At 36.8% G+C, this 144,179-nt stretch overlaps 1 protein-coding gene across 2 annotated transcripts; it reads left to right on the forward strand.

Moving 5' to 3' along the window:
* The first annotated feature begins 26,391 nt into the window (after positions 1 to 26,391).
* On the forward strand, positions 26,392 to 86,556 carry LOC149235314 (microtubule-associated protein 70-1-like). Of its 2 annotated transcripts, none has more exons than XM_089372075.1 (11): positions 26,392 to 27,125; positions 28,227 to 28,312; positions 28,600 to 28,665; positions 28,782 to 28,952; positions 29,095 to 29,265; positions 29,377 to 29,532; positions 29,663 to 29,809; positions 29,936 to 30,007; positions 30,138 to 30,686; positions 30,793 to 30,944; positions 85,875 to 86,556. In XM_089372075.1, the coding sequence occupies exons 1-11, from the start codon at positions 26,876 to 26,878 to the stop codon at positions 85,891 to 85,893; spliced, it is 1,839 nt and encodes a 612-aa protein (XP_089228201.1). In that variant the 5' UTR covers positions 26,392 to 26,875; the 3' UTR covers positions 85,894 to 86,556. The 2 variants fall into 2 exon arrangements, with proteins under 2 accessions (XP_089228201.1, XP_089228200.1); XM_089372074.1 differs by having other exon boundaries at positions 26,394 to 27,125; positions 30,793 to 30,977.
* The last annotated feature ends 57,623 nt before the right edge of the window (positions 86,557 to 144,179 follow it).

The raw sequence follows: 144,179 nt of genomic DNA on the forward strand, positions 1-144,179 counted from the left end.
TGTTTCTAACAGTGATTTTGTTTAGTGCCTGATAATTAGTGTAGAGACTCTAGGTTCCATCTTTCTTTTGTACAAGTACAATCAGGTTCCCACAAGGTAAGGAACTTGGTAGGATGTTCCCTTTTTGTAGCAAATCCTAGATCTGCCGCTTGATTTATTCATTTTCTAGAATGGAGTGGTGGTATATTGGCCCATTGGGTAGAGGTGCTTCGGGAGTCATATCAATTGAATGCTTGACTTGACAGTGCAAAGGCACCTTTATGAGTGAGGATAATATGTCCTTGTATTCTTCCACGACCTTATCCACATGCTTCTTCTTTGAGAGCGAATAAAAAAGAAAACAAATTTCTTGGTCTAGGAGATGATCTTACTACATTGCTTAGCAGAGATCAGAGAGATGGCGTTAGGCGGGGCTACCTTCAGTATCTTGTATAATTTATTTCCCAAAGTAATAATAATAGTGTGAGGCCTCGACTCATACACAACATGACACTTCCACAAGTATGGCTGGCTTAATAACACATCACAAACTTTAGGAGGAGCAACATCACATTGTACCTCATCTGTGAAGGGCTTGATGTTGTAGGGAAGGCAACACTGTTGGTTAACGCAAAGATCTCATCCTTGGTAGAGCCACCCGACAATGTATAGTTGCGGGTGTGGTGTGGTGGATAGGCCCAACCGCTTCATGACCTATGATGAAATGAGTGTCTTTTGGCTCCCGCCGTTGACAATGAACTACAATGAAGAACCCTTCACCCACATCTGTGAGTGGAAGAGATGCTCCCCCTCCTTTGGATCTCTAGGCTCAGTCTTTTGGACCTTGGTGGTGGCAACGGTGGCATTGGGTTCTGTGTCAATATCTACTTCCCATTTTCATTCCCCTTATTGGGTTCTAGCTCAGAATCAAAACATGCATCAGACTATGAAGCTTTCAACTCGGCCACCAATGACTGCTTGGTGTGACACTCATTTGTGTTGTGAGTGGGGCTCTTGTGGAACTCACACCACTTCCCTGTGTCCTTCTTTGTCTCCATAGTGTCATTCTTTGCTTGTGGCTTCAATGGGTTGTCCTCGTTTGCTCCACCTTAGCTTTTTCCTTTGTTATGAGGTTTGGGGGCACTCTTTCCTTGCTTTTGATTCACAGATCCAAAGTCACGCTTCTTTTGTTTAAATTTTTGTTCAATCTTGGCAACATATCAGTATGTTGCACCTAGCGAGTAGATCTCTAGGAACTCCCTTTCTTCCTGAATGTATTTGTGCAAACAACCGCGGTACTTGAGCACCAGATGTCACTCAAAGTCTTTAATACCCAACTTGGTATGTGGAGTGTGAAAAATATTTGTGAACTCATGCACATCTTGGTCCCTTTGTTGTCATAGTGTGGTCCACTATATGTACTTGTCCTCATAGCTCCCGATAGGGTAATATTGTTCCTTGATAGCGTCTCGGAAAGAGTTCCAAGAGGGGGCGAATATAAACATAGAGGGTTCCTCAACCCTTTTCTCACAGTAAGTTTCCCACTAGTCCTTGACATGGGGGTTGCCTTAAGCAGTTTAAAAGTAATTTTTTCCCTATCGGAGAAATTATGGACCGAAAAATAACCTTCCAACAGATTCAGCCATTTATGTACAACATATGCATCTATTTGACCTTCGAATATAGGGATATCAAATATCATTTGTACCTTGAAGGCGGCGATGCCTCTAAAGTTACTTCTGGATGAAGATGCATCGTCAGTGGGCATTCGCCGAAGGATCTGGACAAAGTTGTCCATCATTTCGTTCCTTTGGTGCTCAAGGGATTTTTCAAGCAACAGTTTTATAGGATCTCCTACTCTCTTGTCTTTATTTTCTTCCACCATGGGAGGTCATCGATGTCGGCGGGGACGATCTTGCAAAGGCTCAAGCAGGTCAAGTCCCAACTCCTTATACCCCAACCTCATTGGGAACATGCACAAAAAAACAAAGAAAGAGAATATTGTTCTGATACCACTGATTTAGATTTATGAAGGAAAAAAATGAAATACAAATATAAACAAAAACACATAGCTATAGCGAAAACATAAATTCAATTCATTAATAACAAAGTATTGAAAATTGTTTACATGCAAAATGGAAATAAACTAGCTCAAGCGATGGTAGTTTATCTTCGAGAAGAGATGTGGTAGCTACATGCCTTCTGAAATGTGAAACAATGAAGCTTAGAGACCTATTTATTATTGAGAAAAAATGGAAAACCCCAAACATCCAAAGACCTAACCCTAGGAGATGAAATACCAAAAGTTTGTGGGCCTCGTTGGGATAAATTGGTACATCAACTTCCTAGGGTCATAACTTTGGCATACGATCTTCGTTTGACACGTAAGATACCTTGTTAGAAAAATCCATTCGAGTACTACAACTTTCGACCAAATTTGTGCTTTCTGTTCTCCATAAAAACATCTCGTAGTGCCTCAAAATGGCTCTAGAAGTTCAGGACCCGAAAAACTGCCAAAAATAGTAAATTATGCTACAATTAAGGACACTAAATGAAACAATGGTGGGGGTCCAAGTGGAACAGGCAGGTGATCACCAATATCTACTCGGATTAGACATACATTGGGAGGAATAAACCAATACTCACTTACCATTTAGTTATATTGGGAACTGAAAATGTCGTTAGGAAAGGTAATTATGGATAAGAATGGAGCCAAAGATGAAATCTTGTTTATAATGGACAAAGTGGTTTTGAATCGGAAGGAAATGAGGCTCTGTTTCAAGCACATTAAAGATAAGCTACATTATGTTCTAGGTTTGAGTGGATGCAACAAGGAGAGCCCCAACCCCATTGAGGTGGATGTCTTAAAATCCACTTAATTTTTTCATGGCTTCGGTTTCTTAGTTATGTTGGGTTTTTACTCTAACCAAGCATAGGAGGGTTAGTCTGAGTAGCCTAATTTTTAGTCCCTATGTTGTCATGCCTAGGCTTAGTCTCTTTTATGTTTTTAGTTATATGAAGTTATGTCAGTATTTATCTCTATGATTCAAACTCACAGCATATTTAGAAACTAATTCTTTATTGTTTTGTCAATGGTATGGTTTCCCATTGGAAGACCATTAATAGGCAGGGTTTTGAATACTCTGTAAATTCTTAAAGTAATATATATTTAGCTTAAAAAAAAAATGGCATCGGAGGGGAGGGAATCCAACGGGAGGTGTCTTATTGTATTTTTTTTTTAATTGCCTATGAAAATGAATTTAGGGATGTTGAAGTATGAGCTAAGTTTAAGACCTAAGGATATGACATAGGCTTCATCTTGATTGTAGTGGCTAATCCAATGTTTCAAGAAAAACATAATTTGGTTTTACCTCCTGGGCCATAGAGAACCCCACTTTACACTTACCATCTTGTTTAAAAATATACAATATTAATATAATTGCCATTTTTTTTTTGCCTGTTATTTGGGATTTTTTATTCAATTCCATTAGTTATAATTATTTTGAGTTAATTTACTAATTATATTTCTAATTTAGCTTCAATATATATTATCTAGTTTTATAGTTAAGTCTTTGTATGTTACGTAAACAAGAAGCCAATTATGTTGGAGAATGACAAAAATGTTCATTTGTAAACTTTTAATTGAATTTGTAAAATGGCTATATTTAAGTGACCCTTAGATATTATTTTTCCCTATGAAAAATTTATGGGGAAATCCAAGGGATGCTTCCCTGTATTTGTGGATGGCATCCTTGGCAAATATGTTCGCTGAGATTAGTGAACTTGACCCGTGGAAAATTGAATCATGGCCTTGCTAGCGCAAAACTAGCCAAACGATTTGTAAAATTGCAACAACCAATTGAGCTATATCTCTCTTCTTCATTTTTAACAAACAGTGGGGATAAATTTATTAATCAAATGACTATAGTCAAAGCTCACAATGAGGAATATATATAAGGTTGTTCACTGGATATATGGATGTTCCAAAAATCATATGAATCCACTACATAAGCCCTATAATTATGGCTTACAAAAAGAGATATAACATGTATTTTTTGTAACTTGATCCTAATTACCGAGGAAAAGCTTAAAATTGAAAATACATATGTTCTGTATATGAGCATACTAGAGTTTAATATTTGGAGATTATTGTTGGGGCTAAAGGATTTCTTCTGGGTTTCTTTAGTATTTTTCTAGAGACATCAACCTAAGACTGGATTGCAAAGTTGATAAGAGGGTTGAGTTGCAATTGAAGCTCGGTGTATCTAGGTGGCTAGTCGGATGTTGGAATTGGAGATATGTTACTATATGGTAAAGGTTGGACCGGGTCATGGTTTCCCATGCTACCTCCGATGCTTCCAAATGATGATTGTGTTTTTGTAGCACTTCCATGACTATGTCATGCTTAAAATGGCTTCTATACTCATGTTTTCCAGCTTCAAGCTTATGTTAGTAGAGTGATGAAGTAAGAATTGAAATCGAGGCTTATAGTCCCAATTGGGATAGTCTAATTTCCATAATCTCATGTTGACCAATGTAGAAATTTTTTCTACAAATCATCTAGCTCTGATACCATGTAGAAAATTTTTCTACAATTATCTAGCTCCGATACCATGTAGAAATTTTGAATAATATGACACATATTCAACAGAGATTATCCTGATCATACAATTTAAGCGGAACATGTATAATACATAATCTCCTCTACGTTGATCATCAAATTACAGAAGCAGAAACATCCACAGGCACACATAGAAGCATCAATCAAACTCATAAACACAGTATGTATCCCGGGGAAAGCATCTCGCTAAAAACCCCACACTATCTGTATATTATATTGATTGAATCATGTAACAATACAAAGCATAATACTTCTCACAAGTATCTCCACCTGTTACACACAATACAGCTCAGATTTGATCTCCAAATCTCCCCCGCTGCTTGCCTGCCTCCACTGCTCAATACCTGCTCAAGAACTGATGAGAATAGCTTCCCAAACTTGATTTTACACTGCAAAATAGTCACCCACACTATGTTGGACGTGAGCAACAGCTATAATATCATGAAGATACGTGAGCAAACTCATTGGCATACTCAATCCTTTGATTGTGCAAATCATCATGCACAGCTATAGTCACAACTGATAGCAATCTGATCCTCTAACACCTGTCCCTGCTGAACTGAACATGCACTGACATGCAACTGAGTTAACTGATGTATTCTATAGTTGCATTATGAGTTAATAACTTGTGAATTAATTAATAACTAATTCACCCAACTCATCTTTAGTCTATTGATCAGTTAGACTAAATACAACCAGTTTAACAAAGCTAAACTGAACACAACTCCATCAACTGTACCTCCAGTCCACTAAACTCAACTCACTTGAGTTCTAACTGAAGTCATGCATGCAACAACTCAACTGACTCATAAGAAAAACGAATTTCCTTCTGACAGCTGCATGTGCCACTTCCGTAGCTCAAACTGAAGTGCTCCAAGAGAATAAGATTAAGTTTATAGTCCAAATATTATTGTGAGATAATAATATTTGACTTTTCTATTTTTGACTTTGATCACTCACACTGTGATCACTCACACTGTAATCACTCACACTGTGATCACTCACACTTTCATCAAAAATAGAAGTCCATCTTTTTTTCCCAACTTGATCAATCATCCATAGACATGATCCATATGTCTAAAAATAGACATAGTCTAAAAATAGACTTGCGCCAAAAATAGCCTGCAGGCCCACTTAGTGAAGGCGACTCTTTTCACTAAGCTCCATCATCTTGTTGCACTCTCAACAAGCATTTCTTGTTGCACACTTTTCAACACTCCCTCTCAACAAGAAAGGCTTCCTCTCAAACCCGATCCTGTAACTCTGGAATGTTCTCCATGCAACACATTTGGCCGGTCCACTTGCTCTGTCATCAAAGTCTCTGACTGCTATTGCCTCTGTCAACTGAAACTCTGCATCTCTGTGCTCTTCAGTATCTGACTGCTCTAGCCTCTGTCACTTTGATCTCTGACTGCATCCGTGCTGCTGCTGGTTCTATCTCCCAGCATTGCATCTGCACTGCACCTCCCAACTGACCTCCCTGTTGGGATAGAAACATCCTCTGATGCTGAAGCTCTACCTGCTGCTGACAAGTGCTCCCTCTCTGACATCTGCGCTACTGCAACATCTCCATGCATCTCGCACCATTGCACACCTAACACTGTGCAAAACACTTGTGCCTCTCGCATTGCTACAGTCTGCTAGCTATGCGCTGTCCTGGGATTCCCTGCACTGTCGCTCTCTCTGCCGCTCCATCCGCATCTGTCTCTACCCAATCAGTGAGTTCCTGCTACTACACATCGGGGCTCCCGTAGCAAGGTCTCATCCAAGAGGTTGGGTACCTCAAGGATCTTGCCCCTCCTCCTTGGGACAATCAATCCACATCACCCCACCTCCTACCTGGAGGTATGGATGCATGCGATCCCTCAGCCCACCTGGCTTGAAGTTTCCCCCTACTGGAGGTCTCTGGATGAGTAGATGTCTCTACTCGATCTCCTCTCAGCTTCCCCTGTTGTGGCTCCTCCACAATCTCATGAAGCTGCTGCACCAATCATGGCTCCTCCACAATCGTCTGAGACTTCTTTTGGCTCTGCATGTTAAGACGTAATATACGCTCCCTCTCAACCACCAAGTCTCCATCAGTTGCCTCGCTGCTCAAGGCTTTGCATGCATCTTGAACCTCAAGAGCATACAGGTTCCTGACCCATGAACCAATCTCATGACAACGAAAGCATCGCACCTTCGACTTGTCAACTTTCTTCCCATCACTGGAAGAACAAGATTCGAAAAGAGAAACCTTCTCCTTCCCCTTCTTCGCCTTACTCGCTAAGGCACAGTTCTCCTCATCCTGCATGGATGAAGAACCGTCTCTGATGCTCCGTCTAATCTCCTCCTGCATCAAATCCGACCATGGTCGTTCCCAATTTGGCAGTTTCTCCCTTCCATTCACCGAGTCCTGGTAGCTATGCCAACTCTTAGGAAGGTCAAGGAGTCCTAGACTCACCATCCTCATCATCAACAGTAACCCCCACACTTCCCAGCTCATCTCGACACTGAGTGAACCTCGTGAGATACTGGGGCATACTATCTCCATTCTCGAACTAAATGTTTCTGAGTTTTATCTCTTGCTTTGGAATTAAATTCGAATTCCACCAGCACAAAACTCAACTGCTTCCGATCTAGAATTCGTGAGAACAAATTATTTCTTGTACATAGATTGACTGTATGGGCATTCACCGGATATCTCACCTTCCAAAGGAAGGATGAATCCAGAGGCTACCTGGCCCGATTACAGACTCTACCTGAAGAAATAGAATGTAAACACTTCCTGAATAGTAGATCTGATGATCAATCCTCACTTGATATCCTGTAAAAATCTCTTCTACAAATCAAGCAGCTCTGATACCATGTAGAAATTTTTTCTACAAATCATCTAGCTCTGATACCATGTAGAAAATTTTTCTACAATTATCTAGCTCCGATACCATGTAGAAATTTTGAATAATATGACACATATTCAACAGAGATTATCCTGATCATACAATTTAAGCGGAACATGTATAATACATAATCTCCTCTACGTTGATCATCAAATTACAGAAGCAGAAACATCCACAGGCACACATAGAAGCATTAATCAAACTCATAAACACAGTATGTATCCCGGGGAAAGCATCTCGCTAAAAACCCCACACTATCTGTATATTATATTGATTGAATCATGTAACAATACAAAGCATAATACTTCTCACAAGTATCTCCACCTGTTACACACAATACAGCTCAGATTTGATCTCCAAATCTCCCCCGCTGCTTGCCTGCCTCCACTGCTCAATACCTGCTCAAGAACTGATGAGAATAGCTTCCCAAACTCGATTTTACACTGCAAAATAGTCACCCACACTATGTTGGACGTGAGCAACAGCTATAATATCATGAAGATACGTGAGCAAACTCATTGGCATACTCAATCCTTTGATTGTGCAAATCATCATGCACAGCTATAGTCACAACTGATAGCAATCTGATCCTCTAACACCTGTCCCTGCTGAACTGAACATGCACTGACATGCAACTGAGTTAACTGATGTATTCTATAGTTGCATTATGAGTTAATAACTTGTGAATTAATTAATAACTAATTCACCCAACTCATCTTTAGTCTATTGATCAGTTAGACTAAATACAACCAGTTTAACAAAGCTAAACTGAACACAACTCCATCAACTGTACCTCCAGTCCACTAAACTCAACTCACTTGAGTTCTAACTGAAGTCATGCATGCAACAACTCAACTGACTCATAAGAAAAACGAATTTCCTTCTGACAGCTGCATGTGCCACTTCCGTAGCTCAAACTGAAGTGCTCCAAGAGAATAAGATTAAGTTTATAGTCCAAATATTATTGTGAGATAATAATATTTGACTTTTCTATTTTTGACTTTGATCACTCACACTGTGATCACTCACACTGTAATCACTCACACTGTGATCACTCACACTTTCATCAAAAATAGAAGTCCATCTATTTTTCCCAACTTGATCAATCATCCATAGACATGATCCATATGTCTAAAAATAGACATAGTCTAAAAATAGACTTGCGCCAAAAATAGCCTGCGGGCCCACTTAGTGAAGGCGACTCTTTTCACTAAGCTCCATCATCTTGTTGCACTCTCAACAAGCATTTCTTGTTGCACACTTTTCAACAACCAAATTAATGAAAGTGTGTTCTTTGGTATTCAACCAAGAACAAGCCATATGACTAGGATTGGAAGGATGGATTGATAGGGTTCTCCATCAACACTAATAAAGATGGTTGAGACACCCACATTGTCCTTACAACTTAATCAAAATTTTCAGAGACATGTGCCTTCACTTGGGATTGTGCCTTTGGTGGGATAGGAGAGCGTATGACATAAAGACTCTCATTTATCACTGTTGGAGGGATGTGATATTCCCCCCTTTATTCAATTGATTCCTTTTTGTATAGGAATATAGTCCATTAGGATCACATGATTGCTTGGTCATATCTAACATTTTTGATGAAGAGGGCTCCAATTGGATGCTTAGAAGTGAAATTTTCCTTCTCATATACTAAACCATTGTGCTCATGTAGAGTATGGAACCATTAAATGGTCTTAAACCTTCTTTGGATTTTATGATCCTATAATTATGGATAAGATATGGTTGTCAGCTGAGGAAGTCTTTGAGAACAAGTGTTTGATTATTAATCATGAATCTCTCATTACAATAAGCTTTGATAGATGCAGACTCGAGGCTACTCTGAGGCGTTAAAAAAGGGCATATTCTTCCACTTTATTATTTTACATGTCACCAAGGCTACATTAGTTGGTGGATTTACTAATTTCCTCGAGGCTAGGAATTACCCGTCCCACACTTGCCTCCCCAAAGTATTTTGGTTTTTTATAAGTAAGAAGTATGTCATCAATTATATTAACAAGTGGCTAAAAAAAATGCTAATAGAGAAATTTATTTGAGGAACCTCAAACAAGATTCTTTTTAGTGGCTTAGCATGCCCTTGGATTAGCACTATCGTAAACAAAAATTAAAATTAATTGAATTATTTCCCTTTAACTTATATGGATTAACATAGATAAAAAGAAAATAATAATTAGTATATATTGGTGCATGGCCCTTGAGTTCTATGAAAGAAAATATGAATGACCTTGAAAAGAGTTAATCCCTTGACCACTGTGAAATAAAATATATAAAAGATTAATCTCTTGGATGCAAGAATTTGCATGTGATTCCTCCTCTTCATTTAGGGAGATGGTGCATTTGGATTCCTCACTGACATGGTATTCTTCTCCTTTGCCCCCTTCTTCATCTTCTATAGACCATATTGCACCTTGCATGACATTCAACAAGAAGTAATATCTATCATTGAGCTAGAGAAACGTTTGTTAAATTTCCTTTAGAAGGGGTTTACTTCTCTCTGAGACTAAATCTAGGTGATTAGCCACTAGTGCCTTAGTGAGCCAATAATGATCTAGAGACAAGGGGTGTCTAGTGGTCCTACTTCTTGAAAATATCATGTCTAGTATGATATGAGGAATTTCCTCATTTAATCACTTATTATTGGCGACAAGCCATGTGGCCATTGACTTTCTCCTCTAGAATATTGAGTTTGTGCATGGTGGTGGCTTTACAATTGCCCTCAAAACCTTGCATAATGCATTGAGCCTAATGGTTCTACCCCTTATTCGAGATTGTCTAGGTTGGGATTCTTGTCGTGCCTTCTAATAAGGTGGTCCACCATTACCTTTAACCTTGGGCAAGGGTGGTTTGGTCTCTTTCTCTTCCTTTAATGACTTGTATCCCTTCTTTTCCATTTCCTTTCCCTCACTACTTGAGGTGTTTAGGCTCAAAACCTATAATAGGTACCTGATAGTCTATTTTCACTCCTACACTGCCTCTCTCAACCTTTGTTTGATTCTCCTTTACTTTTTTCCAACTGGCTAGGTTTTTGTGCCTACTACATAAATGAAAAGAAACGTGGAAATATATTTTATGTCAGGTGTGGCTAATAATTAGGATGATGTTGGTCTAAAGCAGGGTGACTATAAATCCCCATCTCCTTATGCTTGATTTCACACTTGTGGAAGTCATGATTTTTTTGCTTACCATAGTAATTGAGGTTGCATGAGTTATTTTCCTAATGTTATGCCATGTCTTGAGTTTCCCTTACCTTCTGTAGTTGTCACCATTTCCTTTGCACATATAATTATTGTGAACTATGCTCCTGTGATGAGTGTCATACCCAAGTGATTCATTATGATCAACTGCCTCCCAAATCCTTTGATGAGTATTGTCTTCCTTCATATTCACCCTTTATTTATGGCACATGGCATCTTCTATTGTTGAGTAGTGGTCATTGTTGCTAATTGATGTTGAAATAGGTGCCTCACATCGTATCCCCAACAACCCACTTAGGTGGTTTTGCTTGTAGTTATTATTTATGCAATATCCATAATAATTGTAAGTTTTACTTTTATAATGGTGTATGCCATGATGTATATTTTGCTTCACTCTCTTTTTCTTTAGATTTATATTGATTTTTATAAATGTTTTGTTTCATTCATAGGGAGTTATGAACCTTTACATCACATTAACATAGTACAAGTTATATTTTCAGTATCTTAATGTACAACATGCCTTTCATAGGAGTTGAACATGGGTTTCAATAATGACACACTATTTTTTTTTTCCTAGGTAACATATCCTAGGAGAACCTCTTGAGTAGTCCCCATCATTTCAAGGATGGTATCTACGGTAAACCCTGGATTCTTCAAGGCACAAGACCAAATAACCAATTCATAAATAAATCATATACAACTCATCAACAATTGACTTATTGCAAATAACATGTCACAAAATGAGAACATAGAAAAAGAAACAACAATTATTCCTCACAATTAATCAAACAACAACCAATGGACAACAAACCAAAATCATTATAATATGACCTTACACATTAAATACATGAAAATCAATAATTAAACAATAACATAAATGTTTTTTCTTAATAAATAAATATAAAAAAATATTACCTTTAAAAATTTGCCATTCAATGATACACTTCATACACTTACACTTCTCTCATGATGTGTACTAGGTAAGCCATGACACTATGTTGTCATAACGCTAGACATAGAGAGAACTACAAAACTTGCTACCAATTTGTTAGACATTATTGGGAAATGAATGGTTGAAAGTGTCCCCATTGACACTTCCATTTATCCACTTTATTTTTTTAATCCTTAATCCTAACTAGTAAAATATAGTGAGGCTTGATTTAATTAATTAATTTGTATTTTTTTAATCCTTAATCCTAATTAGTAAAATATAGTGAGGCCTGATTTAATTAATTAATTTGTAAATTATTTTGTTTCGTAACATTACAATATTTAAATAATATTTATAAAAAGTTAGTATTTTTTTGTGGTTATCTACGATGCTATTTCTAAAGAGGTCACATGTTTTCTAATAACATTTAGCATTAGTCCCATGTATGAAATTAGATATAACCTCTAGTCATTTTTTATCTTTTTGTCTATGAGATATAAGAATACTTTTAAAGCAAAATTGCTTGTAATAACTTTGTTATAATGTTTTTTTTGTTGGTATATTATCTTTTAAAATATTTTTAAAGTGTTGGATAGATTTGTTAGTATTATCATAAAGTAGTACATACATATTGTAAGTCCCTATGTAATAAACTCAAATGGCTGTTGTTTGGAGATGTTTCTAAATTTATCACAGAGTTGGGAATTCTAAAAGACATTTATCGAGAAACATTACATATACAAACATTATCCATCACACATAAGTAGATGTTAGAATCACACAAAAAGTGCCATGGTTCTTTATTAGGTAGACTTTAACTCTTGAATCTTCATATTTGACAATATGGGCAAATAGGGTCTCAATGCGGTACAAGCTTGATCTTGAGATCAACAATGCAACGCCTCCCAATATCCCATGTAAATCACCAATCTCTACGATAATCCATGACAAAGATAGATCAAGGCCTACAATATCCATAGAAGGAAGAGATCTCATTGAAGATAAAAGAATGCACAACAATAGGTAGCAATTCCCATGAATCTCACTATCATCGAGGTAGTCGAGAAGACAATGAGATATCATATGACATTCCACTCCATCATCTCTCTTAAATTGGATTCCTTATGGTGATATTTGGAGTATTTGAAGCGTTTCATTCTTGATTTGCATGCACTCGACTAATGTCTTCCAAATTCCAAAGCTTAGACAGTTGTACCATTTAGAATGGGCATATTATTTATCCTGCATGACAATTGGGGAGTCATAGTAGTGAAATGTTATCTTACACACACACGCACACACACACACACACATATATATATGGGGGCTTTTAAGACCTTGTGCTAGTTGTCTTTGACATGTTTGAAGCCATTTAAGGTTTGATTAAGTCATGGTTGGCGTGATAATTAAACTAGTGTATGAGACTCATAGAGTTTTCATGGGCATTGGTTCTTGACATCTCCAATGGTGTACTATTGACCTTGAGACCTATATAATTCATTACACTGTTTTCATGATCATCCTTGTGGGTAATACTCATCTTAGAACTAAACAAGGTCAAGACATTATTAATCCTTAATTGTTTCCAATCATAAGGTTAGAACAACATTTGATTTTGAACATTAGCATCAATTCCATAACTTAATGTTTGTATGGAGAGTGAAAGTTTTTTAATCTATGAAATTGTCTATATTGGACATCCATCTCCTTGATTTAGAGAAGCTTCCTTTCCAAAAGGATATACTAAGGTCTCATTGGTGGAAATCATTTTATTGACAAACTAATCGATAACTTAATTGATTGTTCTTCTATAATGACATATACAAATAGTCTCAAAATCCTTTTAAGGTATAAGAACACTAATCAGTTATAACTTCTAGCCCCCGTGATGGACCACACGTTCTCCCAATGAGCATGTCACTAAATGTTTTTAGAACTACCTTCTATTATAAGTTTTTTTCACCTAATTCTACATGTAATGGACATATAATTTAATGTCACAGTTCCTTTGGGACTATTGTTAATGGCCACCCCCAAGATTCTAAATCACATAAAAAAAAAACTCTCTTTTGTGTTCTTACTATGCTCCCAATGTCGATTGGACTAGCGTTCTCTTAGATGCTCTATCAAAATTAAATTTGATCCACCCTTCCTACGAAGCGAGCTATGATTTAATTGGCTTCGGATGCATACTATCTTAATGTGGATAAGGATATGGATCCTCAAATGTTCCATAAATTTCTCTTCAATTGCAAATAAATGAAATTGTTTACAAGAAAATAACTTAATATTCTCTCTTAGAGCTTCTTTGATAGATTCCTACATCTATTATGGAGCTAGCCTTTCATCCTTAAGGATTCTTAAATATAAGGCCTTTTACAAATGAACCATAAGATAAACCCAAGAGCCAGTATCAATAACGCATTTTGACGCAGGCATGTCTATAGGCTTGGACCCCTTTCTATGAAAAAACCCTCTACAAATAAAGAGAGGGTTTTTTTTTTCAAGAGAAAAAAGGAAACGTTTTTGTTATTCACTCGAATAAAAAAAGAGTACATGATATAGTTGTTATGTCTGAGATTTTAATCCTTACAGAAGGTTGCTAGAGGGGACAACACTAGTAAAAAAGACTAATATTAAACTGAAATGAACATATTGATATACTATTTTCAAACTGATATGACTAATCTAAAAATGAAACTATTACTAAATTTTCTGGTGCTATAGAGTTGTCTAAGAAGCTCATGAGATCTAAAACCAACTTTACAAAGTAAGAGGCACAATCTTTAACTGAAGAAATTGGTAAACTATAACTGAAAAAACTACCTTCAAAAAAATGTTGGAAAGAACTGAAAGACCCATCTAACATATAGGCACCTAATGTGCTCTTTGGACTGTGGTTCCAACAAGTTCTTCTTAATAAATGTAACCAAAGTCCAAAGAGAGAGTTATTTTTTATAGCAGGTTTGTTGTTGAACTTAGCTCCCTTTAAATGTGGTGAAAGTTGATCTCCTTAAAGTGATTCCTTATTTTCTCAATTCTACTTTTCCAAGCGACAAGATTTAGTATCTCCAGCTGGCCTTTACCTGCGAATGAGTTAATAATACATTTGGAATCTCTAATATTTTGATGATTTTAATATTTTTTTAATGAAGCTAGAAACATGAGAGCCCAAACAACAACAAGTTTGGATTTTGTATTTGTTCCATTTTCTAAGCTAATTCTAAACTACACATATTTGTTCCCAATCATTCTAGTCACCCCACCCCCCATCTCCCCCCCACCTTCACATTTGTTTCCTTATTCAACTCCATCAAAGAACCCAACCCAAAGATCATGGGAAATGCTAGGGAAAATGATCCTTCTCATATTTTTCTTGTTTTGATTCAAGGAGTATTCCCTGAAATGTGACATAATAATGAATGACTATTGGAGAATACAAATATTCGTGTTTTTGAAAATGACCCTGTTCTTGAGTAACCAAATTCCCTAGGCAACAAAAATTGGAAGATAATGAAGATTTTTATACTTTTCCACCTAATGATGAAGGGTATCCTCAAAGGAGGTTTGTTTGAAGTGCTCTCTAATGTCCATGACTAGAAGATTTGTTTGCCACATTTTCTTGGTAATATAACAACCTATAAAGATATGATCAATCATTTCTTCCTGCAACCTACAGAGGCAACATTGGTTTGAACCAACAAACCCTCTTTTTTGCAGATTTTCAAAGGTTAAAAAATTGTTTTGTAGGGCTAACCAAGATAAACATTTCAACTTATTTAGGATATTCCATTTCCAGACATAGTTATGTCACCATATGAAATCTTGTACCACAACAAAGTGGCCACTCGCTTCATAGCAAGACTTTCTTTCACCCAACCAGAAGAAGTGTCCCAACTCCAAACCAACATATATTACTACCACTAAGCATGTTATTAATCTAAACTCCAAATTCCGAATTCACATGAATTTAGAATGTTAAAATTATCTTCCCTTTATCACCAAATTAATTCCATATATCTAACATCAAATATTAACCCTTTTTGCTAATGTATAATGTTTAAAGAAATTGCAAATTCATTTTATCGAGTGTTTCAAAATAATTAAGTACTATACTGGATTAATATCATTCTGAATCCTTAAACTTATTATTAAGTACTATATTAGATTAATATCATTCTCAAGAATAGATTAATATCATTCTCAATCATGTTCAGGGTCTTGGATAGACAGTGATCGCGTGCTTTGTTAACATACTCCTTGATGTGAAGTCACCAATTCAATTCCCCGCCCCAATCAAGGTGATATATTAGACATGATGAACTTATAAAAAATAATTATTCTCAATCCTTAAACTTGAGAATATAATAAAACCTATATAAAATGACAATGACAAATGACAAAGACAAAGTACCAATGTCATCATCCTTTACTTAAATACAAAATAAAAATTCATATAAAATAAATTAAAATAATATATAAATGGTAAAGTTACTTGGTTGTTTTAACATAATTACTTGTAACAATTGATTGATGTGAAGGTGTAGCTAGGCAAGTAAAATCAATAGATGGCATACATATTTATTTCAACCTAATCATTTGAGTTATGCTACTTGCATTGGAGACACTTCACATCTTTGATATCATGGGAAATAGTTGCAACCACATGGCAGTCAAACTGATGTTGGCAACATGCAACTATCTATATGCGCAACGAACTAACACTTGGGATGCCGTTTCCACATCAACTATTGCATTCTCCCATTTTTTATATATATAAAACTTAGGTTTTTTATTTATTTTTTTCTAAGATTTTTATTTATTTTTCTTTTGTTAAAGCATGCCTAAAACGTTTGGGACATTTTATTTAAATTATAAAATATTAATTCCAAATATTTATATGAAATTTAATATTTAATTTATCTGAACAATGTATTTATGGTGATGATTACTTCTTGGGATATTTTATTTAAATGATAAAATATTAATTCCAAATATTTATATGATATTTTAATATTTAATTTATCTGAACCATGTATTTATAGTGATGATTACTTCTTTGTTGCAAGAAGAGAGTTGACTTCTTCACTTTATGAATTGAAAGTTTTTAAGTGAATCAACTTTTTTACATTTTGGTTACTTAAATGTTTTTAAATATAAAAGGTTTAAATTTTAGTTTAATTTATTGAAAAGTAGTTAAAGTTATATATTAAGGATGGATGGAAAAAAAAATTAAATTAATTAGAATGAAATATTTATAGTTAAAATATTTTAAATAATGATTTTCGGTGTTGTAATACAAAGTATTATGTAAATTATAAGATTCAAAGTTTGAATTTTTCGATTAGTTTATATTTATAGAAGAGAGGGATATATGCATGTATTTAGAGGTATAGTAGTAGTAGTCGTAATCGACTCTATGTCAAACGACTACAAAATCAACTTAATTGTGAATTTTTTTAGTTAAAAAAAGAAAAGAAAATTTTGAAAATAAAACTGTATTGGCTTTATTAAAGTTTTTATTGTTTAAGTTATGAAAAAAAAAGGAGTTTGGAATTAAGAAATTCTTACCACGCTTGTGCTCTTCAAAACTAAGTTTGAAATAATGTTTAAGGTGGTTTTTGGTGTTAAAATTAAGGTCTTCAAATTGCAACCAAGTGATAAAGAAAACTTGGGAGAGATAAAAGAACCCTTGGATTGCAGGGAAACTCCTCCATCCCTGTAAATATAGAGAAAAAGTCAGTGTTAAACGTCTATAAGCATGTAAAAAAGCGCTAATCGTTGGCTTTGCCAAGCCTCTCAAGGTAACTTTGTTTGTCTAGAGTTTCCAATAGTTTTAAGCCATTGTTACTATCTATGCTTTTCAGTGCTATTCAATTGTTATTTTTTAGGTTGCTTGAATATTTTATACTTTACATGGAGCTAAAAACATTTTTTTGTAACTAAAAGAAATTGACAAATGGGTTAGTCTCGTACTTGCATGACATGAGGTTGATTTTGGCTATTACCACTATACCTTTAGAGGCCTCCTCTTTATAAACCGGATCACAACCAAGAGTTTGAACCTTAGATATCTTAATTTGCATGATTTCACATTGCTTCAACCACCCATTAAATTATATAATTTCAATCGCCCATTAAACTACTCCTTAAACTCAAAAAATCATTTTATTAATTTAATATAATTTTATTAAATCATAAAAACCCAAAAATATTATTGTTTTATTTTCCATGACCTAATTTCCATCTCGACAAACCACCGAAAAGAAAAACACACCATCTATAACAAAAGTTTAGTTTGGAAAAAACAACCAAAAATAATAATCCACAAAAAGACACTACCTATAACATAAGTATAGTTTGAAAAACACAAATAAAATAATAATCTTTGACGACATTTAAAAACTTTATTAAAGTGTGTATGCCTTATGCTCACTTGGGCATTGCAAGGCCTTATTCGATGTTTAGTATTCGTTAACTTTTCTCGTTACGTTTTAGTGGGACAAAGTATTCAATTTTATATAATATATATATATATATATATATATATTTTTTTTTAATTATGCGAAATTAAGAAATAAATTAATAGTGTTTTATATTTAAAATATATTTTGTTATAAAATAGTTAGTTATATATATATAAATAAAAGGTTGAAGTGTAATATATATTATACTTATTTATTTTGAAATAGGTTTCAAAAATGTAATTTTTTTTAACTTATTTTTTATTTTTTACATATATCATATTTAAACAGAGTTGTTTTCAGTGTGATTTTTTGGAAGTTTTTTTGGTCTAATTTCTTTAAAATCCGGCAAAATTAATTGAAATCACAATTTTGCTGGGTAACCCCTGCACAATCCAAGTGCCCTAGGGGTTATTCAGGGTGTTGAATCCATAGAACTGTCAAAAACACAGTTTAAACAACACAAATCAAGATTTCACCTAAAAATTTTCCGCCGATTCTGGCACTAGAAAGTACAAAAAATTGCACTAAAAACAACTCCTATTTAAACTTTCAAATGACTAATCTCCTTGTAATGCTTGTATGCACACCAAAACTAATCCACTTGTATGCTTGACTAGAAATAAAATTTGTTGTTCATGAAGCTCACAATGCCTGATTTTATAATTGCTAATCTTTAGAGCTAATTGTGGCTTCTCTTTCCTATTTTAGTGGAACAAAGTATTCAACTTTAAAGACTACATCTTTACTTGAGTGTTTTTTAAGCTTATTTTTTTCCTTTTTCTTTTTTAAATAAAGGAAAGAGATGGAGGGTTATGCAAAATTGAGAAATAAGTTAATTGTGTTCCATACACATATATTTGAATTGTGTTTGGTTATAAATTTAATAGTTTTTTTTAATGAAATTTCAAAATTATATGTATATATAGATATATATGACTTAGGTGTGATACATATCAGACTTATTTATTGAGATAGGTCTCAAAGATGTAATCTTTTCTTGAACCCAATCTCTATTTTCTATATACATCATATTTAAACCTTTAGAATGACTATTCTCCTTGTAATGCGTGTATACACACAAATAACTATTGACTAGGAAACAAAATAGGTAGTTCATGAAGTTGACAAAGTCTAATTTTATAATTGCTAATCTTTGGAGTTGATTATGGCTTCAGATAGCCTAGTGATTACTCTCCAATTGTGAATGGAGTTCCTCTTGAGGGAAAGGCCATGTTTTGACTTTAATCATAATTTTTTAGGAGCATAATTGATATAGAAGCCATCCTTCCGAAGTCTAGAATGTTTCCTGAAGTGCTAATCTAGGACATTGATCTTCTACTATAACATTCATCTTCTGAGTTGCTATAGTCAACTTTAAACAGTTAGAGCTCACGCCGAATTTGATATTCAAAGAGAACTCAACCTTTTGAATAAGAGTTTCGAGATTCAATGTGGGCATCTTGAACCTCATTCCTTCAAAAAAAATAAACAATATAACCATCAAGCCAATAAACAACAACCAAACTTTCGAGACGACCATTGCAATTCAATATCCAAAGAGGCTTGAGGTGGGGCACAACGATATCAGGAGGGAATCTAGAGAACCGGGTTCCAGACCATCGAAAATGACATCAAAGGATACACATAGGGCCACTTCAAACCAAAAATAATAGATAATCACTAAGAGCCTCCACTGAGCACAAGAGAACTTAGGGAAAGACAAAGAACAAACAACCAAGACATAACGAACTAGGGTGAGAGGAATAGGAAAGGAACCTCTGGTACAAGCGATCCATAGGAGGTGCATCATCAAAGGAACTGAGCATGGGAGGAAAAAACCCAAACGAGAGCTTTATATAACATACCTTGTTGATATGTGTTTCCAACAAACTTTGGCGGCCACCTACAAGGATTGATGGCTTTAGTATCATTCTCTATTTCTAAATTCATATTACGGGAAGTTATCCCTTGAGGAGTACCGACCCTGTTTTAATAATAATTCCTCAAATACGTCTTGTTCGAGGACTGGTGTAGAGACTGGAAGTAATTATCCATTGTGTCTGGGTGAGTTGAGTAGTACACATAGTGATGACCCTTAGCCTTGTTTCTCATTTTATGCCTGGGTTGCAAGCTTAAGGAACTATGATATGACTCGAACTTACTATACTGCATGGCTGGCTCATGTTGAACTATGAGACACTTAGGGGGTCCCTCCTTATTAATCTCATTTGTATCAACAAAGTTGCGCCCTATGTGGTAATGGGCCCATTGGGTTCGCCCTTGGAAGACTAATTCTCCATTGGAGAGAGTAGTTCCAAGGTTGGTTGGATCATCAACTACCAAATTGTTCCCTCTTAAGACATGAAAGTATTGCTTTGTGGGAATGAAGCAGAGCATGTTAAATATCCTTTTAATAGTCTGAGCAAGTTTGAGGTCATTGGAAGAAATTTGTTTAGAATCCTGAATAGAATGTTAAGCAAATCCCCAATCACTATGATATCTTGGATGTTTAAGTTCATTGCTTGTTTAATTCCCTTATATAGAGCATATGCTTCCAAGACATTGTTGGTCGCCTTTCCTAATCCCTAGGCAAATTGTATTTCCAGATTGTTCTCAAAGTGAATAATCACCCCTCACTCCTAAGATACCTTTAATGTTTTTTGTTGTTGATTTGGCTCACTGGGGATTTGAACATTAAATATCATGGTTTACATAATTCTTCAAAACACAATCATCACCAATTAAACTCCCACAATACAATTCATTAGAAAATATTTTTAATGAAAAAAAAAAATCAATTTATAATGTTGTATAATTACAATTTTTTATTATCAAAATAACGTTTGTTTATTGTAAATTTATATTAGTGTAAAATAGAAAATCATATTATAAAACAAGTCTAATATGCAACATTGCTTCTTAGCACCTACCTCTTATGCAAAAGGCAAAAGTAATTGACAACTAAAGTTGATGGTAGAAGCTATTTCCTCGCTCAAAAGCTAGGTGTTCTCAACACCTTAGCCACTTGGGCATTACGAGTTTCTAATAAAAACCACCTTAATGATGAAAAGTCTCATCTCCTTAATGTTTTTAATAAGAATGGTTACAATAGGCGGCAATGTCTTAGAGCCTTCCTTAAGGCTGAAAAAGGTCCCAGGATCAAGAAAGATCTTAAAGATCGATTTTCGGGGGCTCATCTTCCATTTATCCAAAAAACCACGGACAAGATTGCGAAGATCCTGAAGAAACATAAGGCTCCTTTGACATTTAGGCTGCTAAGCACTATTCAAAGCTCCATGAGATCAGTAAAAGATCCAGTGAACCCCAAAGATGGGAAATCTGTTTATGTCATCCCTTGCTCTTGTGGAACTCTGTATATTGGTGAAACTAGCCACTCGATTAATCAAAGGATTCAGGAGCACGTGACTGATATCAAACATGGGAGGTCTCGATCCTCCGCTTTGGCAGAACACTTTGAGAAGTCAAAGCATCATATCTGCATTGAAGAAGCTAAGGCCATTGCAAGAATTGATCATTTTCATCACCATAAGTTTAAGGAGGCTTTGGAGATTGAAAGGAGGCCTATCAAACTAACAAAGACAATGGTTGGAGTATTAGCAGGTGTTGGATCCTTACCTTATCTTCCTGAGGTTTTTTTTTTTTTTTTCAAAACACCTCCCCTTTGATTAATCTGGTCTTTTGATTTATCTTATACTCTATATTATTCATTTACTTTTTCTTATTATTTATTTTGTTCATTTACTTTTTCTTATAATTACTTTGTTTATAAGTTTTACTTTTTGGAATATTTATTATTTTTTTGGCCTCCATTTTTACTTATATAATAATTCTAATTAAAATTTGTAATTTAATCATTTTTATTTAGTTCATTCTTTTCAAACATTTTATTCATTTTATTATTATTAGTTTAATATTATTATTGATTTTAAGTCTTCAACTTTGTTTTTATTCCACTCATTAATTAACTTAGTTTCATTGTTAATTAATTTTATTCCAATTTGAATATATTATTTTTAGTTTATGGCCTTTTTGTTTTGGTTTTTACCATCTAATTTGATATGTTTATATGTTTGACCTTGCTTGATTAGTTTTCTCTTATTTTAATAAAAAATATTTTTGTTGTTATATTCCAATTGACTTAATTTTATTCTTATTTATTTATATTGATCTAAGTCTAAATATTTCTCTCAAAGTTAATAACTATTTTAGTTCTTATAATTTTTGTTTTTAATCTAATTATTTTAGAAAACTAAAATTAAAATATTATTAAATTAATTTATTTTCATATTTTATTCTATAAATTCGGACTTAAGCTATATCTTAATATTTAACCCATGTCCCTTTAGAATTTTGAAATTAATTTTAGTATTATTATATTCATTTATTTCTTACTTTTATCTAAATTATGACTTAATCTAAATCTTGATATTTGACTCAAGTCCTCTTTAACATTCTAAAAATTCTTTTTTTCAAAACTAGTCATTATATCATAGCCGTTAAAAATATGAAAGGTCTCTACATTGATCTCTCTATTTAATCCTGTGCCATGATCTGAATCACCATCTTGTCCTGACAATGAACCACACTAGATGGTTCGAAACCGTTGACAAAAAGTTTTTCATGTGATTTTTACCTAAAGATAGTCTAAATTCAGAAGGTAGAAATTATAGTTATACACACACACAATAAATTAGTATTTAAAACACTTTTCAAAATTTCATTAACTCCAAATCAATAAAGCAATGAATGTATTTTATTAAAATTATAGAAATATAGAAAGTTTATAGTTATTAACATTTTAAGAGTTTTAACAAAAACCTCACTTGGGAGGTTCTCCAGAAAAAAGGATGGAACGGTCCGAGCAGGTGTCTTCTATGCACAGCACATCAAGAAACAAACTTCCATATGTTCTTCGATTGTGCTGCCTCTTCATCAATCTGGTACGAGCTCTCTCTCTCTTATGGTTTCTCTCACCGGTCTTTTCCTTCTGTACAGGACGGCTTTTTCTGGTGGAGCACACAGCGCCCCTCCTGGCGTGCTCTTTTCATCCTTACTTGCTGGTTTATCTGGAAATGGAGGAACCATTGTGTCTTCCAGAACTCCCGCAAACCACTGCACTCCATATTGATCTCTATTGCGGGCTCCATGCCCCCATCGGATTAGCTCGTCTCTCCTCCAGGCGGTTTTTTCCTGATCACTTTCAATGTTCCTGTATTTCCGCCATATTGATCTCTATTGCGGGCTCCACGCCCCCATTGGATTAGCTCGTCTCTCTCCAGGCGTCTGTTCACTTACAATGCTCCTGTATTTTCCGCGGCCGAAGGGGCAATCACATATATCTCTTTTTCTCTAATTATGGTCACATGCATGGTATACATCTGGTAATATCTCCATTTTGAACATTCGCGGCCCAATTTCGTTTTGCGGCCTCTGAGATCCTACTCTACAGGTTTTTTCTATCTGTAAAATGTCTCCACGGAGAACAACTGTAATGCTGAACATTATATCATCTTAATATATCTATCTTGATTTTTTCCTCTGAAAAAAAAAATATTTTGAAATTCCTTTGCGACTACTAGACATGTGGTGAAAATAGATGTAATTAGGAATTTCTTTACAACATAATGCCATGTGGATAATTGCCCATCATTTTTTATGAAAATACTTGCTTAAATTATGGTGGACAACTGACATTCTTGCATAAAAAATGGGGACAACTATCCACATGACATTTTTTTGTGCAAAATTATTTTTTTAAAGGAATGAATATGTATATATATATATATATATATATATATATATATATATATGAAAAGTTGGAGAGGGTCTAACACCCTTACATTTGATCTCAATTACAACAATTATAACTTTATCAAAGTAAATTGAGAGTTTACTAGTTTGTGTATGATTGCACCAGTTTATATAAAAAAATTTACAACTGTAAATTCTGCAGTAAGACTCGAGGAACATGACACACTTACAAAAATTCATACTATATATAAAGAGGAAAGGACCGAACTAGACGCATAAACCAAAAATACTTGTAGCCTCAAAGAAATCACCCGACACTGCATCCACCCTCATTAGGCCCCTTGGGCGACAAACTCTTTTACCACTAGAGGGAGAAGTGTCAGGGGAACAAGTTCCATTTGAGTTGCCTTCTGTAGTGGGTGATGAAAATTCCAAAACAACAACCTGATCCAAGAGAAGGAGAATTTCCTCCTTTAAATCATCCAAGGTGTCCTTCGTTTCCACACGATAAGTGAGAATCTCTGCCTCCATGAATAACTGGAAAGAGCTTCTCTATCGCTCCGCCATGTCCTCGAGCTTGTTAATTGAGGCCAACAATGCTTGTGTGACATTAAACATCGTTTCAATCACATTTGCGAGTTCCACATAATCCTGAGGGTTCACAATCCTAAAATGAAGAAGAGAACTAACAAAGCAATGAATCAAATAATGACAATCAAGACCACCAAGAGCTTCAACCAAATTTCAGTGAGGATGGAAGGCCGAAGACATTGATATAAAGAGACTTCTCAGAGCTTGGCACGAGCTGACCTACCTTGAAATAACTAAAGTTCTCATTGCAGAGCCACTAACACTAGATAACTGTGATAATGGGACGTTCTGAGTAAGGTGAAATACAATTTTCCTCTATGGATGTGCCCTGGCATCCTTATAGTGTCAGGTTTGAAATTGACCAAAATGATCCTCTGTTAAGTGGAAAGGACCGAAGTTATACATGAGCGCTTTGGAATATGTCCACCTATACCTTCTCATTAAACACTTGTTACCCCTGTTGCGATTTTGATACCAAAGAAAGAGAGAAATACTCTGGGGAGGGAGATCTCAACGACCCACCTCGTCAGGAGCCTCTGACAATCATCAATAGACATGCTAGTGTATCATAGTGTTGTGACTTAACATGTTATGGAATTGGGATATGACTCTTCTTTTGATTATAACTAATTTCTCCTTGGGTCATCATAGACCCTTTTTTGCTAAAGTATCAATTTCTGAATTCAAATGACGAAGGATGTGAAAAATGTTTACCCCGTAAAAAATTGACAATAGGGAAATAACTCTTTGGCTAGTTGTCGCTGGCTCCTTAGAAATCGCTGGCTTGGCCTTTGTGAATTGGCGAATAACCAACATCGAATCCCCAAAAATATTAAGTTTTGAGATTTTGAGTTCTACCATGATTTGAAGACCCTTCCATAAGGCCAAGAACTCTGCATGATTGTTGGTTGCTCTTCCAATACCCTAGGCAAATTGATACACCATTTTTCCATTAGGACGAAATAAAACCCCTCCCACTCCAACCTCCCCCTTCTTGTACAAAGGTTGTGAATATATATTTTTTTTAAATTTCTATCTTTTAATAAATTTTTTATATATCATAATTCAATTTAAAACCATATAAAATAACCATCAACCAAGTAGAAAAAAACATTTTAATTCAAAATATTTAATTTAATATTTATTATTTTAACTTTAATAAACTTCAGATAAAAATTTCAAAATTAATTTTCACACCGAAATAAAAAACAATATAACCAAATTTACCCTATACAATTAAATATTAAATATTTAGTAAAATTTTCATTAACTAATTATTATTATTTTTTAATTCTATTAAAACAGCCTACCCAACAACCAATGAGCAAATAACACCTTACAAGACAATTTATAACTGTATTTCCTTTTTATCACTATACCGATAAATGAAGCATTGCCTTTTATCGTTATACTGATAAATGAAGGATTCACTCATAAAAGCAAAAATACACGCAAAAATCAACATTATGTAAATAGAGATAAATTCTCACCAAACAAGCAAGCAAATAATAAAAGAAACCTTTTCCAACAATTCTCATTTAAATGTGGCAAAATATATATCTTTATCTTTCCAATGGACCCTGTTTTTTCTAAAATTATGCATAAATAGAAAATACAAAAAATCTTTAGGACACAGTGAAACCATCCACAATTAAATGGATTTTTTAATTAAAAATTCCATCTTTGCCACGTCACAGCCAACCGTGTATACTATTGGTGACATAAGCTTGTAAAGATAGCTTTATATAGAGAAACCGACTCGAAACAAAATGAAAAAGCGGCACACTGTGGTTCCGCGAGTCCCACATTTACACTGTGGTTCCGCGAGTCCCACATTTTCACTTACCTGATGTAAAGCTTCTTTGACTGCACTTTCACTCCACGGTAAATTATTCGCTTTGGCCGCAGATGTATATTTATTAATAAAATAAAAGGAGAGAGCTGAAAGAAGCTAAAGTGTAACTATTTTGTATTTGCATTTGCAGAAGAAGAAGAGCAGGAGAGTACCGAGAAGAATGCAAAGGGAATAGGCAGATTTAAGCAATTATCTAGCTGAAGAATCTGTAACCCTGGCCATGCGCGCCGGTGCAAGGATCGATCCATGCTGCGGCAGCGGCATTGGAAGCTGAAAATTTGCCACGGACTTGTAACGGTTTTTACAGCTTTTGCGCTATTTTTCTGGAGAATTTGGAGAAAATTTGCCTGAGGATAAAAATGGGGATGGTTTTAGGTTCCGGAAGGGCAAAGTCGGACCCCGGATGCTTCCGGGGAGTGTTTTGAGCTCGAAAACAGGGGTTTGAACCGCCATTTAAGGCGCATTTGCAGATTCGTGACCAGAAAGTGAGGGTTTGGATAGTATTTGAGCTTGTGTGGTGGAGGCTTTGGATGTAATTGGACAGATCGGGTCAGCGTGAGGTATGTCGGACTCTAACGGCTCCCTGGCCGATGATGAGCTTTTGCAGGACTACTTGTATGGAAACGGCAGACCGCCTATACCCGAATCGGCCGGGCCGATGCTCACGGTATCGTCGTCCTTTAAATCCGACGGTAAGAGTAAGAGGAAAAGCTTGAGGCGGCCGAGTTTGGAGGCGGACGAGTTCTTGAATCTGTTGCACGGGTCTGATCCTGTCAAAGTTGAGCTCAATCGCCTCGAAAACGAAGTAAGAGGTAACATTTAATGCCGTGTTTTTTTAATGTCGGCAGCAATATGTTTGATCCCGTTGTTAATGTGGCAGATTTCTCTTCCTCTGCTGCTTCCCCGTGGAAATTTATATTAAAAAAATGTCTTTCATTTTCTTTTTTTCTTTAAATACTCTGGATTATCTTACGAGGAGATTGAAGAGGTCTATCCAAGCGGCATTTGGCTTTAGTGTGTGTCATCTTAGATAGGCAGGGTGGGCAGGGTGGCTTACTTCGAGTTCTGGGAGTCTTCTTCTCAATAATTGAGCTGCATTTCCTCAATAATAATGCAGATGCCTCTACCTTTGCCGCTTCCCTATATTTCCCTTGTTGCCAAGTATTTTCCGTGATTATTTATGCACTGGATTATCCTATGAGAAGTAAAGGCATTAATGCGTCTACGATTTGTTTCAAAGCTGCCTTTGGCTTTTGATGTGTAATCTTGCATAGGTGCGTAACATCCGTTCAGCTCCAGGAGTGTTTTATTCAATAATTCAGCCGTTTTTTCGTTGTAGGAATTTTCTGTGAATTTTAAGAAGATATATTTTGTTAATTTGTTTTTTGGTGCGGGGTACGGGGTTGGGCAGGGTGAGTACGTATTTCTTATTAAAGTTAAAATAGGGAGCCTGCATTGCATGCAGTGGTGCCCACGAAGACAACTCTGTATACATATGAGATACAGAGATGGTAATGACTGCGCATAATATCTGATTTTGCCAAACATAGACATGTATGGGGACTATCAACTGCACTCCTCTTTTTCGGAACTATAATGAATTGAATTATCTGGAAATTAATTTCTTTGGAAGCTGAAGTGGAAAAATCTTTGTCATCTGACGTAAACAGCGTGTTGTCTTTTGAGTTCCGGGATTTCTTTACTCAATAATTGAGATGTATTTTCTTTGGAGGAAGTAAGATCGAAGATAATTTTTTCTAAATTTTAAGGCTGTAAAACGTACCTCTCTTGTTCAGAACTTTGATGAATTATCTGGAAATGGTTAAATTTCTTTCGAAGTCAAAGTGCAAAGTCTTTGTTGCGCGTGAATGAGATAGTTAGGAATTATTTTCCTAATTTCCCCGCCTTTACAGATAAGGATAGAGAGTTAAGTGAAGCTCAAGCCGAAATCAAGGCCTTGAAGCTGTCAGAGCGCTCGAAAGAGAAGGCGGTGGAAGAGGTAATTTGAATTCCCTACCTCTACTGTTAGCGGATAGATTCTTTCTATTTTAGGTTATCATTTTTAGGAGACCGGAGTCATTTGTTAGGAAAATGTTTCTAAACTGCATTGTAATTTGCCTTTAGATGAATTGCCAGTATTTTTATTTCCCTTTTGATGATCTGTCTACATTTTTACAAGTTTTTTTAATAGGGCCCATAGTTGTAGCCAGAGTTATCCCATGTAGCGTATAAGTTGGTTTCATACGATTCATTTGCTGGATTGCATGCATCATGATTTTTCTACAGCTTACAGAGGAGCTTAGGAAATTGGACGAAAAACTGAAGGCTAACGAGATCCTTCTTGAAAATAGGGTACGCTTCTTAACTTGAACTATTAGATTGCTTTTCCTTTAGTTTCCATTCCAGGTTTTGAAGAGACATTTTAAAATGTAAATCGTGATTACCTTACATGATGCTTGTTACTGCAGAACCTTGATATAAAGAAAATAACTGATGAGAAGAAAGCTGCATTGGCTGCACAATTTGCAGCAGAAGCTACTCTTCGAAGGGTGCATGCTGCTCAAAAAGATGATGACATGCCACCGATTGAAGCTATTCTTGCACCAGTGGAGGCAGAACTTAAACTTGCCCGGCAAGAGGTATTGCCTGCCTATGGAAAAACCCATGATTTGTCTAGTGTGCCGTAGCTAGCCCTTTAACTCGGGGATGCTTGTGGTTTATGCCTGTAGATTCCACACCACTACACTGGTGAATGGTCTTGAACTTGTCGCTGTCTTGCAGATTATGAAATTGCAGGAAGACAATAGGGCTTTGGAACGACTTACCAAGTCAAAGGAAGCAGCTTTGCTCGATGCAGAGAGGACAGTGCAAATCGCTTTAGCAAAAGCTTCAATGGTTGATGATCTTCAAAATAGGAACCAAGAACTGGTGAAACAGATTGAAATTTGTCAGGTGGTGTTTCTGTTGCATTTTACTTATCAATATAATCGAAATGTGCAGTGCACTTAATGGTGAATGCTGTTCGTGAATTTTTTTAAATTGAAGTTTAGTTATCTATGGCAGGAAGAGAACAAAATTTTGGACAAAATGCACCGTCAAAAAGTAGCAGAGGTTGAGAAGCTAAGCCAAACTGTTCGTGAGCTTGAGGAAGCTGTTCTTGCTGGGGGAGCTGCTGCAAATGCAGTGCGTGATTATCAGCGGAAAGTTCAAGAAATGAATGTAACAGAATCACCTTTTTGTTTATTCAGAATGTTGTTTAGCTTTAAGCTGTAACAGAATTTGGTTTTTGCAATTCCTATATGCATTCAAAATTTTTGTGTTTGATTTGTTCCTGTGTTACGTTGGTCAGGAAGAGAGGAAAACGTTGGATAGAGAACTGGCACGTGCAAAGGTTACTGCGAATCGAGTTGCAGTTGTAGTTGCAAATGAATGGAAGGATGCCAATGATAAAGTTATGCCTGTAAAGCAGTGGCTTGAAGAACGTCGCTTCATCCAGGTGGTTTATTCAGTTCAGTTACAGTTCTTTTCCTGGGACAGTGAAGTAAATTTTCAACAAGGACATGGGTCTGTAAGGATTTTCTCCTTGATTTGCCACTCAGTATGTTCTACATTTTTCCTGCAGGGTGAAATGCAGCAGCTTCGGGACAAGTTAGCCATTACTGAAAGAGCTGCCAAGTCTGAGGCACAGCTCAAAGTAATCACTTTTCTTTCCTTCACTGCTTTCCTCATATCTTTACCTGTTTGCATCAAATAGTTTGATTCTTCAATTTTATTGTGCTTCTTCAAAACATGCTTGGGTTTTTATATGCTGCTGGGCATTTCAGGAAAAGTTCCAATTACGATTAAAAGTCTTGGAAGATGGACTAAGGTCATCTTCAAATGGTGCTGTTCGCATGGAGCTGCGAAGTTGCAGCAATGGTCGTTCACGCCGTCAATCGATAGGGGGTGCTGAAAGTTTATCAAGATCACCTTCAAATGGATTTGGACCGAGGAAGGCATCAGTACCCCAACAGAGGGCTCCCATATCTAGCAACACAAATACAATCCTAAAACATGCAAAAGGAACCTCAAAATATTTTGATGGTGGCAGATCAATTGAATGCATTAGGTCACTGGACAGGAACAAGTCTTTTACAAATGGATTTGAGGGGCACCAATCAACTGGAAAAGATAATGAGGTGTCAAGAAACACTGAATCGCAAGATACATGGAAGGACAATTCAGATAACAAGCCGCCTGAATTTGTAGAAGTTGGTCAGGATGATATGGTATCGGGGTTGTTGTATGATATGCTGCAGAAGGAGGTCATAGCATTGAGAAAGGCCAGCCATGAGAAGGATCAGAGTCTCAAGGATAAGGATGATGCAATAGAGGTATGTCCCCTTATCATTCCATCATATAGTGCAGTTATCTTCAGAAGTGCTTTCCAAATTCCACTGGCACCCACTTATAGTATTTTGCTTGGAAATTGACACTCAGATGCTAGCAAAGAAAGTAGATACCTTAACAAAAGCAATGGAGGTCGAAGCCAAAAAAATGCGCAGGGAAGTAGCTGCTATGGAGAAAGAGGTAGCTGCAATGCGGATTGACAAGGAGCATGATCAACGGGCAAGACGCCTGACAAGCTCCAAGTCTGTAAATAGCTCTCAATTTCTTTCTGGAAGGTATACTTCAATAGTTACTTAATAGATGCCAGTCTACTGACTGGTCGGAACTCAGGATCACTCAGAATAATCTTTTTTTCCTCTACTATAAGGCCTCACATGCTTGATATTTTCATATTTTGGAATTGATGGGATCACCAAATCTATATTTCCTACTAATAAATATAGCTGCTTGGTTCGTGGGAAGGTATAATGGTCTGCTATATAACAATCGGGATGACATTGCACACGCCCATATACATGTGGATGTTAATGTATAAAATGATGAATCTATCCATGCATCTGTCTGCCTGGAATTTTCAATGTACTGAAAGTGTGGGCCCCCAGTGCATTATCCCATGGGCCTGCTCTGCTGAATGAGCTTCACGTGTCCCAACAAAATGAACCTTGTGTGCCTGCAAGTTGCTCTACAGGGCTGAAAATCAATCCAAAGATTTATATACATTAAATATAATCCATGTCTCTTTTTTTATAAGAATTTTTATTTATTTATTTATAATATATTCTTTTGTCTAGTACCAAATATAACGTAAAGTTCGGAGAAATACTTCCAATATCAGGTAAGTTCTAATTTTTAGATATATTAACTGTCATTACCTTTCTGAATGCTCTCATCCAAAATTGAAACCAGAGTCTTCATAGATTTAACTGATTGATACATATCATCCATAAAGGATAAATAAGATAAGATAATTTTATTAATGTCCAACAAACGACCACCAAAAGAGGTCAACTGGACTTAAGATAGTGCATCCAGTGCCAGTGCAAATGGGAGTGCAAAAGCATTTCCTATATCTATGCTAAAAGCAGAAAAAAGATATTAAGATGTAATAACAAGTTAGCAAGTAGAAGCAAGTCTAACTAAGAGAGAGTATAAGATAAGGTGTGGGTACAATAGAGATAAAAAGTGCTATAAATTGGAGGTCTCAGGGTTGAGCAAAAAAGAGAGGATGTCAAGGCTTGCTAAAGCTGATGGCCAAAGATGAATGAAGGGACCCTGCAGGCTTCTTGTCAAATTCATCAATTGTTGCAATTGTGATGTTCTATGCTGTAACAATTGTTTATTACAAAACTTCCTTATGCTACAATATTAGATAAACAATTGTAGATAAAACATAAATCAAATGCACAATAGAAGACAACCAAGAACAAAGTGAGACACAGAGAATTTAGGTCCTGTGACTAGGGCAAAATCCACAAGGGGAAAACACAATCAGATTCTTTTTCTATTAGAAATCAATTGTTCAACAGAGATACAAAATACAATGAGAGATCAAGAGAATGAATAAGCTCACCCAAATCTAAACAAGTTGTGGCATGAAGATCACTGGTAGCAGCAACAGATGCACACATTGAATCAACCTGCCCTTCAACTAAATCAACACTGAAATACTGAAGCAATACTGAAGCACTAAATCAACCTTGGCTTGCCAAGTTCTACTCTTACTCTCCAAGTCTGTATCTCACAATCTTCTTCAACTCTCTCATAAGTTCGAATTCTTCTTTCACAATGCACAAGTAGTGAGGGGAGCAAGAGCAGCGAATCCATGCCATAAAAGGAGTAACTCGCATGCCAAGAGGGAGAGTAACATATGCCCATTTAGGAAATGTAACTCATGCCATTAAGGAGGTATGCATGCCTTTGTAACTTATGCTTTTAAGAGAGAGTGTAACATATGCATGAAAAAACGCAGAAGAGGAATCTTTTATGACATGCTTTTATTGAGCGTAAGAGAGTGTAAGAGAATCTTTTATGACGTGATTTAATGAGTGTAAGAGAGTGTAAGAGCATTAATGAGTGTGTAAGAGGAATATGTCATGCCAATAATGATAGTGTAAGAGAACATTATTGAGAGCCATGATTGAGTGATTTGAATTTCTTTTTAATAATAGTATAATAGCATCATAAGAATAATAATAATAATAATATTAATGATAAAATATGAAGTCGAGATTGAACTATTAGGATTGATTAATGATAAGAAATAATTTTTCATCAACAATATTTGATTACCAATTGATGCAAGGTGATTTACTATTTTTGGAAAGTAATACTTTTAGACTTTCTATTTTTAGAAATTCATCCCTAAACTGCAAAATTTTTAGCACTCCCTCTCAGCGAGGGAAATGAGAGTGTGAGAGAACATTATTGAAAACCATGATTGAGTCATTTGAATTTCTTTTTAATAATAATATAATAGTATCATAATAATAATAATAATTATAATGATAAAATATTAAGTCGAAATTGAACTTTTAGGATTGATTATTGATAAGAAGTGATTTTTCATCAACAATACTTTATTACCAATTGATGCAAGGTGATTTACTATTTTTGGAAAGTCATACTTTTAAACTTTCTATTTTTAGAAATTATCCCTAAGATGCCAAATTTTCAACACTCCCTCTTAGTTAGGGAGGAATTTCTTTTTGCAACAAAAGATCTCTGTTCATCACTGCTCTTTATCATCTGGAACAATAATGTCTCACTCCAATGAAGAAGAATCATCATAGGGGAGATTTGTCCATCACCCCATATTCACTTGGGGGGATTGCCACTTGCCAAAATATGACAAGGATCTCACACAACCAAGTCTCATCTCTGCTTGGGGGATCCACTTGTCAACACATGACAAGGATCTCGCACATCCAAGACTCATCATTGTTTGGGAGGATCCAAGTGTCAACGAAAGACAAGGATCTCGCACATCCCAAGCTCATCACTACTTGGGGGGATCCGTTTGTCAACACAGGACAAGGATCTCGCACGACCAAGTCATGTCTCTGTGTGGGGGGATCCACTTGTCAACACATGACAAGGATCTCGCACATCCAAGGCTCATCACTGCTTGGGTGGATCCACTTGTCAACATAGGACAAGGATCTCACACAACCAAGTCACGTCTCTTCTTCGGGGGATCCGCTTGTCAACACATGACAAGGATCTCGCACATCCAAGGCTCATCACTGTTTGGGGGGATCCATTTGTCAACAAAGGAAAAGGATCTCACACATCCAAGGCTCATCATTGCTTGGGGGATCCACTTGTCAACACATGACAAGGATCTAACACAACCAAGTCACATCTCTTCTTGTGGGGAATCCACTTGTCAACACTAATGTCACATGGTTCGGGTTCGAGTTTGGGTTTGACAATGATTAGATTCCGTTTGAGTTCGAATTTTTTGATAAGGTTCGCCATTAGGTTCGTCTATATATATATATATATATATATATAATGAATGAATCATAGTATAAAATAGTAACAAATCAACATCAGTAAACATCAAAAATGCTATCACGGACATGGAAACTACAAGGATAAATTACAAGCTTGAGTAGTGGCATGAAGTTATGAGTTTTGATCTATGGACTTCATCAATGGCTGAGAGGTTCGATGAAGTTCGCTGAACCTAAAAAAAAAATTTAAGGTTCGGGAAAATTCGAACCTCAAGGTTAAAGTTCGACAAACCTTGTGACATAGGTCAACACATGACAAGGATCTCGCACATCCAAGGCTCATCATTGCTTTGGGGGATCCACATGTCAACACAAAACAAGGATCTCGCACATCCAAGGCTCATCACTGCTTGGGGGGATCTACTTGTCAACACATGACAAGGGTCTCACACATCCAAGGCTCATCACTGCTTGGGGGGATCCACTTGTCAACACAGGTTAAGAATCTCACACATCGAAGGCTCATCACTGCTTGGGGGGATCCACTTGTCAACACATGACTCAGATCTCACATAGTCGAGGCTCATCACCCATGACCACCCTCTTTGGGAAGGGTCACATCCGTCGGTCCAAACTGTTCTTTGAAAGCCAAAAACTTTCCTTTCAACAAAGACTTGGTAAGAATGTTGGCGATTTGGTCATTAGTCGCTATATGATGGAGTCTTATTGCTCCTCTCTACACCATATCCCGGATATAGTGATATTTGATCTCAATATGCTTGAATTTGTCATGGAACATGAGATTTTCTGCAAGTCGAATCTGACTCTTATTGTCACAGTAAATTACTATTATGTCCAGAACATGCTCAAACAACTCTCTAAAGAGCTTCTTCAGCCATAATGCCTCACAGCTAGCCATGCTAGCAGTAATGTACTCAACTTCAACCGTCTTGAGGGCTATAGATTTTTGCTTCCTGCTCATCCAAGATATTATGGCAGATCCTAAGCTGAAGCAACACCCAAATGTGTTTTTTCTGTCAGTAGAGTTACTAACCCAATCAACATCAGAGTACCCAAGTAGTCTTACATCTCCGACAATATATTTCAATCCAATATTGATGGTCCCATGCAAGTATCTCAACACATGCTTTGCAACAATCCAGTGTGCATGAGATGGTTTAATCATATATTGGCTCAGAGTATTGACTGCAAAACATATGTCCGGTCTAGTGTTCACTAAGAACATCAATGCCCCAATCAGTTGACGATACTCAAAAGGATTTGCCAAATCAGGGCTTGCAACTTCACCACATAGCTTCTTGAAGTTCATCTCCATTCGAGTATTCATGGATTTACATTCTGTCATACCAAATCTTTCAAGTAGTTTGACAACTTATTTTCCTTGAGAAAGGAAAATTTTACCAGGTTTCTGTCATACTTCAAGACCAAAAAGTAGTGCATGAAATGAAGATCTTTCATTTCAAATTTAGAATTTAACTCCCTCTTACATTGGAGGATAAGAGGTTCACCACCGGTTAGAAATAAATCATCAACATATAATACCAAAATCAAAGGCATACGTTGGACTTCTAGTAAACCAAACTTCATCAAGAAGCTATAAATGTGGGCATACCAAGTTCTTGGAGCTTGCTTCAAGCCACAGAGGGCTTTCTTCATGTACTTCAAAGTCTTGTGGTTGCTCCACAAATATTTCTTCTTTGAGTTAGCCATGCAGAAAAGTAGTTTTCACATCCATTTGGTGAAGAGACCATCCTTGGCTTGCAGTCAGAGTTGGGCAACCAGTACAAAGATCTCATCATAGTCTATTCCCTCTTTCTTAGAGAAATCTTTGGCCACAAATCTAGCTTTATAATTTTCAATACTGCCATCAACACCATGTTTAATTTTATACAACCATTTAGAAGACACAATAGATTTACCTTGGGGTCTTGGAACCACTTCCCATACATCATTATGAATGATGGACTCATATTCTTCAGTCATTGCATCTCTCCATACTTGAGCCTTCACAGCTTCTTCAAAAATTGAAGGTTCAACTTCAATAATGTTGCTCATGGCTACAACATATCCTTGGAATTGACATGGCTTCTTGCTTTCTCTGAAGGTTCCTCTGGGAGCAACATGTTTATCAACATCTCGAAGGGTGTCACAAAACCCTAAAGGTCTCCTTCTAGCACATGGAAAATGATCCAAGGAGTCCATGGGATCCATGGGTTCATCAACAATATTAGGCTCAGGCTCAGGCTCGAGATCTTCTTGTGCTTCCAAGGCATCATCTCATCTTTCAACATTAGTAGGATGAGTAGTGTTTATGGCTTTCAAAGAGCTGCATCTTTATCAAATGTTATATCTCTACCAAACTCTATAGTTCTTTTACCAGCCACATATATTCTGTAAGCTTTAGAATTTTTACAATAACCAACAATCACACCTTTATTATCTGAACCTTCCAACTTGGTACTGTTTTCATTTGACACATGAAAGTAGACAAGGCAACCAAATATCCTTAAGTGCCCATTTTGTTCTGGGTTATATGGTATGATGGTCTCTTTCTTGATTCTAGCTTCCTTGTAGAAGTCTTGAGCTCTTGTCCACTCAAGTTATGGGATGACTCGACATTATCTGAACCTTCCAACTTGGTACTGTTTTCATTTGACACATGAAAGTAGACAAGGCAACCAAATATCCTTAAGTGCCCATTTTGTTCTGGGTTATATGGTATGATGGTCTCTTTCTTGATTCTAGCTTCCTTGTAGAAGTCTTGAGCTCTTGTCCACTCAAGTTATGGGATGACTCGACATCTTCCTCAATCTTGATACAAAGGATTTGGTTCTCACACTCATCAAATCTACCTGTTGATCCAAGAACAAGAGCAAGAACAATAGTAGTAGTAGCAAAATAAATAAACATAATGAAAGTATACCCGGTGACGAGACAACTCTTTCTTTCTTTCCTAGACGTGAGAGAGACTCCTTCATTATCCTTGCATCGTCTTCCTTTTGGAGTTTACTCTTCCTGCACTATTTTGCACCTTAATGATCTTCAAGATCTTCTTTTCTTGACCACATACTTATCAAGAAGTTAGTGAAATAATCATTCAAATACTCATGCAGGAAGAATAACCAATGATCTATAAAGATAAATCTAAGCAAGAGCATTGATACAAAGAAACACCATAAGACTTGAAGATATTATTTGCTATTTTTATTTTAATGGGGATTGAAGGAAGCTGTTAGCTCTCTCTTGATCTGAACTTTATAGGTTATCACTATCCATAAGCCATATGTCATTGGTAGAATAAATGCATTTTCTTGAACACCACTTGACAAACTCCATCATAATCCACTCTAACTCGGGTATTTCGGAAACCATCCTAGAGTGAAGACATGTAATAATAATTATACATATTGACTTTATTGTCTGCAATGATATTAGTTATAATCCATCATTGTTTGCTGCAAAAGAGGTTAGTTTAGAAAACTATCATTCCATCTTGTGCAAATGTCATGATTTTTACCTATAACCACTATTGTTAGTAAACTAATATCAAAATTACCAAAACCCATAAGATTATGACCTCTCGCATATAATGTGAGAGAGTGAAAATCCCCCTATCTTCAACATTCAATTTCTATCAATTATTTTTTCATAACCTTCTATGCATTATACTTGTTTTCAAGACAACACTTTCTTGCACATGGATAAACATAAGTAAAACTACTTTTTACTTTTGCATGCATCAACAAGTACCAAAACCACAAATATCAAACACATGCAACACTTTAATTACTATCTGCGAAATTTCTATCATATCTTGGGTTCCTTGAAATGTTGGAAGAACGGTAGCAGTAAAATTTCAGCAACAAATGCACAAGGACAAAAAGAGATATTTTAACAACAAAAGGGAAGAGAAATTTCAGCATAAAATGATCAAGTAGAAGAAACAACAAGAGATATTTCAATAGAAAGAGAGCTGCAAAGGAGTAGACAACAAGAGATATTTCAGCAAAAAGAGAGCTTAAAGTTGAGTGGACAACAAGAGATATTCTAGTAGAAAGAAAGCTGCAAATGGAACAGACAACATGAGATATTTCAGTAGAAAGATAGCTGGAAATGGAGTTTTTCTTTTTGAACTTGTCTTCACCAAAGCTTTGATACCGTGTTGAAATTCTGATGTTCTATGCTGTAACAATAACTTATTACAAAACTTCTTTATGCTGCGATATTAGATAAACAATTCAAACGCATAATAGAAGACAACCAAGAACAAAGTGAGACATAAAGAATTTAGGTCCAACGACCAGGGCAAAACCCACAAGGGGAAAACCCAACTAGATTTATCTTCTATTAGAAATCAATTGTTCAACAGAGATACAAAGTACACTGAGAGGTCAAGAGAATGAGTAAGTTCACCCAAATTTGAACAAGTGGTAGCATGAAGATCACTGGTAGCAATAACAAATGCACACATTGAATCAACCTTCCCTTCAACTAAATCAACACTGAAACAGTGGAACATTGAATCAACCTTGGCTCACCAAGTTCTGCGCTTATTCTCCAAGTCTGTATCTCACAATCTTCTTTAACTCTCTCTCAAGTCTGAATTCTTCTTTCACAATGCACAAGTAGTGAGGGGAGAAAGAATGAGGCACATATATATAAGAGGAGCAACGAATCCATGCCATAAAGGAGGAGTAACTCACATGCCAAAAGGGAGAGTAACATATGCCCATATAGGAAATGTAACTCATGCCATTAAGGAGGTATGCATGCCTTTGTAACTTATGTTGTTAAGAGAGAGTGTAACATATGCATTAAAGAGTGAGTAACAGGAATTATTAATGACATGCTTTTATTGAGCGTAAGAGAGTGTAAGAGAATCTTTTATGATGTGATTTAATGAGTGTAAGAGAGTGTAAGAGCATTAATGAGAGTGTAAGAGGAATATGTCATGCCAATAATAATGAGAGTGTAAGAGAACATTATTGAGAGCCATGATTGAGTGACTTGAATTTCTTTTTAATAATAATATAATAGTATCATAAGAATAATATTAATATTAATGATAAAGTATCAAGTTGAGATTGAACTATTAGGATTGATTAATTATAAGAAGTGATTTTTAATTCAGAATACTTGATTACCAATTGATGCAAGGTAATTTACTATTTTTGGAATACTTTTAGACTTTCTATTTGTAGACTTTTTATTTTTAGAAATTCTACTTTTAGTCTTTTTATTTTTAGAAATTCTATTTTTAGACTTTCTATTTTTAGAAATTCATCCTTGAGCTGCCAAATTTTCAATATCAATCATTGTGAAAGGGGTAATGCATTGGTGTATGATATAATCTGGGGAGTGATTGAGTCCGAGGGGGCCTGACTGTGTGATCTTGGGGGAGTACACGCTAGAGGGAGCCTAACTCTCCTAACATTTGAAGCCATGGGAAAGACACTTTGTATAGAAACCTAGTTACTTCGCTGAACTTGGAGAGTGGTGGGGTGGGTGGGGTAGGTCGATTATCGAGTGGTGACTTAGTTTAGTTTGTTTGTTCGCTTAATGGTCTACATACAATGGCCTAAGTCACTTGACACAATGATTCGGTACACAGAGGACACATTTTATCTATATATACAGTGAATAACACATACACAAATGAAATATAGACGAAGATTCAAACTAAAATATTTGCAATTTTACATGATAGTGATACAAATTCAATCATACAACTTTTGCTCTTAAGCTTGTTGTCTTGCTAAATCAATCTTTTTTCAGCATTTGAAGCTACTATTGCAGCCCCACTTCCAACAGATGGAGCACTAACAAACACTGAAGAAAATGAGGGAGGGCGGGACAACATCAATGGGGGCATTCCACCCTTTCCTTTAACCTTTTCCAGTTGCCCTTGATGATTGAGCCATTATTTCTATGAAATGAGGAAGGTAATGCATTGTTGTAGGAAAAAACTTGAAGATTGGTGGACATATCCACTTGCTCAATACTTGGAATCCTTTCTAACAATGCACAATAACCCTCATTTGCACTCCAAAACATCTCAAGCCTCCAATTTATGGAACAATATGAGCTCAAACGAAACGGAAAACATGTTTTTATGGGACACAAGCCTCTTTTACGAGTGACACAGTGAGGGCATGTGCGATGTTAATAGGACATTTGCCAAACCCCTGTTGGACACGTGCTCTCACGTATTAATGTCCAATACACAGGATATGGGATATGGGCCTTGTTTGGATGTGTCTTGTTACTTAGCCAATGACCTAGTACAATATCCCCTCAATCATGAAGAGGTCAGTGGACCAGTGAGGAGGTGGGTAGGTGGAGGTTTAGAGAAGACATGGGACTTCACTAAATTGGAATTCGAAATATTGTGTGCTTGTTTGTTCCTTTAAGTAGACAAGGCAATCGAGTAGTGGGAGGTGGTTTGTCTTAAAGCCTCTAGTTGAGATGATGCACATGAAGATTGAGATTTTTGTTTGAAGAGGGAAGCATCTTTGGTTGAGATAACCAGTGAAGATGGAAAGGGAGCCCCTTGAGTCTCGAAAGAGGCAATGATATCTATTTCCAATATCATGGTATAGAAGGCACCAAAACATATGGTGCACCTTTGATTTTGGTTAGGTGGCAAAGCGGGTAGACCCTATTTGAACATGGGATGTGGTGATCAGTCTCTACATCGAGTCTCTGAGAGTTTGCATGGCAATGACCCAAGAGATCTTGAGGACATCTATCCAATGTTTGCGTGTTTATCAAGGTTGATCAATAAGGTTGCCCCTCCATTCCAAAAAGTTCAACAAATACAAATCCATCTTTGAACTAAGGTCCAAGATCCTTAGTAGGTACAATTCAGGTGGTATGGATGTACTCTCTGTAAATGGCTTCTTTGATAGCTAGGTTCAACTCATGTTTAAATTATAGGAGGTGTCTTGGTGTGTCTAGTGTCTTTGAAAGGGGGTAGATAGTTTGGACAGATGACCGCATACTAAAGGAGCCAAGAATCCTTTGAGAACTAATTGTGGGCATGCCTAGTGGGAGTGGTCAAGGTGATGGCGTCAGAGGTACAAAGTGTTGGTTAAGGATATCAATCCCTCTCATAAATGAAATTCTCGAAGATTTGAACTCTATGAAGGAAGTGGAATGAAACAAGATGGAATATGACCTCAAAGGATGTGCTCCAAACTTCACTTTAACAGTGGTTTGGGTGACAGTTGCAATGGATGATGTGCTTGAGAAGGAGGGTATAAAATCTCTTAGTTTTGGCCCAATCACTTTGAAGTAAACTTGGTCGCTGTATCTTTGATCCATAAAAGATTGCGTGTCTCATGATGAATCTAGGATGATATGTCTTGGAATTGGTTTTCAAAGCATCGTCTCTTTTGGATGGCAAGGGAGCCATATCCTTTGTTGAGCTGAGGTTGGAGGGCTTGATGCACGCTGAAATGTGGCCCTATGAAATGGAGTCGTGGACAAGTGTAGGTCGTAGTGATGTCTTTCTCTTCCACTTGGAAGTAAAACGAAAGTTGCGGTGAGCACTCTTTCGTTGTGTTAGCGATCATAACCTTGGATTTACCCAAGTTGACCATCAACTATTAAGGTTCTTTGAAGATGGATAAGGCATTGATTTGTCTCTGTAGGCCCTTAGGTGAGGAGGCTAAGATAATCAAGTCATTGCAAAGAGAAACAACTATTCTAACAAATGGTGTGTAGAAGACATCCATCCTCACCTTGAATATGCTCATGGTGAAAGGACTCCAGCGAATTAGTGTAGATCCCAAACAGTGTCACCGAGGGAGGCACCCTTGCTTAACTCCAATGATGTTTTGAATGAAATCAAAAAGATCATGTGTATGGTACTTTGAATGGAATGGAAAAGATTGTGTGTTGTGTGGAGAGGCTCGAGATTGACTTATAGAATTGCATGATGGCCATTAGGAGGGTCTTCCAAATGCAAGTGTCATGTATCCTTTGAAACGAGGCTTCTTTTTTATCATGAGAAACACCTTCCAAAAGTCTACAAAGCAGCAAAACGTGTTTGAAGAAGCATGATTAGCCTCCTTGATAATGGCCCCAAGTGTGAAATGTGTTCATTGGTTTAAATCTACAAAACCACAAAAGATTTTTGAAGAATGATGATGGCCCTCCTTAATAATGGCTCTTTGATAGTTAGTGTGAAAGGTTTACAAAACAACAAAAGAATCTGGAAGAATGATGACGAGCCTCCTTGATAATGGTTGAACGTGAAAATGTGTTTAGTAGTCTAATTGTACAAAGACAATATTTTTTTTTGAAGAATGATGACAAGCCTACTTGATAATGGCTTCAAGTGTGAAGAAGTGGTCAATGGTCTGGTATGCTGGGTGCAAACCTACCTATCCTTTGGCTTTGTGGTGCTTGCCCTCAATCTAATGTGAAAACCATAGATGAAGACTTGTAGCATATAGCTTTGAGAATGAGTGCCCAACTATGGTTGTCCAATAATTATTTGGATCTAAGTTGGTCCTGTTGTCGCTCGGATTGTATAGGCACCGCGACAGCGCTCAGGATGGGGGCTTTCACTTTGATCCCCGTCCACTCCGTTCTAGTTGTCTCCCAACAACATGCTATGGAGGGTAGTCCCTATGGAATGAGAGGAAGGAAAACAAGTTGGAAACCAACTTGCTTGGGAGACACGAATGAGTGGCTTAGCCAATTGGTTAAATTCGAGCAAGATTATTGATTAGATTAGATTAGATTTTAAAATATGAGACTAGTGCCTTAATGGAGTCACAAAGTCTTGCTTATAATAAAATGGAACCAAATGACTAGATGGACACCTGCTGGTTAAGATGATTGACTAACTTGAATGTTATGCAAACTTATGACCTATGTCTGATGCAAAGATCTTGGTTATTTTTAGTTAAATGCCTAATCTAGATGTAACCTTCCTTTAACTATTTTGAAGTTGGGCTCCAAGGTAGGTTGTGGGAAGGAGGCCAACAGGAAGAAGGTTAGGGCCTCATTAATGATAGCCTTTGTTGTGCTCCTATCACTAGATGTTTCTGATGCTACAGAGACTCTGGCTTTGACGACTGCAAGGTCACTGTGTTAACCACTGAAGAGTTGCCGAGGTTCCTCAAGCTTAAGTGAGAAGGGTTGCCCTACATCTCTATCAAACTAGCTTATGTTAAGAGGTAAATTATTAACACAATCTAAATCTAGTATCCTTGTGCACGTGATTATGGGTGAGATTATCTTGAGTTAAGATTGCTTAAGTTACTTAAGTACTTATGTGAGATATATCTTAATGCAAGAGTACTTGACAATGTTGTGATGCAATCTTAAACAAGATAAGTGCTAAGAGATACAAGTGTAAATTTCAAGTAACCAACTTTATCCACCAATAATTATTAACACAAGATATTATGCTAATCAACAAAATCGATGTCAGATTTTGAGTGCAGAGATGAGATAAGCCAATTCCAAATTTACGACAATTTATATCAACAATAAATATTTAGAAAATTCGGACTTAATCAATGTTTTAACAATAGTGATGAAACTATTTAAAATCATGAAATTTGCCTTAGATATAAAACACAAAAATTCTCAATGACTAGCGAATGTAAATTAACTCATTTAGCCCACTTTATAATGATGTATTCAATGAAATTTCAGGTCTGATTGTTAGTTTACAACAGTAAACAACCACAAATCAGCAAGCTAAAAATGCCAAAAATAGATGGTCAATATGCCCAAAAATAGTAAAAATGCACTAGAACTCAAAATTTTCAATTTTTAGGGCTTTTAGGATGTGTGATTCAGAAATTTCAGAACTGATAAATTTATTACAGCAATAAATTAGTCACAGATCAACGAGCTAAAAATATTGAATATGCTGCCCAAAATGTCTAAAAATAGTAAGTTTTTGCCGGAAACTGAAAATTCAATTTTTTTGATTTTTATCAAGTATATGCTTCAGAAATATTTCAGACTTGAATTTCACAGTTATGTAGTAAATTCCAGCAAGCTAAAATGTTAGATCTAGGTCAAATTAGAGATGCCCAAGTGGCCAAAACTTGTGAAAATTTAGATTTTGCAATTCTAATTGATTTTGACCAATTAAAATGTGATTTTAGGGCTTAGATATTAATGATTTGACTGCTGTAATAAAACTGAAGCAAAACAAGGGTTTAGAGGTCAAACCCTAGGCCCAAGGCCTTGAAGATCCCACAGTTGAAATTCATTGAAATTTTGGGATCACGTTGCCGCTTGAAAAATATGAATTTTGAGACCTTAAGCTTGCAAAACTGCCAAGTATTTAGCCTTAAAACTTCAAATTAGGGTTTCAGGTCAATTTAGGGCAAAAGAGGCTAAGAAAATGGAGACAAATTTGTAGGGATAAAAGGCTAGAATGATAGATCAGGGTCCAAAGGTGAAGGATAAGGCCTCAAAGAGGAAATGCTATGCCTAATGAGGCTAACGTTAGGGGTATGGAGGGCTTAGAGGCCTAGGGAGAGCCCTAAGGCCTATGGCCTAAAGGCCAAGGAAATGGAGCCGCAAGCCCTTAGAGGGCTGCGGCTTAGGGATAGAGGGAGAAGAAGGTTGAGGAGGAATGCCGAGGGAGGAGGGCTGAGAGGGAAGGAGGCCGAGAGGAAAAGAGGAGACTGCAAGGCCTTTTGGGCTTGCAGCTAGGGTAAAGAAGGGAAGCTGCAGCCCCTAAGGGCCATGGCTAGCCCTGGGAGGGCTAGAAACGAAGACGCTGAGGTCTAGGAAGGTAGAACCGAGCTTAGAAGTCCTGAAAAGTTTGAAACCCTTTCTCCAAACTTTGATTTTCTGAAAATTCTTCAGTGGAAACTCTACAAAATTTTTTTAGGAGATTAGATCTTACCCTCAAGGGCTTAGATCTAGCTCTTCTGCCTCTTGACTCCTATCCTGCAAAAATAAAATTTACAACACCCAAACCCCAAATATATACAAAATGAATCTAAAAAACCCCAACCCAAGTTAGAAAAATAATTTACAAAATTAATTTACATAATATACATCATGGGTTTTTAAAATAGATTTTGAGAAAATATTTTTTATGATATTTTTCCTTGAAAGAATGGCTAAAACGCTTCAAAAAAATTAATGCTCACTATAGCCCAAATGAAGATTCAATCCACCATATAAAAACTAGAGATCCAAGCAAAGTAACCCTTGCCTATAGTCTGTGAACTTGGAGACCAAGGATTGAGTACCTGCAAATACTATGTATTATCTCAAAATAATAGTATAAAGCATCACATAGGAAGCCCGTAGTCAATAAATACCACACATCAACGAACAAGAACACCTCGAGTTGCACCCCAAAGTCTTTTGTTATAGTAGAAAAAATAGTTCCCAGCGAGACAATAGTTTACAAAATGTTTCAGCAGCAATTCTAGCCAAAGATCAAGATTACTAGAGATTCAATTGACTCTCTAATTTATAGATGAATCCTTCAATGGAAAAATAATGGCTAGTTTCTTTGATCCTTGTCAAAATAATCTCGGCTGTTGATAAGCATCTCAAGATCTTTTAATCTTAGCCTTTGATTTTGTTTGTTTGTTTTCTTTTTTGTTTTGAAGAATTTTCGAATTTATTATTTAATTCCATTTTAATTAGCTCAAAATTAATTATTTTGAGCTAATTTCCTAAAAAATTTGTCTTTGACTTAACCACCAAGATCCAAGGGTCCAATTTTTCTCGAAATATACAACATTCCCTTGGTGGAGGACTTTTAAAAGTTGACTCTTTTACCTTTAAAAATTGATTCTTTTAAGACCACGAATTTTTCCATTTTGAGAATTCATTTTCCTAAGACAATTTAATTTGACTCTAATTAATTAATTTTCTGCCTTAGGATTTAATTTATTTTGTGAGAAAAATCAATTAATTTGCATGGTGGGATTTAATTATTTTTCCAACCCTCTAATACGTATGATTTTTCATTTACGTATGATTTTTCATTTATAAGGCTCAAAGAGGGAATACACATTAGTCTTAGACCTTCAATAGACATAACGCTTCTGCGACACAATACGATATAGTAAACCAAGTGGTTTGTAATAAAATAATTAAGCCAATTAGCTTAAATTATTCCCAAACTACTTTTACATCAGACTCGACTAAAACACTAGGACTCACCTAATAATCCGACAATAAATTTCACCCTAGCTTTGGGGTTAAGCTAGAGGGAAAAAACCCCTCTGATTAGCCGTGTTGAAAAACACAGGTAGTCAGAGAGGTTAAAAAACCTCCTAAGATGGAATTCATTATCAAATTATAGGCTTACCTAGGTTGTTACATAGACTCAGGGTTTTACTAAAATCATTTATAATATATAACTTGCAGAATGGAATGACCTTGACACATGGACTGCTGATATGTGATCTGATCTTTGTTGAAAAAGTTGGTACTTCCTCTTCTCCGGAACTTTGGCAATTTGAGTGCAACAGGTTCTCGATTTGAAAGTCAGGTGAATGATATGTGGGACCATGCTTGTGGGAAACACAGGCTAGCTGTTCAAAACAAAAACACCAATCTCTGATTTTGTTGTAATGCAAATTGTGTCACATACTTGACATGGGCTCGTGTTACTTTTTTGCCTTTTTTCTCTTGTTTTCCTGTTATTTTATATCTTTACACTTTTCTGTATCTACACACACACACGGATGGAATTGGTTGTTTGTTTCTTTTTCTATATGCCAGCAGGGGTGTATCGTTGGCCTATATGGATGTTGTCCAATATTTTTACATGCGATAGATTAAAATAGAAAAGACCCACCAATGTGGCCTTGGTTCACTGGTGAGTTTTGGGAGTTTTGCTCCATTCCGCAGGGTTCCATTCTTGTCATGGTCTATCATAACTGTTGTCCAATATTTTTACATGCGATAGATTAAAATAGAAAAGACCCACCAATGTGGCCTTGGTTCACTGGTGAGTTTTGGGAGTTTTGCTCCATTCCGCAGGGTTCCATTCTTGTCATGGTCTATCATAACTGAATGATAGACCAAATGTATGTCTTGGTTGAATCTAAGCCAAAGGAAGTCCATGTTCTGCAGTGGAGCTCCTCAGACATGTTTCTGAAAGCACCTCCAATGAAAAAAAGAGAGAAAAAGAAAAATACCCCCCACTTGTGGCATATGCAAAACTCTCTTGACCAGTGTTTAGCCACAAATTTCAGCCCTTATAAACATGATGGTGCTTGCAGGTCCCTTGCTGGCTACTTTTTAGTTTTTAACATTTGTTCTATTATATATTATATAAAATATCATGTAGTACGACATATATTGTATTATATAATAATGCGTAGAATGTATTATACAATATCCTATATCCAATATTATGTAAATATTACGATATAGATAATAGATTCTATATCTATAAAATTTTGTAATATAATGAATTATAATATGATATTATATATTATCTTCTATTTTAAAAAATATGAGAACCCTGTCTACAGACTGTAAACCTGGAAATAAGCTTGGCTCACCCTCACACATTTAAGTAAAGAATAGGGTTTGTTGGTACCTTGCCAGTGCCATAACATTTATTATTCTGTTTAATGATATTATTTGTTACTGATATAGAATTTCATATATAAATATATGGTTATTTTTATACATATATGCATGTATGTCTTTTTGGAACCAGAAACAAATACTTTTGCATTAAAAGGGGGCTGCAGCTGAACCGTCCAGCAGATTAATACAAAATGTGATTTCAACAAAATTACTTCCAGTCTGACCTATCCTAAGGGTTCTAGCACTAAAGTTGATTGCTTGGCTTGTGTAAAGCCTTACATATTGTCATACAAAAAAAATATCTTGCAAAACATATCAGATTTCAGATATCTTTGGGTCCATACCCACTATGGGCATTCTTCTTCCTTCCAGTTCTTGATGAAAGGTTAAATGAAATTTGGTTCATAGCTTGCTCGATGCCTTGCTGGATGGTGTTTTCTTCCATGGTTGCCATCTGGTCCATTTCATATGAGCCAACAGATAAAACAGGGGGGACTACTTCCTCTGTTCCTCATATCCTAGCCTCTACTCCATTTCCAATTTCAGTATTCTTTCTTGTAAAATTCTAAATTTCGCCTCCATTTCCTCTAGCCTCTCGTTGTTGCTTTCCACAATAAGTTCCATCCATTTCTACTTACTCTTAAGCTCTTCTTTGTCTCTAGACTCTGACTTTTATTTTATAAGTTATTTTTGAATTACCTGTTGAAGAAATTTCAACCCCCACTCCGGTTATCAGTTTTCCTATCACTCCATGCATTTAGTTTTAAATCCAAGCATGATAAAAATTCTAAAATCTGGAAATGACAATAATTTTCCGAAAACATAAATTTAGAGATTTCACAACTGCTGAAATTGCAGAAATCAAACACAGCAAAATTATGACAGCCACACAGAAAATAACACAATGATTTTTGGTCGATGTGACTCTGGAAAAACCCCCTACAACTCTTGGGGAAAACCAATTTGAGAGCTATTTTTTATTTCTGAAAATGCTTTTACAGAGAAACTAAAATACACAGTAAAAAATTCCAGCAACCACAAATTACAATTTATTTCGATTTTTGTGCTTGAACTCCACCTCGAAAATCGTGCCAATCCGCAAACAACCAAAACAGAAATATTTACAGCAATAAAACAACATTAAATACTGTATGACCAGCCTTGGAAAAACGTGCCCAGAACTTGCTGTCCCTCTTCCTTTATTTTTGTGCCGTTCTCATACTGTATGGTTTTTCCTTGAGATGTGTGCCAATAAATTTTGCTGCCCAGATTCGCTGAAATGTCTTCTTGCTGCTCTCCTTCACTTCCTCACTTCTCAAAAAATTTTCTCCTTGCTTTCTCTTCCCTTTCTCTCAAATGCTCATGAAAGAATGAATGATCTTTTCCTCTTCTCTTCTCCTTTTATTCTCTAAATGACCTTTTGGGTTACCCTAAGATCTAATGGCTGAGATTCATTTAGATCTAGGGATGAGAATCAATGTGCATTTAATTCTCACTTTCTATTTTTTAACTCACCCACTTAAATAAAGACCCACTTAGCGTTTTATTTCCATAGTCACTTTTTCACTTTTTAATTTTTCATTTAGTTCTCACTTTCTATTTTTTAACTCACCCACTTAAATAAAGACCCACTTAGCCTTTTATTTCCATAGTCACTTTTTCACTTTCTAATTCTTCATTGAGGCTAATAAAGTCACCTTTAAATTAGAATTTAACTTTACCACTTATAAAGTCACTTTTAAATTAGAATGTAACTTTACCACTTATAAAGTCACTTTTAAATTAAATTGACTTTACCACTTATAAAGTCACTTCAGGAGAAAAGTATAAATAAATTTGGACACTTTTCTCTAGGCCAAAGATCAAAGCCTTAGGGAACCACTTGTCCTCCGGTACCCAAATTTTAACACCTATGTGTCTCTCGAATGCTTTTCCTCCCAATCCTCACTCCATCCATCCCATTTCTTGACATATTATGAGATATATTCTTGGGCTTCCTTGAAGTGTCTTTTACATCTTCGTAAGCCTCTGCGAATGTTAGATCTTTTATATCAAGCACATCTTTATATGGATGCACATGTATGTTCTTCATCTTCATTGATTTCAAGCTAGTCTGAACTTCTAAACCTCATCATATGAAGACTCTTTGGGACTTGCAAAAAAGCGCTAGAATTGCTACTCATTGACCTCTTCTATGCCTATAAATACACATGGGGGGAACGCAACCAAAATCACCACCCTTTGCATTCCTCTGAAGCGGACAAAGGAGGCCAATAAGAAAGCTAGAGGGAATGCTACTTGAACTAGAGCAGGCTAATACCACGTGCTTTTGGCCGTCCTATCTTGGCAGGGAACAAATGTGAAGTCTCTCGTAACAAATATAAGAGGGAGCATGGAGGCTTAGAACCATTAATATGGCATTAGTTGATGACACCATGATTCGCCACTTGTTCATTGAAAGAGATCAAGACATGCACTTCATATAATTTGGATTATGACTCATGGGAGCAGGGATGGAATTTGATGGGAAAATCACCCATCATGGGGCGATTTTCCTGTCAAATACTGTTAAAATTTCGGATAACTGTCAACATTCTTCTTTGAAACTATGAAAATGGGTAATGGAGTTGTTCAAGCTGTCAAATTTGATGGGCTGTTTCATTTTGAAATTTCTGCTTTGCATGGGAGATAATGAGCAATGAACCCCCCTCTTTTCCTAATTGCATAGAGCATGCTTCATTTTCACCCTTTTTGCCTAGGCATTGAGTGAAAAAAAACATAATAGAATGCCATAGACTAAAAAAACTAGCGTTTTGTGCTTTGAGAGCTATCTTGCTAAGGTGGGTTTCTTGAGCCAACCACCAACTAACCATGTGTCTAATTATGTTGAAGGAGTCTCCAATCATTAAAGCTTGTTTTTGATTTGAGTTGTACAAGGAATGAAATGAAATGCAAGAAAATAAATTGAACACACATATAGAGAAATACAACAAACATTACAATAATATTGTGAAAACCCACTTTCAATTATAAATAAAATGGCAGGATAGTGTAGAACACAAATTGGATAGAATGGTGGTAGTTATCTCTGAACATACAGAAATGGCGGCTATGTGTATTCTCAAAGAGACAAAAAGAATGGAATTTTAACATAAAGAAAGTTGTTCAAACTGTCAAATTTGATGAGCTGTTTCATTTTGAAATTTCTGCCTTGCATGGGAGATAATGAACAATGAACCCCCCTCTTTTCCCAATTGCATAGAGCATGCTTCATTTTCACCCTTTTTGCCTAGGCATTGAGTGAAAAAAAAAATAATAGAATTCCATAGACTCAAAAAACCAGCCTTTTGTGCTTTGAGAGCTGTCTTGCTTAGGTGGGTTTCTTGAGCCAACCACCAACTAACCATGTGTCTAATTATGTTGAAGGAGTCTCCAATCATTAAAGCTTGTTTTTGATCCGGGTTGTACAAGGAATGAAATAAAATGCAAGAAAATAAATTGAACACACACATAGAGAAATAGAACAAACATTACAATAATATTGTGAAAACCCACTTTCAATTATAAATGAAATAGCAGGATAGTGTAGAACACAAACTGGGTAGAATGGTGGTAGTTATCTTTGAACAAACAGAAATGGCGATTATGTGTATTCTCAAAAGCTATTACAGAGACAGAAATAATGGAATTTTAACATAAAGAAAGAACCCTAGAAGTCCAAAAACTTAACCCTAGAATATGAAACGCCAAAAGGTTTGCCGATCTCGAGGCAGTTAGTTGGCACATCAACTTCTTAGGGGCGCAACATTTGCATACAATATCTATTTGGGGTGCACAATAGCTCGTTGGAAAGAACTATCCGAGGACTACAATTTTTGACTAAGGCCAGGGCATCCCATGACAAATCTTGGCCTCTTGAATTGCCGAAAAACATCATTTAGGGCCTCAAAATGACCCCAGAAGTTTGGGACCCAAAAATCATAGGAAAAAACTACCAAGAAGATAGAGAATTGTTGAGACAGTGGAAGAGGTGGGTGGCCACCAATATCCACTTGGATCAGTTCTCCCCTCTTAGGAACCAATGGTCTCCATTGCGTACAGTTCCCTCATCAGATGGGGAAACTTTTGTTGAATTTGGCTCTTGGTGAGCCACTTGCTTTGGTGAAGAAGCTAACCTACGTTGATTACCCGATAGAGTTGTATGTGTTGCTGGCGGGTATCCTTTGTCTTGGTGTCCATGATTCAATCCATTGTAATATGTTCAATACAATCTGGATTGAGTTCTATGGGGTCAATGGCATAAATATATTCAAATTCATATTCAATAATGAAAGCATAAATATTTTAATCCATACATAATTGAATTAAATAATGAAATACACTGATCCATATTCATCATTCATAGTCATCATTCATCCATACACCATGAGATTCAATAATAAAATTCAACAATGAAATACATTGATCCATATTCATCATTCTAAGATATACATTGATTTAAAAATTAAATTTATCATTCATTATTCTAGAATGTAAATTGATTTAAAATTTAAACTCCTTATTCATTATTCTAGAATCTAATTAGTACTAAGTAAAATACACTATAGTAGATACCAATTATCATAACCAAACTAGCGACTGAACCAGAAAACCCTCTAAATTGAGAACCGGTAGGAATTGATAAAAAAATGGACCAAAAAACCAGTCGACCAAAAACACCTAACATATTCAAATTTTACAGAAAAACATATATATTCATGGGCATCCATATGAATCCAAACTATTTATACACAAATAAGCAAAAGTTCTCATTTATATATCATGTAAGGGTGAACATAACCAAAATAACACAGAGTGCAATCCATTTATGAACTGAAAACACATCAACAAACAAGCTCGAGATGGCCCCTAACATCCAAAAATAGACATGCTACAACAAATAACTACATATAATAAAAATAATTACCTATATTGGGATCTTCATCATCAATATCACTCTCTAAGCATTAAAATAAGATAGAAAAAAATAGCATGTCAAGTCAAGATATTGTTCGAGTGATGGGTACATTTTTGGTAGGGTCATGATAGAGGAATTAGACAACCAATGACACTAACATCAGGGTACATAGAGGGCTTGGTGCTCTTGATTAAATACTAGTTTCATACCCTCGTACATGACAAAATCCAATGGAAACTTTGGAATCCCCTCGATCCTAAAATCCTTTAAAACTGTCAAGTCTGTTGAATTTCGAGTGAGATTTAAAATTCTTCTTTCTCCATATGAAATCCAATGAGGTTGGAACAACTCTCGAACATCCCAAGTCATTTCATGGTCATGTTAAAAATTCATGTAAAAGGATCATTCATCATCTTTTTACTTTAAGAATTTAACATTACCATGAATTGCATAGTAATAATAGGGCCATAGGCTTGAATATTAGGCTTTCCACACAAAAATTCTTTAAACTCAAAAGCGGTGCTTTTGGGTATCCCCCTTTAAAGGTGTGCGCCTAGAAGCACCCATTTTGGGGAGACGTGTCCCCCATGCTGGGGAAACGTTTCCTTTTGTGTCTCCTCGCATCTCCCCAAAAGGGGGAGCTGGGGAAACGTTTCCCTAGATGTCCCCCTGTTCTAGGTGCATGGGAGCGTGGGGTGTGTGCACCCCAACCTGGGGCGATGCATCCTCGTGGAACAAAGATATAGACACATATAATGCTTGAAACCTTTTATGTTTATAGAAATAGATATAAGATCATATAGTATATAAATTAAAAAGTTATAAGCCTCAAGGGTTAACATGGTTGGCTCAACCTTTCCTGCTAAGGTATAATGCCTAGGGAGGTTTTTGGATCCATTCCCACCAAAGTGATGTGTGGTGAATATGGCCGCCCTGTTGAGAAATCTAGGGTATGAATAGTTAAAAGATTTCTCTGCTTGATAATTTCTTGTGATATACTTTTACTTCTTAGCTTGTTGTCTTTTTTCTTTGTTATATTATTATTGTGTTCTTTTCATCAATACAATTACCAATAAAAGACAAGTGGCACAATATGTAGGCTTGTCAGCCAGGGCCAAAACCTCTCACCGCTTGATAGGTAAACCCGATCAAAATTCTTCTCCTAGATCTTCAATTGATGAGTACCAAGACCATGATAGACCCTTGACTCTAGTATCCTCCCAAGAACCTTGTCACTAACCTTGATGCTTTGCCTCTTCCCTTCCTCGACTTTCTTCTTGATCTCGAACTGCGCTCCTTGGCTTCCTCTAGAGAAACTCAGTCTCTATCCTTCACACTACTTCTCGGCTTCCCCTAGAGAATCTCGGTTTCTAGTCTCTAGTTTGGTCACCCAGAACAAGTACCCTAGAAGAACCCTTCTTTGCTATCTCCAGAAGAAACTTCTCCTTCGCTGACCCTAGAAGAAACTCTCCTTTGCTAACCCAAAAGAATCTCTCCTTCATTGACCCAGAAGAAACTCTCCTTCGCTGACCGAGAAGAAACTCTCCTTCGTTATGCCCAAAATAATCTTTCCTTTGTTATCCCTTCTTCGCACTTCTGCTTGGAGCCTTTTTTGCACACTTAAACTTGACCTCTTCTTCATACTTTTGCTTGACCAATGCTTGTCGAGTTGCTTTCCTTTAGGTGAGGCCGAGTGTGGCTATATATACACCTCAACACATGTCCTTTAGGCGGACATGATCACTAGTGGTTAGGCCAACTTCTTCTAGCAAGTTCTTCCATTGTTGTAGGCCAACTTGAAGAGGATAAGTGACAAGGTCTTGGAGGATACTTTACATAGACAAGTTTTACCTTTTACAAAGTGTAATATGACTTCATTACATGACAATGACTCTAATATTTTATGACTAGATGACAAATAATTCCTAAAGACTCGCAATGGGAATATTGACTCAAAAATAAAATCTCTTGTTCATGAAACCCATGAAGCAAGCAATACAATAATTTTATTTTTTTCTTTACATCTCATTACATAATTACATGTCATTATGAACACCAAACCTAGTTACACTTTTCAACACTCCCTCTTAATTAGGGAGGTATTCATAATGGTACTTGCTCATTCTCAATTTGAAGAATTTCTCATAAGAAGAATTCAAATTGGTAACTCATTTGTATATCATATCAACCAACATTGTCACATAGCAAGGCCTTGACTAGCAACTCCATCGATCCACAAAATCTGAGCTCAATGCTAGTGAGACCAATGGTTTATAGACACTCGCATCATTGTCTCTCTCGGAACATCCCTTACCTGTGTACTCAGGGTGTTCCATGGGGACTATTCTTATCTTGGACTCCCCAGCCCTCAAAGAATATTGGTCTTCCATGACTACTCTTCTATTGGATGCCCTATCTCATCCTGAAAGAGTATCGGATGCCAAATAATTACCCAATCCTCCATTTTGTCTTCCCAGGTGAAGACCAGAATGATGTGTCTATCTCTCCCTCTTAGATAGGGAGGACATATTCCAATAAAGGAATGTACTCATTCCTACAAAAGGAATGTACCTAAGCTCCCTCTTGGCTTAGGAATTTCCAAGTTTCTTCCAAGTAAGAAACTTCTTTTTAGGCTCCCTCTTAACTAGGGACCTACAACAACTCCTCATGTGGAGATCATGGAACAACCAGCTGCTTGAAGAGCTCCTTCCTTTGATGTCATGAATTTATTCTTCGTTATGGAGTCTTCATCTTTTGGGACTTCTTCATAGGGCACAAACCATCCATCACTTTTGTTCATGAGTCAGTCATGTCCTCATTCCTTTCATCAGAAAGTGATTCATCAGTTTTTCCATCTGGCTTTGCTTCATGTCATGCTGCTTTCTTCATGCCATATTTTCGGAAGGATCTTACATCCTTCTATATGGTCTTCTTGGAAGTCATCCACAAATCTTCCCTTTGGCAGTCCTACATAAGCCCATCCAGATATTAGTTCAAAAATACAAAATGAACACTTAAATCAAAATTACCTTTGTGATGGTCTCTTATCATGACATTTTCCTATAGGTATCAACATCCTGCATGCATGTTGACACATCTCCCAAAGATATCCATTGTCAAGGGTCTCCATCTTTTTCCGACTCTCATCAAAGTCTTCATATCTTTCTGGGAGATATTCCAGTGAACTCTTCTTGGTCTCAGATGTTGAATGCCTTCTACCTTTGTTGCATATTTTATGATCTCTTCCTTTCTTTTCACACACTTCATTCCCAGGAGCTTCCAATCAGAGTTAATTAATTGTAGTCAACTTCGTCATGATTTATATGAGAACATATTATGTTGATTTCATTTAGTGTGACTTATGCTTTTCTACAATCTTTTGGAGGAGGAGATCCCCTTTTATTTGATCATGTTTCCCAAGATGGAACTAGTGATCCATATTATTTGCAACCATATGACATGACTTTCATAATAATCTATGTAGGCATACATACCTCATCTTTCCTTTGGGTCATCCAAACTTCCTGTAGCAGCTTCCTTTGAACGAACGAGTTTTATCTTGCTTCACTGTTATGTCATCATACCATCATCCCTTGAATCCCATGAGTTGGAATTCCTGATGAAACACTTGCTTTCTTTCTAGATTGGTGAATCCTCTGATAAGGATTCCATCGGAGAAACTTGAGGATCTTTCATATCCTCACCCAGCATATGTTTCCTTATTGACTATTGTATGATGATCCCAGTCGATGATGACCTCTACTTCTTTCTATAAGTATTATTTGAGATTTCAATGAGGTTTCCAAGAGCTCTTATTCTTTAGAATTTCTTCCAGACATTCTTTTTGCTTGAAAACAATCTTTTAGATTAATCACATTGTTAGGATTTGGTCGACGTTTCGAACCAACTAATGTGGTTCATCCTCAGGACAAGGTGAGAAATCAATAGATCTGAGGGAATAAATAGCAAGGATGCATCATTGCCCAGAGTTAGCCGTTGAAAATTAGCCGTTAGGTAATTTGTTAAATTGTTTAATAATTTAGTTAGAAACTAGTAATTATTTCATTTCGATATTATAAATTGATAATATTAAGTTTAGTTAGAAACTAGCTGTTATGTAATAAATAAATATTTCAATTCGATATTATAAATTGATAATATTAAATTTAGTTAGAAACTAGCTATTATGTAATAAATAAATATTTCATTTCGACATTAAAAATTGATTATTAATATTAAATTCTAGAAATAATTCATTTTTATAATATAGTTTATTAGGGTTTGACTCATTAAATTGTTTAATATTAGGACTTAGCAGTTATGAAGTAATTAAATAATTTATTTCGAAATCATTAGTTAAATGTTTAATAATAATATTATCTATAACTAATTAAATTTAAATATATAATTAGTTAGGCTTTGACCAATTAAAGATAAAGGGGTCTATAACTAATTAAATTTAAATAATATAATTAGTTAGGGTCTGACCTATTAAAGATAAAGGGGTTAAAGACATACTGATGGAATCATATTTTAATTCACTTATAATTTAATATTATTAATTTCTATAAAAATAAAAGACTATAATTTGTTAGAGTAAAACAACCTTTTAAGAAAGGAGGATGGTAGGGATGATAATTAAAAACCAGAATAAGCTTAGATTAGAAACTTAATACAGAACAAAGGGCATAAAGCCCGAAGGTGAGATGGGAAAAACAGAAAGAACGAAAAGGAAAGGAGAGGGAGGGAGGAAAGAGTCAGGAGGAGAGAGATGGAATCCAACTTTTACTTAATTTACAGCCATCATCCTTATTAAGATTTCTGGCATGCCTCGCTATTTCAATCGCTTCCTTGAGTTTCTTGTGGTGGAAATGATCAACCCTAGCAATGAATTTGGATTCTTCAATGCATACATGGTGCTTCAATTTTTTTGCATGCTCGGCAAGGGCTGATGTGCGAGAGCCATTGTGTCTAATGTCAACGACATGTTCACCGGTTCTCTGCTTAATCGACCTACCTGTCTCTCCAATGTAGGGGATACCACAGGAGCAGGGAATAAGGTAGACCCCTTTTGTGTCTTTAGGGTCAATAGGGTTCTTAACGGATCTAAGGGAATTTTTAATGGTTTGGACTCTAAAAATTCCCTTAGATCCGTTGAGGACCCTATTGACCCTAAAGACACGAAAGGGGTCTACCTTATTCCCTGCTCCTGTGGTATCCCCTGACCCTAAAGACACGAAAGGGGTCTACCTTATTCCCTGCTCCTGTGGTATCCCCTACATTGGAGAGACAGGTAGGTCGAGTCCAAACCATTAAAAATTCCCTTAGATCCGTTAAGGACCCTATTGACCCTAAAGACACGAAAGGGGCCTACCTTATTCCTTGCTCATGTGGTATCCCCTACATTGGAGAGACAGGTAGGTCGATTAAGCAGAGAATCAGTGAACATGCTGCTGACATTAGACACAATTGCTCTCGCACATCGGCCCTTGCCGAGCATGCAGAAAAATCGAAGCACCATGTATGCATTGAAGAATCCAAAGTCATTGCTAGGGTTGATCATTTCCACCACAGGAAACTCAGGGAAGCAATTGAAATAGAGAGGCATGCCAGAAACCTTATTAGGGATGATCGCTGGAAATTAAGTAAAAGTTGGATTCTAGCTCTCTCCTCCTGACTCTTCCTCCCTCCCTCTCCTTTCCTTTTCGTTCTCTGTTTTTCCCGTCTTGCCTTCAGGCTTTATCCCCTTTGTTCTGTATTAATTTTTTGGTCTAAGCTTATTTGGGCTTTTAATTATTATCCTTGCCATCCTCCTTTCTTAAAAGGTTGTTTTACTCTAACAAATCATAGTCTTTTATTTTTATAGAAATTAATAATTAAATTATAAGTGAATTAAAATACGATTCCATCAGTATGTCTTTAACCCCTTTATCTTTAATAGGTCAGACCCTAACTAATTATATCATTTAAATTTAATTAGTTATAGTATGTCTTTAACCCCTTTATCTTTAATAGGTCAGACCCTAACTAATTATATTATTTAAATTTAATTAGTTATAGACCCCTTTATCTTTAATATGTCAGACCCTAACTAATTATATATTTAAATTTAAGTAGTTATAGATAATACTATTATTAAACATTTAGCTTATGATTTCGAAATAAATTATTTAATTACTTCATAACTGCTAATTCCTAATATTAAACAATTTAATGAGCCAAACCCTAACAAACTATATTATAAAAATGAATTATTTCTAGAATTTAATATTAATAATCAATTTTTAATGTCGAAATGAAATATTTATTTATTACATAACAGCTAGTTTTTAACTAAGTTTAATATTATCAATTTATAATATCGAATTGAAATATTTATTTATTAGATAACAACTCGTTTCTAACTAAATTTAATATTATCAATTTATAATATCGAAATGAAATAATTACTAGTTTCTAACTAAATTATTAAACAATTTAGCAAATTACCTAACGACTAATTTTGAACTGCTAACTCTTGGCAATGATTCATCTTTGCTATTTATTCACTCAGATCTATTGATTTCTCACCTTGTCCTGAGAATGAACCACATTAGTTGGTTTGAAACGTCGACCAAATCCTAACGATGTGATTAATCCGAAACACTGTTTTCAACATTATGGATCACAAAAGTCTTGGATCTAACATTCTTTTTGCTTATCATGTCAAGAGCTCTTCCTTTTGATGCTTCTATCACGATGCCATTTTCTAATCTGATGCATCCTATCTTATTTACACTGCTTCGTATTTATAAATTACAAGTGGAAACTACCTTCTAGTGAAGAAAATCATCTCAATTATAGTAGAGATCTTTTACTTCTTCCTTCTCAAGCTTCTTTGTCTCATGTTCTTTCACTTCCTCAGTAATATGGGCTTCTTCCCTATCTCTCTTGTCCTTCTTATGTTTAGGACAATCTCTTCTATAGTGCCCAAGTTCCTGGCATCCATAGCATCTTACCTTAGCCATGTTCTTCCTTTTCTTTTGAGGACCAAACTTTCCAAATTTCCCTTTTCTTTTTGTCACTAATTGATCCCTTTTACCTGATATTTTGTCACTTTCTTTCTTCAACTTGTCTTCTTCCGCCTTGCGTAGAGACCATAATTTGATGAATGGGATAACTTCCTTTTCTTTAGTAGATATTAGGTTACCTTGTTCATTAGTCAATGCATTTAGAATAACGAATATCATTTCTTTCTCAAATACCATCTCTCCTAGATCTCGCAATTGACTTTTTATTTGAGATGCTTTTGAAAGGCATGAAGATATACCTTCATCCTTTGACACTTTCAATTTATATAGATCAGATCTATAAGTGATATGGTCTTTTCTATTGTGCTTTCAGAGAAAAGTTCTACCAACTCATCATATATCTCTTTAGATGTCTCTAGCTCGATTACATAGGAAATGAGAGGATTTTTGATAGATCCCTTAAGAATCTTTTGAGCCTTTAGATCCCTTTCTATGTATTCAGATAATGTTGGTTCTTCAGATGGCTTGGAGACCTTTCCATGGACATGATCAATGACTTCATTTACTTCGAGGACTATGTCTATCCTTCTTTTCCATACAAGGAAGTTTGATATCCCAACCAGCTTATGGTTCTCCTTGAAACATGAAGTCATTTTACTATATTAGATTATAAGAAAAAGGTACTTACTTGTGAAGATAGAATCTTCAATTTGATAATGATGACGAACTTGTTGCTTCAGATGATCCTTTTAAGAAGGTTCTTACTTCGACGAGGGAAAAATGCCTTCTTTAGGATGATCTTCTTCCAAATGAGATCCTTGCTTCAAGAAACAAAAGATTGCCTTTTGATCTAGCTTTCCTTAGTTTTGAAGAGCTTCCACTCCTTTGATGATGTATGAGTGATGATCTCAGAAGTGCTTCTTGGGTTTCGGTCTTTCTTCCTGCTTCCTTCTTGAAGATAATTTCAAGACTCTTAGAGTATATTTCTTTGATCTAGGGTTTTGGTATGATGAAGATCTTTCTTGGTGTTCTTTGACTTGCTTTGATCCTTATTTGAAGCTCGATTCTCGTGTGTCTACATGAATGCCCCTTCTTGACTTCAACACCTTAGCTTTGATACCATGTTGAGAAATTTAGGGTATGAATAGTTAAAAGATTTCTTGGTTGATAATTACTTGTGATATTCTTTTACTTCTTAGCTTGTTGTCTTTTCTTCGTTATGTTATTATAAAAGACAAGTGACATAGTATGTAGGCTTATCAGCTAGGGCAAAAAATTCTCACCTCTTGAGAGGAAAACCTGATCAAAATTCGTCTTCTAGATCTTCAATTGATGAGTACCAAGACCATGACAAAGAACGTTGACTCTAGTATCCTCCTAAGAACCTTGTCACTAACCTTGATGCTCTGCCTCTTCCCTTCCTCGACTTTTTTCTTGATCTCGAACTGCTCTCCTTGGCTTCCTCTAGAGAAACTCAGTCTTTATCCTTCACACTACTTCTTCTCGACTTCCCCTAGAGAATCTTGGTCTCTAGTCTCTAGCTCGATCATCGAGAACAAGTACCCTAGAAGAACCCTTCTTTGCTATCTCCAGAAGAAATTTCTCCTTCGCTGACCCTAGAAGAAACTCTCCTTCACTAACCCAGAAGAATCTCTTCTTTGCTGACCCATAAGAAACTCTCCTTCGTTGACCGAGAAGAAACTCTCCTTCATTATGCCCAGAAGAATCCTTCCTTTGTTATCCCTTCTTCTCGACTTCCCCTAGAGAATCTTGGTCTCTAGTCTCTAGCTCGATCACACAAAACAAGTAACCTAGAAGAACCCTTCTTTGCTATCTCCACAAGAAACTTCTCCTTCGCTAACCCTAGAAGAAACTTTCCTTCACTAACCCAGAAGACTCTCTTCTTTGCTGACCCAGAGGAAACTCTCCTTCGCTGATCGAGAAGAAACTCTCCTTCATTATGCCCAGAAGAATCCTTCCTTTGTTATCCCTTCTTCGCACTTCTGCTTGGAGCCTTTTATTCGCACTTAAACTTGACCTCTTCTTCGTACTTCTGCTTGACCAAATGCTTGTCGAGTTCCTTTCCTCTAAGTGAGGCCAAGTGACTATATGTACACCTCAACACATGTCCTTTAGGCGGACATGATCACTAGTGGTTAGGCCAACTTCTTCTAGCAAGTTCTTCCATCATTGTAGGTCGATTTGAAGAGGATAAGTAACAAGGTCTTGGAGGATACTTTGCATAGACAATTTTAACCTTTTACAAAGTGTAACATGACTTCATTACATGACAATGACTATTTTTTGACTAGATGAAAAATAATTCCTAAAGACTCTCAATGGGAGTCTTGACTCAAAAATAAAATCTCTTGCTCATGAAACCCATGAAGCAAGCAATACAATAATTTTATTTTTCTTCTTTACATCTCATTACATAATTACATGTCATTATGATGACTGAACCTAGTTACACTTTTCAAGGCGCCCTCCATTTCCAATTTATCATTAAGCAATTACACTTCAAAAATTCAACCATAAATGCATAAGGATAGTAGAGATCACAATCCACAAAGATAACATAATATTTACTGTTGGAAAACCCACTTGGGGGAAAAACCCAACAACATTTTCCTTAGAGAAATTCTTCAGTTCAATGAGAGATACACCTAATTTTGCTAGTCAAATATGATGGTCAAACTGACCAACAATGCTATGGTCAAACTTGGTCAAACTTCCCTCTTGTCAATTCAATCTTCTGCCTAACAAACTTGGCCCTACTGTCCAAAAAATTTGGACATGCTGCCCAAAATATGCCCAAAAACTCGCACGTGTGAAGTTGTAGGAGAAAAAACCATACATGCGAAGTAAAGGAGAGATAAAAATGATACTTGAGAGGTCTTTGTCCTTCTTCTTCCTTTTCTTTGCTTGGATGCCGAAAAGATGTCTTGTCTTGTGAGAGATTGAATTGTACTTGAAGGAGTTTGAATGCCTTATATATAGTGTTCTGGTTGGCCTTAATGGGTGTCTTTCCAACTGGGGCCGACTTGACAATGATGGAGCCTAAAATTCAAAATTCAAAATTCAAAATTTTCTCTTTTGAAACCAAGATGAAGAACATGTCTTATATTAATCATTATATCTACTTTTCTTTTTGAAACTGACATGAAGAACATGTCTTACATAATTCAAGGGCTAAAATATTAATTACAAAGATCAACCATAGTTGCAAAATTCAACACTCCGTCTTAGCTAGGGAGGTATTCATAATGACTATCTAGATGTTCTCTTGTAGACAAATTTCTCTAAGAAAAGGTTCTTCATTTATCATCAACATCAACATCATCTGATTACCATAACCCTAATTAACATCTTTGACCTATGGTAAGAATCTACAACATCAACTAGGTACCATAATTCTGGTCAGCATCTTTGGCCTATGGTACATTATTAGCATCAACTAGTCACCATGATTCTGGTCGGTGCTTTTGACCCATGGTATATTGACTAGTCCTGGTTCACCATCATCCTGGTCAATCTCTTTGACTCGTGGTGAAACCCTAGGGACACACTCAATCCATTTGAGTATTCTGGTCCCAAATCCAAAGGCCTCACTCTAGGCCATGATGCTAAATGGGCTCACTCAACCTATCTGGAGAGTAATCCTGAGCCTAATGCTGAAAGACACCTACTCAACTCTATGGTTGAGTAATTTTGGGCCTCTAGGACCATTCTTCCTAATCTTGGTCAACATACTTGACTCAGAAAGAATGTTTGTCCTTTGGTAGACCATCTTCCCTAATCCCAGTTAACATACTCGACTTAGAGAGAATGGCTGTCCTTGAATGAGCTAGCTATGTTGATGTGTCAATCCACTACTTATGGAAAGCATCCTACATCAACAAGTCGTCACTTGGAACAATTCACTAATTATCCAAGTCGTCACTTGGAACCTAGTCAACACCTGTGACCTATGGTGAAAGGTTGGGCTATTACCATTCCTGCATGCTAATTGAATAATGACTCTCCTACCCAATGCTAGAGGCACTCACTCACCTACCTGGGGAGCACTTTGTGCCTAGATGCTCTCTGGGCCATTCTCTTGGCCACATTTTGTGGCCACTGGTCAATACTTTGACCTGTCTATATTTTGACCTAGGGAGAATGTTTGCCCTTTGATGCAACAACATTACCATTCCCTCTAATCGAGGAAAATATTCTCAACCACTCTAGCTTGTCCCTGAAGTATACAAACTTCTCAAGCTTGTCCTTGAAGTATACAAACTTCTCAAGCTTGTCCCTGAAGTGTACAAACTTTGTCTTGGGACAAAGGCTTTGTGAGCCTTACTGCTCCCTTCTGTACCATGTCTCAGTATGTGCTTTGACTTGCGATCATGGTCGTCTTCGACACCTGGTCAACCAATCCTGCGAGTAGTTACTGAAGCCACACTGCTTCAAAATTTTCCAAACTAGCTGCAATATCTTGCAATCCTGAGTGCGACAGATGTTTGCTTCCTACCCAAGCATAATCCAAACTAAATCAGTATCATGATGTGCTCTTCCTGTCTTCAGCAGTCTTTGCCCAACCTGAATCCGTATATCCCTGTAGCTGTTTCCTTCACTGGAACCGTCACCACAACTGCTTGACACTGAAGCATACCCTATTGTAGCAATTTGGTTGCTCCCTCGACCACTTAGCTTCTTCAAATTAGTAAACATGGAAGTGGTTATGGATTGGCCGTCTTTCATCCCAAATCTTTGAAGGATCATGATAATATGCTTACTTGGCTTTTGCCACACTTCTAGTTCTAAGAAGTAATGTATTCAACCAAGATCCTTCATCTCAAACTCAGATGTCAACTCCCTCTGACACTGAAGCAGAGCTTGGAAACTCTCTCTATCATTGAAGCAAATCCTCCTGCTTGACACTCCCCCTGTCACGTAAGTCTTTATGCTCCCGTTAGAAACAAGTCATGTAATGACAAGATCAATCAAGATCCATTAATCTAGGAATACCAAGTCCAATGTTTTTGCTTGTGATTGTACAAAGCTTTCTTTAGTCTGTAATCATGAGACTTCTTCTCATGTACCTCAAATCCCTGAGGTATGTTTATGTACAGTCATTCTTCAATCATTGAGAAAAGCGATCTCTGAATCTACTTTGTGCAATTTTCAAAGCAATAGAAATTCTAACAAAAGTGTATCTAACAATTTAAGCAAACGTCTTGTCATAGTCTTCTCCCTCTTTTTGGGAGAATCCTTGAATCTTGCTTTGTACTTCTCCATGTTGCCATCTACTGCATACTTGAAGATCCACTTGGAATTCGCCATTGACTTCCCTCAAATCTCGATACAATCTTCATTATGGCATCCTTCAAACTTGTTGGGCTGGTTGCTTCCTCTGAACTAGGAGCTCTACTGGTCATTATACATGGTTCTAGATGTCAGTAAAACTTCTTCCTCTTGAACACAAATCACTCCGGGAGAATCCTCTCGTCGTAAGTTTTGCCTCGTTCTTCCTAATGCTTTTATGTGTTGCCAAAGCCTTGGCAACTTTTATGATGTACTTGCAACCCTCTCTAGGAGGTCATGGAAGAAATGATTATAACCTAGCAAAAAGGAAACAAAGACAAGAGGCTAACAAATAATAATCAAGGAAGAGATATAAAGTACTTTAATTTGAGGATTGTATGGAATTGTCAACTCCCTTTTGATCCTTGTCTTCTTGCGGGGTTGAAATCCATTATGCAATTTAATCATCCTCATCCTTACCATCAACATGGTGCTTTCCTTTTCTTTTGTGCATGAGCTAGGATTTCTTCTTTCATTGAAAACATTGATCTAGGTCTAACTCTAGGGTTTTATCCACAAACCCTAGGGCTTTCTTATCAAGAATTCTAGATAGCATAAGTGTTATGACTTCTCTTTTTATGTGAGAGACCCCTTCAACTCCCTCTTGCTCCTAGCCTACTTTCAGAAATCAAAGATCTATTTGCAATTTTAGTAAAATATGTCCTTATCATTAGCTGCTAAAGCTTTTGTAGTATCATTCTTGGATTTCTTTTGATGAGGATGCTCATCATTATCATTTCCCTTCCTCTTCTTATCGTTCTTCCCTTTAGTGCATTGATTTTTATAATGACAAAACTTGTGGCAACAAAAACATTGAATATTCTTTTTTTGAGGAGCTGGTCTTCTACCTACATTCCTTTGAAATTTTCCAAAATTTCTCCTTTGCCATTTTTAGAGTGGGTTGTAAACACTTGAGAGTCATCATCTTGAGGTCTTGGAATCTTCTCCTTTGAGACAAGTCTAGATTCTTCTTGAGTACATGAGGTCCATAGTTCTTCAAAACTTGGAGTTTTCTTTCTGCCACATATACTAGATGCAAATGAGTCCCATGAGTTAGGTAAACCATTAAGTGTTATAGTCACAAGTTCTTTATCAGAAATGATTTCATCAATTTCTTGAAGTTGATCTCTTAGTTGAGAGATCCTCATGAAATATGAGGCCACAATATCATTTCTTGTCATTCTAACATCACAAAGCTCATTCTTCAAACTCATTGTTTGACCAATGTTGTTGATGGTATATAATCCAACTAGGGCATCATACATCTTTGAAGTGTCAAGATTTGCGACATATGGAATCAAATGATATTTGATCGAATCCACAATAATATTTCTAGCTGTGATGTCATCATTCTCATATTTTGTTTTCCTTCATTCTCTGAAAGTTTAGTGACTTTGCCCTTCATAATATCCAAGACAACATTCTTTGCAAGAATGAGGTCAATCCTTGCCTTCCAAGCCCTGAAATTTGTAGCTCCTTCCAACTTGTGCGCTCACTTCATAGAGGAACCCATGAATATAGAATAATTATCTTTTTACTAATGTAGGTCTCTTCAAGAGTCTTCAGTGCCCTTATCTTTACCAAATCTCTTCAAGAGTGATCTCAATGTCCTTTCCTTCACTAAAGCTCTGAAACCATGTTGATTTTCAAAGTGCAATAGATGCAAGCACTAATTTCTGAACAATTGATAATTACTTCTAATGATGTAGATATTCTTTTAGCACTTCTAGTTTATCATTAAACAATTACCGTAAATGCACAAGGACAATAGAGATCACAATGCACAAAGATAACAAAAGATTTACCCTGGGAATGTTAGGATATTCCGACACATAGGATATAGTTAAGTTCAACTTGGTCTAGTATAGAGTTAGGTTAGAGTTAGGTAAAGTGTGTTTCTTTACCGTTGTACATTTTGTAACTTACAATCCGACGGTCACGATATGTAGTGATCCGACGGTTCACTCTCACCTCGGTATTACCGACACTTGATCCGTGGCTTGACACCCGATTGGTCCATGAGTTCTATTTAAAGCGCATGGAGGGTCATTGATCGGGTAATCCGTGCATGAGAGAAGCTTATGTAAATTTTCATTCTTTGATTAATAAATTGTCTGTACCCACGTTGGGACAGGCCGTGGACTGTTTCCCTCCTTGCACTCTGAGGGTTTTAACCACGTCAAAAATACTGGTGTATTGATTTGAGATCTGGTTGTGAGCGGTGTCCTTTTGGTATTCTTTCTGAGGAACTTACCCTGTAAATTCCTACATGGTATCAGAGCTATTTGAGGGCCGCGTCCGTTGGTGATCCAAATCTGAAGCCGGTAGAACTGCATGCGGCTGTCGTTTCCTAGATCTGCTGTTTCTGACTGTTTTCGGGCCGAGAGGACTGCTCTGTTGCGTTCGGAGCATCTGTTTCAGTGAGGAACCCCTTTCGTTTCACGCGAAAAGGTTTCCGGTAGCCCTAGCTGCGTCATTTTTCAGATCGGGAGGTATACAGTGTTTTTTTTTGCAGTTTACTGTCATTTTCTCTCTGCTTATTTCGGTTTCGGTTTATTTAGCTTTTTTTTCCCGGATCTATACCTTTCATTTCTGCGTATGCTCTTTGCCCTGCGACTCTGTGCGATCTGGGCAAATCAGAAACAGAAAGAAAGGATTTTTTCTCATGCGTATGCTCTTTTCCCTGCACCTTAGTGTGATCTTGGAAAATCAGAAACATTGAGAAAAATATTTAGTTTTTCGGTTAAAAGCTAACTTTGAGATTTTTTTTAAAATTCTAGTTTTTTGGCTAAAGCTAACTTTGAGCCGTAAGGTTCGTTTTTCTTTGCATATTCGTGTTGGGTTTTGTGTTTTGTGTTTTGTAGGGGAAAAGAGCCTTCCCAAGGCAAGCACGCAAATCGAGGCCCCCCCCCCCCCTCTCTCTCTCTCTCTCTCTCTCTCTCTCTCAAATATTTTGTATAGATCAATTGGTTCAAAGACTTTTTAAGAGAGTAGAGGTCTTGGGTTCAAGTCTCCATTTTGTGGGGGCGGATTTTTTCATTCCCGCACATTCGCGCACTTTGCCGGCAACGTCAACAATTTTTTTTCAAAAAGCCATAACTTCTTCATCCGGAAGCCTTTTTCAGAGCCGTTTTTTTTAAAACCGCCTATTTTTTCGAGATCTATCCATTGGACCACTTACTTTCAGCATCTTCAGCTTCAGTTTTTTTTAAAAAATGGAAAGTCCATGCCAAGTCATTCTTGACAGCACTAACTACTTCCAATGGGTAGCCTACATGGGAGATTTACTTAGAAGTAAAGGTCTCTTCAGAATAGCCACAGACCAAGAGAAGAAACCCAAAGATGAAGACAAGGCCGAAAAATGGGAAAATAGACAAGATCAAGCACGTGGTTTGATAGGAATGTCTGTTTCTCCTGATCTTAGATTCCACATTGCAGAAATTGAAACTCCTCATGAAGCATTAGAAAAACTTGCTAAAGTTTTTGGGATTAAAAATGAAATTAGAGCCCATCAACTTGAGAATGAGTTGCTTACTTTGGATCCTAATAATTTTTCTTGCATTGAAGATTTCTTGTCCAAATTCAAGACCCTTAGATATCTCTTGGAAGGTGTTAAAGTTAAGAAAGAAGATGGTAACCTTATTTATTCCATCCTTACTAAGTTGGGCCCAGCCTACTCTGTATTTGTTTCCACTTTCCATTCTACAAGGGAAGCTTTCATTTGTCAAGGCAAAGACTACAAACCCCCTTCCTTTGACTCCTTTTGTGATTCCTTAATAAGAGAACAAGAAAAACTCTTACACCTTGGTCTTCTTAATCTTGGAAACTCTTCCTCGAAAGCGTTAGCCGCCCAGCAGCAACCAAATTCAAAGAATCCTAAGAAGTCTTATCCTCAAAGGAATGGTCCTAAACCAACTCAGCCTCAAGATGAAAGATCATTTCAGCAAAATGACAAGACCAATAAAAACAAATGGAAGAGGACTGACAGACATTGTAACTTTTGTAATCGAGATGGCCACTTAGAATCTAAATGCTTTAAGAAGATGGAAGCCTTGGAAGCCGCAATGAAGAAACATAACATCCATCTGGAGCCTACTTCAACTTCAACTTCCGGAACGGCACTTTCTGCATGTCATCGTCAATCATCTCAGTCTGGTTATGCATTAAATGTATCTTCTTCTTCTTCTCATTCTCATGAGTGGCTCATTGATTCTGGAGCCTCTTGTCACATGGCCAAAAACCAAGCCATGTTTTCTTCTTTAAATGATTGTAACACCAAAAATATATATGTTGGTGATGATAGATCTCTTAATGTTGTAGGGACTGGAACTGTTCATCTAGACAATGGTCAGTTCAATGATGTATTATGTGTTCCAAACTTATCCTGCAACCTTCTATCTGTCTATCAGATAACTCATTCAGGTGAAGGTAAAATTGTTGAATTTTCACCTCATGATGTTGTAATCAAGGATCTAAAAGATCCTAAACAGATTCTAGCTACTGGTCTTGCTGATGATTCCAAAAGGTTGTATAAGTTTCACAACTTTGGGTCATCCCATCTTCCCTCAGTATTTGTTGCTCATAATGATGAAGTGAGCAAACTTTGGCATGAGCGATTTGGTCACTTAAACTATCGCTCCCTTCAGCATCTATGTAAAGAAAATATGGTGACAGGTCTTCCTATGGTATCTTGCAAAGATGGTGTTTGTTCCGGATGTGTACTCGGAAAACATCATCGGGACAGTTTTGACAAACGTGCCTCTTGGCACGCCTCAGCCCCTTTACAGCTTGTGCACAGTGATTTATGTGGTCCTCTTCCTGTTGCTTCATTCTCTGGCTGCAAGTACTTCTTAACTTTCATTGATGATTTCTCTAGACGCACTTGGGTATACTTCTTAAAACTCAAGAGCGAAGTATTTAGCACTTTTTTGGCCTTCAAAGCATTTGTTGAAAAACAATCTGGACATCAAATTCTTAAGCTAAGAACTGATAATGGTGGAGAATATGTTAAAAACGCATTCATCAACTTTTGCACCGAAAATGGAATTCAAATGCAACATACTGTTCCATACACTCCACAACAAAATGGTGTAGCTGAAAGGAAAAATCGCACCTTAAAGGAAATGGCTAATTGTATGCTGCAATCTAAAGGACTCAGTCTTAGTTTTTGGGCCGAAGCAATTAATTGTGCAAATTATATAATCAATCGCACTCCTACTAAGGTTCTAGAGAATATCACTCCAGAAGAAGCTTGGAGTTCCATTAAACCAGATGTAAGTCACTTTCGTGTGTTTGGAAGTGAAGCATGGGCCCATATTCCAGATGAAAAGCATAAAGCTTTAGAACCTAAGAGTGAGAAATGTACTTTTGTTGGATATTCTGAAGATGTAAAAGGTTATAGACTTATTCCATTTAAGTCCAAAAATGTTATCATTAGAAGAGATGTAAAATTTGATGAAAATAAATCGGCCTGCGAGCCTAGTCCGGCGGATGTGCCACCTCTTCCTATCTCTTCTATCTTTGAAAACATTTCTTCTTCTGATGATGAAAGCGAGGATGATAATCCTCCCCCACCTTCTCAGGATCCTCAACTTCCAAGATGGGTCCGTGCTACTCGGGATGCAGCAGGTGATCTTGCCGGTGATCCTACAGATCAGCGACGTACACGTTCTCAGTTTGAAAGAGCCTCTTCTTTACTGGCTCAAGCTCCAGTAAATCATGATCCTGACACTTTTGCAGAAGCTTCAGGCCATCCACATTGGGAAGCAGCTATGAATGAAGAATATCATTCATTGATGACAAATGATACATGGGATCTTGTTCCTCTACCAAAGGGACGCAAACTTGTTAGATGCAAATGGGTTTACAGAACCAAGTATGGACCAGATGGGAAAGTTGATAAACATAAAGCTCGTCTAGTTGCTAAGGGCTTTTCACAGGTTGAAGGCATTGACTACACTGAAACCTTCTCTCCAGTTGCCAAAATGAACTCTATCCGCCTTGTTCTTTCCCTTGCTGCCTCTTTAAAATGGGAAGTCCATCAAATGGATGTTAAATCTGCCTTCTTGCATGGGGACTTGCAGGAAGAAATCTATATGGAACAACCCATTGGCTTCATACAAACAGACTCCAGCCTCGTTTGTCGACTTAAGAAATCCCTTTATGGCCTCAAGCAAGCTCCTCGGGCTTGGTATGCCAAAATGGATAGCTTTCTTTTAGAATCTGGCTTTTCTAGGTGTCATTCTGACAATACTGTCTACACCAAGAAAGTGGGCAACTCTCTTATCATCCTTGTTCTTTATGTTGATGATCTTATTCTTACTGGTAGTGATCCCAACCTTATAAACCATGTGAAGTCCAGCCTTAAAAAGAAATTTGAAATGACAGACTTAGGACACTTACACTATTTTCTCGGTCTTCAAGTCTTGCAATCCCAAGAGGGTATTTTCCTTTCCCAGTCCAAGTATGCTTGTGATATTCTTCGTCATTTTCACATGGAAGACTGTAAGCCAGCCCCTTCTCCCTTTCAGTCTGGAGTCAAACTTTCAGTCTCTTGTACTTCTCCTGAAGTTGATGCTACCTTATACCGTCAACTTGTCGGAAAACTCTTGTATTTAACCCATACTCGTCCTGATCTTTCCTTTGCTGTTGGCCTTGTTGCTCGTTTTATGCAAAACCCCCGTGAAAGTCATTGGAAAGCAGCTAAAAGAATACTTCGTTATGTTCGAGGTACAGTACAGTTTGGGATTCATTACAGTGCCAAAGCAGCTCCTCTGTTAGTTGGTTTCACTGATTCTGATTGGGCTGGTGACCTTGATGATCGGAAGTCTACTGCCGGTTATGTCTTCACTCTTGGTTCAGGACCTATTACATGGGCTTGTAAGAAACAGGCTGCCATTTCTCTTTCGTCAGCAGAAGCAGAGTATCGTGGTGCCGTGGAAGCTAGTAAGGAAGCCTTGTGGCTTCGTCAGATCCTATCAGAGTTTGGCTTTGAGCAGCAGCATCCAACCACACTTTGGTGTGATAATCAAAGTGCCATTCAGCTATGCAAAGATCCAGTCCAGCATCAGCGCAGCAAACACATTGAACTACACATGCACTTCATCAGAAAGCTCATTCATGACCATGTTCTTGAAGTGCAATATTGTCCAACGGATGATCAGGTTGCAGACATCTTCACAAAGGCTCTCACAGAGGCGAAGTTCACTAAACTTCGATATATGCTTGGAGTTCAGGAAGTTGTCACTAAGGGGGGATAGGCTCTAGTGCCTCCTTCCTTCTCCTATTGTGTCATATTTGTAAATCCTTCAATCCTATCCCAAGTTGTTCTTAAGGGGGGATGTTAGGATATTCCGACACATAGGATATAGTTAAGTTCAACTTGGTCTAGTATAGAGTTAGGTTAGAGTTAGGTAAAGTGTGTTTCTTTACCGTTGTACATTTTGTAACTTACAATCCGACGGTCACGATATGTAGTGATCCGACGGTTCACTCTCACCTCGGTATTACCGACACTTGATCCGTGGCTTGACACCCGATTGGTCCATGAGTTCTATTTAAAGCGCATGGAGGGTCATTGTTCGGGTAATCCGTGCATGAGAGAAGCTTATGTAAATTTTCATTCTTTGATTAATAAATTGTCTGTACCCACGTTGGGACAGGCCGTGGACTGTTTCCCTCCTTGCACTCTGAGGGTTTTAACCACGTCAAAAATACTGGTGTATTGATTTGAGATCTGGTTGTGAGCGGTGTCCTTTTGGTATTCTTTCTGAGGAACTTACCCTGTAAATTCCTACAGGGAAAACCCACTTGGGGAAAAACCCAACAACCTTTAGAGAAATTCTTTAGTTCAACGAGAGATATACCTAATTCTGCTAGTCAAATATGATGGTCAAACTGTCCAACAATGATATGGTCAAACCTGGTCAAACTTCCCTCTTGTCAAGTCAAATCTTCTGCCCAACAAGCTCGAACCTGCCTGATTTGACTAGGCCAAAATTCAGCCTCCCAAAATATGCCTAGAATCTCGGCCTTGCTGCCCATAAAATTTGGACCTGTTGCCTAGACTATGTCCAGAAACTCGCACATGCGGAGCTGCAGGGGAGAGAACCATATGTGCAAAGTCAAGGATAGATAGAAAAGATACTTGAGAGGTCTTTGTCCTTCATCTTTTTCTTTGCTTGGACACCCAAAATATGTCTTGTCTTGTGAGAGATTGAATTGTACTTGAAGGAGGAGGTTGAATGCCTTATATCTAGTGTTCTTGCTGGCATGAATGGGTGTCTTTTCAACTGGGGCCAACTTGACTTGAGAGAAGGTCGACTTGATAACTTTGGAGCCAAAAATTCAAAATTCAAAATTTTCTCTTTTGAAACTGACATGAAGAACATGTCTTATATCAATCATTATATATATTTTTCTTTTTGAAACTAACATGAAGACCATGTCTTACATAATTCAAGGGATAAAATATTAATTATGAACGCTGACCATAGCTAGAAAATTCAACAATTTTGTGGATGATGTCTACCTTTCTTATCACAAATTTGATATGGCATACATTTGTATAAGCCTTTTCCCTCTTTTGCCACTTATCCTCAGATAGTTAACATTTTTTAGCATGTTATTATGAAAATGTATGGTTGGGTAATGAGGCAACATATGCCCTAATATCTTTGTAAAAATATTTGTGAAAGATTTGGAAGATATTCAAATTCTGGCAAATATTAAGTGGGGAACATTTTCTAAAAACTAGGTCAATGCGTTTAACTAAGTAAAATCCCCAAAATTATTCCACTCGAAGTCTTTTTACATTTTGCACCTTCCTCGAAAGGAAATCGCTGTGGATGGGTTGACAACAAATCATTTCTAGGAGCATGTTTTTTGATGAAGCAACAATAAAATCAACTTATATGCTAGTGGACTAAAATCATGGCCTGCATAATTTTCTTTGAAGATCATCCTTCAATTTGAGTGAAAAAGAGTGGAACTCGTTTTTTCTTCAGAAAAAGTGAGATTCTGTTAAAATTGTTGAGAGAATATTTTTTATTGATGTCAAAGGAGATACCATCTCAAGAAGATTGTTGCATAGGCTTGTAGAGGCTTCAAGCCCTTTCCAACAAGTGTTTATTCGCCCTCTAACTCTTGTCTATTGAAGATATTGAATTTACAAGTTAGAGAAACGTAGTTTTGATGTCGGCTTACATGAGCCTACATGAACACGAGTCGACCTTCTCCAAGAGACCTGTCCATTACAAACAGGGTCTAACAAGTATAAATAGAAGCTATGCTCCTCCATTTTGTCCATCCAACTTGACAAAGACAAGAAGACAAGGAGTTCGATCTAAGGTGAAGTTCATAGCTCATGAACTTGGTAGCAAATAAGAAGAAAGAATTTGATTTGGATATGGTTTTTTGAGCTTTTGGTTTTTGGTGAATCTTTATTTGTCTAAGATCTTATCCAGACCTTGAACGAATTACAGACCTCGCGGAAAAACTACTTTTTGTAGCTCGCAAAACTCATAGAGAGGGGACTTTCTGTAGCTCGGAAACCTCAGAGAAGAGTGACTTTTTGTAGCTCGGAAACCTCAGAGAAGAGTGACTTTTTATAGCTCGTAGACTGTAGAAAGGTGACTTTATGTAGCCCATAGAGCTCAAAGGAAAGAGACTTTTTGTAGCTTGTAGACCGTTGAAAGGAAACTTTCTATAGCTTGTAGACCGTTGAAAGGAGACTTTCTATAGCTCGTAGGCCTCAGAGAAAAGCTTGTTTCTGTAGCTTGCAAACCTAAAAAAAAAGGCAACTTTCTGTAGCTTGCGGAAAGGTGACTTTCTATCTTGGAGTAGACTTAATCAACCACTTGTGGAGCAGACCTGAGACACTTTTGGAGCATACTTTTGAGGGTAGTACCTTTGCATCTTTTAAAGATTGGAATTGGTTCTTGAAGCTGATCCTTTGGAGTTGAGTTGAAGCATTGTTGGAGTTGTTCTTGGATACCTTGTTGAAGAGTCAAGACTTGAAGACATTGTTGGAGCAGACATATTGTGAAGACCTTGTTGAAAAGTGTAACTAGGTTCGGTCTTCATAATTATCATTGTACTTGTATCAATATGTATTTCATGTAAAAATAAAAAGAAGAAAAATAAATTTTTATTATTTTCTAGTCAAAGTATGTTCTTCATGCTTCTAGGATTTATTGAGTCAAAGTCCTATTTGGACTTCTTGTAAAGAAAGAAAAAGTATTTTCAAAAATGTAATTTGGGTCATTTCACCTCAAGAAGACAAGCGGGGTCTCCAAGATGACAAGTCGGCTCACTTAAAGGATGTGTCTTTTCACATATGAAAATAACTATACATTGGCATACGTCCTCCACCAAATGAAAAGCAATTTTCGGTGCTTTTTGTCATGAGTTTTGAGGTAAAGATGTGAAGTTTAGAAGCTACATTCTTGTGAGGACCTGCGAGTTCCTGAGGCCATATATCTACAAAGAAAATGCAAGTTTCCCGGGTTATATGTCTGAGATAAATTCAAGTTCTCTGTGGCAGATGATCTGAGATAAATGTAAGTTCTTTGTGGCAAATGATATGAGGTAAAAGTGAGTTCCCTATGGCGCATAAGCTAAAGATTGATGCAAGTTATTGTGGTTGAGATTGATGCTATCTCATGTGACAGAGATTGACGAGTTCTACCATGTTGATGCAAAATTTGGAGGGCTTGACATGGCATCTTGGAGGTTGGATTCTTGTATTAGTCTTGGATCTTGAATTTCTCACTTTGATCTGATTCTATAAGAGAAGTTGGTTGGGTTTTCCCCCTTGTGGGGTTTTTCCCTAGCTTGGAGCCTACATCTTTGTGTTCATTGTCTTTTGTGATCTTCATGTTTTATGTTTTGGTAATTGTTTGATGAAGAGAACATAATTAAAGAAATAAGAAGCCAACAAATATTCATAAGCAATTATCAAGTAAGAGAAATCAACCCTAATTTGCTAGCCTATTGGTTTCTCAACATGGTATCAGAGCTAAGGTGAAGGGAAGGCAGATTGAAGATCACTCCTAGTTGGCTTATTTGAAGAAAAATATTGCATCAATTATCTCTCTTTCAACAAAAGGAAAGGCTTGAAGCTCATATGATCATATCGTTGAAGGCTCTTGAAATTGCTATAGCCACTACATCCAAGCTACAAGGCTATTTCATAAAGTTCGAGAACTTATATTTGTCTCTGTTTGGAATTGGAGCTCATGAAAGAGGTATGTTTAGTCTTGTTGCAAGGACTATATAACCTATGAAATCCATTTAAGACCAAAGTTTATTATTGAAGCATTCTAAAGAGAAGTACTTTGAGATACCTGTGACATATATCATTTTAAAGATCATCACTCTATGAACAAAGTGTGAATATCTGTAGCATGAGTTCTATAATTTTGTGGAAAATATGATCTCTGAAACAATACAAAAATCTCCTTAATATTGTGACATGCAAAGACACTGTAGTAACCCTACACAAATTTGAAGATCCTAACTTGTGATAGTACTTGGTGATCCGAACTATATAAACAAGAGATCCGCACTCGATTTAAAAAGTCAAGGTTGTGGCACATTAATCTAAAAGGTTGAGACTAGGGTGAACAAGAGGTGTTCAAATCCTCTGCGAGAAATTCTACTAAAGACATTCGAATCTATATGACAGTGACAACATTCTATGTGAAGAGACACCATGATGCAAGAATACTTTGTATGTCTAGAAGAAAAGACCAAGACAACTGTTGCAAAAATTTGAAGCAAAATTCCTTTAAGAACTTGTGACACTGCCATGGACCTGAAGACAATTCGGATATGGAAGTTTGAAACAATACACAAACAAGCTAAAGACACCTTGTTCTGTGATGAAGATGCAATTATTTTCATAATGATACGAGTTATTGAGACAATGACATAATTCTCAATAAAGCAAGTTCCTGCACTGTAGCAAGTTCCTACGCTATAGCAAACCTTCCATATCTCTGAAGTCTATATCAAAGATTGTATCCCTGAAGGAACGTCACCTCAAGATATAACAATGAAGTTAATGATGAAAGACAAAATTATGTCATAAAGATCCAAAGCTCATTGTATGTATTGAGATCTGAAGATTAGAAAGGGATCATGAAAAAAATCTTATCTCTTTGAAGGAATGTGCCTCTCTGAAAAATATCTCAGTGCAAAAAATTCAATGATTAACTCTATGCTACAAGACCAATAAGATCATAGTATATAGTCTATGGAAGGGATCATAATTATCACTGAAGCCAAGACTCCAAGAAGCAATATCATATATTCTAATAACAAGAGCTTAGATTAAGTATTTGAAGCACATCACTGAAGCACACATGTATGAAGTAGTCATATATATAGAAGAAGTACTAACCACATCAATAAAGCTGCCCTGTTTGAAAGGAATCAAGACAAGTCAAGTAGCTCAATGAAACTTTTGTGGATGAAGGAATTGAAGCACCTTTATCAAAGAATGTTGGCACTTGACAATTGAAGAAGGACCATATCTTTGCAAAGAAGAGAAAAAGGTAAGGTTGTAGAGGTATGTATAACTTTTGTGTGCATGGATGATCACTTGAAAGATAGAAAAAGGGTTTGCATACATAAATATATATTAGAGACCATGTTGATAGTAGTTCATTGCATATGAAGGCTAGGTCTTGTGAGCAAGAAATGAAATAGATCAAAGGCATGACGATAGTATCATTAGGGTTTTGTAGCGTACTTGTAGAAGTTTTGCAATTCTTGAATAACAAGTCTTGGTGATTGTGAAGGATCTAGGGTTCGTAAACCCTAGCTAAGATTTGGATTAGAAAACCCTAGAAACAAAAACCCTAACTAACTAAGTCACAGGACACGTCCCCTAGGGTCCCGTGTCTCGTATTTCACGTATTGGACACGAAAACGGCCCTAATACGTGTCCAATACGATTTTTGACGTGTCCTAAAAATAGCATACGTATTCTACGTTTTCCCTTCGTGTCATGAATTTAGAATACGCGTATTCGGTACAGAGAATACGTTGCCATAACGTATTTCGATTTTTGAATACGTATTGCAAAAAAATTCGGTTTATAACGTCAGCGTCAGGGTTTTTTTCGTTTGTTTGGAGCTGTTCGTGTGTCGTGTGTAGCTGCGGGAGCTGTGTGTGTCGTGTGGAGCTGCTGTTCGTTCAAGACCAGCGTAACCAGGACCAGCGTTAAAGTTTTAAACCAGTAAGCAATAGCATTCACGTTACATTTGCTCGCTGTATATTTTGAGCCCACCGGCAGGGTTTTTATACTTACATTATTCTGTAACCAGTAACAGTAACAAGCATTAACGCTGCACGCAGTACTTCTGGAGTTTTGATTTCTAGTGTCTGCTCAAGGCTCCGATAAAGGGTTTCCAACTTTCCTCTTACCATACGAAGACTGATTTTTGTATTTTACAAACAAGTATAGGCTATAGCTAAACAATGAGGGCAACTTTAGATTCAACGTCGCTCCTATTCCATAGGCAAAAAGTTACCCGTAGCAGCAATGGTGAACTGAGAGTTCGTAATGAACTGACTGAAACAATTGCATGATGCATCCCTTGCAAAATACACTGGAAATGATCCTTAGGTAGCAGCAATGGTGAACTGAGAGTTCGTAATGAACTGGCCGAAATAATTGTAATTTGTATCCCTTGCAAAATATAGTGGAAATGAATCTTGGCACCACCTGTAATAAAGGTTGGAAGAGGGCAAGAGATGTGGAACTCGTTGACCAAGAGACCGAATGGTGGGACTCTTTGGTGGGTAGTCTTTATCTCTTCTGTTGTCGGGAAAACGAATTGGAATGACCACACAACCCCTCAAGTATCTACACTGAAAACTTACAGGCTTACAGTTTGTGGGTTGTACTTTAATATTCTGCCTGAAGTATCTGCTGAAAAAACCAACTGGATGAAGTTCCTGGTACATAAAACTGCAGGTTTCAGAGACAGAATTCTAATGCAATATAATTAATACTTTAAATAACAATGAATGGTGGATAAGTACCCAGGGTTATGAGGTGCACCTTACCCACTGCAGGTATGCCTTTTGCTTCATCCCAAATAGGTCAGTAAGGACAAAACCATAACAACTACTAAGATAAGCTGCAACCTGCAATTTAATATGGATAAAAAACTATATTTCGGTATATATATATATATATATATATATATATATATTTTTATTAAATATATATAAAACGTGTCCCCCGTGTCCTGTTTCCAGGTCGCTGCGTTTCGTATTGAATACCATGTATTTACGTGTCCTCCGTGTCTCGTGTCCTCGTGTCATGTGACTTAGCTAACTAATTGTTTTTGCTATAAAAAGGAAAACCTAGTTCTTGAGTATGAATTTTGAAAGGTATGACAAGGTTGGTGAATATGTCCAAGATTAAGATGGAGCTAGCCCTCTTCAAAAAGATAGGTACACTACATTTCCTTAGTTACCTCTATTGCTATTTTATCTTTGTACTTTGTTTTTTTGTTTTTCATAGTTTTTCTAATAAAGGTTGCAGATCAGGTCAAGATCTATCTATAAGCTTGATCAGCAGATGGAAGAGTTGAGAGAATGTGGCAAAGCATGAAGATTAAGAAGGAAGAAGGAAAGTCAAGATGGCAAGAAGTTCACCTACCTCAGCTAGAAGAGAAGGGAATATGATTGGTTCGAATGACTAAATATACTACTGATGTTTGGGAGAGAAGCTAAACAATGAGAAGGAAGTAATGTCGACTTCAGAGGAAGCTAGGAGCACAAAGTGACTTGAAGAATCTTACAACTTGAAATTTGGAGTAGTATCACTTGTATTGGAAACTTTGATAATGAGGAATGACATCATAATGTTTAGGATATGGTATGACTTCTAGGAAGAATATACAACAGAAGTGTGTACACTTTAGAGGTAGGAAAAACAACAAATTGATACAAGAAGTCATGAGATAGTTTGTTGATCACCTGATGATATGATGGGTTCGATATTAGTTTGGGAGGAGGGTGAAGGCAAAACCATGTCACGAAGAAAGAATATGTGAAGGCTTGTGTGATCAACAATGAAGAAGTTTGGACTCCATAAGGATGTTTGACAAACTACCTGATCGCATGTTAGAGCTACGTGAAGATTGACAAAGGTCTAGGAAGGTCAGAGCTCGTTATAATGTGATACAGATAGGAGCCAAGTAGCTACAATAGGTTCCCTGAAGAACATATAGTTGATGCTTTGATGAGCATTGTGATTGTTAGTGAGGATTAGCTCCTTGGTTGAGTGGGGGTGATGAGGGACACCGTATTCTCCATGTGTCATGCACTATGGCCAGGACTAATAACCATAAGCCTAGTGAAGGCACTAGTAAGGAGAATGGAGGATTGGATAAGCATCTGGGACTAATACTGCTTGAGGAATGGTGTCCAAGATAGGAGTAGTCTCGAGGACCGATACTCTTTGAGGATTGGGAATCCAAGATAAGAGGAGTCATGAGGACCGATATTCTTTAAGGATGGGGGAAATATCCAAGATAAGAATAGTCCTATAAGGACATACACGGTGAACATCCAGATGGGGTATGTTCCTTGAGAGGTGGTGGTGGTGTCCAAATATATGCCTCCCGACATTGTGATCTGATCTAGTAGAGAGATAGAGCTTGTCAGTCAAGGCCTTGCTTTTTTGTAATTGACGATGCTGGTTATGATGATGATGCTTATCAATCCGAACTCTTCTAATAAGAATATTTCAATTTGAGAGTATCCTTGTATCTTGTTGAGTGATTATGAATATCTTCCTAGTTAAGAGGGAGTGTTGAAAAGTGTAACTAGGTTCGGTCTTCATAATTATCATTGTACTTGTATGAATATGTATTTCATGTAAAAACAAAAAGAATATATATATTTTTTTATTATTTTCTAGTCAAAGGATGTTCTTCATGCTTTAGGATTTGAGTCAAAGAATTGTAATTGAGTCAAAGAAAAAGGAAAAATAATTTTCAAAAATGTAATTTGGGTTAATTCGCCTCGAGAAGCCAAGTTGGCCCTCTAGGATTGCAAGTTGGCTCATTCAAAGGCCGTGTCTTTTCACATATGAAAATAACTATATATTGGCATACATCCTCCACCAATTGGCAAACAATTTTCGATGCTTTTCTGTGATGAGTTCTGAGGTAAAGATATGCGAAATTTAGAAGCTACATTCTTGTGAAGACTTGCAAGTTCCTGAAGGCATATATTTGCAAAGAAAATGCGAGTTTCTTGGGTTATATATCTGAGATAAATGCGAGTTCGCTGTGGCAGATGTCTGAGATAAAAGTGAGTTCTCTGTGGTAGATGATCCGAGATAAATGCGATTTCTTTGTGGCAGACGATCTGAGATAAAATCGAGTTCCCTGTGGCGCATAAGCTAAAGATTGATGCAAGTTACTGTCGTTGAGATTGATGCTATCTCCTGTGACAAACATTGATGAGTTCTACCATGATGATGCAAAATTTGGAGGGCTTGACTTGGCATCTTGGAGGTTGGATTTTTGTATTAGTCTTGGGTCTTGAATTTCTCGCTTTGATCTGATTCTATAAGAAGAGAAGTTGGCTGGGTTTTCCCCCTTGTGGGGTTTTCCGCTGGCTTGGAGCCTACATCTTTATGTTCACTGTCTTTTGTGCTCTTCATGTTTTATGTTTTAGTAATTGTTTGATGAAGAGAACATAATTAAAATAATAAGAATCCAACAAATATTCACAAGCAATTATCAAGTAAGAAAAATCAACCCTAATTTGCTAGCTTATTGGTTTCTCAATAGACCTGAGACCATTATTGAAACAACCTTATTGAAACTTTTTGAACTGATATAGATCACCTGTTGGAGCAAACATCCTTGGCTACACTTGGATCATCATTGAGGACATTCTTGGAGCATTATTGAGATATTCTTTTGGGGCAGTGAACTATGTTGAAGAACACCCTGGTAAAGCATTGTTGAAGACCTTGTTGGAGTATTGTTGGGACCTATTAAAACATGAAGAGCTTTGGAGACACTTTCAATGAATCTTGAAGCCTTGCTGGAATTGACCTTGAATTGAACCAGACTTTGAAGTATCTTGGAGGCCATCTATGGCAGCTCTAGAAGCATTTGTTGAAGTAAATCTTGGAGCAGTATGTGAAGCATTGTTGGAGCAGTATTGGAGACATCCTTGAAGCATTGTTGAAGTATTGTTGAAGAGATCTTTCAAGTCTTGTTGAAGAAGCTTTTGGAAGACTTGAAGCAGTATTGAAGCTACCTTAAAGGATTGAAGCAAGTAGAGAGGGTTGGAGCCCTAGAGGATTGGAGTCCTCATACAAGGTTGGAGCCTGGATTGTCTTTGAGGATTGGAGTCCTCATAAGAGGTTGGAGCCTCGTTGAGACCAAGGTTGGAGCCTTGAAAGAGTTAGAATTTTATTGTACAGGTTGGAGCTTGGTTGTTTGTAAGAGGATTGGAGTCCTCATCATTTTTATTAATAAAATTATTTTCTTGTTGTACATCTTGTGTTCTGGTTTATTAATGATCTTAACTGGCAATAATATAACAATTGTAAATAAACACTGGTTCATCCCCCCTCTCAGTATTTCCAACAAAAAATGGCTTAAAAATAATTCTAGTTGTAGTAAGAGAAGCTCTCAGCCACCTATTCTATGGATTTATATTTTATCCTTCTGAATCCTGTGGATTGGCTAGATAGCCACAGTGATCATTTGACAACATATCAGGGATCTTTCAATAGATTGATATTTTAACCTTCTGAACCATGTGGACTGGCTGGACAGCCAGTGTTACCATTTGGACAACATATCAGGAATTTCTAATTAGTAATTATTCTGTACAATATATGCACAGTAATCTTAACTATGGGGAGTCCTAGGCCTTTGAACTGATCAAAAATGATTTTACCAAATTTCAAATTCTGAAATTTAAAGTAGAATTTGTGGAAAACATGGGTTATAACCAATGTCCTGCATGAGAAGAGTTATGGCAGATTATCTGCGGCAGTTCTAGAAATTGCTGCTCCCAGTGTGAACGCTGAGGGTTTGCCAAGGTTGCTACTTGCTGCCTCTGGATATTGCCTGCGATTATCACCCCCTCGACCCTTGCATACTTCCCTTTTCTGCAGAAAAAGGTCATATTTGTTCATTTCCAAAAAGAATTAAATACGAGGCATCGAAGTCTATGAGCCAATAGAAAAGTCATTCTTAAGAAGTTTCAATGCCGTTACCAAGGGGGTGACAACCTGGCATTCCTTCTGTCTGTTATGCTTCCAAACGTCCCAAGTACTCCTTCCCTACAGAGAATCCAGGATTCAGTCTTGTAAAATTATCAGAAATAAGTTCAGTTTCAATGATAGAACATCAAATAGCTCCACAAGGTGTACGGGTTACTACTGATCAAAGAGTCATTTTGTTGACATGGAAGCTGATAGGAACTGATATTATCCCATATGAGAGGAAGACACAATAATGAGTCCATCAAGCACTTCCTCCACAAACATGCACCCCATGTTTGGGAGCTGGGAAGAATTTCTGTGGCTACCAGTGACTTGGAAATCTGGGAATTCTATTTAACATTCATAAGTCTTGACTTTTTATTATAAAGTCTGCACATTCTCGCTGCCTTTGTATGAACACTTGACTCGAAACAGTAGTTTAAATAGCCTGGGTGCTTAAATTTTTTTGGTACTGCTCTTGGATTGAAACATAGAGATTCTGTTTCTGTTCCAGGTTGACACCTATTGCCAGTACAACGATATTCTTCTTTCCCAGGTTATTCCAGGGTTGTGCAGAGCTTCCTCCAAGTACTCTAGTGTAGGATTTGTCTCTATCTAAACTATCTCTGGCATTTTCCATCTCCCCTTCCTTCTGTCAATCTTCTTTTTCGGTTAAGAGAGCCTTTTCATAAGGCTGTTGTACTCTACTTCTCAGAATAAAAGTGCAACTTTTATCCAAATTTTGAATTTCCTGTCAACTCGAAAGTTGCTATATTTTGGGGAAAAAATATTCATTGGTGGAGATTTAATGGTATTGATTTGCTTGTTGTACTCTTGTTAGCTTTTCATCCATGTGGCATAGACCCCTCCCATGCCTTGGGGGAAGGATCTCCTACGTTTTCATATGTTTTCAGGGACTTGGGGACTGCAAGGGAATTTTCATTTTTGGTAGGGAATGCCCTTGGGGACATGGGAGATGTCCCTCATGTCCCATGGATGCGCCCCCCCAAAACCAAGGACGTCTGGGTGATGACCCTCCATGGTTTGAGGGATGTCTTGACATCTTTTCATCTATCTGTGTCACCCATGTGGCACTCACTATTTTGACAATCAGACCATGACAGATATTACCTATGCGGTACATGTTGCAAGACTATTAGTATGTTTTTGTAGTAGGGATAATGATAACAGCATATTTGGTTCCGTTGTGTGGTAGGTTCTTGTACTGTGTATCTATTCTCTCCCTTTTATAAAAGAAATGTTAAAATTATATACATTTATCATTTATTTTTCAGGGTTATAACTTGTTTTAAATTTCTGGTGAACTCAGTTTGCTATTATGCATTACGATTTTTTATTTTATTTTTTATCATTTTAATTTTATAAATCTGTTTTGGTTTCTTAGATTACCAATGTTTGAGATACACTCGTATTGCCAAATTTTATGGAAATTTCATTCATGAAATAATTTTTTAAAATAGCCTCATATTGCCAACTTTTATGGAACTTCATTCATTAATTTTTTAAAATAGCCTTTTGTTTGCCAAATTCAATTTCAATTCATTTCAAGTTTAAACCAAGTGAGTTTGCTTAATACTGCGAGTGCTTTTACGTGGCAAGTGGAAACCTAACTCTTCATCCACCCCGGTGAACTTATTTCTTTGTTTTTGCTTAGCAGCATACAGGAGACCTAAGTCATGTGTTTCTGTTTCATTCCACTTTGAATGACACTTTAAGATATTGTACAGAAGAAGTGCTTGTTGCCATTTCTCTTTTTAAAAGAAGACTAAATAAAATGCTGTCCTAGTCTTTATATTTTCCTAATTTTTACAACTCATCCAGGCGCTCATACTGAAAATAATCGCCTGTCTGAAGGAGCCTTTATTTTTGAATCAGCATTTGCTATCTTGTCAGATTGTGATTAGTGCATTATGTGCCTCCCTTCCTAGTATATTCATCTGTGGAATCCTATTATACAAGGTTTGAAATTGCTAATTGGAGTTTGACACCACCTTTATGCTTGACAAATTTTGCAGTTAAACATACGTAACGTTCTAGTTGATTTGTTCAGAGCTTTGGTTTTTTTCTTTAGAGCAAAATTTGGAAAAAAACAAACTTATAGGAATGCTGTACTGGTTGATTGTTCTTGTACTGTATTTTGTTGTTTGAAGCACAGTCAACTTTAATTTTGCTTTAGTTATGGGGCAAATTTTTATGAATAAAGATTTTGGTTTCACTGATTCCTAATGTGCTTCAAAAGCAAGGTGTGTGTGTTTTGTTAAACAAATATTTTCGCTGAAAAATTCAATAAACAAACTCTTTGTAATATGTTAATAAGATGGCCTACCTTTTGGATCTATCCTCTCAGAACACAAGTTTTTGTAGAGGACGGCCACTCTTTGAAAAGTAACTTCATCTCTCTGTTTGGTGGAACTGTAGGATTAGCACATTGCAGTTTTATTGATGTATATGCACATGAGCAGAATGGTTATTTGTTATTTTCAGGTTGATCCTTACGTGGATCTGATCATAAAACAAATCAGTGCAACTAAATTTTGGTTTTTAATTTGCAGGAGTACAAGAAACAATTGAACTGTCTGACCGATGGATATTATCTTCAGAACTGCCCAGCACTTGAGTGCCTGTCAATGCACCTTGATTTGGAAAGATGCATTGCTATATGTGACTGTATTTACTCCACCAGAAGGTGTGGCTACCTGCAGGGTAGTGCATTTTAATCTCATAAAATGAGATTATTAAGGTCTCTGCTTGCCTAGCATTACACAGTTATGTTCATGTGTATGCTTCCTGGCTATGGCGTGACAAATGACATTACAGGGGAAGACCAAGCTACTTGTTGCGTGTGCAGTATGGAAATGATGATGACAGGAGACCTAACCTCATGTATACAGAGCAAATTGTTGGTACTAATTGAGCTGGAGGGATGAGCTTGATTACTTTTGGGTTTATCTTTTGTGTTATGTTGATCAGCAACATCTCAAAGTCCACTAGTATATTGTAGGTATGTAAGATGTAGTGTGTGCTGCGTGCTTCTTGGCTCCAAAAGAGTTACAGAATGTGATTGCTTTATAATGGGATGTTAGTGTGTTGGGACATAAAATTTGTGAATATTCGTTTGGTAGCAATTGATTTGTTTTTTCATTCACTTCCCAATACATCTGTATCACTAACTGGTTTTATTGTTTGAATGCAACCTTACGGTGCTTTGCTTGCTCAATCTGGAGCACACATGCATTTAGCAGTGCACGTTGTCTTTGAAATGTCTTGCCGGGAATGTGTAATGTTGTCCATTCTGCATCCTATGCTGAGTTGTTCCATTGACACCTTGGCAGAGGGCTTTCTCGAGTCATAGTTGTATTTTTGTCAGACTGATGGTAGCAAATTGTTTGCATTTTGGATTTCACATCACAGTATTTTTTTATAAAGAATGACTGCTTTAAATTTGTGTAAGTTTGGGATAAACTTATCTTTGTTTGTGCTGGCTATAAGACGAGGATAGATCCTCTTAACCCTGGAACTACCAAGGGTCGAGAGGGATCATATATTTCAAGATGCAAACCAAGGTTCGAGAGGGATCATATATTTCAAGATGCAAACCTCTTCGAGTGCAAAACTTGAGGAAAGGTTTGCACTTAGAGAGATTTGACTCCTCTCAGCTGTTGGTAGATCTGGAGTTAAGATAGATCTATACTGGTTCATATGACATTTTTTTGGACATGTTTTCTAATTTTTACAATTAGCTTTTAATATAATATGGATAGCATTGATGGTATATATAGATAGATATATAACTCAGAATATTATTATTATTAGAAATATTGGATTTTTCTATGCATATTGATTAAATTTTAATTTGAAGTTGTGAAATATAATGGTTACTAATATGAATAATTATAGCATTTTAATTTGGATGGTCGAATGAATCTTTACACACCTTTATTAATTAAATTTATGGAGTTTTATATTTATTAAATTTATGGAGTTTTATGTTTTAAAATATTTGGTTATAACATAAATCATTATTATTTAAATTTCTTCAAAAAAATTGTTAGTAATTTTGTTAATAAAAATAAAATTACAATACCACAAACAAATTGAATAGAATTCATTTATTATTTTTTAATTTTATTTATTCATTGACATTTTTTTTTGGACTATTACTTCATTTCAGGATAGATATGACACCATCTCTCCAATAGTAATCAGACTATTTTTACCCATTTATGGACACTACATCTCCTCCATATTGAACTGTAGAGCGCATCCCAATGCAATTAGTGTTAAACAATAGCAATAGTAGCATATATTGAAGTCTAATAGTTGTATTGTTTGTCAATCTTAGACACTACATTATTATGGACAAGTTGACAGTAATTTTGGATGTCCGTTGTGTACAAATTGGTCGAAGAGATCTCTCGGTGGTTTTGCAATATTAGAAACCGGGAGTGAAGGTTCAAGTGATTTGTGCTGGCTTGTTTTTAGGCATCATATCCTACGCCACCTAATTTTGTGATGATAATCCAGATTAATTAGTGCAGTAATTTGACATTAATATTGGATAATATCCTCACGCCTCGTATTTTTTGATGATAATCCAGATTAATGAGTGTAGTAATTTGACATTAATTTTGGATATCCATTGCAGTGTACATTTTGTTGGAGAGATCTGTCAATGAATTTTCATATCAGAAGCAATAATTGAGGGTTCACATGACTTGAATAGTGATGTATTTGTATGGCTTACACCCCTATAGTTTAAGCACGAAAGTAGAATTCTGAGATTCAAGGAAACGAAACGTAGATGGTTTGTAGCAAAGGTAAATGCCTAGTATATTCCACGAAAGTATAAATTAAGATACGGTCATGACTGCTTTGCTTTCATTTTTTGGTGTTCCGAATAATTTAAGAACTAGTTTATTTTGCATTGAGATGATTAATGAATTTCAGCCGTGAATGCTTGTACATGTGGTCAGTCTCTAATCAAGCTCAATTTTTAATGTGCAGTAAAAATTGTTTAGATTTCTTTTAATTAAATTTGGAGAAAATCTCGTGAATGTGACAACAATAGGATTTGTTGCTAAATTGACTCCATTTAATCTTGATGAGGAGTTATTGCATCCTATATTTGTTGTGAGTGACTTTATGATTCAGTGTCTACTCCTAGCTATAAAATGTAAGTCCGTAGAAGCAAATAAAAATGAGAGATGAGAAGGTGGCTCAAATCTGTTGTAATCTCCTATTGAGTAATAAGATTGCCAATGCCTCTGTTTGGTAGACGTAGCTCAGATTGGTTAGGTGAACCACGTTAAATTCGTTGTCTCATGTTTTTTGTGTGTGTTTATTAAGCTTTTTGCTGTGCATACTCTGACAATTGGTATCAGAGCGTTGTATACGCTGCCTGCTTGCTGAGTATATGCTGTGTGGAGAGGAGCGCTGTGAGCTGGTGCAAATCTCTGCGTGAAGTGTAAACTGAGATCGCTAGGTGAGCAGCTTGTTTGGTGTTTGGAATTTGTTGAGCACATAGGAAGAGTGTTGGCTAGATTTGCGCAGATCTGTAGCAATAAATCTACAATGGCATTCAGATCACAGAGAAGCAGATTATAGAATGGTTAAGTTTGTACATAGTGACTTAATGTAGATTGTTTTATATGCCGCTCCCTGCATTCCATATCTGTTGCTCTGTGTTTGCGATGGATCGAAAGGAGGGAGAAGCACTGTAATTAAGGTGGCTAGTGCCTTTACCCACCTACCAGAGTAACGAATTGAGTTAGCGTAATTTTCTTTTTTTTTAGTTAATCTGTCCTCCTCGTGAGTCCAGTGTGGAGAAAGCTAATTCATGCAGAATTAAACTGAGAGCCATGGCCGTTGAACTGCGTCGCTGTTGATTGCCCACACAGATCTGTGCGAAGAAGGGAGCTGTGTTCTTGAAGGCAGCGTGGTCTCAACCTGCATGGATTCAATATTAAAACGCTGTTCCGCCATATCATCTGCAAAGCTCGAATGGATGCAAGGTGGTGTTTTTTTTATTTCGTTGTTAGCAGTATTGATATGTTGTTCGATTTGTTTGCTAGGCGTTGGTATTTGCAATTTACAGTTTGTGGAATTTTATCAAATTGCTAATTTGATTAAAAAGGCAAATTAAAATGTCAAAAACACGAAGTGCTCGATTTGAGATCAAGAAGTTCAATGGGAAAAACAACTTCAAGATCTGGAAAGTTAAGATGTATTATCTACTCGTGCAACAAGGCGTGACGAAGGTGTTGTTGGGAAAAGCCAAACAACCATACACCATGACAGATAACGAATGGAGTGACATGGATGAAAGAGCACTAAGTGGCATTCGATTGTGTTTGGTAGATGATGTTTTGTTTAACATCGTGTCAGAGAAAACCGTTGCTGGTTTGTGGACAAAGCTTGAAAAGCTGTACATGACAAAATCCTTAACCAATAGGATTCTTCTGAAGCGACAGTTGTACAGTTTGTGCATGAAGGAAGGTACATCTATTACTGATCATTTGAATACCTTTAATACTCTCTTGGTGTAGTTAGAAAGTATAGAAGTAAAATTTGAATCAGAAGATAAAGCTGTAACTTTATTATGCTCGTTGCCCGAGTCATGGGATCATTTTGTTACTTTTATAAGTCTTAGTTCATCAGAAACCCTTGAGTTTGATGATGTTGTTGGAGCTTTATTATATGAAGAAACAAGGAAAAGGTCAAATTCAGAAACCTCTACATCAGAAGCAATGATGGTCAAAGGTTGTTCTAAAGAAAGACGCTTCAGTAAGCACGACAACTTGCGGTCAAAATCGAAAGGGAAGAAGAGTAAGGTAAGGTGTTGGTTTTGTGGCAAATCAGGTCATTTGAAGAAGCACTATTGGAAGAGAAAACAAACATCCAAAGCAGACTCTTCGACAGAAAAGAAAGAAGCAAACACGACATATACAGGTTCGACATCCGTTTCAAGGATGAGTGATGAAGTGTTATCAGTTAGTTTGTCTAATCATGATCAACATTGGTTGTTAGATTCTGGTGCGTCAAATCACATGTGCATTCATAGAGAATGGTTTAAAACTTATAAATCAATCAATGATGGAGTAGTTTACATGGGAAATGATGTCACATGTAATATTGTGGGAATTAGAAGCATTCAGATTAAAATGTTTGATGGGACAAATAAAATATTCACTGATGTAAGACACATGCCTGAACTCAGAAAAATCTCATTTCACTAGGAGTACTAGACACAAATGGATATAAAACCTTTATTCAAGGTGGAGTAATGAAAGTTTATAAAGGAATTTTACTAGTAATGATAGCAAAGAAGGTTGGAAATCTTTTTCAGTTAGAAGGAAGAACAAAGTCAGATCATGCTTCTATAGTATCTGAAAACGACAGTAATTCTACTCGTCTATCGCATCAAAGGTTGGGCCATATGAGCGAAAGAGGATTAAAAATTTTATTTGATCGCAAGTTACTTCCTAGTTTAAAGTCTTTTAAGTTAGATTTCTGCAAACATCGTATATATGGGAAACAAAGCAAACAAAAATTTAAAACTAGAAAACATACTAGTAAGGGAATCCTTAATTATATCCATTCTGATGTTTGGGGTCCTTCTCCAACAACCTCATATGGAGGATCATCATATTTTGTATCTTTTATAGATGATTTCTCTAGGAAAGTATGGGTCTACATGTTGAAAAGAAAGTTTGATGTATTCACAGTTTTCAAGCAGCTTAGAGCATTGGTAGAAAATATCACTGGAAGAACCATTAAATGTTTAAGCACTGACAATGGTGGTGAGTTTACTTCAAAGGAATTTGATAATTATTGCAAGAAAATTGGGATCAAAAGATATAGAACAACTGCTTATACTCCTCAGCAAAATGGAGTTGCTGAACGCATGAACAAGACTCTCTTAGAAAGAGCAAGAAGTATGCTAAGTAACGCCAATTTGCAGAAGGAATTATGGACAGAAGCAGTATCTACAGCTTGTTATTTGATAAATCGATCACCATCAACTGCAATAGGATGCAAAATACCTCGAGAGGTATGGAAAGGTCATCCTTGTGATTATTCTAAACTAAAAGTTTTTGGTTGTGATGCATATGCTCTAATTCCGAAACATCAGTGTTCTAAATTAGATCCTAAATCAAAAAGATATATCTTTGTTGGATATGGTGATGGGACTAAGGGATACAGGTTGTGGGATCCTACTACTCACAAGATCATCATTAACAAAGATGTTAAATTCAATGAATCTTCACTCAATAATCCAGATGTAGATGATAAATTGAAACAGGATAATGTACCTAAGTTTCAACATATTCAGTTTGAAACCAGTTCAAATACTGATGATAGTCCAGATGAACAAGTTTCAGATGCAGATCATGAACATGTTTCAGATACAGATCATGAACAAGTTCCTACGGATAATAATAAGCAAATTGTGGAAGTACCAGAAACATCTTTAAGGAGGTCTACGAGAATCAAACGTCCCCCTGAAAGGTATGATGATTTTGTTACTTTAGTTGCTTTAACCGCTAATGATGATGAACCTTTGTGCTATCAAGAAGCTGTAGAAGGTTCTAAAAGTGATAAGTGGAAAGAAGCTATGAAGGACGAGATGATGGCATTAGACAAGAATGCCACATGGGATTTGGTAGAACTTCCTAAAGACAGAAAAACTGTGGGATGTAAATGGGTTTACAAATTGAAAAGGGGTGTTGATGATACAGAGGACAGGGACAAAGCAAGGTTGGTCGCAAAAGGTTTTTCTCAGAAAGCAGGAATTGACTTTCATGAGATATTCTCACCAGTTGTAAAAATTGTTTCAATTCGGATTGTGTTAGCATTAGTTGCTTTACTTGATTTAGAGTTACACCAACTAGATGTTAAAACTGCATTTTTACATGGAGATTTAGATGAGGAGATTTACTTGGAACAAATGGAAGGGTTTGTTCAAAGTCGCAACAAGAAATTTGTCTACAGGCTCAAGAAATCATTGTATGGTCTGAAGCAGTTGCCTCGACAATGGTACACGAAGTTTGATTCTTTCATGATGAGTCAAAATTATATAAGGAGTGAATATGATCATTGTGTTTACTTTAAGAAATTGAATAATGGCATGTTCATTATCTTAGTGTTATATGTTGACGATATGCTTTTAGCAAGCAAAAGCATAAGTGAGATCAACAGGTTAAAGGCTCAGTTGGCTAGGACGTTTGATATGAAAGATCTAGGAGCAATGGTAAACTGTGGCTATCACAAAAGAAGTATATTGAGAAAATACTCCTGAGGTTTGGTATGAACAATGTGAAGCGTGTTTCAGTCCCTTTAGCTTCCCATTTTAAGCTTTCTTCAAGTTTATGTCCTAATACAGAAAAGGAATATATGTCTCGAATTCCATATGCCAATGTAGTAGGTTGTTTGATGTATGCGATGGTTTGTACACGACCAGATATTTCACATGCAGTTGGGGTTGTTAGCGGGGATATGAAAAATCCAGGAAAATAACACTGGTTAGCAGTGAAATGGGTGCTTTGGTCTCTGAGAGGCACAAGTGATTATTGTATCACTTATAACAGAAGTAGTGAATTTGTTTGCGGATATGTTGATTCCGATTTTGCAGGTGATTTGGATAAGAGAAGGTCAACTTTAGGATATGTCTTTACTCTTGCAGGTGGAGCTATAAGTTGGATGTCAAAGCTACAAAACATTGTTGCTTTATCCATTACAGACGCAGAATACATAGCCGCTTCACATGCTTGCAAAGAAGTGGTTTGGTTGAAAGGTTTGTTTGGTGAGTTTGGTAGGTTGCAGGACAACATCAAGTTATTTTGTGATAGTCAAAGTGAAATTCACTTGGCTAAAAATCTAGCCTATCATAGTAAAGCAAAGCATATACCTATCAAGTACCATTTTATAAGACAGGTTATCACTGAAAGGGGAGTCTCTCTTGAAAAAGTGCATACAAAGGAAAACTGTGTAGACATGTTCACGAAACCAGTTTTGTTAGAGAAGCTACGATGGTGTAAAGTAGGCGTCCTATCATATTATTTACAGGCAGATGTGTGACAAGATCCATATATGTAGTTCCATCTTCATTCAACATTACTGACTGTTCCCAAGAAGGAAGAAGGTTAGGTTCTTTTAATGTTTCGACTTTTAACCAAGCGTCTAAAGTACCTTCAAAGCCACCAATCATCCTTCTACAGGCATTAATAGGGCCAATGTCATCTGCAAGATATGTTCTGTAACATACTAACATTGAATGTAGAACAAACATTACATCTGCTTCAGTACAATTATCAATATTCCACGAATATGTGGAATTTGCAGACCAATCTTTATGATACTCAGATTTTATTAAATCACGGCGGTGTGGGGCTGGATTCGAAGTAGTGTTCCACTTGGATCTGGAAGAAGTGGCATTGATCTGATTTTCTAGATCTTCTTCAGGTTCTATTATGCCAAATTGTTCTTTATCCTGTGCAGAAAAATTACTAATACAAGCTTCAACATCTTCAAGTTCTGGAGTTGTTTCAATCTTGTGAAGACTTGTATCTACATCATCCTTTTCTTGTGATGATTCACCATATAAAAATTCAGAAACACTCCCTTTAAATTCAACAAAATTTTCTTCAGGAGGTTTTTCTGTCGAATAAAGAACTTTGCTAAAAACACTGGGATTAGCAAACAAAGAGTAAGGATGTGTAGAGGTAGGCGGTGGAAAGTTTATGGAGCTGGGAGCTTTGATCAGACTTTCCACTGTAGGAGTTATGGAGTATGGGACTAGTGTTTTAGGCTCAGAAAATAGAGTGGCTGATTTGTAAGCCTCTGCACTAGGCTTCTTTTTTAATGATTCCACTCCAGTAGAAACAACCCATACTTGATGTTTTACTATGTCAAGACTTTTGGTTACCTTGATAAGTTCTTGTCCATGAGCCACTGCTGCTTCATGGATCTTCTTGTCTGTTTGAATAGAGAGTTTATCTAAACTCTGTGCAATAGTTTGATCATTTTCAGCCAAAGTTTTTACACTATCATTTAAACAGACTGTATTATAATCTTGTTTCTGCAGAACTCTATTCAACATGATTTTCATTTCAGAGCAAGCAGTTTCTACATAATCAAATATGTTTCTTAGAAATTTTTCCAAACTGGATATAGGTAAGTTTGTCCAGTTGGTTGCTGCAATTGCCTCTTTTGCAGACAAAGAAGGATCATTAGGATGAGAAGGAAGAAGTTTGTATAATTTTCCATCCTGTTGTCGGATCACAAAATTTTTCCATGGTGGGAATTCAGTATCTGTCTCTTGGATAGATCCATCAAGAAGTTCCCACTTATGCTTCCCTGGAGTTCCTGATCTGATCATATTAACATGAAACTGGGAGCATAAAGACTTTATTAATTCTTCTCCTTTTGCTTTGACAACAACCAAATGTTTTGGCAAGTTTGGCTTTGAAAGCATATTTTGAATTTTAGGAGAAAATTCAGGAGTGCGAAGAGGAGATGGAATGATGATACGATTCTCCTCTAATTTCCTTTGTACATATTGTTCAGGTTCTTTGATTCTTTTCTGCTTAGCTTCATTCCTGAACTGTTTTATTAGAGATTCCTCTACTTGGCTTGCAGAGGGATAATACCATTCATAGAATGATATCCAAAGATCTTGGGCTTTCATGTATTCTTTCCATCTCTCGTTGTTTTGCTGATTGAAAGCCTTTCTATCCTTTTTCTCTAGGAGGAGCATTTCTTGCATATAAAGATGTTCCTTCTCATGAGCGAAAATATCCCAATTAAACATTTTCTTTTTCCAGACGTCATTTGGATTATAAGGTCCAATTCCCTTGAAAATCTTTAAAAAAGCAATTATTTCTTCATCTGAGGGAATTTCTATTGAACTGGGAATTTTATCAATAGGATTTCTTCTATAGGCTGGGATGGCAGACTTATGTACAAAACCTAGGGCCCTAGAAGAAGTAGGATTGACAGAATTTACAAGAAGATCTTCTTGAACATTAAAGAAAGAAACACGTTTGTAACTTTGTTCAGAAGGATCTTCACCAGACGATGGCACAAATTTGATCATATTTACTTGGTGATTACTAGATGATTCTCCATGGGGATTAGGAGGATCAGACGAGAATTGACAAAACGTTTTTGAGCAGTGTGGATGGTCACAGACTGAGCTAAAAGGTTGAGATGGGCCTGGCTGCGAGAAAAGTCTTTTGATTGACTCATACACTGCTTGGTCAATTACAAACTGTTGTGACGCTGGGGCATGAGTAGGATGTAATTGATTCACAGAGATTGTTGTGGGGACTGTAGTGATAGAGGGTCCACCACGTTGGGCTGTGTTTACTCTGGGAAAACAGGTGATAAATTTTCCATCTGTCTCTGTGATAATAGACAGGGCGGCAGCAACATATTTACGTGTTTGTTTTCCCCCAATTAGTAACCCAATCATCTGGAGGACAAAGATTTATGCGGGAAACATATACAGGAGCTACGGGATTACATGTAGAGTCATACTGTACAAGGGTTACTCTACCAGAGTCTTTGCCAGGAGAATGTAGAACAGCTGGAATAGTAGTATTATAGAAGCGGACACAAGTAATATAGAATATTGTCAAATTTTTTGATTTTGACCTAAAATTTTCATAACCTTGGGTTTGGACACCTAAGGTTGGACATTGCAGAACATGCGAGTCATCAAGAGCAACAGAAAAATCAGGAAAGACATCATATTGAATCGGACCATCAGAAAGACTAGTCTCGATTCTTCCTATCAAAGCTTGTGTAAAAGTAGTCCATCGATTATCAAGCAGGGCTGAGAAGACAAAGGCTTGTTGTACTTTTCTGTGTAAGGCATTCAGTGCTACCCTCACCATCCCAAGATGGACGTACTGGTATCCAGACTTTAGGGCTGCTTGGATATGACTCTGTTCAAGGAGCGGGATTGTCATCATGACCTTCAAGTTTAATTCAGTCTTGATAGATTTTTCTTTTATTTTTATCTGACTAAGGGCTCTGAATTTAAAAGGAGTAAGACCCTTATATACATCAGAAGGTGAAACTGGGGGAAGTTTCCAATGGACAAAACGATTGTCTTCTTCTTCATTTAAACATGCTTCATTTCCAGAAGATTCTTCAGAGTGACATAAGTCATCTAATCTAGACCTTAATTCTTGTTCATTTTGCAATGCATCAAAATATTTGGAACCAAATTGTCCCATTGAGTCAGAGGAACTTGCAGAGTCCATTACTATAGATTAAAGAAAGATAAATACCCGATGAGATTTTGCAGAATAATAGCAGGAAGAGATTGCGACTTCCGTTTGCAGGCTAAATTGCGGCTTCCTCAATTTGAATTCTTAGTCGAACGTCTTCAACACCATCCAAACACCACCACGACTACACGGGCTTCAAACACTATTCACGACCTCAACAAGTTCACAATCCACTTAGACAATATAGCACTAGCAAAATCCACTCAGACAATAACTTGGCTCTGATACCATTTTACACATTTTGAGCTGTTCTTCATTCATCGGAACTGCTTTGGATCTTCTGAGTTTACCACTGAAATCTGCTTTTAATGGGAGTTCAACTTCATGTTTGTGAATGTGCCAGAATGCATTAGGATCATCTGCGCAACATTCCTTAAATTTAGCAGTAAGGTCGGCTATCTCTTTAGTATACTTCCCATTATCTAAAAGTTCATTTGTCTTTAGAGATTCTTTCTTTATTTCCATTTTAGCCAATATACCTTCCAATCTTTCTCTCCTCCTTAGTCTATTTGGTGCATTTGAATTTATGAAAGGAAAGAATATCTCTCTATTATTCAAGTTGAAAAAATATCCATACCTTTGAGTAGCACTATCAAGCTTGGCTCCATGCTTGTTGAAGTTTTGAAAGAACAGGGTTCCCAAATACATAGCACAATCCATACCAGGAACTATTGGGCATACTACTCTTACTCCAACGTCTTTAGTCAGAAATACTTCAATTTCTGCTTCTGTCTTTGTTTCTATATCACCACTGGCTGTGATGACTCTGGGACATGCAGTAGGTCGTCGCAAATGTGCACTGACCACTGTATCACTTACAATGTTTAATCTTGAACCAGTATCCATTAAAACCTTCCAGTCTTCGTACTGGTTCCCAATCTTTATTCTCATCTTGATGCAATACATGACATCCCGATTCACAATATTGCATCCAAGTGACAACCTGTCATCCTCTTTTTCTTCTTCTAGTGGCTCTTGCCTATGCACCTGTTCAGATATTGAATTAGCAATATAGGTCCAATTTTCTATTTTTCCTGAAAGAGGAGGATTATTTGATGTAGAAGCTTCTTGAGATCCCATCATTTTGACTGATAGATCTCTGTGATTTTCAATGCATAATCTTTTATTTTCTTTCACAGTCTTCCTTAGTTCTTTTATAGCTTGATGGATAGCAGGAAGGGTTTGTGGAAGATCTTCTCCAAAATCTTCATTCTTGAATTGTCTTGTTAATGCTTCTACTGAAAATAGAGTTGTAGGAGGAACGTACCCCTTATGAGGCTGGTTCTTTGAACTTGCGGGTACTTGCTTTAGGTGATTCATTAACAATGTTTTATACATTTCTTTCAATTATGGATCTGTTGCGGCCATCATCTGTGTGAAGAGATTCCTGCTAGTCTCTTCATAGTCTGTCTTCATCATCCTTACTGCATTACAGTTGTAGACATCTGGATCACTGCATTCACAATCTCTACATTCAGTGCAGTGAGGATCTCTACATAATTCTTCTTCAGATGATGAAGAATAATCTGCATAATTTAAGTCATTCTCTGACTCAGATTCAGAGCTGATTAGCTCATCACAACTGCTTGGAAGATCAAAGAAGTTGACCTTTCCTTTCTTATTTCTGTATGTAATCTTCTTCTTAGAAGATTCCTTTTTCTTTTCAGGACACTTATTTGCTGTGTGCCCTTTCTTATTGCAGTTGTAGCAGATTATTTCTTTAGAGAACATTTCAGTATGTTTGTATGGTTTCTTTTCGAAATGTCTCTTGGGTTTGCTCTTGTAAGGCTGGGAATTCTTCTTGGAATGGTACTTGTGCCTTCTACTTTGCCCCTCAGAATTGCCAGCTTTCCCAAGATGCCATTGCTTGCAGAGCTACTGATAACCATGAGGTTTCTTTCCTTTCGCCAGATTTTTCAGGGTTTTCCTGACACAAGACTGCTCCCCAACCAGCTTGGCTAGCATCAGTCGTGATTATCTTTTTCCATTTTTCCCTTATCGGAGACAGAGGCTGGATGCTTCTTACTCTATCCTTTATTCTTTTAACTCCCTGTGTACATTTTTCATCCCAGGGTATTGGGACCTTCTGTAGTATTTTATTCAACAATTTTCTGTCTTGGGCGCAATGATGCAGGAATTTTGAAATATAGTTAAGACTCCCAAGAAATCTTTGTAACTGATTTTTATCAGTTATCTCATCTGGGAAATGGTCCATGAAGTTGAGACTTCTTTGAATTACCGTATATAAACCATATTGGATGTTATATCCCAGAAAATCTATCATTGTCTTGAAAAGTTTCATCTTTTATGCAGATTATTCTTCATCATCAGAAGAAGAATTATGTAGAGATCCTCACTGCACTGAATGTAGAGATTGTGAATGCAGTGATCCAGATGTCTGCAACTGTAATGCAGTAAGGATGATGAAGACAGACTATGAAGAGACTAGCAGGAATCTCTTCACACAAATGATGGCCGCAACAGATCCAAAATTGAAAGAAATGTATAAAACATTGTTAATGGATCACCTAAAGCAAGTACCCGCAAGTTCAAAGAACCAGCCTCATAAGGGGTACGTTCCTCCTGCAACTCTATTTTCTGTAGAAGCATTAACAAGACAATTCAAGAATGAAGATTTTGGAGAAGATCTTCCACAGACACTTCTTGCTATCCATCAAGCTATAAAAGAACTAAGGAAGACTATGAAAGAAAATAAAAGATTATGCATTGAAAATCACAGAGATCTATTAGTCAAAATGATTAGATCTCAAGAAGCTTCTACATTAAAGAATCCTCCTCTTTCAGGAAAAACAGAAAATTGGACCTATATTGCTAATCCAATATCTGAACAGGTGCATAGGCAAGAGCCACCAGAAGAAGAAAAAGAGGATGACAGGTTGTCACTTGGATGCAATATTGTGAATCAGGGTGTCATGTATTGCATCAAGATGAGAATAAGGATTGGGAACCAGTACGAAGACTGGAAAGTTTTAATGGATACTGGTTCGAGATTAAACATTGTAAGTGATACAGTGGTCAGTGCACATTTGCGACGACCTACTGCATGTCCCAGAGTCACCACAGCCAGTGGTGATATAGAAACAAAGACAAAAGCATAAATTGAAGTATTTCTGACTAAAGACGTTGGAGTAATTGTAGTATGCCCAATAATTCTTGGTATGGATTGTGCCATGTATTTGGGAACCCCGTTATTTAGAAACTTCAACAAGCATGGAGCCAAGCTTGACACTGCTACTCAAAGTTATGGATATTTTGTCAGCTTGAATAATAGAGAGATATTCTTTCCTTTCATAAATTCAAATGCACCAAATAAACTAAGGAGGATAGAAAGATTGGAAGGTCTATTGGCTAAAATGGAAATAAAGAAAGAATATCTAAGAACAAATGAACTTTTAGATAATGGGAAGTAAACTAAAGAGATAGCCGACCTTACTGCTAAATTTAAGGAACGTTGCTCAGATGATCCTAATGCATTCTGGCACATTCACAAACATGAAGTTGAACTCCCATTAAAAGCAGATTTTAGTGGTAAACTCAGAAGATCCAAAGCAGTTCCGATGAATGAAGAACAACTCAAAATGTGGAAAGAGGAAATCAAAGATCTTCTGAAGAAAAGATTAATCAGAAAAAGCAAGAGCCCTATTGCTTGCTTTGCATTTTTTGTCAATAAACATGCAGAGATTGCTAGAGGTAAACCAAGGTTGGTGGTCAATTATAAACTTCTAAACAACATTCTTGACTATGATGCTTATCCTTTGCCAAAACTATCCACAATTTTGCCCCAAATATCAAAATCCAAGATCTTTTCTAAATTTGATTTAAAGTCAGGTTTTTGGCAGGTTGGTATAAAAGAAGATGATAAATGGAAAACAACTTTTTCGGTTCCATAAGGACACTATGAGTGGAACATTATGCCTTTTGGTCTAATCAACGGACCTTCAACATTTCAAAGAATCATGGATGAGACATTTGAAGGCATGGATGAGTTTTTGAAAAAATACATTGATGATCTGTTAATACACTCTGATAATATACCAGATCATACCAAACATTTGAAGATCTACTTGAAGAGAGTCAGAGAAATGGGAATTGTTCTATCTGCATCAAAGATGAAACTTTTCAAGACGATGATAGATACTCTCAGATATAACATCCAATATCGTTCATATACGGTAATTCAAAGAAGTCTCAACTTTGTGGACCATTTCCCAGATGAGATAACTAATAAAAATCAGTTACAAAGATTTCTTGGGAGTCTTAACTATATTTCAAAATTTCTGCATCATTGCGCCCAAGACAGAAAATTGTTGAATAAAAGACTACAGAAGGTCCCAATACCCTGGGATGAAAAATGTACACAGGCAGTCAAAAGAATAAAGGACAGAGTAAGAAGCATCCAGCCTCTGTCTCCGATAAGGGAAGAATGGAAAAAGATAATCATGACTGATGCTAGCCAAGTTGGTTGGGGAGCAGTCTTGTGTCAGGAAAATCCTGAAAAATCTGGCGGAAGGAAGGAAATAGAAGTATGTTAGTATGCATCAGACTTTGGGCCAAGAATCAGTTAAATTGGTCCAACTTGAAGAAAGAATTGAGGGCAGTCTGTCTCGGGATAGCCAAGTTTAAAGATTTTGTGATATATACAAAATTTTCCGTGAAGACAGATTGTCAGGCCTTAAAATATGCTATCCACAAATGTCAATTTGAAGACGCAGCTATGGTACGATGGGTGATGGTATTAAGCCAATATTATTTTGACATAGAATTTGTTCCAGGAGATAAGAATAGTTTTGCAAACATGTTAAGCAGAGAATTCTTATCAGAACACTCCATCCTTGCTTTAAGCTGCAACTTCATAAGAAGATATGAAGGTACTGTTGAAATAGAAACTCCTACTAGCTGGGTAAGTTATGATCTGGAAACTCCACTTGTAGACCTTGATGAAGCCTGGTACCCACTTAAAGAAATCAGGTACAGAGAAGATATTCCATATCTTTGGATAGAAACTATGCAGAATGAAATGAATGAAGAAGCAATTGAAGCCCTAGAATATCTAGAACATATTGGTAGCATACTGTACACACTTGAAAGAGATGATGAAGATGACGACAGGATTACAAGTTGCCATATCTCCTTTAAACAGTTCAGCAATCATCTCCACTGTGCTAATTTCTATTCTCGACGACAAAAAGAAGCCTTTTTTATAGCCATGAATCTTCAAAACTGTTCAGATAATCTATTTTACTCTGTGCAGTTTTCATTTCTATTTGAAGGTATGACAGTTGGAGCATTGGAAAAAGAAGACCCCACGCCAGATTGGTTCATTGAATAGTGGCGAATATATGGACTCTAAGCTTTGGTCATAAAGTCATATTCACTTCACATGCTAAAAATTCATGGCTTTAGTGAACCAAGAGCCCATATGAGTGGAATATTGTACAAATTTGTTTGAAGATATTGTTGATATAGAAGATATCTCATTTTTGCAAGGAGCACGGCGATGTGGTCACATCCGGTGGTTTGTAACCAATCATTACCAGGCAAGAACAATATCTTCCAGTACCAATTATGAATATTTTCATAATCAAGTCGATATCGCATCAAATCCTTTTTTAAACATCAACTTCCTGGAGCCACCTGACAGCCACAGTTCAAAGACATGGGAATCATAAAAAGAAGTGAGGGTCCAGTACTTCAACAATTATCTGATTGAAAGATTCCAGTACCAAGATTATACATATCCCCAGATTGATTATTACACAATGTAATGGTGTTGTCTTTCCAACCGACGTTGGAGTTGGACAAGCTTTCGTGGGTTCTCTCGATCATGAACCTCCACTGTGTAAATCTTTGGTACAATAATTAAGATCACATGTTGTGATTCTTAGCTTTACTTTAAATATTTTTTCTGTACTGGATTCAGTCCCCATATGCCAGATGGATTTCCGAAAGGAAAAGGGATGAGATAACATGAGCAGTCCACTCATGCCCAAATCCAGCTTTGTACATTTTACTTTCGGTGATTCACGGATGGTTGTCCCACTTGGTGTTCTATAAATAAAATGGGAACCACAAGGTAAGGCTCATTCGGGAATTGAGAGTTTGAAAGTCTGAGTCAAGTTTTTCCCTGCTCTGCATCTGCGGACATACTGCCTGAACTGCTTGCATTACGAGAAGAACTGTGTCTTTAGGTGATTTGAGAAGCCTGCGCATGAGTGCCTGACTCTGGTGTGAACCTAAAGTGGCCAAATCATATAAGGAATCTATAAGTCTAAAAGTCTGTTTTCGAGACTCAGCCTGCATGCATGCTAGGTAGCCTACAGATCTCTTAAGCTTTAGCTAAGACATATCTGTTAAATGCTGCTGCAGTCAATATGAGGAAGAAAACTTAGCCCTTTAAGAGTCTATTTCTGTAATCTTCTGATTCATATTTAATAAAGAAAGAGGTTTCCTGATTTTTCTGTTGCTCTTGACGACCCGCATGTTCTGCAATGTCTAACCTTAGGTTTCCAAACCCAAGGTTATGAAAATTTTAGGTCAAAATAAAAAAAATTGATAATATTCTATATCACTTGTGTTCGCTTCTATAATACTACTATTCCAGCTGTTTTACATTCTCCTGGAAAAGACTCTGGTAGAGTAACCCTTGTACAGTATGACTCTGCATGTAATCCTGTAGCTCCTGTATATGTTTCCCGCAGAGATCTTTGTCCTCCAGATGATTGGGTTACTAATTGGGGAAAACAAACACGTAAATCTGTTGCTGCCGCCCAGTCTATTATCACAGAGACAGATGGAAAAGTTATCACCCATTTTCATAGAGTAAACACAGCCCAGCGTGGTGGACCCTCTATCACTACAGTCCCCACAACAGTATCTGTCAATCAGTTACATCCTGCTCAAGCCCCAACTTCACAATAGTTTGTAATTGACCAAGCAGTGTATGAGTCAATCAAAAGACTTTTCTCGCAGCCAGGCCCATCTCAACCTTTTAGCTCAGTCTATGACCATCCAAACTGCTCAAAAATGTTTTGTCAATTCTCGTCTGATCCTCCTACTCCCCATGGAGAAGCATCTAGTAATCACTGAGTAAATATGATCAAATTTGTGCCACCGTCTGGTGAAGATCCTTCTGAACAAAGTTACAAACGTGTTTCTTTCTTTAATGTTCAAAAATATCTTCTTGTAAATTCTGTCAATCCTACTTTGTTGGGTCCCTATAATACTAGTGATTACCCCATTACTATTGTATTTATACCCCTTATTTATATTGTTGTGCCCCTATTACCCCCATATTGTTATTTCTGTGCCCCATAGAATCCCTCTATTGTTATTTTTGTGGCTTTATATTATTATTGTTAGGTCGGCTGGATTATATTGTGACTCCCTAGACTCCTATATATAGAAAGGAGGTTTTGTCATTTGTATCATCCAAGAATTGTTCATTTATGTAATGTAAAGGAGGTTGCCCCCTCGAAGAGGCTGAATTCTAAGGCGTGGATCTCCCTTTTCTATCTTTTTGTGAGCTGGTTTCATAACATTTGGTATCAGAGCTTTGGATTCTAGGGTTTCGCTGCTCCAAACAGGTCATCGTGGCATTTTCGCTATAACTTTTTTTCTGTGACGTTTCAGAAGTCGAAAAAAAAACCCATTTGAGAAGAATTGGCGCTGAACCTTGGGTCCGAATTTCAGAGCTTTTCTCGCGATATTTTCGGAGATATGATCTGAGGAAGTTGGTCTTTTTGCAGACTCCTGAATTACATTCAAAACAGGTGACCTGGGGAAAATCGTCATAACTCTCTCTCTGAGGATCGGATTGAAATTTCGTAAAAAGGTACAGAAAGAGGACGGACTGTAGTTTCTTGTGCGTGTGTTTCAGATTCAAAGGTTGAAACAGTGACTCGTGGCACGTCGTACAAGTTCGCTCTACTGAACCAGTCTAAAAGCAAGTCACTGTGGGAGATTTCACATAACTCTTCCTTGGAGAATCCAATTTGGCTCAGACTTGTGGCATTGGAAAGAGGATGCAGAAGGCTACTACAGGTAGCAATTTCAGAATTGGATGATCCGAAATTACAGAGATACATCAGATTCAATATCAGGCTTCTATAAAGTGAAAAAAGGTGTGTAGTTTTTTTAATTTTTGTGTAAGCTTGGTTTAACGGAATTCAAAGGGCATAGTAAAACATTATTATCGGTAACTGATGCCCCGAGGAAAGAAAATGCAAACACCTAGTAAGGAACCTGAAAGCTCTAGCATGACTCATGAAGAAGAGGAAGAAATGCTACATGATATATCAAAATTACAAGAACAAGTGCAACAAATGTCACGCTCACAAAAGCTAACAGAAGCTAAGATAAGTGGCGTGGAATCTAAGGTAAATGGCGTGGAATCTAAGATAAAGGGAATGGAAGCTAAGATGGATGACATGGAAGCTAAGATTGACGCTAAATTTGATGGCATGGATGATAAGATGGATGAATTGAAGAAGTTGCTACAAGAAAGGGTCACTAATGGTGAAAAGGTAGTAAAGGAAACTCATGATGAGAACAAAAGAAATGTTAATCATGATTCCATAGACTCTAATGTTGGATCGAAGACTCACCATGTTCCAAAAATCGATATGAGGAAGTTTGATGGCAAGGATCCCGCCACATGGATATTACAGATGGAGCAATTCTTCGATCTCAATAATGTGCAAAACACACAAAAGGTACGTATGGCAACTTTATATTTGGAACCAAATCAGTTTGTATGGTATCAATGGCTTTGTTCTCGTAAACAATTTATCACTTGGGCAATTTTTACGGAAGAATTGATAGCACATTATGAGGATACAAAAAGCAACACTTTTTTTAGCCAATTGATAAGTCTCAAACAAAAGGGTTCAATAATGGAGCACATTGAGGAGTTCCAAAAATTGAACATAAGGGTAAAAGATATTCCAGAGGAGCATAGGATTGATGTGTTCATAGGGTCTTTAAAGGATAATATCCAACATGATGTGCGCCTTTGGGAACCTGATTCATTAGAGAAGGCATTCAGGTTAGCAAGAAAAATGGAAAGCAAAATTATGGCAACTAGGAAGCATACCACTCACAACTATAAAGACGGAAGTGTTGTTGCCCATAGTCTTCCACAACCTACAAGGTTGACACCACAACAATTGGAAGAAAAAAGAGCAAAAGGGCTTTGTTACAATTGTGATAGCAAATACACAAAAGGTCATAAGTGTGCTGAGAAGAAATTATTCTACATAGATTGTGAAGAGGAAGAAGAAAAGGAGCAAGAAAGGTCAAAAGAAGAGGATATATTCCAGGAACAAAGCCTAGATGAAGAACAAATAAATCCGACCATATCTTGTAATGCATTGGCAGGAATTACCACTCCTCAAACCATCAAGATAGAAGGACAAATCAAGAAGAAAAAGGTAATAGTGTTGATTGATTCAGGAAGCACCCACAATTTTATTCATTGTAGGGTAGCAAAAGAATTGAATTGCTTCCTATATCCAGCACCAGAGTGTCAAGTGATGATTGCAAATGGAGGAACAATAAATTGTTCTGGAAAGTGCCATAATATCAAGCTATCCATGGGAGAATATGTATTGACTAGCCCAATGCTTTCCATTCCAATGGGAGGTGCTGATGTTGTACTAGGAGTCCAATGGCTACAATCCTTGGGTACAATAGCTTTTAATTTTCAAGAACTTTTCATGAAATTTTCTGTGGAAGGAAAGGAAGTTGAATTAAGGGGTATTGCAGGGAAACCAGGAAAGATAATCAGCTCTAATGGTATGACAAAGCTTCTAAAAAAGGAGCAAAGAGGTGTAATTGCACAATTATGTTCGCTAGATGTTTCCACATTGGAATCATCTATTTCTCCAGATCTCCAAAAAGTCCTGGACAATCATTCCAAGGTATTTGAGACTCCCAAAGGTCTCCCACCTATGCGTGATCATGATCATGCTATTCATCTGATTCCAGGAAGTGTTCCTCCAAACATCAGGCCGTACAGATATCCCTATGTCCAAAAAAGTGAAATTGAACGTATGGTTGCAGAAATGCTAGAGGCTGGTATAATTCAACCGAGTCAAAGTTCTTTCTCAGCTCCAGTAGTATTGGTGCACAAGAAGGATGGATCATGGCGCATGTGTCCGGATTATAGGGAGCTCAACAAGCTCACTATTAAAGATAAGTTCCCCATTCCTGTTATTGATGAATTACTGGATGAATTGCATGGATCAATTTACTTCACCAAGTTGGATCTTCGTTCAGGATATCATCAAATCAGAATGAAGATTGAAGACATTCCGAAAACGACATTTAGAACTCATGAGGGTCATTATGAATTTTTGGTCATGCCTTTTGGCCTTACCAATGCACCTTCAACATTTCAAGGTTTGATGAATTCAATTTTCAAACCATTCCTTAGAAAATTTGTGTTAGTATTTTTTGATGATATACTAATCTACAGCAAGTCTTGGAAGGATCATGTTGAACATGTTGACAGGGTGCTACAACTATTGGAGGAGAAACAATTATATGCAAAAAGATCCAAATGTTTCTTTGGAGTCCAGGAGGTGGAATATTTGGGTCATATTGTATCTCATGAAGGAGTTAAGGTAGACCCTAGCAAAATTAAAGCCATTAAGGAATGGAAAATCCCCACATCCATAAAGCATCTGCGAGGATTTCTTGGGTTGACAGGGTATTATCGCAAGTTTGTTAAGAATTATGGGAGAATAGCAGCACCTCTAACAACATTATTGAAGAAAGATTCATTTTCATGGACTCCGGAAGCAACAAAGGCCTTTGAACATCTTAAAGAGGCAATGTGCCAAGCACCGGTCTTAGCTACACCGGACTTCACAAAAACCTTTATTGTGGAATGTGATGCTTCAGGAAATGGAATTGGTGCTGTTCTAATGCAAGATGAAAGACCCATTGCTTTTGAAAGTCGTCCAATCAAGGGAAAGTTTTTAAGCAAAGCTATTTATGAGAAGGAAATGTTGGCAATACTCCATGCACTTAAGAAATGGCGACCCTACCTAATGGGAAGACACTTCAAGGTAAAAACGGATCATGATAGCCTTAAATACTTTTTAGAACAAAGATTATCCTCTGAAGAGCAACAAAAGTGGGTCACAAAGATGTTGGGTTATGACTTTGAAATCATCTACAAAAAAGGGAAGCAAAATGTGGTGGCAGATGCACTCTCAAGAAAGGATGAGGATGTGGAAGCATTGTTGTGTGCCATTTCTATTATCCAACCAGATTGGATAAACGAAGCAAGGGAGGAATGGAAGAATGACGAAGAAGTGTGGGCACTTATTCGAAAGTTACAACAAGATTCCAGTACTTCTGATACATTTAGCTGGCAAAATGATTCGTTATGGTACAAAGATCGCTTATACCTCTGTAAGAATTCCCAGCTAAAACAAAAGATTCTTATGGAATTGCACACTTCTCCCTTAGGAGGGCACTCAGGATTTTTAAAAACTTACCACAGGGTTAAGAAGGAATTTTTTTGGGATGGCCTTAAATCAGATATTCAAAAGTTTGTGGCGGAATGTTTGGTTTGCCAGCAAAATAAAGTTGAAACAATTAAGACACCGGGTCTATTACAACCTTTATCCATTCCAAGCCAACGTTGGGAGGAGGTTTCAATGGATTTTATCACAGGTTTACCCAAGTCTGAGGGAAAGAGTGTCATCATGGTGGTAGTTGACAGACTTACCAAGTATGCACACTTTTGTGCATTATCACATCCATTTAAAGCCAGTACAGTTTCTACTGCATTTATGGAAACAGTTCAAAAGCTACATGGAAACCCAAAGATTATTGTAAGTGACAGAGATCCCATTTTCACTGGAAATTTTTGGACAGAATTATTTTCTTGTCTTGGTACTCAGTTAGCTCATAGCTCATCTTATCATCCTCAATCTGATGGGCAAACTGAGATAGTAAACAAATGTTTGGAAGGATATCTTCGTTGCTTTGTATCTGATAAACAGACACAATGGGTCAAATGGTTGCCTCTGGCTGAATGGTGGTATAACACTTCCTTCCATACAGCAACAAAAATGACCCCATTTATGGCACTTTATGGGTATCAACCACCATCCATCACATCATATTTAAGAGAAAATTCTAAGGTTCAGGCAGTGGAACATCACATCGAACATCAACAACAAGTCCTCCAACTCTTAAAGGATAACCTCGTGTTGGCACAAAATAGAATGAAACAACAGGCAGATCAACATCGCAGTGAAAGAAGTTTTGATGTAGGTGATTGGGTATTCCTACGGCTACAACCATATAAGCAAATGTCCCTAAAGCAAGCTAAGAAGGATAATAAATTATCACCAAAGTATTATGGTCCGTACAAGGTGTTGCAAAAGATTGGTACTATGGCATACAAATTGGAGCTTCCTGCAGCTTCTCGATTGCACCCAGTTTTCCATGTTTCATGTTTAAAGAAGGTTATAGGTGACAAGCTCCCAATTCAAACAATATTGCCAGAACTTGACGAGGAAGGAAAAATTATATTGGAACCGGAAGCAGTCACAGAAACAAGAACTCGACAGCTACGAAATCGATCAATTTCAGAGTATCTTATCAAGTGGAAGAACTTATCCGCTGAAGATTCCACATGGGAGGATGAGAATTTTATGCAGAAGTATCCAGAACTACTCAAGCGTTGAGGACAACACTTTTTTGAAGGAGAGGGGCATGTTGGGTCCCTATAATACTAGTGATTACCCCATTACTATTGTAGTTATACCCCTTATTTATATTGTTGTGCCCCTATTACCCCCATATTGTTATTTCTGTGCCCCATAGAATCCCTCTATTGTTATTTTTGTGGCTTTATATTATTATTGTTAGGTCGGCTGGATTATATTGTGACTCCCTAGACTCCTATATATAGAAAGGAGGTTTTGTCATTTGTATCATCCAAGAATTGTTCATTTATGTAATGTAAAGGAGGTTGCCCCCTCGAAGAGGCTGAATTCTAAGGCGTGGATCTCTCTTTTCTATCTTTTTGTGAGCTGGTTTCATAACATACTTCTTCTAGGGCCTTGGGTTTTGTACATGAGTCTGCCATCCCAGCCTATAGAAGAAATCATATTGATAAAATTCCCAGTTCAATAGAAATTCCCTCAGATGAAGAGATAATTGCTTTTTTAAAGATTTTCAAGGGAATTGGACCTTATAATCCAGATGATGTCTGGAAAAAGAAAATGTTTAATCGGGATATTTTCACTCATGAAAAGGAACATCTTTATATGCAAGAAATGCTCCTTCTAGAGAAAAAGGATAGAAAGGCTTTCAATCAGCAAAACAATGAGAGATGGAAAGAATACATGAAAGCCCAAGATCTTTGGATATAATTTTATGAATGGTATTATCCCTCTGCAAGCCAAGTAGAGGAATCTATAATAAAACAGTTCAGGAATGAAGCTAAGCAGAAAAGAATCAAAGAACCTGAACAATATGTTGAAAGGAAATTATAGGAGAATCGTGTCATCATTCCATCTCCTCTTCGTACTCCTGAATTTTCTCCTAAAATTCAAAATATGCTTTCAAAGCCAAACTTGCCAAAACATTTGATTGCTGTCAGAGCAAAAGGAGAAGAATTAATAAAGTCTGTATACTCCCAGTTTCATGTAAATATGATCATATTAGGAACTCCAAGGAAGCGTAAGTGGGAATTTCTTGATGGATCTATCCAAGAGACAGATACTAAATTCCCACCATGGAAAAATTTTGTGATCCGACAACAGGATGGAAAATTATACAAACTTCTTCCTTCTCATCCTGATGATCCTTCTTTGTCTGCAAAAGAGGCAATTGTAGCAACCAACTGGACAAACTTAGCTATATCCAGTTTGGAAAAATTTCTAAGAAACATATTTGATTCTGTAGAAACTGCTTGCTCTGAAATGAAAGTCATGTTGAATAGAGTTCTGCAGAAACAAGATTATAATACAGTCTATTTAAATGATAGTGTAAAAACTTTGGGTGAAAATGATCAAACTATTGCACAGAGTTTAGATAAAATCTCTATTCAAACAGACAAGAAGATCCATGAAGCAACAGTGGCTCATGGAAAAGAACTTATCAAGGTAACCAAAAGTCTTGACATAGTAAAACATCAAGTATGGGTTGTTTCTACTGGAGTGGAATCATTAAAAAAGAAGCTTAGTGCAGAGGCTTACAAATCAGCCACTCTATTTTCTGAGCCTAAAACACCAGTCCCATACTCTATAACTCCTAGAGTGGAAAGTCTGATAAAAGCTCCCAGCTCCATAAACTTTCCACCGCCTACCTCTACACATCCTTACTCTTTGTTTGCTAATCCCAGTGTTTTTGGCAAAGTTCCTTATTCGACAGAAAAACCTCCTGAAGAAAAGTATGTTGAATTTAAAGGGAGTGTTTCTGAATTTTTATATGGTGAATCATCACAAGAAAAGGATGATGTAGATACAAGTCTTCACAAGATTGAAACAACTCCAGAACTTGAGGATCTTGAAGCTTGTATTAGTAATTTTTCTGCACAGGATAAAGAACAATTTGGCATAATAGAACCTGAAGAAGATCTAGAAAATCAGATCAATGCCACTTCTTCTAGATCCAAGTGGAACACTACTTCAAATCTAGCTCCAGACCGCTGTGATTTAATGAAATCTGAGTATCATAAAGATTGGTTTGCAAATTCCACATATTCGTAGAATATGGATAATTGTACTGAAGCAGAAGTAATGTCTGTCCTACATTCAATGTTAGTATGTTACAGAACATATCTTGCAGATGACATTGGCCCTGTTAATGCCTGTAGAAGGATAATTGGTGGCTTTGAAGGTACACTAGATGCTTGGTTAAAAGCCGAAACATTAAAAGAACCTAACCTTCTTCCTTCTTGGGAACAGTGAGCAATGTTGAATGAAGATGGAACTACATATATGAATCCTGTCACACATCTGCATGTAAATAATATGATAGGACGCCTGATTTATGGAATTACTAAAAATTTCATTGGTTTTCCTCAGATTACTAATGAAATTACTACTATTACTCTGCTTGCTATGAAGTTGCATAATATGCAACATTTTGATTAATATTTTAATGAGTTTCTTCACAGACTCCATACTTTGTCTCCCGACTTGATTCTTGAGCCAAAATGGAAGGAGATTTTTGTTGCTTCTCTTCCATAATAGGTATCTTCGACAATTGTCAGCAAGCTTCTAGGCAAAGTTGGAGATTACAAATATGGGGTAATCCAGAAAGCAGTCAAAGCTGTAATTGTTGAGCTTTGTTCACAGATGAAAATTGCTCATGCTGCTACAACTCCAAAGAAACCTCATGGTTATCAGCAGCTCTGCAAGCAATGGCACCTTGGGAAAGCTGGCAATTCTGAGGGGCAAAGGAGAAGGCACAAGTACCATTCCAAGAAGAATTCCCAGCCTTCCAAGAGCAAACCCAAGAGACATTTCAAAAAGAAACCATACAAACATACTGAAATGTTCTCTAAAGAAATAATCTGCTACAACTGCAATAAGAAAGGGCACACAACAAATAAGTGTCCTGAAAAGAAAAAGGAATCTTCTAAGAAGAAGATTACCTACAGAAATAAGAAAGGAAAGGTCAACTTCTTTGATCTTCCTAGCAGTTGTGATGAGATAATCAGCTTTGAATCAGAGTCAGAGAATGACTTAAATTATGCAGATTATTCTTCATCATCAGAAGAAGAATTATGTAGAGATCCTCACTGCACTGAATGTAAAGATTGTGAATGCAGTGATCCAGATGTCTGCAACTGTAATGCAGTAAGGATGATGAAGACAGACAGTGAAGAGACTAGCAGGAATCTCTTCACACAGATGATGGCCGCAACAGATCCAAAATTGAAAGAAATGTAGAAAACTTTGTTAATGGATAACCTAAAGCAAGTACCCACAAGTTCAAAGAACTAGCCTCATAAGGGGTACGTTCTTCCTGCAACTCTACTTTCAGTAGAAGCATTAACAAGACAATTCAAGAATGAAGATTTTGGGGAAGATATTCCATAGACCCTTCCTGCTATCCATCAAGATATAAAAGAACTAAGGAAGACTGTGAAAGAAAATAAAAGATTATGCATTGAAAATCACAAAGATCTATCAGTCAAAATGATGGGATCTCAAGAAGCTTCTATATCAAAGAATCCTCCTCTTTTAGGAAAAACAGAAAATTGGACCTATATTGCTAATCCAATATCTGAACAGGCGCATAGGCAAGAGCCACCAGAAGAAGAAAAAAGAGGATGACAAGTTGTCACTTGGATGCAATATTGTGAATCGAGATGTCATGTATTGCATCAAGATGAGAATAAAGATTGGGAACCAGTACGAAGACTGGAAGGTTTTAATGGATATTGGTTCGAGATTAAACATTGTAAGTGATACAGTGGTCAGTGCACATTTGCGACGACCTACTGCATGTCCCAGAGTCACCACAGCCAGTGGTGATATAGAAACAAAGACAGAAGCAGAAATTGAAGTATTTCTGACTAAAGATGTTGGAGTAAGGGTAGTATGCCCAATAGTTCCTGGTATGGATTGTGCCATGTATTTGGGAACCCCGTTCTTTCAAAACTTCAACAAGCATGGAGCCAAGCTTGATACTGCTACTCAAAGGTATGGATATTTGTCAGCTTGAATAATAGATAGATATTCTTTCCTTTCATAAATTCAAATGCACCAAATAGAGTAAGGAGGATAGAAAGATTGGAAGGTCTATTGGCTAAAATGGAAATAAAGAAAGAATCTCTAAAGACAAATGAACTTTTAGATAATGAGAAGTATACTAAAGAGATAGCCAACCTTACTGCTAAATTTAAGGAATGTTGCTCAGATGATCCTAATGAATTCTGGCACATTCACAAACATGAAGTTGAACTCCCATTAAAAGCAGATTTCACTGGTAAACTCAGAAGATCCAAAGCAGTTCCGATGAATGAAGAACAACTCAAAATGTGTAAAGAGGAAATCAAAGATCTTCTAAAGAAAGGATTAATCAGAAAAAGCAAGAGCCCTATTGCTTGCTTTGCATTTTATGTCAATAAACATGCAGAGATTGCTAGAGGTAAACCAAGGTTGGTGGTCAATTATAAACCTCTAAACAACATTCTTGACTATGATGCTTATCCTTTCCCAAAACCATCCACAATTCTGGCCCAAACATCAAAATCCAAGATCTTTTCTAAATTTGATTTAAAGTCAGGTTTTTGGCAGGTTGGTATAAAAGAAACTGATAAATGGAAAACAACTTTTTCGGTTCCACAAGGACACTATAAGTGGAACATTATGCCTTTTGGTCTGATCAACGCACCTTCAGCATTTCAAAGAATCATGGATGAGACATTTGAAGGCATGGATGAGTTTTTAAAAAAATACATTGATGATCTGTTAATACACTCCGACAACATACCAGATCATATCAAACATTTGAAGATCTTCTTGAAGAGAGTCAGAGAAATGGGAATTGTTCTATCTGCATCAAAGATGAAACTTTTCAAGACGATGATAGATTTTCTGGGATATAACATCCAATATGGTTCATATACGGTAATTCAAAGAAGTCTCAACTTCGTGGACCACTTCCTAGATGAGATAACAGATAAAAATCAGTTACAAAAATTTCTTGGGAGTCTTAAATATATTTGAAAATTTCTGCATCATTGCGCCCAAGACAGAAAATTGTTGAATAAAAGACTACAAAAGGTCCCAATACCCTGGGATGAAAAATGTACACAGGCAGTCAAAAGAATAAAGGACAGAGTAAGAAACATCCAATGTCTGTCTCCGATAAGGGAAGAATGGAAAAAGATAATCATGACTGATGTTAGTCAAGCTGGTTGGGGAGCAGTCTTGTGTCAGGAAAATCCTGAAAAATTTGGCGGAAGGAAAGAAATAGAAGTATGTCAATATGCATCAGGACTTTGGGCCAAGAATCAGTTAAATTGGTCCATCCGGAAGAAAGAATTGAGGGCAGTCTGTCTCGGGATATCCAAATTTAAAGATTTTGTGATATATACAAAATTTTCCGTGAAGACAGATTGTCAGGCCTTAAAATATGCTATCCAAAAATGTCAATTTGAAGACACAGCTATGGTACGATGGGTGATGGAATTAAGCCAATATTTTCTTTTGACCTAGAATTTGTTCTAGGAGATAAGAATAGTTTTGCAGACATGTTAAGCAGAGAATTCTTATCAGAACACTCCATCCTTGCTTTAAACTGCAACTTCCCAAGAAGATATGAAGGTACTGATGAAATAGAAACTCCTACTGGCTGGGTAAGTTATGATCTGGAAACTCCACTTGTAGACCTTGATGAAGCCTGGTACCCACTTAAAGAAATCAGGTACAGAGAAGATATTCCATATCTTTGGACGGAAACTATGCAGAATGAAATGAATGAAGAAGCAATTGAAGCCTCGAAATATCTAGAACATATTGGTAGCATACTGCACACACTTGAAAGAGATGATGAAGATGACGACAGGATTACAAGTTGCCATATTACCTTTAGATGGTTCATCAATCATCTCCACCGTGCTAATTTCTATTCTGAACGACAAAAAGAAGCCTTTTTTACACCCATGAATCTTCAAAACTGTTTAGCTAATCTGTTTTACTCTGTGAAATTTTCATTTATATTTGAAGGTATGACAGTTGGAGCATTGGAACAAGAATACCCCACGCCAGATTGGTTCATTGAATGGTGGCAAATATATGGACTCTCAGCTTTGGTCATAAAGCTGTATTCACTTCACATGCTAAAAATTCCTGGATTTAGTGAACCAAGAGCCCATATGAGTGGAATATTGTACAAATCTATTGAAGATATTTATGATATAGAAGATCTCTCATTTTTGCAAGGAGCACGACGATGTGGTCACATCCGGTGGTTTGTAACCAATCATTACAAGGCAAGAACAATATCTTCCAGTACCAATTATGAAGATTTTCATAATCAAGTCGATATCGCATCAAATCCTTTTTTAAACATCAACTTCCTGGAGCCACCTGACAGCCACAGTTCACAGACATGGGAATCAGAAAAAGAAGTGAGGGTCCAGTGCTTCAACAATTATCTGATTGAAAGATTCCAGTACCAACATTATACATATCCCTAGATTGATTATTACACAATGTAATGGTGTTGTCTTTCTAACCGACGTTGGAGTTGGACGAGCTTTTGTGGGTTCTCTCGATCATGAACCTCCACTGTGTAAATATTTGGTACAATAATTAAGATCACATGTTGTGATTCTTAGCTTTACTTTAAGTCTTTTTCTGTCCTGGATTCGGTCCCCATATGCCAGATGGCTTTCCGAAAGGAAAAGGAATGAGATAACATGAGCAGTCCACTCATGCCCAAATCCAGCTTTGTACATTTTACTTTCAGTGATTCACGGATGGTTGTCCCCCTTGGTGTTCTATAATAAAATGGGAACCACAAGGTAAGGCTCATTTGGGAATTGAGAGTTTGAAAGTCCGAGTCAAGTTTTTCCTTGCTCTGCGTCTGCGGACATACTGTCTGAACTGCTTTCATCACAAGAAGAACTGTGTCTTTAGGTGATTTGAGAAGCATGCACAATAGTGCCTGACTCTGGTGTGAACCTAAAGTGGCCAAATCATATAGGGAATCTATAAGTCTAAAAGTCTGTTTTCGAGACTCAGCCTGCGTGCATGCCAGGTAGCCTACAGATCTCTTAAGTTTTTTAGCTAAGACATATTTGTTAAATGCTACTGCAGTCAATCTGAGGAAGAAAACTCAGTCCTGTAAGAGTCTATTTCTGTAATCTTTTGATTCACATTTAATAAAGAAAGAGACACAGGATCAACACATGGGTATGCGGAAATCTCTTTCTTTATTAAATATGAATTAGAAGATTAGAGAAATAGACTCTTACATGACTGAGTTTTCTTCCTCACATTGCTGCAACAACATTTAACAGATATGTCTTAGCTAAAAAGCTTAAGAGACTTGTAGGCTACCTGGCATGCATGCAGGCTGAGTCTCGAAAACGGACTTTTAGACTTGTAGATTCCCTATATGATTTGGCCACTTTAGGTTCACACCAGAGTCAGGAACTGATGCGCAGGCTTCTTAAATCACCTAAAGACACAATTCTTCTCGTGATGCAATCAATTTTGACAATATGTCCGCAGATGCAGAGCAGGGAAAAACTTGACTCAGACTTTCAAACTCTCAATTCCCGAATGAGCCTTTCCTTGTGGTTCCCATTTTATTTATAGAACACCGAGGGGGACAACCATCCGTGAATCACCGAAAGTAAAATGTACAAAGCTGAATTTGGGCATGAGTGGACTGCTCATGTTATCTCATCCCTTTTCCTTTCGGAAATCCATCTGGCATATGGGGACCGAATCCAGGATAGAAAAAGACTTAAAGTAAAGCTAAGAATCACAACATGTGATTTAATTATTGTACCAAAGATTTACACAGTGGAGGTTCATGATTGAGATAACCCACGAAAGCAAGTCCAACTCCAACGTCGGTTGGAAAGACAACACCATTACATTTTGTAATAATCAATCTGGGGATATGTATAATGCTGGTACTGGAATCTTTCAATCAAATAATCGTTGAAGTACTGGACCCTCACTTCTTTTTTTGATTCCCATGTTTGTGAACTGTGGCTGTCAGGTGGCTCTAGGAAGTTGATGTTTAAAAAAGGATTTGATGTGATATCGACTTGATTATGAAAATGTTCATAATTGGTACTGGAAGATATTGTTATTTCCTGGTAATGATTGGTTACGAATCACCGGATGTGACCACATTGCCGTGCTCCTTGCAAAAATGAGAGATCTTCTATATCAACAATATCTTCAATAGATTTGTACAATATTCCACTCATATCAGCTCTTGGTTCACTAAAGGCAGGAATTTTTAGCATGTGATGTGAATACGGCTTTATGACCAAAGCTGAGAGTCCATATATTCGCCACCATTCAATGAACCAATCTGGCGTGGGGTATTCTTGTTCCAATGCTCCAACTGTCATACCTTCAAATAGAAATGAAAACTGCACAGAGTAAAACATATTAGCTGAATAGTTTTGAAGATTCATGGCTGTAAAAAAGGCTTCTTTTTGTCATTTAGAATAGAAATTAGCACGGTGGAGATGATTGCTGAACCATCTAAAGGTGATATGGCAACTTGTAATCCTGTCGTCATCTTCATCATCTCTTTCAAGTGTGTACAATATGCTGCCAATATGTTCTAGATATTCCACGGCTTCAATTGCTTCTTCATTCATTTCATTCTGCATAGTTTCCGTCCAAAGATATGGAATATCTTCTCTGTACCTGATTTCTTTAAGTGGGTACCAGGCTTCATCAAGGTCTACAAGTGGAGTTTCCAGATCATAACTTACCCAGCCAGTGGGAGTTTCTATTTCAAAAGTACCTTCATATCTTCTTATGAAGTTGCAGTTTAAAGCAAGGATGGAGTGTCTTGATAATAATTCTCTGCTTAACATGTCTGCAAAACTATTCTTATCTCCTGGAACAAATTCTATGTCAAAAGAATATTGGCTTAATTCCATCACCCATCGTACCATAGCCGCGTCTTCATAATGACATTTGTGGATAGCATATTTTAAGGCCTGACAATCTGTCTTCACGGAAAATTTTGTATATATCACAAAATATTTAAATTTGGCTATCCCGAGACAGACTGCCCTCAATTCTTTCTTCAGGCTGGACCAATTTAACTGATTCTTGGTCCAAAGTCCTGATGCATATCGAAATACTTCTATTTCTTTCCTCCGCCAGATTTTTCAGGATTTTCCTGACACAAGACTGCTCCCCAACCGGCTTGGCTAGCATCAGTCATGATTATCTTTTTCCATTCTTCCCTTATCGGAGACAGAGGCTGGATGATTCTTACTCTATCCTTTATTCTTTTGACTGCCTGTGTACATTTTTCATCCCAGGGTATTGGAACCTTCTATAGTCTTTTATTCAACAATTTTATGTCTTGGGCGCAATGATGCAGAAATTTTGAAATATAGTTAAGACTCCCAAGAAATCTTTGTAACTGATTTTTATCAGTTATCTCATCTGGGAAATGGTCCACGAAGTTGAGACTTATTTGAATTACAGTATATGAACCATATTGGATGTTATCCCAGAAAATCTATCATCATCTTGAAAAGTTTCATCTTTGATGCAGATAGAACAATTCCCATTTATCTGACTCTCTTCAAGAAGATCTTCAAATGTTTGATATGATCTGGTATATTATCAGAGTGTATTAACAAATCATCAATGTATTTTTTCAAAAACTCATCCATGCCTTCAAATGTCTCATCCATGATTCTTTGAAATTCTGAAGGTGCGTTGATCAGACCAAAAGGCATAATGTTGCACTCATAGTGTCCTTGTGGAACCGAAAAAGCTGTTTTCCATTTATCAGTTTCTTTTATACACACTTGCCAAAAACTTGACTTTAAATCAAATTTAGGAAAGATCTTGGATTTTGATATTTGGGCCAGAATTGTGGATGGTTTTGGCAAAGGATAAGCAACATAGTCAAGAATGCTGTTTAGAGGTTTATAATTGACCACCAACCTTGGTTTACCTTTAGCAATCTCTGCATGTTTATTGACATAAAATGCAAAGCAAGCAATAGGGCTCTTGCTTTTTCTGATTCATCCTTTCTTCAGAAGATCTTTGATTTCCTCTTTACACATTTTGAGCTGTTCTTCATTCATCGGAACTGCTTTGGATCTTCTGAGTTTACCACTAAAATATGCTTTTAATGGGATTTCAACTTCATGTTTGTGAATGTGTCAGAATGCATTAGGATCATCTGAGCATCATTCCTTAAATTTAGCAGTAAGGTCAGCTATCTATTTAGTATACTTCCCATTATCTAAAAGTTCATTTGTCTTTAGAGATTCTTTCTTTATTTCCATTTTAGCCAATAGACCTTCCAATCTTTCTATCCTCCTTACTCTATTTGGTGCATTTGAATTTATGAAAGGAAAGAATATCTCTCTATTATTCAAGCTGAAAAAATATCCAAACCTTTGAGTAGTAGTATCAAGATTGGCTCCATACTTGTTGAAGTTTTGAAAGAATGGGGTTCTCTAATACATGGCACAATCCATACCAGGAACTATTGGGCATACTACCCTTATTCCAACGTCTTTAGTCAGAAATACTTCAATTTCTGCTTCTGTCTTTGTTTCTATATCACCACTGGCTGTGGTGACTCTGGGACATGTAGTAGGTCGTCGCAAATGTGCACTGACCATTGTATCACTTACAATGTTTAATCTCGAACTAGTATCCATTAAAACCTTCCAGTCTTCGTACTGGTTCCCAATCTTTATTCTCATCTTGATGCAATACATGACATCCCGATTCACTATATTGCATCCAAGTGACAACCTGTCATCGTCTTTTTCTTCTTCTGGTGGCTCTTGCCTATGCACGTGTTAAAATATTGGATTTGCAATATAGGTCCAATTTTCTATTTTTCCTGAAAGAGGAGGATTTTTTGATGTTGAAGCTTCTTGAGATCCCATCATTTTGACTGATAGATCTTTGTGATTTTCAATGCATAATCTTTTATTTTATTTCACAGTGTTCCTTAGTTCTTTTATAGCTTGATGGATAGCAGGAAGGGTCTGTGGAAGATCTTCTCCAAAATCGTCATTCTTGAATTGTCTTGTTAATGCTTCTACTGAAAATAGAGTTGCAGGAGGAACGTACCCCTTATGACGCTGGTTCTTTGAACTTGCAGGTACTTGCTTTAGGTGATCCATTAACAATGTTTTATACATTTCTTTCAATTGTGGATTTGTTGCGGCCATCATCTGTGTGAAGAGATTCCTGCTAGTCTCTTCATTGTCTGTCTTCATCATCCTTATTGCATTATGGTTGCAGACATCTGGATCACTGCATTCACAATCTCTACATTCAGTGCAGTGAGGATCTCTACATAATTCTTCTTCTGATGATGAAGAATAATCTGCATAATTCAAGTCATTCTCTAACTCTGATTCAGAGCTGATTAGCTCATCACAACTGTTGGGAAGATCAAAGAAGTTGACCTTTCCTTTCTTATTTCTGTAGGTAATCTTCTTCTTAGAAGATTCCTTTTTCTTTTCAGGACACTTATTTGCTGTGTGCCCTTTCTTATCGCAGTTGTAGTAGATTATTTCTTTAGAGAACATTTCAGTATGTTTGTATGGTTTCTTTTCGAAATGTATCTTGGGTTTGCTCTTGGAAGGCTAGGAATTCTTCTTGGAATGGTACTTGTGCCTTCTCCTTTGCCCCTCAGAATTGCCAGCTTTCCCAAGGTGCCATTGCTTGCAGAGCTGTTGATAACCATGAGGTTTCTTTGGATTTGTAGCAGCACGAGCAATTTTCATCTGTGAACAAAGCTCAAAAATTACAACTTTGACTGCTTGTGAGATTACCCCAAATTTGTAATCTCCAACTTTGCCTGGAAGCTTGCTGACAATTGCCGAAGATACCCATTGTAGAAGAGAGGCAACAAAAACTTCCTTCCTTTTTGGCTCAAGAATCAAGTTAGGAGACAAAGTATGGAGTCTGTGAAGAAACTCATTAAAATATTCATCAAAATGTTGCATATTATGCAACTTCATAGCAAGCATAGTAATAGTAGTAATTTCATTAGTAATCTGAGGAAAACCAATGAAATTTTCAGTAATTCCATAAAGCAGGTGTCCTATCATATTATTTATAGGAAGATGTGTGACATGATCCATATATGTAGTTCCATCTTCATTCAACAATACTGACTGTTCCCAAGAAGGAAAAAGGTTAGGTTCTTTTAATGTTTAGGCTTTTAACCAAGTGTCTAGAGTACCTTCAAAGCCACCAATTATCCTTCTACAGGCATTAACAGGGCCAATGTCATCTGCAAGATATGTTCTGTAACATACTAACATTGAATGTAGGACATAAATTACTTCTGCTTTAGTACAATTATCAATATTCCACGAAAATGTGGAATTTGCAGACCAATCTTTATGATACTCAGATTTCCTTAAATCACGGCGGTGTGGGGCTGGATTCGAAGTAGTGTTCCACTTGGATCTGGAAGAAGTGGCATTGATCTGATTTTCTAGATCTTCTTTAGGTTCTATTATGCCAAATTTTTCTTTATCCTGTGCAAAAAAATTACTAATACAAGCTTCAAGATCCTCAAGTTCTGGAGTTGTTTCAATCTTGTGAAGACTTGTATCTACATCATCCTTTTCTTGTGATGATTCACCATATAAAAATTCAGAAACACTCCCTTTAAATTCAACAGACTTTTCTTCAGGAGGTTTTTCTGTCGAATAAGGAACTTTTCTAAAAACATTGGGATTAGCAAACAAAGAATAAGGATGTGTAGAGGTAGGCGGTGGAAAGTTTATGGAGCTGGGAGCTTTTATCAGAATTTCCACTCTAGGAGTTATAGAGTATGGGACTGGTGTTTTAGGCTCAGAAAATAGAGTGGCTGATTTGTAAGCCTCTGCACTAGGATTCTTTTTTAATGATTCCACTCCAGTAGAAACAACCCATACTTGATGTTTTACTATGTCAAGACTTTTGGTTACCTTGATAAGTTCTTTTCCATGAGCCACTGCTGCTTCATGGATCTTCTTTTTTGTTTGAATAGAGAGTTTATCTAAACTCTGTGCAATAGTTTGATCATTTTCAGCCAGAGTTTTTACACTATCATTTAAACAGACTGTATTATAATCTTGTTTCTACATAACTCTATTCAACATAATTTTCGTTTCAGAGCAAGCAGTTTCTATAGAATCAAATCAGTTTCTTAGAAATTTTTCCAAACTGGATATAGCTAAGTTTGTCCAGTTGGTTGCTGCAATTGCCTCTTTTGCAAACAAAGACGGATCATCAGGATGAGAAGGAAGAAGTTTGTATAATTTTCCATCTTGTTGTCGGATCACAAAATTTTTCCATGGTGGGATTTCAGTATCTGTCTCTTGGATAGATCCATCAAGAAGTTCCCACTTATGCTTCCCTGGAGTCCCTGATCTGATCATATTAACATGAAACTGGGAGCATATAGACTTTATTAATTCTTCTCCTTTTGCTCTGACAGGAATCAAATGTTTTGGCAAGTTTGGATTTGAAAGCATATTTTGAATTTTAGGAGAAAATTCAGGAGTGCGAAGAGGAGATGGAATGATGACACGATTCTCCTCTAATTTCCTTTCTACATATTGTTCAGTTTCTTTGATTCTTTTCTGCTTAGCTTCATTAATGAACTGTTTTATTAGAGATTCCTCTACTTGGCTTGCAGAGGGATAATACCATTCATAGAATGATATCCAAAGATCTTGGGCTTTCATGTATTCTTTCCATCTCTCATTGTTTCGCTGATTGAAATCCTTTCTATCATTTTTCTCTAGAAGGAGCATTTCTTGCATATAAAGATGTTCCTTCTCATGAGTGAAAATATCCCAATTAAACATTTTCTTTTTCCAGACATCATCTAGATTATAAGGTCCAATTCCCTTGAAAATCTTTAAAAAAGCAATTATCTCTTCATTTGAGGGAATTTCTATTGAACTGGGAATTTTATCAATAGGATTTCTTCTATAGGCTGGGATGGCAAACTCATGTACAAAACCCAGGGCCCTAGAAGAAGTAGGATTGAACGAATTTACAAGAAGATCTTCTTGAACATTAAAGAAAGAAACACGTTTGTAACTTTGTTCATAAGGATCTTCACCAGACAGCGGCACAAATTTGATCATATTTACTTGGTGATTACTAGATGATTCTCCATGGGGAGTAGGAGGATCAGACGAGAATTGACAAAACGTTTTTGAGCAGTGTGGATGGTCATAGACTGAGCTAAAAGGTTGAGATGGGCCTGGCTGCGAGAAAAGTCTTTTGATTGACTCATACACTGCTTGGTCAATTACAAACTGTTGTGAAGCTGGGGCTTGAGCAGGATGTAATTGATTGACATAGACTGTTGTGGGGACTGTAGTGATAGAGGGTCCACCACACTGGGTTGTGTTTACTCTGGGAAAACGGGTGATAACTTTTCCATCTTTCTTTGTGATAATAGACTGGGCGGCAGCAACGGATTTACGTGTTTGTTTTCCCCAATTAGTAACCCAATCATCTGGAGGATAAATATCTCTGCGGGAAACGTATACAGGAGCTACGGGATTACATGCAGATTCATACTGTACAAGTGTTACTCTGCCAGAGTATTTTCTAGGAGAATGTAGAACAGCTGGAATAGTAGTATTATAGAAGCGGACACAAGTAATATAGAATATTGTCAAATTTTTTGATTTTGACCTAAAATTTTCATAACCTTGGGTTTGGACACCTAAGGTTAGACATTGCAAAACATGCGGGTCGTCAAGAGCAACATAAAAATCAGGAAAGACATCATATTGAATCGGACCATCAGAAAGACTAGTCTCGATTCCTCCCATCAAAGCTTGTGTAAAAGTAGTCCATGGATTATCAAGTAGGGCTGAGAAGACAAAGGCTTGTTGTCCTTTTCTGTGTAAGGCATTCAGTCCTACCCTCACCATCCTGAGATGGACGTACTGGTATCCAGACTTTAGGGCTGCTTGGATATGATGCTGTTCAAGGAGCGGGATTGTCATCATGACATTCAAGTTTAAATGAGTCTTGACATATTTTTCTTTTATGTTTATTTGACTAAGTGCTCCGAAACTAAAAGGAGTAAGACCCTTATATACATCAGAAGGTGAAACTGGGGGAAGTTTCCAATGGACAGAAGGATTGTCTTCTTCTTCATTTAAACATGCTTCATTTCCAGAAGATTCTTCAGAGTGACATAAGTCATCTAAACCAGACCTTAATTCTTGTTCATTTTGCAATGCATCAAAATATTTGGAACCAAATCATCCCATTGAGCCAGAGGAACTTGCAGAGTCCATTACTATAGATTAAAGAAAGATAAATACCCGATGAGATTTTGCAGAATAATAGCAGGAAGAGATTGCGGCTTCCTTTTGCAGGCTAAATTGCGGCTTCCTCAATTTGAATTCTCAGTCGAACGTATTCAACACCCTCCAAATGCCACCATGGCAACACGGGGTACAAACGCTATTCACGACCTCAACAAATTCACGATCCACTCAGACAATATAGCATTAGAAAAATCCACTTAGACAATAACTTGGCTCTGATACCATTTTACACAGGATGAACACATGGGTATGCGGAAATCTCTTTCTTTATTAAATATGAATCAGAAGATTACAGAAATAGACTCTTACAGGACTGAGTTTTCTTCCTTAGATTGACTGCAGCAACATTTAACAGATATGTCTTAACTAAAAAGCTTAAGAGATCTGTAGTCTACCTGGCATGCATGCAGGTTGAGTCTCGATAACATACTTTTAGACTTATAGATTCCCTATATGATTTGGCCACTTTAGGTTCACACCAGAGTCAGGCACTGATGCGCAGGCTTCACAAATCACCTAAAGACACAGTTCTTCTTGTGATGCAAGTAGTTCAAACAGTATGTCCGCAGATGTAGAGCAGGGAAAAACTTGACTCAAATTTTCAAACTCTCAATTCCCGAATGAGCCTTACCTTGTGGTTCCCATTTTATTTATAGAACACCAAGGGGGACAACCATCCATGAATCACCGAAAGTAAAATGTACAAAGCTGGATTTGAGCATGAGTGGACTACTCATGTTATCTCATCCCTTTTCCTTTCAGAAAACCATCTGGCATATGGGCAACGAATCTAGGACAGAAAAAGACTTAAAGTAAAGCTAAGAATCACAACATGTGATCTTAATTATTGTACCAAATATTTACACAGTGGAGGTTCATGATCGAGAGAACCCACGAAAGCTCGTCCAACTCCAACGTCGGTTGGAAAGACAACACCATTACATTGTGTAATAATCAATCTGGGGATATGTATAACGCTGGTACTGGAATCTTTCAATTAGATAATTGTTGAAGTACTGGACCCTCACTTCTTTTTCTGATTCCCATGTCTGTGAACTATGGCTGTCAGGTGGCTCCAGGAAATTGATGTTTAAAAAAGGATTTGATGCGATATCGACTTGATTATGAAAATCTTCATATTTGGTACTGGAAGATATTGTTCTTTCCTTGTAATGATTGGTTATGAACCACAGGATGTGACCACATCGCCGTGCTCCTTGAAAAAATGAGAGATCTTCTATATCAGCAATATCTTCAATAGATTTGTACAATATTCCACTCATATGGGCTCTTGGTTCACTAAAGCCAGGAATTTTTAGCATGTGAAGTGAATACGGCTTTATGACCAAAGCTGAGAGTCCATATATTTGCCACCATTCAATGAACCAATCTAGCATGGGGTCTTCTTTTTCCAATGCTCCAACTGTCATACCTTCAAATAGAAATGAAAACTGCACAGAGTAAAACAGATTAGCTGAACAGTTTTGGAGATTCATGGCTGTAAAAAAGGCTTTTTTTTGTCGTTCAGAATAGAAATTAGCACGGTGGAGATGATTTCTGAACCGTTTAAAGGTGATATGGCAACTTGTAATCTTGTCGTCATCTTCATCATCTCTTTTAAGTGTGTACAGTGTGCTACCAATATGTTCTAGATATTCCAGGGCTTCAATTGCTTCTTCATTCATTTCATTCTGCATAGTTTCCGTCCAAAGATATGGAATATCTTCTTTGTACCTGATTTATTTTGACTGCCTGTGTACATTTTTCATTCGAGGGTATTGGGACCTTCTGTAGTCTTTTATTCAACAATTTTCTGTCTTGGGCACAATGATGCAGAAATTTTGAAATATAGTTAAGACTCCCAAGAAATCTGTGTAACTGATTTTTATCAGTTATCTCATCTGGGAAATGGTCCACGAAGTTGAGACTTCTTTGACTTACCGTATATGAACCATATTGGATGCTATATCCTAGAAAATCTATCATCGTCTTGAAAAGTTTCATCTTTGATGCAGATAGAACAATTCCCATTTCTCTGACTCTCTTCAAGAAAATCTTCAAATGTTTGATATGATCTGGTATATTATCAGAGTGTATTAACAGATCATCAATGTATTTTTTCAAAAATTCATCCATACCTTCAAATGTCTCATCCATGATTCTTTGAAATGCTGAAGGTGCGTTGATCAGACCAAAAGGCATAATGTTCCACTCATAGTGTCCTTGTGGAACCGAAAAAGCTGTTTTCCATTTATCAGCTTCTTTTATACCAACCTGTCAAAAACCTGACTTTAAATCAAATTTAGGAAAGATCTTGGATTTTGATATTTGGCCCAGAATTGTGCATTGTTTTGGCAAAGGATAAGCATCATAGTCAAGAACGCTGTTTATAGGTTTATAATTGATCACCAACCTTGGTTTACCTCTAGAAATCTCTGCATGTTTATTGACATAAAATGCAAAGCAAGCAATATGGCTCTTGCTTTTTCTGATTAATCCTTTCTTTAGAAGATCTTTGATTTCCTCTTTACACATTTTGAGCTGTTCTTCATTCATCGGAACTGCTTTGGATCTTCTGAGTTTACCACTGAAATATGCTTTTAATGGGAGTTCAACTTCATGTTTGTGAATGTGCCAGAATGCATTAGGATCATCTGAGCAACATTCCTTAAATTTAGTAGTAAGGTCGGCCATCTCTTTAGTATACTTCCCATTATCTAAAAGTTCATTTGTCTTTAGAGATTCTTTCTTTATTTCCATTTTAGCCAATAGACCTTCCAATCTTTCTACCCTCCTTAGTCTATTTGGTGCATTTGAATTTATGAAAGGAAAGAATATCTCTCTATTATTCAAGCTGACAAAATATCCATACCTTTGAGTAGCAGTATCAAGCTTGGTTCCATGCTTGTTGAAGTTTTGAAAGATTGGGGTTCTCAAATACATGGCACAATCCATAACATGAACTATTGGGCATACTACCCTTACTCCAACGTCTTTAGTCAGAAATACTTCAATTTCTGCTTTTGTCTTTGTTTCTATATCACCACTGGCTGTGGTGACTCTGGGACATGCAGTAGGTTGTCGCAAATGTGCACTGAGCACTGTATCACTTACAATGTTTAATCTCGAACCAGTATCCATTAAAAACTTCCAGTCTTCGTGTTGGTTTCCAATCTTTATTCTCATCTTGATGCAATACATGACATCCTGATTCACAATATTGCATCCAAGTGACAACCTGTCATCCTCTTTTTCTTCTTCTAGTGGTTCTTGCCTATGCACCTATTCAGATATTGGATTAGCAATAAGGTCCAATTTTCTGTTTTTCCTGAAAGAGGAGGTTTCTTTGATGTAGAAGCTTCTTGAGATCCCATCATTTTGACTGATAGATCAGTGATTTTCAATGCATAATCTTTTATTTTCTTTCACAGTCTTGCTTAGTTCTTTTATAGCTTGATAGATAGCAGGAAGGGTCTGTGGAATTCTCCAAAATTTTCATTCTTGAATTGTCTTGTTAATGCTTCTACTGAAAATAGAGTTGCAGGAGGAACGTACCCCTTATGAGGCTGGTTCTTTGAACTTGCGGGTACTTGCTTTAGGTGATCCATTAACAATGTTTTATACATTTCTTTCAATTGTGGATCTGTTGCGGCCATCATCTGTGTGAAGAGATTCCTGCTAGTCTCTTCATAGTCTGTCTTCATCATCCTTATTGCATTACAGTTGCAGACGTCTGGATCACTGCATTCACAATCTCTACATTCAGTGCAGTGAGGATCTCTACATAATTCTTTTTTTGATGATGAAGAATAATCTGCATAATTTAAGTCTTTCTCTCACTTTGATTCAGAGCTGATTAGCTCATCACAACTGCTGGGAAGATCAAAGAAGTTGACCTTTCCTTTCTTATTTTTGTAGGTAATCTTCTTCTTAGAAGATTCCTTTTTCTTTTCAGGACACTTATTTGCTGTGTGCCCTTTCTTATTGCAGTTGTAGCAGATTATTTCTTTAGAGAACATTTCAGTATGTTTGTATGGTTTCTTTTCGAAATGTCTCTTGGGTTTGCTCTTGGAAGGCTGGGAATTCTTCTTGAAATGGTACTTGTGCCTTCTCCTTTGCCCCTCAGAATTGCCAGCTTTCCCAAGGTGCCATTGCTTGCAAAGCTGCTGATAACCATGAGGTTTCTTTGGATTTGTAGCAGCACGAGCGATTTTTATCTGTGAACAAAGCTCAACAATTACAGATTTGACTGCTTTCCAGATTACCCCAAATTTGTAAACTCCAACTTTGCCTGGAAGCTTGCTGACAATTGCCGAAGATACCCATTGTGGAAGAGAGGCAACAAAAATCTCCTTTCATTTTGGCTCAAGAATTAGGAGACAAAGTATGGAGTCTGTGAAGAAACTCATTAAAATGTTCATCAAAATGTTGCATATTATGCAACTTCATAGCAAGCAGAGTAATAGTAGTAATTTCCTTAGTAATCTGAGGAAAACCAATGAAATTTTTAGTAATTCCATAAAGCAGGCGTCCTATCATATTATTTACAGGCAGATGTGTGACAGGATCCATATATGTAGTTCCATCTTCATTCAACATTACTGACTGTTCCCAAGAAGGAAGAAGGTTATGTTCTTTTAATGTTTCGGCTTTTAACCAAGTGTCTAGAGTACCTTCAAAGCCACCAATTATCCTTCTACATGCATTAACAGGGCCAATGTCATCTGCAAGATATGTTCTGTAACATACTAACATTGAATGTAGGACAGACATTACTTCTGCTTCAGTACAATTATCAATATTCCACAAATATGTGGAATTTGCAGACCAATCTTTATGATACTTAGATTTCATTAAATCACGGCAGTCTGGGGCTGGATTCGAAGTAGTGTTCCACTTGGATCTGGAAGAAGTGGCATTGATCTGATTTTCTAGATCTTCTTCAGGTTCTATTATGCCAAATTGTTCTTTATCCTGTGCAGAAAAATTACTAATACAAGCTTCAAGATCCTCAAGTTCTGGAGTTGTTTCAATATTGTGAAGACTTGTATCTACATCATCCTTTTCTTGTGATGATTCACCACATAAAAATTCGGAAACACTCCCTTTAAATTCAACAGACTTTTATTTAGGAGGTTTTTCTGTCGAATAAGGAACTTTGCTAAAAACACTGGGATTAGAAAACAAAGAGTAAGGATGTGTAGAGGTAGGCGGTGGAAAGTTTATGGAGCTGGGAGCTTTGATCAGACTTTCCACTGTAGGAGTTATAGAGTATGGGACTGGTGTTTTAGGCTCAGAAAATAGAGTGGCTGATTTGTAAACCTCTGAACTAGGCTTCTTTTTTAATGATTCCACTCCAGTAGAAACAACCCATACTTGATGTTTTACTATGTCAAGACTTTTGGTTACCTTGATAAGTTCTTTTCCATGAGCCATTTCTGCTTCATGGATCTTCTTGTCTGTTTGAATAGAGAGTTTATCTAAAATCTGTGCAATAGTTTGATCATTTTCACCCAGAGTTTTTACATTATCATTTAAACAGACTATATTATAATCTTGCTTCTGCAGAATTCTATTCAACATGATTTTAATTTCAGAGCAAGCAGTTTCTACAAAATCAAATCTATTTCTTAGAAATTTTTCCAAACTAGATATAGCTAAGTTTGTCTAGTTGGTTGCTGCAATTGCCTCTTTTGCAGACAAAGAAGGATCATCAGGATGAGAAGGAAGAAGTTTGTATAATTTTTCATCCTGTTTTCGGATCCAAAACTTTTCCATGGTGTGAATTCAGTATCTATCTCTTGGATAGATCCATCAAGAAGTTCCCACTTATGCTTCCTTGGAGTTCCTGATCTGATCATATTAACATGAAACTGGGAGCATACAGAATTTATTAATTCTTCTCCTTTTGCTCTGACAACAATCAAATGTTTTGGTAAGTTTGGCTTTGAAAGCGTATTTTGAATTTTAGGAGAAAATTCAGGAGTGCGAAGAGGAGATGGAATGATGACACGATTCTCCTCTAATTTCTTTTCTACATATTGTTCAGGTTCTTTGATTCTTTTCTGCTTAGCTTCATTCATGAACTGTTTTATTAGAGATTCCTCTACTTGGCTTGCAGAGGGATAATACCATTCATAGAATGATATCCAAAGATCTTGGGATTTCATGTATTCTTTCCATCTCTCATTGTTTCGCTGATTGAAAGCCTTTCTATCCTTTTTCTCTAGAAGGAGCATTTCTTGCATATAAAGATGTTCCTTCTCATGAGTGAAAATATCCCAATTAAACATTTTCTTTTTCCAGACATCATCTAGATTATAAGATCCAATTCCCTTGAAATTTTAAAAAAAAGCAATTATCTCTTCATCTGAGGGAATTTCTATTGAACTGGGAATTTTATCAATAGGATTTCTTCTATAGGCTGGGATGGCAGACTCATGTACAAAACCCAGGCCCCTAGAAGAAGTAGGATTGAACGAATTTACAAGAAGATCTTCTTGAACATTAAAGAAAGAAACACGTTTGTAACTTTGTTCAGAAGGATCTTCACCAGACGGCGGCACAAATTTGATCATATTTACTTGGTGATTACTAGATGATTCTCCATGGGGAGTAGGAGGATCAGATGAGAATTGACAAAACGTTTTTGAGCAGTGTGGATGGTCATAGACTGAGCTAAAAGGTTGAGATGGGCCTGGATGCGAGAAAAGTCTTTTGATTGACTCATACACTGCTTGGTCAATTACAAACTGTTGTGAAGCTGGGGCTTGAGCAGGATGTAATTGATTGACAGAGACTGTTGTGGGGACTATAGTGATAGAGGGTCCACCACGCTGGGCTGTGTTTACTCTGGGAAAATGGGTGATAACTTTTCCATCTGTCTCTGTGATAATAGACTAGGCGGTAGCAACATATTTACGTGTTTGTTTTCCCCAATTAGTAACCCAAACATCTGGAGGAAAAAGATCTATGCGGGAAACATATACATGAACTACGGGATTACATGCAGAGTCATACTGTACAAGTGTTACTCTGCCAGAGTATTTGCTAGGAGAATGTAGAATAGCTGGAATAGTAGTATTATAGAAGCGGACACAAGTAATATAGAATATTGTCAAATTTTTTGATTTTGACCTAAAATTTTCATAACCTTGGGTTTGGACACCTAAGGTTAGACATTGCAGAACATGCGTGTCATCAAGAGCAACAGAAAAATCAGGAAAGACATCATATTGAGTCGGACCATCAGAAAGATTAGTCTCGATTCCTCCTATCAAAGCTTGTGTAAAAGTAGTCCATCGATTATCAAGCAGGGCTGAGAAGACAAAGGCTTGTTGTCCTTTTCTGTGTAAGGCATTCAGTCTTACCCTCACCATCCCGAGATGGACGTACTGGTATCCAGACTTTAGGGCTGCTTGGATATGACGCTGTTCAAGGAGCGGGATTGTCATCATGACATTCAAGTTTAATTCAGTCTTGACAGATTTTTCTTTTATTTTTATCTGACTAAGTGCTCTGAAATTAAATGGAGTAAGACCCTTATATACATCAGAAGGTGAAACTGGGGGAAGTTTCCAATGGACAGAAGGATTGTCTTCTTCTTCATTTAAACATGCTTCATTTCCAGAAGTTTCTTCAGAGTGACATAAGTCATCTAATCCAGACCTTAATTCTTGTTCATTTTGCAATGCATCAAAATATTTGGAACCAAATCGTCCCATTGAACCAGAGGAACTTGCAGAGTCCATTACTATAGATTAAAGAAAGATAAATACCCGATGAGATTTTGCAGAATAATAGCAGGAAGAGATTGCGGCTTCCTCAACTTGAATTCTCAGTCGAACGTCTTCAACACCCTCCAAACGCCACCACGACAACACGGGCTACAAACGCTATTCACGACCTCAACAAATTCACGATCCACTCAGACAATATAGCACTAGCAAAATCCACTCAGACAATAACTTGGCTCTGATACCATTTTACATAGGATCAACACATGGGTATGCGGAAATCTCTTTCTTTATTAAATATGAATTAGAAGATTATAGAAATAAACTCTTACAGGACTGAGTTTTCTTCCTCAGATTGACTGCAACAACATTTAACAGATATGTCTTAGCTAAAAAGCTTATGAGATCTGCAGGCTACCTGGCATGCATGCAGGCTAAGTTTCAAAAACAAACTTTTAGACTTATAGATTCCCTATATGATTTGGCCATCTCTTGGCTTGCAGAAAAGATAAAAATAATAATGGAACATGGTATCATGCTAATTGTTGTCAAGGTGGAGAATGTTGAGATTTCTTTTAATTAAATTTGGAGAAAATCTCGTGAATATGACAACAATAGGATTTGTTGCTAAATTCACTCCATTTAATCCAAATGAGGAGTTATTGCATCCTATATTTGTTGTGAGTGAATTTATGATTCAATTTCTACTCCCAGCTATAAAATGTAAGCCCATAGAGGCAAATAAAAATGAGAGATGAGAAGGTGGCTCAAATCTGTTGTTGTAATCTCCTGTTGAGTAATAAGATTACCGATGCCTCTATTTGGTGGACGTAGCCCAGATTGGTTGGGTGAACCACATTAAATTTGCTGTCTCATGTTTTCTGTTGTGTGTTTATTAAGCTTTCTGCTATGCATACTTTGACAAAAACAAAAATTGTTGCGGGGCTTAGCACTGTACAATGTCTATAACAATCGCAGGGAATGATAGGTATAGGAATTTCTAATTATATTTTCATTGTGCAATGTTATACGTTACGACATCCTCATAACTTATAAGTATTTTGATAGGGAATTTATCTAATATTATTGACATTTATGTTAAGGTCTCTTTCAGTTGTAGAACACAATAAAATTGCTGCTGTATGAGCCAATGGATGCGGCTTTTAGTTGTAGGATACAGTGTTGAATTTTTTCACTGGCCTCTGTACTGGTCAATGCCTCTTATGAAATATATTTTTTCTTGTGTTGAATTTGTGGAGTTTCATTGGTATGTGTTATTTACTGGGCCTTGCATTTTTCCTTCATTTAGTTAAGGATTTTATCATATCATTGGGGATGATAAGTTTTTATGTCTTTAGTCTCAAAAATAGTAATAAGGTTGTTGATGGATACATTTCGTTGGGTCAAACCACAAAAACATGAGAATTGTTAATTGTGTTAAGAGTAATGTTGTCAAGGCTTCATATTTGATTGAGGCTTTTTACATTAAGTTAATCATTAGCATGATTAACTTAAAACCTTGGATCTATTGAGTACAAAGTGGGATTAAAATGGATTTATGTTATTATTTATTTATTTAGAATTCTGAGCTATTATCTGATGGGGAAAAACAAATATCAATAAGTATCTTTGAGTATGAATTTGGAATGCGCCTTTTTGGAAAGCTACCTTGGCACCAGGAACAACAAAGTATATTTAATGTAGTAGACCAAAAAATTCTTGTGGATATGATCGTGAGAAGCACATGCAGAGTATGAAGTATTCAAATCAGATTTCAATTATGATTAGCACAAAATAAAGGCCCTAGAGCCAACACAACATGTTTAATGTGGCAGGCCAAAAGACTAGCAAAAAAAAGTATTTGACTAAACTTTTCTATTAAGTTTTGCACAAAATAAAGGCCCAGGGAGGACAAAGTACGTTTAATTTGGCGGGGAAAAAGATTCTTGTTGATATGATCTCGACAAACACATTTAGAGTATGAAATATTTTAATAGCCTTTAGATTAAGATTAGTGTAACGTAAAGGCCTTGACATCTTTCATCTAAGCTGTTTGCCAAGGTGCGGAAGATAATTTTGTTGAAGTTTAACATGGTAAACCGTAAATTCATGATTGCATGTGTCATGTATTGCGAGGTATTATTCATTGATTGTGTTTAAGGATACTAATGGGTTTTTCTGTTTCTTTCAAGCAAAAGGTTGTCACGGTATCTATTTCCGTCCAGACCTATTAACTTTGATGGATGCGCTGATAGAATTTTCTTAATAAAAAAATTAGAGAATAATAAATTTCTTATATTTTGTACAGTGATCAAATTTGAAAAGCTAGTCTTAATTTCAATTAAAATAGCATAATTTATGTTATTTTTCCAATATGAAAAGCTTAAAAGAAAATATATTTTAATTGATAACAATATATTATTTTTACATTTCATTTATTTCTATTAAATAGATTAAATTCTTAAAACTAAATGGTAGGTAGTGTTGTAGTTCAAATTGACTCAATCAATTTGAGTTGCTCTAGTTTTTTATGCGGCTTAAGTATTATTGCAGTTTGAAGATTATTCCATTTTTCAATGCTTTTATTCAAAACTTTCTTAAGCTTTGTGGCCTTTGATTATTTTAGTATGAAGATTTATTTGGCATGATAGTGACAAAGATAAAAATGTCAACAAATTTGATCACCCAAAAACACCACCTTGTGGTTGTGAAGTATGAGGATTTTGAACTTTGAAAAATAAATTTAAGAAAGTTTTAAAAATAGATATATTTGTAAACCGTTATCACATTTTAACAAAATGAAATGTATCTTATCACAAAATAAAATTATAAAAAATTAAAAGGCTAAAAGGAATCCAAATCTTCAGAAAATTAAAAGTAAATAAAAGTGTAAGTCATAGAATTAAAAATTCATTCAAATAAATATATTATTTATAAAATTAAAAGTCCATTTTTTACTTATATAAAAAATGTTTTTTCAGAAAGAAAAAATCATTAATATTTGTCCAAAAAAAAATCATTAATATTTGTCTTTATAAAACACTGTTACATATAGTAAATTTTCAAAAAAATATCCCATTTTTGGTGAGAGATTTGAAAGATCAAACTTTACTAACATATTTCACATCCCATAATATTTTCTCTCTCTTATGAATTTAAAATAGGAACAAAAAATAAACATATATATATCACTACATCTTAATGAGATTGGCATAAGAATAAAAATATGTCAAAACATAAATGTTAGAAGTATATAAAAAGTATTATTTATAAAATAAAAAATAAATTCTAGCTTATTTGAGAGGTATAAATGGAATTCTGACTTATAAACTTCAAATTTGACTATATTAACTAGAGCACTGTTCCAATATCTATTGAACCTTTTATGGAAAGCTGAGACTTCAATGATTGTTTCAAACCTGGGTAATTGTGTGCATAAAATGGACAATTGTGGAGGATTTTCATGTGCTTTTCAAAACTATGGAACACACTGGCATTCCTTAGAGAAGGGGTTCATTTATAATACATTTCATATAATTGGAACTTTAGTCCTTGGACTTGACCACAAAATTGATCCAATATAGATTCTTCATTCAGTTACAAATCTTGACAATTGTGGTCCTCCGGCTTAACATATTTTACATAATATTCTAGAATGATTAAATTAGTAATGTTTGAGAAAAACTTCACATACAAGCTTACAAAAATATGGTTATGCTTTCATATACAATGTTTTCTACTTACCTATAATCTTATCTTCAAAAAAATATAATAAACAAAATAAATACTAATCCATATCTTAGAATATCTGCATTCCACAAATTGTAGGTGATAACATTAATCATGATTTAAAATTTTAAATTTGTAAGTAGTAACCTATGCATATGACCACAACAAAAATATTACCTTTTAGATTTCATGTCTATGCATCATTAAAGCTGCAACTTGTAACATCTCCATTTAAAGGATCATTGGATTTAGATAAAAGAAAATTTGAGGAAGACTCTGTTTAAATTCATTTATGAGATTTGAAACAAAAATGAGCAAAATGTAACTATATTGACAAATTACATTTTTTTTTTTTTTTGTAAAATAAATTGATGGTAAAACATAGTAAAAATTAAAAGATACTATAAAATAAAAAATAAAAGTCAAATGGTCTAAAACTGAAAAATTTCACTTACAAAACTGATTCTTTCAAGTACTCAATAGAGTAAGATAATGATGATAATAAAGACCGAAACTTACAAATTTGCATTCTTCAAAATTACTAGATATTAGACCACTATAAATATGAATCTATTTTCATAGTGGAAGAGACTTTCGAGTTTTCAACTCTTTCCATTCATCATAAATAACATTTCAATCTACCTCATTTAGAGCATGAGATGTACTGAAAGAGAGAAACATTAACATATTTGATGTTTTTAAAGAAAATTTTGATCTATCATCGTGTTGACGGTGTTGGACCCACCAACATTAGAGGATCTCCCTGATATGAAGTCCCAACTAGACGTCACACTGTTTGGAGTAGGAGTCATCGCAGTGGGTGGTAATGTTATGCCTTGACCGCGGAAACACGCAGAGGGAAGTATGATCACTTTGGGTAAGAGCAAGTGTGTGACCCTATGGAGAGTTAAGTGCAATACATGAAGGTTCCAACACACGAAGGGAAAATGAAGTGCTCCCCTTGGAAGCCTGTAATAGTACGCAGCGTGAAAGGAACACACAAGCGAAATGACATCACAAGCCAAGATGCAGAATAGTGCACACATTAAAGTTATGAGTTAATCCAACAACACACATTCAATAAGATTCGTACAGATGCAAACAAAATAGTTCATAAGCATATGCATAAGTTAAATAACATACATTACCAATACAACAAGAACAATCCTACTATATTAACAACATATGCATGAAAGTGTGCTGGCTCTGATTTTATTATTATAAGTGAAAGTTCCATCCATACATACACCATTGACGACCACTAGCCCCAATAGTGGAACATTACAGTCTAGAACACCCGCTCCTCCAAAAAAATATACTCGCTCTACGTTATGGAGAAGCCAAGGCTCTTCATAATACTCCAAAGTTCTTTCTAAGCCTAGGCCTAGCCAAAAGCGTGGCTCCCAAAGTATGTTTTATGGGTTAAGAGGTTCTATTTTTAACAAGTGGGGGTGGATCTTCAACTCCCCTCTGTGATCTTCGGACTACCCTCATGAATCTTCAACTTCTTTACAAAATGACACATTACATTACATGGTGACTTTTTGTATTCAATATTGACACTGGGAATTTCACTTAAAACATAATTATAAATAATATCACATTTTCCACTTGTACCCATATAAGACAAAATAAGGTAGAGACAACCTAACAAGACACAACACTATGATGTTGGAGTTTGTGGGAAGTCCAACTCAACAACCTCTATTTGTTGTTTCTCGATCACATATTGGTGCCAAGTTTGGTACTATATGATGGTGTCGTCCAACTGCTTCACGGTGTCTTGCTGGAAGCAGACTCTAGCCTCCATGGCATTCGGGTATACTATTTGGGAACCTGTGTCTAACTCGTTCTGAAGCATGAGAAACATTGTATTGAATTTGACAGGGCCACAAATGAACTTCTGCATGTTGTGTGCATTGAACTCCAAGTCTTCCCTGGTGGCTTCCTGTCTTAGATGCTCCAAGTACTCCTCGACCTTCTGTTGGACATGTTTCTTGGGTTTGGCTTTGGTGAGGGAACCAATTGATGGGATCTGGTATGTTCTCAGCAAGACATCCAAACTACTATACAATTGAACATATGAGGCCTGTATGCTATCAATGAATTAGGTGAGATGCTTGCTGTTCTAAATCAACATTCAAACCTTCGCTTTCTCCAGCTCTACCTATGGCTTCATTTTCTTCACTAAGTCAAGTGGGGCCCCTTTGAACTGCGTTTTCCACTCCTGTGCATAGGCGATGGAAGCATTTGTGTTTTTGAGAGTTTTAACAAACTCTTTGTTCTGCTGCTATAGGCCATGAAAACAAATAACTTCTTTATGCACAGTGGAAAACCCGTCATTGAGCTTCCACATGGTTTCTCCAAGTGCTGATACTTCAGCAAGTATCATTGCTCTCATCTCCCCCAATAAGGAAACTACATTTTGCGCTACTGCTCGGAGTTGTTTTTCCTCTTGTTTGTGTAGCCTGCAAGTTCTTTGCCAGTTGCAATTCTCGACCATCAAATACTGAACATTTGATCTTGTTTCTCTTGCATAGGCCAAGTTGGCTTCGAAAATGGCAGCTGGATACTTCCTAGTGTCCGACACTACCACCCTTTCTTTGATGAATGTAGGTGATGCGTGATCATCCAGAAAGTGCTTTCTCCATGCTTGTACAATCCTCTTCTGGAACTCATTGAATGCTAGATTGTACACATCCATGATCAGATCATCATCAAGGAGAACAAAATATCCTTGTTCGCTTGGGGCTGGATCTGCTGTTGGAGTTTGTGGAGACTGAGGGATGACCTATTGTGCTCTCGGCATCAGTTCAACATTTTCATGCTGCGACTCCCATTCCAACTCCATGTCTGTTATTTCGATCAACTACTCAATATGCTGAGCAAGCTCCTGATCTTGCATATGTTCACCTTCCTTTGTAGCCATTGGTTATTCCAATTCATCAACTTGTATCAACGATGTTTCCTATGTCATCACGCCTTGCCTTTTTTATTCTTCCTTCTTCTGCTTCTCTCCTCCTCAACTCCCGTTCTTCCTTCAACTTCTCTGTTTTTCTCTCTTCCATTGCTATGCTCTCTGCATCCTTTGCTTCCTCTTTGCTTCCATTGCCAAAGCTACCTTTGCGATAAGAGGATTTGCCTTCATTTTGCAGCTTTGCTTTCCCTCTGGATTGTCAGCAATCTTCCTCTTTACCTTGTCTTGCATGGGATTGCTTCCTTATGCTGTTGTTTCCGTTGCTTCCAAAATTGCTGTTGTTTGTGGAGCAGCCTTCAAAGTCCGTTCTATACTAACCAGATCATTGAGTACCTCCAAGGGTCCTCCTGTGGCCAATGAAATGCCCCTCTAATCCATGTAAAGTAAACTCTTGTGTAATGGTCCTTTCAAATTCTGTGGGGATCATACAGATTAAATTCCTTGGTGCCGAATTCAAATTTCACTACGTCCTTAGCCTCGACATCTGCGAATTTCAAGTTCTTAATCTCGTATAATTTGATCTGCAAAGGAAGAGTGGGCCATGGTGCTTTCTTATTCCTATGCAGTGATGCTAACAACCCTGTAGTGAGGTGGTATGATACTTCTTGCATGATTAGTTTTTTAGTGGCATAACTTGGTAAGACATGCATAGGCTTCTCTCCACTAAACACTCTGATGAAGGTGCCACCTGGTGAGACATACCAATCTGCAATGTCTACTATCACCTCCTTTGCTTCTCGGGATATGCAAGGTGGATCTTGTTCAAATATAAGCTTGTATAGCAGGATGATAAAGTGGTTAGTTAACCGTGCCATTACTCCTCGATAACTACATTTTGAAAGAAACTTGAAATAGATGTTCACGACAGTGACTCATGGTGTCCGTGTCCTGTTCATGCTAGGGAACTGTTGTTGTGCACGGATTGCATCTAGTGAGTATGCAAACATATAGAATCTTGCTCTCTCATCCTTGGGCATATTTCGAGCCTGAGCTACATGGGACTTCAATTGTTGAGTCAACAAATCCGACCAGTTGAATGGACTCCCATCACTTACCAATTGGTCCAGTATGACTGCCCATCCTTCAGGAAAGGTTTCTGTGCTCTCTTGACCATATATTCTACAAGCGAAGATGATCAAGAACTGATAAGCCTTCCAGAGGGATTTTTTTCTTGTACACATGGGTGGGTGTCTTTCGAAACTTTGGTGGCCTTTTCACCCAACGCTTGACAATTTCTCTTGTGTTCACATAGCTATGGGCGACATAAAAGAGTGAGTCCATGCGCTTTACTGGCTCAGGTAAGTGATACATCTGTTGAAAGTCTTCTGCCCTGAAGGTGGAAAGATTCTGCCCAATGCCATCGCTCAATGCCATAGTCTGTTCATCCATATGTGAGACAATCCAACTAATGATGTATACACACTGGAAGGCAGGGTATCTGCATGCAAGCTTGTATAACCCTAAATTCTGGATGCTAAGATAAACCTGCTGGTCCTCTAAATCTACCGCAAAGTCCTTTACAAAATGTCTTTGATTTGTTGCCATATGAGTGTTGTTCCCTTCTCAATAAACAACTGAGTATTTGCATGCACTGGGAAATCAACTGATGTCTTCTCAAATGCCTCCCCAATATTGCTCTTGGTGGTTTCCCTTGATGAAAATCTCTTGGATGCTGTGTTAACTGTGATTGCTGGAGAAATGCTCAACAAATGTTGTACCTGTGGGACAAAGAGGACACTCATGGAAAGAAAATGTCAGTTTAAAACCAAAACAACTTCAAGCAGCAAGCTGGGCACTAGATGTGAGGGATTGCAAAGTATTTCTTGACAGGGGTGATTGGTTGACTGTGGGAATTGCGAACTGCATAGTCCCAACAGTCAAGGTGGAATCTTGATGATTGGAACTACGCAATGCATAGTTCAGCCTAGGCAAAGGTTTGGTAGAGACTATGCATTGTACAATATCAATGGCCAAGATGGAAGGCCGTCTCTTGGAACTGCGCAGTGTGTAGTTGGAGTCAACATAGGCCATGCTCTGCGAAATTCTAGATGCTAAGCTTGTGGCTTGAGCCTCTAGATTGCGCAGTGCCAACTGTGTAAAGTGAGATCTGAGAAAGGGGAACCCAAATCTTCCCAGGGGAAGTGTGAAAAACAAGCAGATATGAGATATAGTGTGAAGCTGAGTGCAGATCTTACTAAGTGTAGATGCATGCATGTGAATCAAGTGCAACAATTGATTAAACAAAAAGAAACAGAGTATGTGAGGAGAGTTGTTGCTATCACGACCATTGGTGTCAAAGCAGGAAAACTCATGCGACACTTGGGAGAGATAGTCTATAACTTGAAACAACACTTCTACAAGTTAAAAAAATTTAAAATTCTAGCAACCATGCAGAGAAACATGTGAAAAAACACTCACACAAGGCAAACAACAAAGAGCAACAGAAAAAACGTCAAAAGAAAAACTCACCCAAAAAAGCGACGACGATTGCACTGAAGGCTCCTTGATCTCCCCAGGAATTCTAGAACTTCAAGATCTAATGTGAAAATGAGCTCTAGCAACATCGATTAAATTGATTTGGACAAGTTAGGATTTATGACGTGTATGCCTAAAATCAAGGAAAAAACAACACTTTGTGGAAGTTTCTAAAAATAGCACAAGTGCCTCCTTGAGGATACCAAAAATAGATCCCTATTTTTATGGATGTTTTTTTCTTTTTTCTTTTTTGATTTTTTCTCGAGGAAACTTGCAATGCACACTGCTGGGAAAGACAAAATAGTTCCGGGAACTGGGCAACTTTCCGGCTCAGTGCAATGTACAGTTTCTGAGCTCAGTGAGGGTTGCGCAATTTTTGGGCTCAATGCTGGGCTTCCCCTTCATGACTATACATTTTATGAGCTCATGGCTCATTGGCAGTCAATATTGCACATTTCCCAACAACAAGGCTAGTTTCCTCAAGAATTGCACAGTTTCTGGGGCAAGCCCAAAACTGCTGTGGGACCAAGTTAGGAGGTCAACTTGTGAGGTAGAAAATCAACTAAGTAAGAAAACACAAGGAAAAATGAAAAGGATAAGTCTCAGTCAAAGCACGAATACTTGGATCAGTGCGAGATGAGTTGTTGTGGTTAAGAAGGAAGGCTCCAAAATCAAAGCATAGGTAAAATTTTGGAGGGTGGTTGTAGCCGCCACAACGTTGGCGGCACACTAGTAGAACTCCATTTCTCTATATGGACCTTGTCTCATGCAAATCGAGTCTAATTCTTCAAGAAGTATTGTTCAGTTCTTTGATTATCACAACTTCTTCACCTAGCTTGATTTAAAGATGTAATCCCTACCATTCTCTTCGTCGACATCACACATACCAAGCCAAGTCAAAATGAGTTGTTTTGATTGGGGATGAGTGGTATATAGATGCACAAGTAAAATAGATTTTCAAAGTTTTAGTTTCATCTCTAGTGTTGCTCCACTACCAGCAGGCTTGGAAAGTACCCCGACGAAGTCACTTTAGGAACACAAGCATTGCTCCACTGCCATCGAGCCTGGACAATACCCCGATGAAGTTACTTGCTTCACCTCTTTGCGCAAGAATCCTTTCTATTCTTTCGCCCTTTATTTAATTTTTAATTTTTATTTGTTCAAAGAACTGTTCATAGGCACTTATTTATTTCATGAGGCAGAAGAAGGATCCCGACTTATTGAGAAAAGATGAGGTTGTCCCTTCAGAGAAGGATATTTATATATACCTCTGACATACTTGTTAAGGTTTCCCCCCTCTCCTTACTCTACTTGACTTAGTTGACAAGGGTTAACTGAAAATAGAAAACCGATTAGAGTGGGCGATACAAGTTAAAAGTGAAAGCATCGTGATTCGACCATGACTCTCTTCAAAAGGAACATATTTTCCATCAACGTATCATTGACTAAAATAAATACAAGACTCACATAAAGAGAGAGAATAGTCAGATAACTAAGTGTTGATAGCAGTACAAGTTCCTCTTTAACTTCACCCTGCTTGTCTAAGAAGCCAAATACGGTTTCGTGCAAAAACTAACCTACAGATGAAAAAGAAAACAAACAAATGAAAGAATTAGGATAAAGCAAAACAAAGTAAAGCAAATCAAGAGACAAACAAGAAAATAAAAACTATTACTCCTACTCCTAACCTAAGCAGAACATAGGCCAACTTACCTAAAGTGATACTTCAAATGCAACCATCAATGCATTAGCTGGCCCATGTGAACGAGAGCATGTATGTGAAGAAAGATATACAAGAAAACCAACAAACAAGAAATATAAGACAATACAAACTAGAATGTCCAAAGCTTGAATGAACCCGCAAAAAAATAAAAACGAAAAGTACATGAAAGACACTCTCCGGATGTACCATGGTGTCCTAATACATTGCGAGTTGAAGACAAGTAGGTACACACTTTCGAACTTGAAAAACGAGCAAACATGAAGAAAGAATAAAATTTATGTTTTGCAATAGTGCTTGCTACGTATGACTCCTCCAATGATTGAGTGATAGGATCGTGTGATACAGATGGAGGATGTGAAAATTGTAAGATAGATTGATTTTCAACGTGAGCAACAAAGTGACAAGGAGCCTGAAAAGGTTCAACACATTTCTGATCGGAAGTGGAGTTGACCTCATGGCTACGAGAACTTGACATAACCATCAACTAGGGTTGAAGTGCCTTGACAACTTGGGGAGGTTCCAGTTCATCAAAATATGGATCATCAAAGACCGGTGGCTTAGAAAGATCGAAAGTGGAAGAATCAAGATCATGATCAAGTGAGTGAATAAAAATATCACGACAACCCTAATCCTAAAGTTCAAGATCACGAATAGGGGCATCCTCATGATCTGATGAATCGTAAAGAGGGGATAATGAAAAACGATAAATTTGACCCTCTATGTTTATGGAAAGGTAAGATGAGAGATTGGGAGGATCAGGGAAGACAGATTTGTCCTCTTCACATTCAAATGAAAAAATGGCATTCCACGTGTTTTGCGAATGATCGAAAGTAGAAACATTTTGAAATGAATTTTCATAAGATGG

The sequence above is a fragment of the Pinus tabuliformis genome, chromosome 8 (genome assembly GCF_031772625.1).
Source record: "Pinus tabuliformis cultivar Carrire ecotype Pingquan chromosome 8, CPIR1, whole genome shotgun sequence".
NCBI classification, from domain to species: domain Eukaryota; kingdom Viridiplantae; phylum Streptophyta; class Pinopsida; order Pinales; family Pinaceae; genus Pinus; species Pinus tabuliformis.

What these genes read in the sequence shown, in the direction of transcription:
- LOC149235314 (XM_089372074.1), top strand. Translation starts at nt 26,876, where the DNA reads ATGTCGGACTCTAACGGCTCCCTGGCCGATGATGAGCTTTTGCAGGAC. An exon ending in AGATCCTTCTTGAAAATAGG is followed by an intron (nt 28,666 to 28,781) that starts GTACGCTTCTTA and finishes TTGTTACTGCAG; the next exon opens with AACCTTGATATAAAGAAAAT. An exon ending in TTAAACTTGCCCGGCAAGAG is followed by an intron (nt 28,953 to 29,094) that starts GTATTGCCTGCC and finishes GCTGTCTTGCAG; the next exon opens with ATTATGAAATTGCAGGAAGA.